The 121,896-nt window shown below is 41.8% G+C and overlaps 1 protein-coding gene and 1 long non-coding RNA gene across 4 annotated transcripts in view; both read right to left on the bottom strand.

The window, feature by feature from the left end:
• Positions 1-582: 582 nt before the first annotated feature.
• Positions 583-95,386, bottom strand: TOGARAM2 (TOG array regulator of axonemal microtubules 2). Of its 3 annotated transcripts, none has more exons than XM_072634083.1 (21): positions 95,041-95,386; positions 79,628-79,776; positions 77,053-77,201; positions 76,144-76,290; positions 74,660-74,938; positions 72,709-72,920; positions 68,342-68,526; positions 62,959-63,005; positions 59,445-59,626; positions 58,039-58,195; positions 57,614-57,778; positions 53,868-54,012; positions 52,862-52,967; positions 51,727-51,962; positions 50,024-50,182; positions 47,280-47,397; positions 45,162-45,253; positions 43,235-43,424; positions 41,465-41,681; positions 21,839-21,925; positions 583-5,052 (listed from the first exon to the last, which is right to left on the bottom strand). In XM_072634083.1, the coding sequence occupies exons 3-21, from the start codon at positions 77,078-77,080 to the stop codon at positions 4,796-4,798; spliced, it is 3,009 nt and encodes a 1,002-aa protein (XP_072490184.1). In that variant the 5' UTR covers positions 77,081-77,201; positions 79,628-79,776; positions 95,041-95,386; the 3' UTR covers positions 583-4,795. The 3 variants fall into 3 exon arrangements, with proteins under 3 accessions (XP_072490184.1, XP_072490186.1, XP_072490185.1); XM_072634085.1 differs by having other exon boundaries at positions 74,660-74,836; positions 95,041-95,383; XM_072634084.1 differs by lacking the exon at positions 79,628-79,776.
• A 25,536-nt stretch (positions 95,387-120,922) lies between these two features.
• LOC140520243 (uncharacterized) overlaps positions 120,923-121,896 on the bottom strand; it is a 2,491-nt gene continuing 1,517 nt past the window's right edge. Inside the window, exon 2 of the long non-coding RNA XR_011972436.1 lies at positions 120,923-121,896. This exon is cut by the window's right edge and continues 957 nt beyond it. This is a non-coding gene — a long non-coding RNA (uncharacterized lncRNA).

Genomic DNA, 121,896 nt, shown 5'->3' with positions numbered 1-121,896 from the left:
CTTTCTTTTCCAAATGGAAGAACGCAGATGGAAATGCCATAAGCAAGGAGTTATTCTACTTTTTTTCTCTCACTCTACCTCTTTGAAAGGGTAGTCCTGAGGAGGCTTCCAGACTTAAAGAACCCAAGAACTCTCTGCTTAGAGCCATGCTTGTTAGTTCCCAAACATTATCCATTTGTACTATAAATCAAGAGTTGCAAAATACTTTCTTTGCAACAGCTTTATGAGTTCAATAGCACAAGTGTCATTATCCTCTTTTTATGGGTGAGGAAACAGAGGCTGAGATTACGTGGAAGGAAGGAGAAGAATTATACAACGCAAATGTTGTTCTGTATTCTTCCTCAAAGGGCAGATAAATGTGCAAAGAAACCTACTGCCCAAGAGTGTTATCCCAGAGCCACAGGGAGAGAAGTGTTGTAGTAGTGGGAGTGGTGTAGAGGGGCTTAAAAGACAAAGGAAGGGGAGGAGAGCCATTCCATCCCAGATTCTGGGGTAAAAGGTCCCGAAGACACACTGGAAAATGACTGCTCAAGTAAAACTACTTTGTGGGAACAGACACCAAAACACCAGATAGAATCCATGTAATATTGGTAGATACTTTATTCTCCAAAGGTCTGTACAGAAGAAAACAGCACCCATGGGTACCAGGTACCTCAGAATCTACGGGGGAACAAACATTTGCAAATCTGTCACATTCTAAGGACAGTGGAACCCACAAAAACTCTTTTATCCCAGCTCTTTGCTCCTGAAGACATGGCCCAAGAGGTCAGCACCAGTGGAGGCTCATCAGTCCTGTGTGGGCAAGGCAGGCTTGAAAAGCCAATTGTTTTTATCAACCCTTGAGCAGACAAACCTTCAGTCTATCCCTAGGACTCCTGACAAAACTCAATCCTGACCCCGCTAAATTTCCCATGTTTGCTGGACCCTACCTGGCTATTTGGTTGATGTGCCTGATTTAATCTTTCCTTAGCATTTCACATCCAGGTGTCTCTTTACAATACATGGAGGCAGCTAGGTGACTCAGTGCATAGAGTGCAGGGCCTAGAGTCAGGAAGATCTGAGTTCAAATTTGACCTCAGACACTTACTAGCTGTGTAACCCTTGGCAAGTCACTTAACCTCTTTTGCCTTAATCCACCAGAGAAGGAAATGGCAAACTACTTCAGTATTCTTGCCAAGAAAACTCCATGCACAGTACAGTCCATGGAGAGCTGGATAGGACTGAATGATTGGACAACAATTGGAGAACACGGACTGACGGTGAAAGACCAGGGTTTGGTAACCATTCCTCTTTCTGCTCCTTAACACTTCTGTCCTATGTTCCTCTCTTTACTCCTTTAGTCAGACTAGCTGGCCAGGCCTTGGACTTCTAATACCCCCAATATGCTCCCATCAGCAGCAGCAGGCCAAACCATGACAATAAACAGACCTGCAGAAGCTAAGAACTTAGGATAATGGTTATAGATGTAGAGCTGGAAGGCCTCCTTGAAAGACCACCTAGTCCAACCCTTCTTATTTTACAGATGAAGAAACAGCCCTGTTTAGGTTAAGTGACTTAACCAAGGTCATGCAGCTAGTAATATCTGAAGTAGGATTTGAACCAAGGTCTGCCTTCAGAGATAATGTCATTACCACTGTACTGCACTGCCTCTTTGACTCCATGTTCATTGTTTAAACAAAAACTGTGATTCAGGTTGGCACCTGGCAGGACCCAAGGCGGGTATCAGCTTTTGTGGTCAGAAGCAGTGGTTTTGCCATCTTTCTATGCTGAAGAAGCTGCGAAGTAAAGGTAGTGGAGAGGAGGACACATATGTCTTTAAAAACATTCAGGGGCCTTGGAAAGGGACATGAAGCCCTATTTGGTTATGTCAGTCTGTGGTGAACAGTTGACTCCAGCAAGGCAGGTATTAATGAAACAAAGACTAACCCATGTATTGTGTTTCCTACACAAAGAAAATCTTTGTTCTGCAGTCATAGACAGTATCCTCAGTCCCCATCAATCATCTCATAGGTGTATCTATTGGTCACAAGAATGATTAGGCAAGATAGTGTGGGTGGCTGTTTAAAACCACCCCTACTACTAAAAAAAAAAAAAACTACTCGAGTTTATATCCTATTCCTAACAGCCTGCATTTCTACATATAAAGAACTCTACATGCTCTGATAACCAGTGGTACTAAGTTAAACCTCATTCTGTGCCTTCCCTGTAGCTCTCCAAGAAATTACCAGAGAAATAGCCCAAGATCATGCCATTCTACTGCCTTCACTTTCTTTAAAAGGGATTATGTGGGAATGGCTTGAGATGCAAAGCTCCCAAGGCATGATAAAAGTACTACTATGACATCTGTCTTTACCAAGAGTATGGCCCTTGCAGCCATGTCCACGGGTTAAAGTAACAGATAGGACTTAAGAGTTTGGGAATTTTTTAAAAGTATGCAAATGAGTATTCTTGGACTCTCAATTGAACTTTTTAAAAAATCCCCAATCACTGGGGTAGGACCTAAGTACTCAAGATGAAAGGCTTGAAAGTTGGAGATAAGGTAAAGTAGGAAAGAATATAGTTCTGTCACTGAGGTCAGACATATGCCCTGGAAGTTGTATATTCCTAAAAACTCTAGAAAAACCCCCAACAGACTCTGGATTCTTGATAAGCTACAAAGTTCTAAAGGAAACGATGGTTCCACCTTATTCCCAGTTTCATCTCCATTCTTGCAAGTGTTGGAGTGGGAAGAGAAGGAAAATTACAAAGTTTATATTATCTCAAGGTACCCCCTACCAAAAAGAAGCCTTCCATGATGGAAGGATTTTTCCCTCCCAAGTCAAGGGTTAAGATTCTATCAGTCACTGATGCATGTCACAAAGACCTGCCTTGAACTGAGAGGTAGTGACTTGCACAGTTAGTAAGAGTCAGAAATAAAATTTGAACCCAGGACTTCCTGGCTCCAAGTTCAGCACTCTATCCACTATGTCCCACTCGAAGGTGAAAAAAGCCCAGAAGATAGCTTGGAATATAATTAAACATAACCCAACTAATCAAACAATCAATCAGACAGATGAGCACAACTCTAAAGATGGGGACAGAGTACACTCTTGGTGCCTTTGGCGGCACTAAGGCTTCCTGCTCCACCAGCTCCGCTGGCACTCTGACCTCACTCAGGTGGAGCTAGAACCAACACCTAGAAGTACCTGTTACCCCGCCTTTAGCTGGAAAACAACCAACCTGAGGACCTACTTCTCCCTGGGGCCACACATAGGTGCCTACCCAAAATAAATAAGCTTTGAAACATCCTTATATCATCACAGTCATTCCCCTGGGGTTGGGGGGAATCCCTAATCCAGCCCTGGGTGAAACCTGAAAATTTATAGGGAGTAGGAATGTTGTAGAATTTTTAGAGGGCTCTAAGCAAGTCTGGCTAGGCTAACCCTAAACCCAAATTCTCCCTAGGCCTCTTGGAGAGGCTCAAAACCCCTTGTATTGAACCTGGAACCAACCAGAAGTTGTCCCCAGCCTAGAGCTGATTTACTCAAGCAGGGTCTTCCTGAGCCTGCCCCAAACCCAGAGACCACAGAGACTGAGAAAAGGCCCTGAGTTTGCAGTGTGGCATTGAACACCCTGATACCCAATTTCCAGAGGTGCCAACTTCCTTTGGACTGATTTATGGATTGGCACAGAGACCTTAGATTTCCAGGTACTACCTTTCCGGTATGTTAGGACAATAGCCTCAAGTTAATTCTTTCCCTGGCTCAATTCTGTCAAATTCTCACTGATCTGCTCTGTCCCTAGACATCCTATTCCTGAGATTAGGGCTCAAGTTCTCTTACTCTCTCAGTAATCAACAAGTACTAGCTCTTTATATCTGAAACCCATCTTTCCTCCTTTATTCCTTCCCAATTCCGTACTATGTTCCATAAAATAAAACCCTATACACTCATGAAAGAGAATGACTAAATGTGAGACCTCATTTAGGGCTACTCAAAACCCCCCAAAAACCCCCAAACCCCTGAGGGATGCCCTCTGAAACTGGTCTGTAGTAATGAAAATATCAAGTTAGTAATAATTCATGATTATTAATTAATTAATTAATAGTTCATGATTAAAAACCCCCAAAATGAGCCCAAAACAAGATTCTTCAGACTCTGAGGACTTTCCTTAAATGACTACAAAGGACAAAAGAACTGATCCCCATAGGCCCCATCTATTTATTTAGCTTATCTCAAACTGAAGCTAACAGTCCCTAATGGCCTTCGACATCTCTAAATAGTTCTACCCATCTGAGCGTAACTAAGCTGTGCATTCACAGATGGGTTTGGTATATCTGCAAATAGACAGGTGTTCACATATAGACTATAACAGATATAAATAATGTCCTGCCTTTTCTTTCTTTTTTAATACCATCACAGAATAATTCACAATTTATTGGGTTTATGATTTTTTTTGTTTGTATTTATGCTTTCGTTTTTGGTTTGTTTGTTGTTTTTTGTTTGTTTTTGTTTTTTACAAAAATACCTATGTAAACTTCTCTGGGGGTAAAAGAGTGCAAGAAAATAAAACCTTAGAAAAATAGGTGTTTTTTTTAATTCTACCTCAAAATAGACTATATACATCTGAAACTCTATAGGCCTATTCTACCAGTAGATTCTTCCATCCGAAAAAAATAAGAGTTAAAAAAGTTAATTGCCCATCTCAGATCCATGTTTTATCCAGCTGAAAGTTCTTGAGCTGCCAATGGTCTCAAAGTGGGGGGCAGTACCCCTTTGCTCCTCCCCCGGCCCCCAACCCCTGTCCCTACTCCGCCTCACTGAAAGTTCGAATCCAAGATTTCCTGGAGCATCTTGCTGACTTGTTTTGGCTGTCCAGCAGCACAGTCCTTCAGTCGAGTCCCCATTTGCTCATAGAGGCTCTTGGTCAGCTGACACACCACAGCACGAACGTTGCCACTATGTCCTGGCAGGACCCCATTCCCAATCATGTTGTTCAGGAAGTACCAGAGAACAGGGAGGACGTGTCGTTCCACCCCCTGAGGCTTCCGGAAGTAGACTGAAGTCACCAGCACTGTGGAGCAAAGAAGACCAAAAGCAGCCTGAGTCATGATTTGTCTCCCACTGTTGCTTCTCACGTTCTATGTCAACCACTGGTCAGCCAAAACACACCAGCTCCAGCATGCTTTGAGGTCAAACCGGCCACTGCCCTGCCCTCTAACTCCATGCACCAGCCCTGACCTAGACACATGTGTTATCATAATCAAGAAACCTGGGATATCAAGAGGAATTAGGTCACCCTTGGTCACCTGGAAAATTAAAAGGAACAGTTGAGGGTTATGAAGACACAAGCTGGCTTGCCTAGGCCCCAATTACAATATCCCTATGCAATCTGGGTCCATCCTTCATTGAATGCTCATTTCACATTATTTCCCTTCATCCACTCAATGTTCCAGCCATACTTATTGTCTTGCTATTCTATGAACTCGATATTTCATTTCCCAGCTCTCTGTTCTCATGCCTAGAAGGTGTTGCCTCCTCAAATTTGAATCTTTCTCTTTCCTCAAGGTTAAACCTCTAAAAGATTTTCCTGATTCCCTTGTACCCCCAGTTGTTAAAGCTTTGCCCCCTCTCAATTCATCTTGAATCTACTTACCTGTTTACTTGGTATGTCCCCCAATACGTTATCAAAACAAAAGCATTATTCAGTGCCTCCATGTGCCTGAACACTGTGCTAAGCACTAGGGCTTCAGAGAAAGACAAAGAGTCCCTTCTGTCAAGGAAATCTAATGCGGGAAACAACATGCAAACAATTGTGTACAAATAAAATATAGATAGGATAAACTGGAGATAATGACAGAGGAAAGAAACCAGCATCAAGGAGGACCAGAAAGGCTTCTTGGAGAAGGTAGGATATTAGCTAAGAGGCAGAGACATGGAAGGAAAGAATTCCAGGCCTGGGTGACAGTCAGTGAAAATGACCTAAGTTGGGGGAGAGGGTGTCTTGAATGAGGAATAGCAAGGAGGACAGTATCACTGCATCACAGGGTATGTGGAAGAGTGTAAGGTGTGAGAAGACTGGAAAGGTAGGAAAGGAGATAATAGGGAGCTACCAGAGTTTACTGAATAAGAGGATGACATGGACAGAACAGACCTGTGCTTTTGCAACATCCCTTTGGCAGCTGAGTGGAGGATGGACTGAAATGGAGAGAGACTTGTGGCAGGTGGATCCACCAACAGACTATTGCAATAGGTTTAGCATGAGGTGATGAGGGACTGCAGCAGGATGGTGGCAGCACCAGAGAAAAGAAGGGGGAATACACAAGAGATGCTATAAAGATAAAAATCAATAAATTTAGGCAACAAATTGGATATGGAGGGGGGGCGGGGTAAGAGACTGAGCAGTTGAGGATGACACCTAAGTCATGAGCCTGGGAGACTAGAAGGCTAGTGGAAATAGAGGAAAGTTTAGAAGGGGTGAGAGCATGGAGGGAAAGAAAATTATTTCAGTTTTAGACATAATGAGTTTAAGATGTCAATGGAAAAACCAGTTCAAGATGTCCAATAGGCAATTAGTAATATGAGACTGAAAGTTAGGAGAGAGGTTAGGACAGGATAAATAATTTCAAGAGTCATCTGTAGAGAAATGAGGAATGGATCTATGGGAGCTAAGGAGATCACCAAACAAAACAATGTAAAGGGAGAAAAGAAGGGAGTCTGGCTCAAAGTCTTAGGGGACACACATGTGAGTAGGCATGACTTGAATGAAGATGCAGCAAAGGAGATAGAGTAGTCAGACAGGTAGGAAGTGAACCAGGAGAAAGTGGTTTCCCAAAAAACTAGAGAGAAGAGAGTACCAAGAAGAGACTGACATCTTAAAGGCTGCATGTTATAAACTCACTAAGGATAGGAACTTTTCTATTTTTATCCTTTTATTTCTATTCTTGGCACATAGCAGGTAATTAATCTATAACTGGTAAATTGAATGAAATTGAATCCAACTAATTCTGTGACCTTGGGCAAGTTGTATTCATCTCTCTGTGCCTATCATGACCAGGATTGTGAAGGGTTTCTGAAGTTGATCAGGTCCCACTGGTTAAAAGAAAAGGTCCAGAGATGATGAAGATATCACAGCAGGCAGATTTATTTTCAGTATGTACTAGCCTTACCTAAGACACTCAAAGACAGACATAGATAGATAGATAGATAGATAGATAGATAGATAGATAGATAGATAGATAGATAGATAGTTAGATAGACAGATAGATAGATGAGTGAGCGAGCGAGCATTTTATTAGAGGCCAGGACCTGTGCTAAGTGCTGGGGATACAAATGGCGTGAAAGTATGATGGATTCCTGGATGAAGACAAGACAAGGTCAAAAGTTCAGGGTGGGTCCAGGGATGGAATCCAAGGTTCTAGTGGAGAGAGAAGGTGGAGATGATGGCCTGAGTGAAGAAAGCATGGTGTGGAATTGGGCTGGAGCATGGTGGAAGCTTCCGTCTAGGCAAGATGAAGCTAAAGCTAACCTATTAGGGTTCAAGGTGGTTCTAGGATTAGAATCCAAGGTACCAAGGAAGAACTGATAGCCTGAGTGGAGATGGTATGGAAATGGTCAGGAAATGCAGTGGAGAGGAGATACATGTGAGAGATGTTGTGGAGATAAAACAACAAGGTCTGGAAAGTGATTTGACATGTGGAGTAACTAAAAGTGAAGAGTCTAGGATGACACTAAGATTGCAAACCTGGGTGACTGGATGGATAGGCTTGCCCTTGACAGTAACAGGGGAGTTCAATCAAAGCTGTCTCATGATGGGATGTACTACCTAGAGAAATAATGAATTCTCCATCACTGGAGGTGTCCAAGCAAAAGCTGGATGAACACTTGCTGGGGAATTCCTATATAGGATTGAATGAGAACCCTCTCTGAGATACCTTTCCAGCTCTGAGCATTGAGAATTCTAAAATGCTAAGATTCCTTTCTATTACTTCAAAATGTTTGTGAGAAAAGATAATGAGTTCTGTTTCAGAAGTATTGACTTTGAAATGCCTACAGGAATCAAACTTGAAAAGTCCAACAGAAAGTTGATAATGTGACACTAGTGGTCAGGAGAGAGACTAGGAGTAGAAAGGTAGATTTTGGGGATCACATGCCTGGTTTTTGAATCCATGGAAGCTAATGAGGTTACCAAGTGAGCAAACACATACAGAAAAGAGAAATGGAACCAGGGCCATTAGATGGGACCTACATTAGATAAAATGATGTGGTTGATGAACCAGCAAAAGAGGCTAAGAAGGAATGCTCAGACAGGAAGGAGGAGATCCAAGGGAGAGGAGTATCATAAAACCCAGAGCAAAGAGTTCCTGAGAGAGTGGTCAACAGAGCTAAAGGCTACAGAAAAGTCTGAGGACTCAGAAGAGGGTCTTAGATTTGTTCATGAATATGTCCATTGTTCATTGGTAGCTTCAGTTGAATGAAAATGTCAAAAGCCAGATAGCAGGTTTAGAAGACAGAGAATGGAAGAGACAATGCTGAGTGCAGAAAGTTTTTTTTTAAGTTTGGTGAAGAAAAGAAGGAGAGATACAGGATTAATGGATATGGGAAATTCTAGTTAGGGCTTCTTGAGGATAAAGGAAACATGAGCATATTTGTACATGGCAGGGAAGGAAGGAACCATTAGACAGGGAGAGAATGAAGATTTAGGTGAGAAGAGGGACAAGCAATCTACTAGAAAAGATAAGATGATATGCGGTGTCAAGACTTAGTGAGGAGAAGGACCATATTTTCATCAGAGATTGGAGTAAAGGAGGAAACAGTGGGGGAAGGTGTCAAAAGTTATAAGAAACTGTTGGGGGCTTGTGAGATGAGAGCAAAACAAAGGGGAGTTTATGTTGAATGGCCTTGAAGTCAATAAAATATAAGGGGATGATCTCAATTGAGATGGTCATGGAGAAGGGATGCCCTGGAAGGATGGCGATTCCTCCTCAATTAGGGAGGAATAAAAAGATTACCTTGATACAGTGAAGGGCCCAGTTAATATTAAAAGAGGAAAGAATGGCAGATTTCCATCCATTAGATGGGACCTACATTAGATAAAATGATGTGGATGATGAACCAGCAAAAGAGGCTAAGAAGGAATGCTCAGATAGGAAGGAGGAGATCCAAGGGAGAGGAGTATCACAAAACCCAGAGCACAGAGTTCCCGAGAGAGTATCAATGGGGTGTCAAGATATAACAAATATGATAACAAATATGCTGTCCTTTCCTCTTTTAATATTCCATAATTCTGGCTAATAAACAAATAATTACTTTTGGGGAGATTAGACACACTTCTAAACAGCTACCAATAAAGTCAGTGGGGGGCAGCTAGGTGGTACAGTGGATAGGGTTCCAGGCAGCATGGTTGTGACTTACTCCACTTCTACTCAGTATCATCTGAGTTAAAGAGTAAAAGATGCAGGTGGTGGGAGTAATCCAGGGCTAGGTTTTGGCAAGATATGAGCAGCTATAGGAGGATAGGGGGAAAAGACTCCAAGGCAAAGGACAGTAGAGAGGTCAACTGGTTCATCAAAGAGTGAGGTGGGGTAGCTGGAGTAGGAATGAAGGCCTGGGAAAGTCCTGAGGAGTGGAAAGATTGGAGGTCACAGTGAGGATGAAGGAGAAGCTGAGGAGGGATAAGGAATGGGGAGGAATGCTATGACAGAAGAGTGAGAGCAGCTCCAGCTGTCACCTCTAGGTGGATGAGTCTCTTTCTCACCAGCCCTGAGCTATAGTCCTTAGTTTCCAACTTAGTGATAGATGCTTCCATTTGGATGTCCTGCCATCACTTGAAACTGGACATGTCTTAAACTGAAGCCATCCCATACCTCTTGAAATAGTTTGTCCTCCTGATTTCCCTATTCCCTGTTCCCTGTTTTTCTGTCACTTGAGAACAGGCCCTCTGAGTTATCCTTAACTCTCCTCTCTCCCTTGTCTCTGCACAGTCATTCAGTCACCCTTTCTTCCCCATCCTTCTTCTGTAACTGGTGTCCCTGAAAGACACTTCCTTCTGAGCTCCCTTCTCAATACTTCTTCCCTATAAAAAAAAAAATCTCCTCTCCATTCAGACTGGTCTGCTCACCATCTCCCAAACTCTTCACACATTTCTACCTCTATACCTTTGTATACAATATTTTCTTCACCTAGAATGTCCTCCCCATTCATTCTACAAGCATTTGTAAAGTATGCACTATGTGCCAGGCAATGTGCTTTTTTTGTCTGTCTGAAAAAATAGACCCTTTGGCCAAGGCTAAGTAAGGTCAAATTCCACCTTCCCCCAATACCTTCCTCACTACCCCTATCCTCCATTAAACTCTCTCTCCTGTAAAACCCTAGGGCACACCTAAAACAGAGAATGAGAAAACAAAGAATGAGAACCAGAGACAAATAATAATTAACCACCACAGCAATATATTCAATAAATCATTCACTAAATCAAATTCAAAATATACTAAGGATACAGGATGGTAGTTCCACATTCGGAAAGTAATTGACATAATTCAATTATTGAATATTAATTTAATTTAGTAAATTAATTATTAATTTAATTATTAAAATATTAATATTATTAATTAAAAACAAAAATATTCCAAACCACATTTATATCAATAGTTGGATTTAAAAGTCTTGACAAAGTACAACATTCACTTATGCTGAAACCTGATAGACCATTTTCTGTAACATTCATTTCATACTTAGCATACCTTGCCTTGTCTATTGGTTGTTGTTCAGTTGCTTCAGTCATGTCCAACTCTTTGGGACCCCATTTAGCGTTTTCTTGGCAGAGATACTGGAGTGGTTTGCCATTTCCTTCTCCAGCTCATTTTACAGATGAGGAAACTGTGGCAAACTGGGTTAAATGATTTGCCCAGGGTCACACAGCTAATCATTATTTGAAGCCAGATTGGAACTCAAGAAGATGAGTCTTCCTGACTCCAGGCCTGGCACCCTATCTACTCGCTGTACCTCCTAACTGCCCCAGTTGCCTATACTGGTAGTTATTTATTTAGAAGCGTGTCTAATCTCCCCCAAAGTAATTATTTGTTTATTGACCAGAATTATGGAATGTTAAAATCAGAAAGGATATTAGAAATTATTTAATACAACCTCCTCATTTTTCAGATGAGGAAAATTAAAATTCAAAACGGAGAAGTGACTTGCTCAAGGTCACAAAGCAAGTTCGTAGGAAAGATAAGACCAGCCCCCAGGTTTCCCAACTCTCATTCCATGGGTCTTCCTACTTTACATCCCGCCTCCAGGACAGACTGCCTCTGACTGGATCTGATAATTTTCTGCACTACCCCTCTCCCCAAGGGCTTACAACATAATAGGTATGCATTAAATACCTATTGATATATTTATTATTGTTGGGGAAGATGGAAAGAAAGAGCAGTAAAAGGATAGATCTGGGTCTTAACTAAGAAGGGAGAAGGGGAATAGGATTTCTATAGCACCTACTATGAACCAGCAAATAGGGGAGGTTAGGTGGTGTACTGGAGAGATCACCGTGTGACCCCTGGGTAAGTCAGTTACCCCTGTTTGCCTCAGGTCTTCATCCATCAAAAATGAACTGGAGAAAGAAATGCCAACCCCTCCAGTATCTCTGCCAAGAAAACCCTAAATGGGTTCCCAAAGAGTTGGGCACAACTGAAATAACTGAATAAAAACAGTACGAGGCACTGTTCTAAGTAAGCACTTTACAAATTTTATCTCATTTGATCCACACAATTCTATGAGATAGATGCTGTTATTATCCCCATTTTACAATTGAGGAAACTGAGGTAGACAGAGATTAAGTGACTTGTCAGGGTTCACACAGCTAGGAAGGATCTGAGGCTGTATTTGGACTGAGGTCTTTATGACTCCAAGCCCAGGACTCTATCCACTGAGCCATCTAGATACAGAGAACACTGATGGTTGAAGGTACCAAATAATGAGAAAAAAAAAATCTACCTTCGATGCTAAAGAATTGAGTTGAAGGCAGTGGGAATTCTATTCTAGGAAGGATCCAACAGGACAGGACAAGACTAGCCACTTAAAGCTGTCAAAACAAAACAGCCACATGCATGCGCACACACACACACACACACACACACACACACACACACAGAAAACAGGATGACTGAGGCTTTTGTTCTCCCCAGACTTCAGATAACTCCCTAGGACAGACAAGGGACAGAAGGTCCCTTTCACACCTGTGCCTCCAAATTGTCCAATTCCATCTATCAGATGCCTGCCTCAGGTCATGATTGTCAAAGACCAACCAGTTAGTGGCTGGCAAAAACCTGACCTGTTATTGGCCAGCATGATGCTCTCCATAGCACCAGGAAGGGTACAGCTTCCACGTAGTTATATCCAGATGGCCCCAGTAGGGCAAACATTTGCTCACAGCCAAATAATTTCGTACTGCTGCTGGCTTAATCACCAATGGCAGGATGAAGAAAGGACTAATGACTCTATAATCCTTCTGTCACTCTCTTCTGCAAGCTGATCTTTCCATAAGCCACAGAGAGAGGCACAGTACCAGGGTGGGATGGTATCCACAAAGCAGGTCAGGGATGCTTTCAGCAGGCCAGGCTGTTAGGCAGGGATGGCAGACCCTGGTCATCTGCTCCCTCTGCTATCAGCTCAGTGTAGGTTATGCCCTTATAGAGCCACAAGATAATGCACAAGTGCTTTCCTCAATGGCCTAGTCCTTTCCACAACGAATGACCAGAGTAGTTGGGAAATGAGGAACTAAAGAAGACAAGAGCACCCAATCCAGTGATATCTGAACTGTCATTATCATCTGCTCTCTCAGTGGGCTGCATAGGATTGTAGTTCTAGAACTGGCAGTGGCCTCAGAGACCATGTATCTAGTCCCACTCCTTCCTTCTATAGGTAAGGAAATTGAGGCTCAGAAAGCTTCAATAACTTGCCCAAGGTCACACAGTGGAGGAATAAATGGAATTAGAACCATGTTCTCTGACTCCAGACTCAGAAGTTCAATCCACAGGCAGCAGTGCAATAGGACTGTCCAGGAGGTTCTCAGGATTGGGAGTCCAGTTAAGCAAAGGATACCAAAGATCTAGAAAGGGAAGCAGTCAATCCCAAATCAGTCAGCTAAGATTGGGAGAGGCAAGTGTAAGTAAGTGGGGATAGAACAAAGGACACTAAAAGAATTTGGGACAGGCAGCACTAGAAAGCAAGAAATACCACAAGGAAATGGTGGTCCTGGGGCTGAAGGTCTAGGATTTCCTTTGCCTTATCCCACCCTTCTAGGAGCAATCCTCTACCCACAAACATTGTCATGAGGAGGCGGTCAGAGACATGCTGATGAATCCTGTCCCTGATTAAGGCAGTGATGGATACTTACTCCAGTCCCTACAGATTAACGCTAAGCACAAGCGCCAACTCCACTGACCCCAAAGTCACTCATGCCCACTGGCCCACCTCTCTCCACTTGGAAGAACAAGATCCTCTCAAACTCAGGTATGTGAATGCATTTCAGACTGGAAGAAGAGTCATAGACTTCCCTTACATCCCAATGACAGAAAAAATCGCTTCTACTCTCACTCTTTGTTCCAGAGCCCTGGCCTCCATTTCTGCGCATATTTTCTTTGCTGAAAGAGAAGAGGCAAGCCAACTCAGAGCCGAGCACTGTGATTGTAGGAACTGGCCATCCACTGTCTTTCTAACTGACTGAGACTACAGATGCCCTCCTGGGGGCCATCATAGTGGAGAAAGGTCCATCAAGCTTAGGCTTAAATGTAGCTGGGGGTAATTAGCAAGAGATTTACTCCTATTAAGCTAAGCTTTTATTGGTCATCTCTCTGTGTCAGTTGAAATTACCATCTCCTCTGTCCATGGCTAGCACTGGGCTTAATGAAGAGTGACTTCAGGGGGAAAAACAGCTGCCATTTTTAGTCTCTTGGAACAGGATGGAAAAATTACAATAAAGTTCAAGGACTGGAGGAAATGATGATCACCTGTTTCTAGGCTGAAGCAGATTGTCTGCATAAGATCAGAAAAGAATGTCCCCAAATCAGGCATGAGTGCATCTAAGCTGAAGGCAAGTAGCCTTGTGGAGAATCTAGTTCTCTCCTCCTCCATTGTCACATATTTCTGCCATCTCCCCAGCATGCCCCCAAGTCACTGCTGTTGTCGTTTTGGCATTATGGTGGCAACAGGACCAGCTGAGGGGCCCAGAACAAGAACAGGGGCTGCAGATGCTATAAATTGGCTGGGTCAGTAGTTAAATCTAGAGGAGATATCACTGATAAGGAAGAAGAGACAGAAGTAATCCATCAGACTTAGGTAGACAAAAATTCTAGAGTTCATAGATGGGATAAATGAGGTCCATAGCACAGACTAGCAAACTAGGGAATAATGAGTCAGGGGTCTAAACAGAAGGTCTGAGCAATATGGAGTAAGGGGTCAAGGACAGAGACTGGTCAACAAGGAATTAGGATTTAGGGAAACAAAGTGATAAGCATGGGGCAAAAGCAGTAAGAAAGGTGTCTAATGCTGAGACAAAGGTTCTGTGAGCCAAGGACAGAATAGTTACCAGATTGTGGATAAGCACCAACCCACAGGTGGAAATAAGTTGACTTCCCTGACTGAAATGGAAGAGTTGGATCTCTAGATAAAAGATTTAGAGCTGGACAGTCATTTAGGTCATCTAATATGAGCAAATCCCCGATTTTATAGATGAAGAAACTGAGGCACAGAGAAATTGTTTGTCCAAAACCACACAAAGAATAAGTGGCAGAATTGGGATTTGAACTCAAAGTTCTGTGACTGCAAATTCAGTGTTCTTTCCATTGTACCACACTGCTTCCCCAAGGCAATTCTAGCCAGCAACTCCCTCACATAGATGAATACAAATATCCTCACATTTCCATTGCCTAGAATCTTTATCATAGCTAGAGAGTTAAGATCTATGCCTATATATAATGTGCTTATTTCTACCCCAGAAGGATATTTTTTTACTAGGTTTGGTGGGGGTACAAGAGTTTCAAAGCTTTATCTGTATCATTCTTCTGGGATTTATCTCTGATTAAAAGGCAGGAGACTTACAGGACTTCAAGCCAGGTCTGACAACAAAGCTGTTGTCAGATGCAAATCGTAAAACATCATAATCTCTGAAGAATGAAGATTAAACAGAACCCAAAAGGCAATAAACAGAGAATATCAATAGACTGCCACATGTTAACCACAAGGATGAGTACACTAAGAGGCATAACAGACATGATCAAGGAAAAAAGTATCATCAGAAAACAATTTAGGTGGATTGGCTAATGTGACAGAGAAGGAAAATGATCAATGTTGGAGGGTATGTGGGAAAACTAGGACGTGAATGCATTGTTGGTGGAGTTGTGAACTGATCCAACCATTCTGGAGAGCAATTTGGAACTATGCCCAGAGGGCTACAAAACTAATCTTCGACCCAGCAATACTACTACTAGATCTGTATCCCAAAGAGATTAGTGGGCTGTCTCCAGGCATTCTGATGAATATCTGGTCACTGGATCCAGATGGCTCAGGAAGAGAAAGTGAGGCTGGTGACTTAGCACAGCCTTCCCTCCTCAAAACAAAGTCAAGTGCAAGTCATGTTATCATTTCTCTGATGTCATGGTCTTCTTAGAAAACAAAGGATGAACACAACAACCACAGAGATTACCAAAAAAAAAAAAAAAAAGAATCTACTTGTACAAATATAATTATGGCAGTTCTTTTTGTGGTGGCAAAGAATTGGAAATTGAGGGGATATCCATCAATGGGGAATGGCGTAGGTTGTGGTATATGATTGTAATCGAATACTATTGTACTATAAGAAATGACAAGCAGGTTGATCTTAGAAAAACATAGAAAGACTTACCTGAACTGATGAAGAGTGAAATAAGCAGAACCAGAAGAGTGTTGGACCCAATAAAAGCAATATTATAGGATAACCAACTGTGAATGCCGTAGTTCTTCTCAATAATACAATGGTCCTAGACAATTCCAAAGGACTCATAATGAAAAATGCTATCTACCTCCATAGAAAGAACTAATGGAGTCCCAAATAAGATTGAAGCATACTATTTTTCACTTTAATTTTTGTGAGGGGTTTTTGTCTGTGTTTTCTTTCACAGCATAACTAATATGGAAATATGTTGTTGCTGACTGCACACAGAGTATAACCTCTACCAAATTACTTACCATCTCAGAGAAGGGGTAAGGAAGGAAGGGAGAGGATTTGAAACTCAAAATTTTTAAAAATGAATGTTAAAAATTGTTTTTACATGCAAGTGGGAAAAATTAAAATATTATTTAAAAAAAGAAAAGGAATTAAGCAGATGATTTGGTGAGAGTGAGGGATTACAGGCAACCTCAGAATGTTAAAAGCCCAATTGGGATGACTCTAGCACGTGGATAAGAATTGCAAAGGAAAAACCAATATAAATGAGTTGCAATCTAAACCAGTGGAGAGAGTACAATGAGATCACTGATCCAAATAAGTAAGTATGGATTCCAAAGATTGGACTAGGAGGTTTTCTCGCTCTAGGAGTTACTAGGATATTTGCTAATAAAGAAGTCTACAACTGGCTTCTGCTTCCCCAACAGCATGTCTCCTCAATCAGAGAGATGGTGAAGTCCAGTATCTTCCCAAAATATGGTTGTATCATCACAAAAGGCATACCCTTTCACGATGTCATAAGCAGACCTAGGTCTGCCCCACATCAGACCTACTGATAACAAAGCTTACAGCATATCTCATCTGCTTAGGTAGACCAAGTCTCACTAGATCTGCTTTGTCAAGACTTCTGACACTGACAGTAAACATTGCTTTTTATCTCTTTAATAGCAAAGTGTTTCTTGTTTATGTTTTTTTCTTATCTTTAAAAACAATGTTATGGTATCTTTCCTTTTTGTGCCACCTTCCTTTTCAAATCATCCTCTTCCCCAGAGAGTCATTCCTTATAAAAAGAGATTAAAAAGAATGAAGAGGGTGGGGAAGTAGCCCAGCAAAACTAACCAGCCTCAGTCCTCATCCCTATTGGCCTCTCTCATTTGATGCTGCCAACTACCCTCTCCTCCTGGACACTGTCTATAGGGTTTTGTGATACTCCCCCTTCCTGGTTCTCCTCCTACCTCTCAGAACAGTCCTTCTTAGTCTCCTTTGCTGAATCATCAGCCACATCATTCCCTCTAACTGTGGGTCTCCTCCAAGGCTCCATCTGGGTCCCATTCTCTTTTCACATTGTCATTTGATGACCACATCAGTTCCCTTGGGGTAACTACCATACCTTCACAGATGATTCACAAATTATTTATCCAGTATTCTATTCTCTTTCCTGGCATTTTGAATTAGAGGCATCTCACAGAGGTATCTCATACTTGGCATATTCAAAATAAGACTCCTCTTACAAACACATACATGCACACGCATACACATACAAACACATACATATACCTCTTCCAAATTTCTCTATTATTTACAAGTACAATGCTATCCTTCTAGTCACACATCTTTGAGACATCTGTGTCATCCTGGACTGTCACTCTCGATCACTCCATTTATTCATTCAGTTACCACATTTATTTCTCTCTCTTCATCGTCTCTCATATACATCATCCCTCTCTCTGCTTACATAACCACCACACAAAGTCAGGCCTTTGTCCCCTGGACTATTAAAATAGCCTCCTAGTTCATCTTCCTGCCTCAAATCTATTCCCACAGATATCAAAGTGATTTCACTCAAGTTGTAAGTCCAAGCACATCATCTGCCTATTCAATAAACTTGGTTGCACCTTATTGCCTCTAGAATCAAATATAAACTTTGGGGTTTGCAATTCCTCCTGATCTAGCCTCTTCCTACCTTTCCAGTCTTCTGACACATTCCTCCTTCCATGTACTCTGCAATTCAGCCATATTTGCATACTCAATATTTTTTATACATAATACCCCATCTCCTCCTCTCTCTGTGTGTGGAATGCACTCCTTCCTCACCTTCAGCTCTTAGAATCCCTGATTTCCTTCACATTTCAGCTCAAGCTCCATCTCCTATATTATGCCTTTCCTGATCTCTCCCCAGCCCCAACTGCTAGTGTGTTCCCTCTCAAAACTACCTCATATTCATTTCGCATATAATCTGTATATATATATATATATATATGTGTGTGTGTGTGTGTGTGTGTGTGTGTGTGTGTGTGTGTGTGTGTATTCTGCACTTACATGCAAATATTCTGCATGTACTTGCATCTGTACAAGTTGTCTCCTCCACTAGAATATTAACTCCATGGCAACAGTCAATGTTAGAGGAGATGTGGAAAGATAGGCATACAAATTCATAGTTGGTGGAGCTGTAAAATGGTGCAACCATTTTGGAAAACAGTTTGGACTTATGCTAATAAAGTGACTAAAAATCACATTTTGAACCAGAAACTCCATTACTGAGCTTATACCTCAAGGAAGTTATTGGTAAGAAAAAAGTCACCATACGCTTCAAAGTACTTATAGCAACACTTTTTGTGACAGCTAAGAATTGGAAACAAAGCAGACGCCCATCAATTGGGGAATGGCTATCAAATGTGGTACATAATTTCATGGAATATTACTGTGCCATAAGAAATGATGTTGTGTGATAAATACAGACAAAGCATGGAAAGATCTGTATGAACTGATGCAGACTGAAGTAAGCAGAGCCAAGAAAACGATATGTTCATTAACTACATCAATGTAAATGGAAAGAACACCACAGCAAATGACCAAAAGTGAGTATACTCCAATTCTAAAGATCAAGTAGGACTCTAATGAAGAGCTGAGAGAAGACACCCCCAATCTGCCCTTTTGGAGAGGTGGGAGGCCTATGGTTTTGCACAATGCACATGTTTTTGGACTTTTTCAATGTATTAATCACTTGGGATGACTTTCTTCTTCTTTAAAAAAGTGCTATATAGAACGTCTTTTAGGGAGGTAGTAGGGAAAGGACACGTGGGATACTATGGTGATGTAAGAAACAAAACTTTTTAAAAAAAAAAAAGCTTCTTTTAAAAGAAAAGAAATTAGTTCCTTGGGAACAGATCCTGTTTCCACTGGTTTCTTTGAATTCCCAGGACTCAGCACAGTGTCTAGTGCATAGTAAGCACTTAAGTAAGTGTTTGTTGATTTGACTGAGTGACTGACAGGATAAGCAGTGCTACACACCCATAGTGCTCCCACTTCTGCTGAAAGGGAGGAGCATTCTCAAGGAGACATTTTTAATTTCTTTCACCTTCAGTGGTAGAGACAGTTGCAGTTACAGGGTTGAAGTCAATCCCCTTTTAGGAGTAAAGGATTACCAACCAGGCTAGCTGTAGATACTGTGGCAAATTTAATTCTTCATGGAGGCATGTTAGGAAGAATACAAGAGTTGGAGCCAGACACTCTGGATTTAATCCCAGCTCTGCTATTTACTAAGCTGTATGACCTTGGATAAGTCATTTCCCCTCCACAGAATAAGGCTTAGATTAATTGATCCCTGAGGCCCCTCTTGGCTCTAACATCCTTCAGTGAATTAATGAATAATGTGACCAGGACTGGATGAGCAGTTAGCTTCACTCACCATGAAAGGACATAAAGCCAAATATTGTGCCATGTTTATTCCAAAAGACAGGTAAAAAAAAAAATCTTCTGGATCAATTTCATCAATAGTACCAGAACGTGGAGAGGAGACCTTGGGTCAGTGAACACACTCCAGTCCTAGAGTAAAATGCCTCTAAACTCACTTTCTATCTCTACCATAAGCAAGAAGCCAAATTTGGAGCAGTTTATCTTAGCTGAAATCTGAATGTGGTAGGATAACAAGCACTGCCAGTTTTCTAACAGTTTGTTCTCAGAAACTACGTCAGAAAGAACAGCAAAAAATGGTTCCCATTAGCCTCTCGATGAGTTTTGGTAATGCATTCTCTAACAGACAAGTGGTTACAGGATTTGAATAAATAGTTTCTGAAGGACATAGTATAAAAATGTTCCAAATGTTCCAAACCACCATAATAACGAGAAAAACACAAATTTAAACAACTCTGAGGTTTCACTTCTCATAAAGTAAATTGGTAAGAATAATAAAAGATGGAAAAAGTCGATGCTGGAGGGGCTGCAAAAAGACAGGCTCCCTGTGGTTGAAAGTATGAACTGATTTAACCATTCTGGAAACCATTTGAATTATTTAAGAAAAGTGACTTTTTAAAAAAAGTGAAAAGTTCCTACTTGTACAAAAATATTTATAGTAGCTATTTTTGTAGTGGCTAAGAATTGGAAATCAAAGGGATTGCCTATCAATTGGGGAATGGCTGAAAAAGCTGTGGTATAAAATTGAAATGGAATATTGTTGTGCTATAAGAAATGACAAGCAAGATGATTTCAGGAACTCCTAGAAAGACATACATGAACTGATACAAAATGAAGTGAACAGGAGAAAATTGTACACAGTAACGGCAATATTGTTCAAGGAAGAACTATGAATGATTTGCTGTTATCAGCAACACAATGATCAAAGACAATCCCAAAGGACTCATGATGAAAAATGCTATCCACCTCCAGAGAAAGAACTGATGTCGTCTGAATACACACTGAAGCATGCTATTTTTCACTTCTTTCCTTCTTTGTTTCTTTGTCTTTCCGCTTGCTTTTCTGTCTTCTTAAAAAAAATGACTAATATAGAATGTTTAACATGATTACACATGTATAACCTGTAGCAGATTTTTTACTGTCTCAGGGAGCAGGGAAGGGAGGGAAGGAAGGATAGAATTTAGAACTCAAAACTTTAAAAGAAACAACTAATGTTAAAAATTGTTTTTACATGTAATTGGAGGGAATAAAATATTATAAAAAAATAAAAATGACTAAACTATATATATCCCCTGAGATCCCACTCTAATTATATATTACGGTGAAGTTGAAGTCAGAAAAATAAAGGTCTCATATATACCACAACATTCATAGCAGCACCTTTTGTAGAAGTAAAGAACTGGAACAAAATAAACGCCTATTAATTGGGGAATGACTGAACAAACTGTGAAATATGGGTGTGATGAAACATTACTGAATGTGATAAAAGTGAGAAATATGGGAAGACTTGTACAAACTGATGCAGGGTGAAGTCTGCAGGACCAGTAAAATGGTATATATAATGACTGACCAAAATGTAAATGAAAAGAACAGTAAGACAAAGTTAAATGCCATGTAATTATGATGTCCAATCTTGGTCCCAGAGATGAAAAAAATGCATTTCCTTCTTTTCACCAGAGACGTCTTTTCACTTACATATCTTTATATGTAGAATGTGACACACTCTGCTCACCAGACACTGTCACTGTGTTGGCTGGTTTTTCTTAACTGTTTTCCTTTGTTACAAGGAAAAAGTCAACTGGGAGGAAGAGGTAGGAGGGAGACCAAGGACCGGGGGAAGAGGTAAATCCAGAAATGACTGTATTATAAAAGCAAAAGGCATCAATAACATGTATTTATGTGTATGTCTGTATATATTACATAACATTTTAATACTTATGTGTGTATACACACATGTGATTATGTGATTATATATACATATAAATAATTTTTAATTTGGTTAAGCCCAAGTCAGCAATACTACCTTATTACCACCAGGAGGCACCCATACATCAATAAGATGAAATACTTGGAGAAATGCGTGTTTCAACTATTTTACAAATATGGTAAACTAAGGAATGGACAGCTTAAATGTTAGAAATGAAAGGGCAGGAGTTTTTAGGCACCATGGGAGGGATATATCAGCAAAAAGTAGAATGCTGTGATATGGGGATCACAAAATCTGTCCCGAAGCCAGGGTCTTTCTTACCTGACAGACGCTGTGTGATGTCACACATGGCTCGGCCACTCAGGAAGCAAAGCCGACCCGCAAAAGCTTGTAGCAGGGAAAAGTTGTCTGAAAGAGACAGAGTGAAATAGTGACAATATAGACATTTCTTTTGTTTCTGGAGCACTTTGTCTCCAGGGTGTTAAGTACCCACTAATAGAAAACAACACTCTGAAAAAGCAAAGAGTTTCTTTCAGGTCAGTAAGCTACCCCTAATATAATGAAGTGGAAATTTACCACATAAGATCCTGGTGACCAGAGGAAGTTGGTGGCACAGTGGAGAGAACACTGTGCCTGGAGTTGGGAAAACCTGAGTTCAAATCCAGCCTTAGATATTTATAAGCAATGTGACCCTGGGAAAGTCAATTAACCTGCGTTTGCCTCAGTTTCCTCAACTACAGAAAATGGATGTAATAATAGTATTTACTTCCCAGGGTTGTTATGAGCATCAAAGGAGATCATATTTTGCTTTTAAGTGCTTGGCACGGTGCCCAGCCCAAATAAGTACTATAGTACTTGCCCTGCCTTCTCTTCCCTTTCCTCCAGGGAGGGGTTGAAGAAGAGGGTAGAGTCAGGGAGGCCTGAGTACTAGGCCCACCTCTGACAGACACCCTCTCTGTGGCCCTGGGCAAATCTCTCAAGCTCTAAGTGCCCCACCGAGGCAGGCATCTCTGAGACTACAAGTAGCAGAGAAGTTCTACAGATCTGCATGGGCAGGAGGGGGTTTCTCCCCATTATATTCCTACTGTGGTGATAGCACAAGGCTGGTCAAAAATAGAACCTGCCTCTAAGGGTAATTAGAAACAAACAGTACCATGGATGTGACGGCTCTACACAAATAAGAATTGTCCATATCCTTGAGCCAGGCTTCGTGGAGTAGGAGCTGTTGGACTTACACGCTAACTCAAAAAGCCCTCTGCATGTCTACTTCAGAGGACAGAGGAACAGAAATATGTATAAAAGATCTAAGTGGTGCAGTGGATAGAGCACCGGGCCTGGAGTTAGGAAGACTCATCTTCCTGAGTTCAGATCTGGCCTCAGATACTTATTATTCTTGTGACCCTGGGCAAGTCACTTAATCCAATCTGCCTCAGTTTCCTCATCTGTAAAATGAGCTGGAGAAAGAAATGGCAAACCATTCTAGTGATACAGTGATATCGGCTGAAAAAACCCCAATGATGTCCCAAAGAGTCAGATACAACTGAACAACAAGTAAGTCAGTAGTAATACTGTATACTTATTGCTTGGTAGGGGATTTTTTAATTTTTCAAAGTATTTTCCCAGATGATCTATCCTTTGACTTTCACAACAACCTATGATGGTCACCTGGGAGATAGCTAGGGTAGGTATTATTCAATCCATTTTATAGACTGAACCTATGCAGTTCACCTTTATATGTGATTTTGAACCTGGGGATATACACGTCATCCAGTATAACCCCCTTCAAGGCAGCTTAGAAACACTGTGGATAGAACTCCAGACCCAGACTCCAGAAGACCTGAGTTCCAATTCTGTATCAAACACTTTCTAGCTGTGTGACCTCTCTGAACCTCAATTTCCTCCTATGTGAAATGAGGGGAATGGACTTGATAGATCCCTTCCAACTCAAGTCTATGATCCTACAAATAATTTCTAAAACTCTATGATCACCTTAAAGATAAAAAAAATTGAGGCCAAGAAACCGACGGGAAGAAAGGAAAAGAAATAAGCAGTTATTAAGCACCAGTCACTGTGCTGAGTACTTTACAAGTATCATCTCATTCAATCCTCACAACCACCCTGGGAAGGGAGCACTATCATGTTTCCCATTTTACAGCTAAGGAGACTGAGGAAGGCAAAGGTTAAGTGACTTGCCCAGGGTCCCATAGTTAGTTAAGTATCTGAGGCTGAATTTGAACTCAGGTCTTTCTAATTCCTGGCCCAATGAGCCACCTAGCTTCCTCTAAGTCACCAGAGACACTTAGTGTCAAAGACGTCACTCAGCAAGTTAGCCGCAGACTGAGAATTTTCTAATTCAGTTCTCTGGATTTCTAATTCTTTCCCCATGATATTATGTTGTTTCCCTTTAGCTGCCTCAGATTAAATTTTGTCTTGCATATAATAAGTTCCCTGAAGTCAGGGACCATGACCAATTATAGGAAAAACTGCTAAGTCTTGGAAATCTCTCTCTCTCTCTCTCCTCTCTCTCCTCTCTCTCTCTCTCTCTCTCTCTCTCTCTCTCTCTCTCTCTCTCTCTCTCTCTCTCTCTCTCTCTCTCTCTCTCTCTCTCTGTGTCTCTCTCTCTCTCACACACACACACATGCACACACACACACACACACTTTCTCACTCTCTCTTTCTTTCTCTCCCTCCTTTCTTTCTCCCTCCTCCTTTCCCCTCTCCCTCTCATCCTGGCCTGGATGCCCAGGGCACTTTCAGTCCTACTATCTCCTACAGTACAGAAAGGAGAGCAGGCTGAACTCATTCACACTAAGCTATTATTAGTGTTACTGAAAGCACTTTGCAAAAGAACATCAGCGGAGGAGAAATGATTACCCCAAAGGAATGATGGCATTTTAGGCGCTGCCGTGGGAAATCTATTATTCCACCTAAATAAAGTCAGCCCCAGCACGAATCACATCCACTTTTTAAAATTTCAATTCGATTTCATTCCACATTTCCTAAACACCTCCTATGTACTAGCTACTGTTTTAGGTCCTGGGGATGCAAAGAGGGAAAAGACAGTATGTTCCCTATAGTCAAGGAGAAATCCAGATAGATGGCTATAAGAACATGAAAAAAAAATAAAAGGTTGCTTTTAGATGCAAGGGGGAAACGAAGGGGAGGGGGAGGGTTGTCACATCATCGCGTCTAGGTGTGCCTTGAACCCACCAGCATTGGTTAAATAAATATTAACTGCTGTGCTGCATTTAGCAGGAACTTCATCATCTGTACCCTGCAATTAACTCTCGCTTGGGTCTCAGTTGAACCAGAATAGTAAAGCCTGATTCCTGTTTTCTTCTTGTTAAGGAAGCTACTTAGAAACAGATCTCAGATAAAAACACACTTAGCCCTGCAGAGGGTGAGGAAAGTTCATAATCGGTGGCTTGTTAGCTTGAAGCTGGCAGTGGTGCATACAAAAGCCTGGGTTCAGATCCTGACTGGGCTATTTTTTGTCGATGTGACAATGAGACAAGTCACTTTACCTGGCTCAATCCCAGTTTCTCCATCTGTAAAATGAGGGGGCTAGGCTTGGTGACTCTTAAGTCCTAAGATCTCCTTTAAGTACACAGGGCTGGAATGTTCCTGATCCACCTTCTAAATGTTGATATGAATATTAGATGGACACACCCTGACACTGGGATTTTGCAGAAACACTTTGAACGTTTCAATGAATAGAAGGTAGGACAAGGAAGACGCCCAGTGCTTTCAGTAAAGGTGGAGCTGCAGAGCTTGTCTGCACCTGCAGGGGAGTTGCAAAGGAGATGAGGTGTTACAACAAGCCCAAACCAAAGAAGCTTTCTCTGTATCTGAATCATCTGGCTTTCTTCAGGACTTGAATTCCTTTTATCAAGGGTATAAAAACTTGAGACCTCATCCAGGGAATATGCAAAAAGCATTGAACTGGGAGTTAAGAGACCAAGTGTTAGTCTACTGTGTTAATCTGGAAAAAAAGCCACTTTTTCTCTGTATGCCTCAGTTTTCTTCTCTGTAAAACAAGTATAATCAGTGGTATGCTGGTAAATGTTTAACAACTGGCTGGGGGTGGGGAGAAGACTGTAACACACTACACATTTTTAAGTTTAATCTGCACTATTAAAATTTTCTTTTAGTCTAGACAATCAACAAACAGTAAACCAAACCCTGATTTGTTTCATTTGCCAATTTATGATGTGTAAATGCTGACACTGAAAATTTAACAACTGGCTCTCCAGCAGATTCAACTTGGATCCAATACACTCCTGGGTGTGGTACTTATATTTCAATACTTCCTGCAATCTGTGATCTCTTCAATGTTAGTTCCTCCCTGAAGTAATACAAATCACATCCCACCAAAGCCTCCTTATCCAACTCAGCCTGTCCAGATTTTCCCTCAAATCCTCCACAAGAGATTCCACCACTGGGTCCTTTTAAATCTCAAGTCACATGGTTACCAAAGCAACGTGTGAACTGTTGTCTTTCATGATTGGTCCATCTCCTTTTCTGGAAATACATATCTTTAATTCTATTTTCCCCATTTTTCACAAATAATTCATTACTGCTTAGGGGCTGCAGTTCATTTACATCCACCATGTGTCTCTCCATTGCCCTTTGGATCACTCACCATTAAAATTCTCAGAGACTGTGGTATTCCATTATTTGTAGTCATACAATGTGACCAGAAGAATATTTATTTGACAAGATGGGATTCTGTTTTCAGGGAGGAGTTTGGGGTCACTGAAAGCAATACCCCATTAAAAAAAAAGTACTCCAGCATGTCTTAAATTCTAGGCCCAGAATCCATCTATCCATCCACAACTTAATGCTATCCATCCAGTCAACAGGTATTCTTCATCTACTTGGTTTCTCCTGTATGGATAGTTAGGCTAAACTCTTTTGAATAATTATGGGTCTCGAGGATGAGGCATTGCCATGTTTCAGTACCTGATGCAATTTGCACAGTCAGCCACAATCAGGAGTGGTTTCAAACTCAAATGGAAAAGAATCTTTGAAGGTTGAATATTGACTTAGAAAATCACAAATTAACATTATCTATGTTGCATTGTATTTTTATTTTGGTAAACATTTCCTAATCATATTTTAGGGCAGGAATTTGACACTTCTGAACCAAAAGATTTCTCATCATGTATAGAATCTACCTCTTCCACTTGGACTCTGCATTTGACGTCCTTCATATCAGTAGTAAACATCTCTGATGGTCATGTCTTCCCATTTCAAAGAATGTTATATGATTTTTGACATATGCATATGAGACACCTTTGGAAGAAATGGCATTTCATTCCATTGAGTCAAATTCTTTTTTATAATAAACAAGTAAGCAGCATAGTGGGATCTTGTATTATCAATATTCTTTAGTCAATTTGTGACTATAAGACACTGTCTCCTATAGAATATCACTTAGAAAAGGCTGGCTGTCCCTTCTCATATTTTTATTAAATATTTCCTCAATACATAAGTAGTTTATTCTCATAAAAAATTTGCAGGGATGAAAAAGCAAGCATATACCTATTTCACTGCATAATCATTGAAGATTTTATGCCAATTTTTTTTTGGCAACAAAGTGGGGTACAACCACTATTTGAAGCTTTTAAAAAATATTGTGTCAGTATTACTTTAAAATCACATTACTGAACTGTCTTTGATGCGGGATTAAAATGTATGGAATACTTGTGAATATACACTAAAATTGAATACTAACAATGCACAAGTGGGCTGAGAATTCTAGGTACATGGCTCTCAAAGTGTAAAAGATAAATGTGTGTTCACATGCCACCAGTGAATACATTGCTGCTCTGGTTACCTTTTAAGTGATGTGACAAACAAAATTATATCACACTACTATTACACAATGAAAGGATATAAACCAATTTTTGGACTAAAAAAACAGGGTATGACAATTATGCAGTGAAATATAGTAGTTTGGTAGGTACTTCTATCCCTACCCCTTTTTTTGGTAGTAATAACATCCACAACTTTTTCTTTTTAAGAATTACTCTCTGAGTAACATCAAAAACAGCACCTGACAGTGCTTAATAATAATTAGTAGGTGCTTAATAATAAATCAATAAATCACTGATTGATTGAAACCTCCAGTACAGACCTTTTTGCACATGTTTGGGTCTAGCCCACCTATCATCTGCTTTTTTGTTTCCTTTAGTACCATTTCTATTTTTTCTCTCAGCCTACCACAGATTGTGATGTTAGAATTTTAATGTAGTTTATCCACTGTCATTGACAGAGAAAATACTTTGTAGGAGAAATCATAATGAATCTTTCCTATATTTTATCTCTTTATTATCTTCTTTCCAGTTTCATCATTAAACGTTCTTGGGAGGATTTGCTTAATTGGGTCTCATGTAAAGCCTTCTGTAAATTCATTTTTTCCTCATTACTTCTCACCGTTTAATAAGATGGTACTACTCACGCTCTTAATCTACCTCGGTAAGATTTTGTTGGTCCTGGTCACCGTATATCACCACTTAGCTTAAAGATCAGGTGTTTGCTGGCTGAAATCATTTCTAGGGTCTTTTGTCTTCATAACTGTGGCAAATGCTTTATGTCATTTACTTTATGATAAGAAATCATGACAGCCCATGTCAGTATCTGCTCCTTTATCCATTTCCCATTTGAGGAGCATCAATAGCTTTCAAAAATAGGTCAGTATGGAGTTGCCTTAATACATGCCTTATCTTCACATTTTTGTTCTTTTCTCTAAATAAGTATTTTTATTTTTATTCTAAGAGTAAAAGGTCTTTCTCTATGTAGTTGATTCAAAAATGACTCATATTGATAACCACAAGTTTCCTGTTAATTCAATTCAACAAATGTTTTAATAAACACTGTGGCATTATGCTAGATGCTAAACATGTACAAGTATGAAGATTTTCAGAAAAATGAAACACTCCTTGACCACAAGGAATTTATTAGGGAGGTGAAACATGGACACAAATAAAAGTAAATGCAAAATAATTCCAAGAAAGATGGGGAAGGAGCTAATAACTGTGGGGAATTAGGAAATGCTTCATCTAGGAAGTGGCACCTGTGCACTGAAGGAAGCTAGGAATTCCAGGAGGCAAGGTAAGGAGGGACAGCATTCCAGGCATGGGAAGACTGCTTGTGTAAAGTCACAGAAGCAGGAGATGGAACATCATGTTAAGATAAAGTCATTTCCATTGTTTGAGACGCCATTAAATGCTCATTCAAGTCCAGTGATAATAAAGTGATGATGAATTGACGTGGGACTTTTATGGACAATACTTATGCTATCTACCTCAAAGGTTGTTTTCAGGAAAGGACTATATAAATGGAATTTCATCTTTTCTGGTGATTTGCAATATTTTTTCCCAAATCATTGCTATATTGAAGTAACTGGTGAATTTCCTTTCATAATTAAACTGAAAGAAGCTAATCCAATACAAATTGGGTTTTTTCAGACTCCAGAGGAAGAACCCATGCCTTCTCCTTCCAGGGCAGACACTTGCCCCATAAGTCTCTCTTGATTGTAGGCCTCTGTGCTAAGAATACAGTCTACTCACTCCTGCCAGAGTTCCTTTCTAGCCTCAGTGCCAGGGTGCCCTGAAGGTAAATAATATCAAATACTCTTGTACTATGGATAGTCAGGAGGTAAGATCTTAGTATGAAGCAACTAGGCAAGCACCCATTCCTCAGTGAAAAAGACGGAGTGAACAATCCCTATCCCTTCTAGTCAAACCGCAGACAGGTAGCTATCGGGGAAATTATGTCTGTTTTATCTACCTTATCCCTGAATTCTGGAATTAGAAGGTACTTTGAGAAATCGTTGAGTCAGCCTAAGGTGACCAGATCTCTGAGTCAGTCAACAAGCGTGTATTAAGTACCTACTATGTGCCAAGAACTGAGTTAAGTGGTGGGGATACAAAGCAGGGCAAAACCAGTCCCTATCTTCAAGGAGTTCCCATTCTAATGAATAAGATGATGTGTAAATAATTAGGTACATACAAGATAGTTACACAGTAGATGAAAGTAGTCTGAAAGGGGAAGGTATTATCTATTAAAATTGAATTCAGGTCTTTGTGACTTGAAGACCATGCTGCCTCTGTACAAGATAGATACAAAATAAATCCACTGTGATTGGGGATTGGGGATCACGAAGAACTTGGGGAGTCAGGAAGGGCCTCTTAAAGGAGGTGGCAGTGGAGCTAAGCCTTAAGTGGGGGCTTCAAGAGGCAGTGATGAAGAGGAGGGCCTGTGAAAGCCTGAACTGATCTCACCTGGACTAATTAGACTAGGAGAGGACATCACAGCTCCTAACTTTCTCCTCCTTTTGTCGGGCATCCAAAAATGATACAGTATTTGCTTACTGGACCCTCATTCTTGTTTAGCTTTGTGACTTGCTGGGATGCTGAACTCAAGCCAACTTAAGAATCCCAGAATCCTATATTGGACAGGCCATTAGACATCACATCTAGTCCTACTTTTTTCTCATGTGGAGGCCTTGACTTGCCTATCCTGCCTTCTCCCAAGGCATCACATACTCTGCTTTTTGCTAGTGACACCTGGGCTGTCTTCTCTGACTTCCCAAGGTGGAAAGCTTGTTGGACTTGTAATGAGGCCTGACTCTGAGGCCTGGCTCTGATGCTCACTATCTGTGTCCCTTGGAGCAAGTCCCTTCATTTCTCCCAATTCTAAAACAAGAATGATACTTGCCCTACCACCTTCATAGGCTTGTAGTGAGGAAAGCACTTTGCAAAATGGTTAAAACACTGTGTTACAGTGACATTACTATTATTCTGCATTCAGAGGCAGCTCTGATAGACTGGTGTTGGGAATATTTGAATTTGAATCCTGTCTGAGATACTTGGAACAATCCTAAGATACTATATGGCATAATAGATAGGCCATACCTGGGATCAGGAAGACTCATCTTCCTGAGTTCAAATCTGACCTCAGACACTTAGCTGTGTGACCCAGGTCAAGTCATTTAACTCTGTTTTCCTCAGTTTTCTCATCTGTGAGATGAGCTGGAGAAGGAAATGATAAACCATTCCAGTATCTTTCCCAGGAAAACCTGAAATGGGGCCATAAAGAGTAGGACATGACTGAAAAATGACCAGACATAACTGAGATACTTGTTAACTGTGCAACCCTGAGCAATTTACTTAACTTCTCTGTGCCTCAGTTTCCTCATCTGTAAAATGGGGGTGATCTAGTACCTACCTAAAAGGGTTAGTGTAAGGATCAAGTGAGACATGCCCTAAAACATTTTGCAAACTTAAGTGATATATAAATGCTGCTGCTGGTGCTGCTGCTGCTGCTGCTATTAAAAACCAACGTTCTCAGGCACTAGCTACCCCTTCTTATGGATACCCAGCCTCCTCCTCAAGGTTGTACCAACAAACCATGCCTGAGAACATTCCATTCCACTACCTAAGTCACTGAGGGAAAAGTTACCACACTGAGTATCTACTAAGGTAGTAACACTACTTTTATCAGCCCCCTTGCTCAGTTCTTATCATTTGGTAACCATTCTATTCCATGGACCCTTTCAGCCTTCAGACCACGTAACTAAGGACCAGATTCATGCAAAGACAGAGACCAGCAACCCCCTCAGAGCAGCCCTCACCTTTAACCAATGTTTGCAAACCCCAAAGAGGTTTCCTCTGTTTATTTCTGAGTGCTTATTCCATGGGGCAGATTCAAAAGTCAAAAAAGCTACCAGGCATGAGATAGATTGCATCTCTCTGTTTTCCTCCATCTTCTAGGCCTATCTCTCCATCACTGTAGGACATTAAAGGACAAGCTGCCAGGACTTGTTTCCCCCAAAACAAAGCTGGCTGTGACCTCCTCAGTCCTCTCAAGGTGTTTCTAGTTTTATTTGGGTATTATTTTTCCTAATATTTTCCCCCCTGGCCTTTGAGCTTTAGCTTTTAAAGAATACAAGGCTGCATTTCAGTAGAAGCTAAATCTATAAACCTGTTAATCCTAGGGTCATTCTTCTCCCCTTAAAAAAAATTCTGGTAACATTTTTATTTATTAAGTTGTGCTCGACATGCAGTGGAAAGAATTCTACTGGACTCGGCACCAGAAGACCTATTCCAGCTTGACACGAACATTGCCAAATGAGGTAATGGAGGTAAAGGCCTTGGCTGACCTTATAGAGTCATATAGTGTGAGCAGAATTAGGGATCTGAATAGGCAGATATGAAGAGGAAGGGCATTCCAGGAGTGGAGGGAGCCTCTACACCAGCATGCAAGTGGAAAGGTGGAAGGCTTTGTGTTTACAGCAAAAAGGCCAGTGTGGTTGGACCGGACGTATTATATGATAGGTGGAGGGTAGTAAGATGTCAGGCTGAAAAGTTAGGCTAGAATCAGCAAGTAAACCTGTCTGAGACTATTTCCTCATCGACCAAATAAGAATGAAAATACACTACCCACTTTATAGTCTACTATAAGAGTCAAATAACAATGTACGTAAAATGCCTGGTAAATTTAAAGAATTATGTAGATATCAGCTGTCATTAGTATTATCTTTAATGATGTAATCTATGTTAAGAAATGGGGGCATTGGCAAGGATAATAAAAACCGGCAGATAATCCAAAGGTTGTTTACATTTTACTTTGGAGAGCTTTGTGTTTGCAATAGATTTCCCTCCCTAATTCGGTTGGACTTAAGCTAGTGGTTCCCAGTCTGTGTCATGAATACCTAAGGGCATATGTAGTCATTTCAAGGGATGTACAAATCCCTGTGAAAATCCATTTTTAAACAAAGTAAATAGATCTTGAGACTGAATAATTTGTCACATATATATGTATTATTATTTTCCAAGCAGATGTTTTTTCATTCATGTCTGACTCTTCATGACCCCTTTTAGGGTTTTCTTGGCAAAGATACTGGAGTGGTTTGCCATTTCCTTCTCCAGCTCATTTGACAGATGAGGAAACTGAAGCAAACAGGGTTAAGTGACTTGCCCAGGGTCACACAGCTAGGAAGTGTCTGAGGCCAGTTTTGAATATAGGAAGATGAGTCTTCCTGACTCCAGATCCAGAGCTCTATCCACTTCACACCAAGATGTAGATCCTATTAAGATATGTTACTGACCTCACAGTAGCTATATGTCATCAGTCCTCATGTCAGACCTTCATCACTCCCCAGCTACACTACTTGCTATAGTTTCTGATGAGTATTCCTGCCTCAGGGCTCTCTCCTCCCCAGTCCATCTTTCACAGCTGTTAAAGTGATGCTCTAAAGCACACATGTGGCCCATGAACCTCCAGGGACTCCCTATTACCTCTAGGATCAAACACAAACTTATCTGTTTGGCCTATGAAGGGTCTTTGCAACCTGACTCAAAGCTATCTTTCCAATGTTATTTTATATTATTACCCTTAATATACACAATGGCCCAGCCAAGCTGTCCTTCTTGCTCTTCTCCCTACATAATATTCCATTTCCCACCTCCATGCCTTTGAACAGTCTGGCCTCCATGCCTGGAATACCCCCTCCCCTTAGAATATCTAGTTTCCTTCAACACTTATAAGACTTACATATCACCTCCTGGGAACATGAAACCTCTCTTTATCCCTAGTTACTATGCCTCTCCTCCTCCTAACAAAAAAAAACCAAACTTGTATTTATTGTTGTTTTTTAGTCAAGTCTGATTCTTTGTGACCCCATTTGGGATTTTCTCAGCAAAGATACTAGAGTAGTTTGCCATTTCCTTCTCCAGCTCATTTGACAGATGAAGAAACAGGGTTAAGAGACTTGCCCAGAGTCACACAGCTAGGAAATGCCTGAGGCCAATTTTGAACTCATTCTTCCTGAGTCCAAGTCTGGTGCTCTATCCACTGTACCACCTAACTGTCCTGGCTTGTCTGTATTTTGTTTCCATTTTGCATATACTTAAATGTATACATGCTTTCTCCTTGAGAACCTATAAGTTCCCCAAGTGTGGCAAGGATTGTTTCATTTCTACCTTTGTATCTCTAACATCTAGCACAGAGCTGACACACAGTAGTGCTTAAAAAGTGTTTGATTGATTCATTATGCATTTTCAAAAGCAACAGTTACTGAAAGTATAACTATTATTGTTTGGAGGTACCTATGACCTTCTTTTTTCTTTCTGCTTTTCTTTCTCTTTTCTTAACTATTGTAACAGAGAGGTAAATAATAGATATGATGTTATGGTGGACAGAGGAGCAGTCTTAGAGTCAGGACCACTAGCATTCGGGTGTAGTCACAACCTCTCATTGCTCAGAGACAATTCTCAGTGTCCAGGGCTATAGAGATAGAGCAGATCTCTCCAGAGGGAGGATGTTTCTCCACCAGGAGCCCCTCTTACTGCTGAGATCACCGTGAAGATGCATAGCAATAACACTGCACATTTAGGTAGCACTTTCTGTGAGTATGGGTCTCTGGGACCTGGGCAGCTCTAAAGAGTCCAAGTGCTGAGTTGCTGATTTTCATTGCTGCAGGGAATTGCCCCGTGCCAAAAAGTTCTCCATACTGATGAAATCACAGGTCTAGACTTATCCGTATGATCATCATCATCATTATTGTTGAAATACTAATACCTGTCCTATTTACTTAGTGGGCCAATTCAAAAGATGAGATAATAGGTGTGTAAAAGGGTCTAGTAGTATCCTGAGAGCAGAAGATACTAAACTCTCAGGTATGGGAAGAGTTAAAAATTCTCCCAACATGTGGGGGTCTTATAATCTTCAAGAAGTTAAAGTCTATTTTGCTGGGTGCTAGTTTTCCCAATAAATCCATGTGAGTCGATGATTTAGCAAGGACCTTGGCCGTGTGGTTATTGGCAATAGCAATCTCACTTACACAGAACAACATTTGGAACAAGCCATAATTTAGAGAGGGATTTATATTGTTTGTTCTGCCGCCACACACTGGGCAAGTCGTAAATTCCCTTGAAGAGGAAGAGGGGAAATTGACAATATTTATGAACTAGAGACATGGAGGAGAACCCAATTGAGTTCCTTGATTTGTTGCTGCCCCAAAACTGCATCTCCTGGCTCCAGCCAATGACAGGTCTGCTCCCTCTGGTGCTCAAAACACCCCACAGGCCATTTTCTCCTGAGAACTGGACCAACATCACTTCTCAAGTATCACATGATTAATGGTGGTAATGGTTAATGGGAAGGATGCGCCATTTCATCAGCATGAAGAACTCCATCCACCAACAGAGACAGAAAATCATCTACAGAGGTTGCTAGCATCATCTAGGTGGGATTTCATCCCAGACCTTCCAGACTCCAAGTCCAGAACATCATGCTGTCTCTATGGTCTTTGTTTAATGAACTTAATTTCTTCTGGAAAGAGAATAGAAATATGGGATGTAGCAAAGGAAAAATTTTCATAACGCTCAGGTCTCAGGGATGAGGAATGCCTATTGTTGGAGGGCTAATGGTCCCATTTTATCTTTCTATTTGTCTTAATGTTGGTTTGAAAGAGAAATGACAACATAGAAAGAACATTGTTTGAATCTCACTTCTGCCACTTACTACCTGTATGACCTTGAGGAAGTCACCTCACCTCTTTAGGCTTCAGTTTCCTCATCTGTCACATGGACGGTGGGGAGGAGGGTTGGATTAGGGGATGACCTCCAGGGTCCTTTCCAGCTCTAAATATACAATCCTAAATGGAACACAGGTACTTCACAGATTTGTTGCTGTTTAATTCCTCTCCTGGGAAATGTCCAACTCCTTAATTTAAATACTGACGATGTGAGACGTGACAGAGCAGAGAAATTTAGTTCAATATTTGGAAGAACTTTTGAAAATGTCAAAATTAATATTACCTTGAGTTTCTATTGCATGAATTTAACTAATTTTATGCTGTTAATTTTATAATTGAGTCAGTTTTTCCTCCCAGTTAGCTTAAAGTTACAAGTTATATATTATTCATCCTTGCCAGTTCTCATACATTTAAGGAGGGTCTTATCTCCCTAAAACACCCTACTAGGCACCAGGGAATCTACTAATTCCAGTCCACTAACAAGGGCTACAAGATGCTAATGAGTCCCATAAAACAATTAACATTCCTTAATTGTCAGAGAGGGGTGCTCACTAGCCCCACATGGGTACACTAGGCTGCTTTCTTTAAAATAACCAATCATGTTTTCCCCACCCCCACAATGCTATCTACCCTGTAACCAATTGTATTGTCTTCCCTACCTATCCAACTCTGTCCTCCCCAAAACTATATTAAGGTTGGTGAGTCCTACCTCGGGGTCTTTGGCCATTGTCAGAGGCCATTGACCCAATTTATTGGTTTCTGCTAGCCTGATTAATAAACTGATCATGCTTAGACCACTGTCTTTCAGTTAGTTTTCTAATATAACCCTTTACAATTAGAACTGTCTGCAAAGAGAATGGACCAGCCTAGAATAGGCTGAGTTCCCAGTTACTGGAGATTAAAGATTTAAGTAGAGTCTGTACAATTCCTGAAAAGCCATGGCAGGGGACTCCTTCAAAATGGTGGAAGGTTGGGCTATATGACCTTGATAGTACTTTCCTTAATCAAGGTTGTATCAGTGAAGTCTTCCTCCCTACATCCCAACTCACTCAGATATTTTTCTTCTTGGTACTCTTGCGAACTGTTTTCGCAATATAATTTAGCACTAGATACCATTTTATAATAATTTATAATCATGTCATGTCAGTCAGTCAGCAAGCATTAGTTAAACACCTGCTATGGGCCAGGCACCATGCTAAGTGCCAGGGAAACAAAGAAAGGCAAATCGATAGCAATAATAACCAGCCCAGTCCCTGCTCTCAAGGAATTCACCTTCTAATGGGGAAGAAAGAAGGAAATAAGCATTTATTAAGCACCTACTATGTGCCAGGCACTGTGCCAAGGGCTTTACAAATATTATCTAATTTATCACATCAGCCCTAGAAGGCTGGTGCTGTTATTATCAAACCTAATTTATAGATGAGAAAACTGAGGTAAACAGAGGTTACATGACTAGCCCAAGGTCACACAGTTAGGAAGTATCTGAGGATGCATTTGAACTCAGGATTTCCTGACTCTGGGCCCAGCACTCTATCCATTGAGTCACCAACCTGCCAATTAGATACAAAAAACTAACTGAACTATAGACAAGATACACTGGAAATAATCTTCAGAAGGAAGGTACTAGCAATTAAGGGAGGTTAGGAGAGGTTTTTCTTGTAGAAAGTAAGATTGTAGATGAAGTATCCACCTTTTCCTACCTAGCAAAACTGTATGTACCCTAAGGGGCACAGACTCTATCTCACATGTCATCCATTCCCTCTGTGTAGTGTCATATACTAGGCATGCACGGATTACTTCTAAAGGGGGTGTTTGACCATGTCATCTCCCCAGTGAAGATGCGTTCCACCATTGCCCTTTAGGATCAGCTACAGACTCGTCTGTTTGATTTTTAAAGCCTTTTACATGGACAGGGCAGGTTTCTTGCAGGCAGAGATAGTATATTGCATCTTTCCTCTCCTCTCCTAATAATAACAGGAAGCACTGATAAATGTTGAGCAACTGCTATGGGTTAGCTGTCAGTTTGGTGGCTTGGGTTCAGAATGTGCACCCACAGGCAAGGTAGAGAGAAGATGGTGCAGCAGCAGAAATGAGAGGGGGAAGGAAGCTCCGGGGTCCCGGAGACCTGATTTAACTCTGCCAAAAATATTTCTCTGACACAGTTTCTTTATCTGTTAAAGGAGGGAGACGAACTGCTAGGTACAAACTCAAGGAGGTCAGTGACAAAAAGAAAGTTCCCACATCCACCAAAATTACTAAAGCATTTTCTGTAGTAGCAAAGAAGTGGGAATGAAGTAGAAGCCCATTCATTGGGGAATGGCTAATCAAACTGTGGTGCATGGATGTGATGGAATATTACAGCACCGTAAGAAATGATGATGACGACAACGATGACAATGATGATGATAATGACGATTAATACTGAGAAATGGGGGAGACTGTAAAGTGAGGTAAGCAAAGCCAGGAAAACAATATCCTTAAAGACTAGCACAGTGTAACTGGAAGAACAGTAATGACAAAATAATTGAAACTGACCACTGTTAAATTGTAGTGACCAAGTTTGGCCCCAAAGATTATTGATAAGATGAGCCTGCCCTTACAGATGGGCAGGACAGCTTTGCAGCTAACGTATAGATTATTTTTTGCTGTTGTTCAGTCATTTTCAATTGTGTCTGACTCTTTGTGACCCCATTTGGGTTTTCTTGGCAAAGATACTGGAGTAGTTTGCCATTTCCTTCCCCAATGCATTTTAGAGCTGAGGAAACTGAGGCAAACAGGGTTAAGTGACTTGTCCAGGGTCACATAGCTAGGAAGTGTCTAAGGCCAGATTTGAACTCAGGAAGATGAGTGTTCTTCACCCGAGGCCCAGCACTCCATCCCACTTTGCCACCTAGCTGCCCAGGAGAATACATTTTCTTTTTTAAAAAATGCAAAATATACATAACAGAGATTGATTCATGGTATCATGAACAATCCAATTTTTATGTTCTTTTGTGTATATGGAAAATATATGTAATAAAAAAAATTTTAAGATAAAAAGTGCACCTCCCCTACCCACTTTGTAGAGGTGGGGGGAAATGGGTGTGGAATCTTACTTTTGTTTATTGGTTACTTTTTCTGAACTTTTTTTCTTCTATTTTTAAAAACTCTTTATTATGATATATTGGGAAAAGTAGATAATGTAAAAACAAAAGATAGCACTATATAAGCACGTGTTTATATACATTTATACACAGACAAACATGCATACAAATACATGTTGGACTACTACATGGTCTCAAAGGTCTCTTCTGATTACACGTCTGATTCCATCAGACTTCTAAGGAAGTTTTGATGTAGCCTTTCCCTGGAGATCAGGACAGCTAACACTGGTCTCTGGCTCTGCCACAAGCTAGTTGCATGACCTTGGGTAAGTCCCTTAATGTCTCTGGGCCTTAGCTTAGCTTAGTAAAATGAGGTGCCCTTTAAGGTCTCTCTCCTTGCCAGCTCTAAATCTTGTGAGCATCCCATCATGCTTGACTAATTGGCTCCCCAGTGAAATGAAGTTTCCTCCAGGGCAGGACCAGGCTTTTGTTCAACAACACACACCAACACCTCCCAGTGTTGCTGAATAGATGTAGAAGTGAAGGTAACGTGTTTATATCTAACCCAAATTGTGACGGCAGATTTTTTTGTGTGGGTGAGGAAGAGGCAGAGGGCAGAAAACCGAATTTCAGGACAAGAGACAGTTGCAGGGTCATCAAATTAGACCTGTGGATGGGGTGGGAGGTATTATATATAATCTAGTCCACCACCACCCCATTTTTTAGAAGAAGAAACTGAAGACCAGAGAAGTTAAGAGATTTGTCCAAAGGTCACCCAGTGAGGTGGAGGTGGAACCTGTACCTCTAAGCCAGGGCTCCTTTCTCTAGACCACACGCCTTCCTATGAGAAGGTTGAAAGGCCACACCACCACCCCCAAGCTGCCTCAGAAGTTTCATGAAATCAGAGAATGATGGAGCCAGAGTAACCTTGAAGGTCATCTACTCCAAGTGATCTTAACCCAGGGTTCATGGACTCCCAAGGAATCTGTGGATAGATTTCAAGGGTTCCATGAATTTGGATGGGGGGGGGCGGGAAATGACATCTTTATGTTTTATTAGCCTTTGGTTTCCCTTGTAATCTGTTTATGCATTTGAAAACAGTATTGAGGAAGGGTTCAGAGGCTTCGTTAGACTGCCAGGACACAAAAAAGGTGAGGAAGCCCTGCTCTAGACCAATATTCTCATTTAAAAAAATTATTACTAAAAAAAATTTGTTACTACATCACCTAGATTTCCTAATGTATCCTTCCTTCCTCACCCCCAACCCCCAGAGAGGCATCCCTTATAACAACGAATTAAAAAAGAGAAAGAAAACAGGTTAGCAAAACTAACCAATACACCATCCGACTCTAACATTACATGCAGTGTTATTGTGAGCAAAAGTACGTGTAATAACTGAGATTTATATTAAGCTTTATAGTGTATATGACATTTCACATCCATGATCTCATCTGATGCTTACAGCTATCCTGGGAAGTAGATGAGGCAGGGATTATGGTCCCCACTTTACTGATAAGGAAACCGAGAGATGAACATGGTCACCAAAGTCTGAGGTATAGATATGCACACAAACATGTATGAACAAACATACATACTAAGTAACACTAGCAGGCCTGAGTTCCAGGCAATAAATGAAGAAAAAACAGAAAGGAAATAAAGTAGAAAAAGGAGGAGAATAGAAGACAAAAGAAACGGCAGGGGGAGGGAAAGGGAGATAAGAGTCATTTTTGTTTCCTTTAAAACTATTTGAGTACTGACTTCCACATGAAGCTTCTCCTGACTTCTCCGTGCTAGGACCCTCTCTCCCCTTGTGACATCATCTCTCCCCTCATATTTACCTTGGATTTATTTCAAATGCGTCAGGAAGCAACTCAGTGGTATTACAGATACAGCTCTCTGACCTGGAGTCCGGAAGACCTGAGTTCAAATCTGACCTCAGATATTTCCTAGCTGTGTGACCCTGGGTAAGTCATTGAACCTTTGCTTGCCTCAGTCTCCTCATCTATAAAATGGGGATAACAATAGCACCTGCCTCTCCCAGGGTTGTTGTGAGGATCAAATGAAATATTTGTAAAGTCCTTTGCAAACCTGAACGGCATTACTAAATGCTAGTTATTATTAATAATAATTTTGATTAGTAATAATAAGTATTAAAAGAGAGAATGTAAGATTCATGAGGACAAGAACTTTTTCAGTTTGGTCTTTGAACCCCCAGTGCCTGGCATATTGCAGAACTTTCATAAATACTTGCTGATCGATGGGCATCCATGTTGCCCAACAAATGCCCCCACTCCCAAACATCTCATCATCTGTACAATGAAGGAATAAGATGGCTTCAGAGGTCCCTTCAAAGCTTTAAAAATCTCTCTTGATCCATGACAGTTCCATCAACAATACCAGGCTATAGGCTGTCCTACACTTTATATTGTATGTGGTCTGTATTCTATACCTGTTCCATAAGGAATCACTTGGGATCACGAGTCAGACTGAATCCAACAGTGCTCCCTGGATCCAAGTTACCAGGCCTTACTGGAATGTCGAGGTTATTAGAACTAGAAGGAGCCCTAAGACTCACCTCATTCATTCTTCTCATTTTCCAGGTGAGGAAAGGTAGGTTCACAGAGAAGCGTCTTGACTGGGGTCTCCCAGCTTCCAGAAAGCAGAGGAAGGACTAATTCCCAGGTCTCCAGAGGCCTCCCTCATTCTCTTCCTTCTACAAGAAGGGTTCCTAACCTGTTTTGTGTCATGGACCCTTTTCATAGCACTGGGAAGCCTATGGATCCCTCCACTGAATAATGGTTTTAAATATGTAATATGAAACACAAAGGACTATAAAGGAGGCCAGCTATATTGCAAGAGTTATAAAAACATACTTAGAAAAAAAAACAAGTTCACAGATTCTCATTAGGTATACCCCTTACACCATGCTAAAAATCAAGGTCTTCTTAGAAACAATTGATCTGAGAATCAACCAGTAGTTTCTAATCAGTAAGCAGGGAAAGGAGCTGTTTGAGATTTTCAGCTATTTTAAGGAACAGGATGGTTAATGGATAAAGAGTCAGCTTCACTGTCAGGAATTGGGTTTAAATCCTGCTTTGACCACAGACTGGCTAAGTGATCCTGGGTAAGTCACTTAATTCCTAGGGGCCCCAGACAAACTTCTAAGACCGTAAATTGCAGAGCAAGGGCTGATTGCAATGATAGGAGGAATACTTTCCTACACTCATGACATCACAGGTAGGGACCAAAACAAGCCACACTTCCGTGGAACTTTGGGAGAAAGAGGGGCTGTCTCAGAGCTAGAGGGAGGCATCTCACCTATGTTCTCAATCATGACATCCAGAGCCTTTACGGCAGCTCCGTAAATGGCAGGACTCTTGGAGTTGAGGTTATCTGAGACCGCAGTGACCACGGAAACCAGCACCGGGTGTAAGTTATCTTTGAGGTAAGGGATCATTTCTGTAAAGATCTCTAGGGCACATTGGTTCACTTTCTTGTTGGGATCCTGGAGCCTTGGGATGAATGCATCGAAGATCTGAGAAGAGAGAAAGGAAAAACAAAGACTCTCTTGGGGTCCCTACTGGTCAATCAGGGAAGACACAAAACAAAAAAGAGAGCCAGTGGTCAACCAAATGACCTGTGCAGGCCACATGAGGCTTAGCAAGCTCTAAACTCCAAGCTCATCGTCAAGAAATACTGAAGACTTTTATTTCTGAGCCAGTGTGAGATGGCAGAAGGAGGGCTAGACTTAGAAGGCTTGTGTTCAAATCTTGGATCTGTACCTAGTTTGTCTTAGCTTCAGTTTCCTAATATCTCAGATTAGGGAGTTGGACTCTCAAATAGAAATCCCTATAGGTTACATATTGACTTAGAAAACCACAACTTAACATTATCTAAGTTTTATTGTATTTTTATTTTGATAAACATTTCCCAATTATATTTTAATCTGGTTCTGACCACACTCAGTCATTTTTATGGGCCAGAAGTTAGACAGCACTGAAGTACATGGCCTCTAAGGTCCCTTTCCAGAGCTATTATTTTATTCACCATATTCACCATACATAGATACACACACACACACACACACCCCCATCAGTGTTTATTGCCTGCCACACAGAGGATAGCACAAGGCCAGGCCCTAAAAAGAGCAAGATAACCAACTTCTTTCATATCCAAAAACAGAGACACCCACAACGCTGAAGCAGAAGACTTAGGAGTGAGGGTGTCTGGACTTTAGACAGTGGAGCAATGAGAATATACTGAACTGAGAGACAAAGGGCTAGTGTGAGTCCCAGCTTTATCAACAACTGTGTGACTCTGGGCAAGTCATTTAACTCTCCTAAGTCTCAGTTTCTTTGTCTGTAAAATGTAAATAAGCCTGCCCTTCCTACCTCCCAGGTTTGTTATATGATGCAAATTTTAAAAAAAAACAGACCGGAAAGAGTTTTGGAGGCACAAAGCACTATACAAATGGGAGCCATTAGTGCCATTCCTACTGCTTCGGCCTAAATGGTCATGCCTTGGTTGATAAATCCTCTAAAACTTAAGTTCTTTTATGTTCAAGGCGGCCATATTTAAAAGGAGACAAAATGTCTATAAATCACTCGAAGCAGCATGATAAAGGACCTGAGGGATCATCTAATTGTTTTCTGTCCAAAACTTCCTAACAACAAGAAATGTCCAAAGTGAAATGCTAAGCCTTGTGCAGTAGTGAGCTCTCCATCCCCAGAGGTCTTTCAAGTGAAAACTGCCTGAACCCTTGCCAGGGATGCTGTAAGAGAGTACTCCTTCTCAGACCAGGGTAGGATCTCTGAGATTTCTTCCAACCCGGATTATAGTGCCATTGTGGCTCCTGGGACATCTTCCAAGTCAGGATGTACTAGCATACAGATGCAGTAGTCAGGAGATTATGTCTGAAGTCACTTCAAAGCAACAGAGGCAGTCACAGAGCCGAGAAGGCCAAAGTGGGGCAGCCTCTTTAAAGGCATCCATCATTTAGCAAGTTTAATGACAGAACAAGCATGGCAAAAATGAAAAAAAAAACAGTTGACCCCCTCTGCACGACCTCCATGTCTCCCGTAGGCTCACCTGTGTTAGGTTGGTGGTGATGAAATTTTGGCTCTTCTTGCAGTGGACGAGGAGGAGTGTGATGCCTTCTATTCTGGACCGGCACTCCTTGGACTGCAGCAGACAGTTCAGCTCCTTTAGCTGCTCGGCCACATCTGTGTTACAAGTGGTGGTGCGATGGACCCTTGCCGACTCACTCTCTGAGCTGCATCTACAAGGTGGGTAGGGGGCTGCCTAAGAATCAGCTTTCAAGAAGTACCCCCAGATATCCAGCCTTCTCATGTGCTTATCTCCTCTCCTTCCCCATTATCCATTCCTACCCCCAGCAACACTTGGGACAACTCAGGCAATATGAATGAGCTCTGGGGATGAGACCTCCAGTCATTACCAACCAACACTAGTCATTGTCTATGGAGAGATTCTCACTCAACCCACAGCTTGAAAAAGTCTTAGCTCATGGAAATTCCGTGAAATCTCCCTTCTCTGAGAATGAGGGACCTGGTTCTCAGGGGCACCAGGCCTTGGCAAGATGGCACTGAAACATGGATGTAGACCTGGAAGTTTCCTCAGAAGCCATCTTGGGTGACCCCTTCATTTTACAGATGAGAGAAATAAGGACCAAAGAGATTCAAGAACATGTCCAAGGTGATAATGGTAGTTACATATCAAAGGTATGACCTGAACCCAGGTCCTTTGCCTTCATAATAAATGAAATTTCTGTACAAAGGAAGTCCCTTCTCTTACTTTTTTCCCTACCTTTAGAGAAGATGTAAAGCACTCTTTTCTCTCCTAAAATCTTTCTGGAACTTTGTGTTTGGATCACATCTTTGCCCATCACATTCAACCTTGTGTCATATTTATTTCTGTCCTTGTCATATCCTTCCTGTTAGATCATAAGCTCCATAAAGGCAGGAAGTATTACTTTTAGCTTTTATATGCAAAATATGAAGTACAGAGTCTTGTGTGTAGTCTATACTTTAGAAAGGCTTGTTGATTTAAATTACTGAACACTTGGGAACAGGTTAAAAATAAAGGTTGGAAACAGTGAAAGAATCAACAATGAAAAGTTTAATTCTATAGGTTGAGACATACATTTTTAGGCATGGTCAGTATGGGAATTTGTCTTGCTTGACTGCATATTTGTCAACAAGAGTTTTGTTTTCCATTTATTTTCATTTTTTTATGGTGAGAGAGAAAAAAATGCTTGTTAATGTAACAAAAAGGAAAGAAAGAAGAGAGGAAAGAAGAAAATGGAAGAGAAAGGAGGAAGAAAAAGAAAGGAAGGAAGAAAGAAAGGAAGGAAGAAGGAAGGAAGGAAGGAAGGAAGGAAGGAAGGAAGAAGGAAGGAAGGAAGGAAGGAAGGAAGGAAGGAAGGAAGGAAGGAAGGAAGGAAGAGAAAGAAAAAGAAAGGAAGGAAGGAGGGAAGGAAGGAGGGAAGGAGGGAAATTTGGAGGAAGAGGGTTTGAATTTCCAGTTTTTCCACTTTCTACTTTGTGACCTTGGGGCAAAGTCATTCAGCCTTTCCTGGTCTCCTTTTCCTCATCTGTAAAATGAGGTCCCTAGATGACCTCCAGGGAACCCTTCCAGCTTAAACTCTACAATTTTAAGAACAGCCACTCTAAAGATAAAATTGCTGTGCTGAAACACATTAAAATAATACAGACTTTGCCCCAATTTACTCAAATTCAATGAAAAATAGGATTCAGAGCATTGTATATAGGAGGACTCCCAGCTCCTCCTTATACTAGCACCAGTATGTTCATGCAAGTATTGGCCAGTAAATTCTCCCTTTAGCCCCATTGCTCCCCAAGATCTATTTTCCTTCCCACAATGTTATTTCCCAGAATCCACCAGGACATAAGGGCTCCCCTCACAGACTGGTCCTAGTCAGTCCCCTCTGTGATAGAACTTATAATTGGAATTCTATCATTCAAAAGTGGTGCCATACCCTTGTTCACTAGACCGGACTTCTTCAGGGACTATTATGCTTTTCATCTTGCGGCCCTTGATTGGTGGAGGCACTACGTTTTCTTCCACTCCCTAAAAAAATACATATATACAGAAACCAATGAAGGGAGAGGCCATCCTAAAAGCACCCCAAAGACCAGGAAACAGAAAGGGGATGACCACCATTGTTGGGTTTTCACATCAGAAACAGCAGTCCACCCAGTAACGTGTCTTGGCTCTTCACAAATCAGATCTTTAGACTTGCTTTCTGTACCATGGGCCTCAAGTTCTGAGATGGTGAAGCAAAACCCACCCCAAGGAAAAGGAGCTAGGGGAGCATGTCATGCACACCTTTCATAGATATCTCCGGAGTCGTAACGCCAATGCGATATCCATAGCAGCTGCTATGAATATGCACACATATTTCCAGGGTAAATTCACATAATATAATAAACTCTCTTCCTCAAAGGCAAAGCCAAAATATTTATTTGAGACATCATTAGAATACCAAGAGGTAAGAGTTATCACTGATCTAGAGACCACTGACATGTTAAACCTTTTTTTTCTGTCAGGCCTCCTCACAAAAACAAGTTCTCCTAGACAAATTCCTCCCTAAACCCACTCACAGCTTGCTTCTCCATCTCTCTTCCTCCCTCTCTCTCTCTCTCTCTGTTTCTCTCTCTCTCTCTCTCTCTCTCTCCCCTCCCTCCCTCCCTCTCTCTCTCTCTCTCTCTCTCTCTCTCTCTCTCTCTCTCTCTCTCTCTCTCTCTCTCTCTCTCTCTCTCTCTCCTTCTTGGGCAACCTCTTTCCAGTCTGAGCTCCATGTGACCCAGGCTTCATATGACCACAGGCTCCATGTGTTAGACCTATTAACGAGCAGGGAAGATCTTTCTATTCTATGAACATTACAGTAGTCTAGGAGAAGAAGATCAGTCAGCTAAAAAAAAGTCTTGCCCTACCTTTTCCTCCATAGCTATGGAGCGTTAGTTCTTGGAAACAAGGATTGTTACCTTTTTGTTCCTATATGCCCAGTAGCTAACACAGTGCCTGGCACACAGTAGGAGCTTGATAAATACTGTTTGCTTTATGGAAGACTATGGTTAAGTTGTATAACTTCTGTAATTGACTAGTTTGTAACTTGGAGTTTAAGAATTCTAGGTTCAAACATCGGCTGTCATTGGCTAACTGTGGGACTAAGTCACCACATCAGGCTGAGCTTCAGTTCTTTTACCCACAGGATGGAAGTAACAATATTTGCCCCATCTACCTCATAGTTATTGTGGAGAAAGTGCTATCTAAACTTAGGCCACCCATGGAAATGTGTATTAGTATTTTAAATCCCTGCATTTCCCTAAAGGGATTGGCAAATTAAATCCTCAATAAAAGCCAAAACAAAACAAAATTTTTAAAAAGTAAAGAAAGACTATAAGATAATAGCTGTAGAAGTGAAATGGAAACTGAAAGTCATTTGTTTGAACCCTCTCATTTTACTGATTTACAGAGAGAATAAGTAAGAGGATCGTGTGGTCAACAGAAAGTTAACTCTGGGTGTCACATTTTAGGAAGAATATGGATTAACTGGAGGGCAGCTAAGATGATCAATAGACTGGAGAGCATACCACTAAAAGAGCTCTAACTAATTTTACATAAGAGGACACTGGACCCAGGTGAAATAACCTGCACAAATTCACACAAACATCGATTTAAAGCTGGGAGGAAACTCAGAGGTCTAGTGTGACCCCCTCATTTGAGGACTGAGGCCCAGGGTAAGTCAGGTGACCTCCTCTAGGACACAACAAAGAGAGAGTCTTTGACTGTTAGTCTAGCATTCTTTGTTCTCCACCATGGCTACCTCTTTTAAAAAGAGAAGGAGGGAAGAAAACTAGGAGGGAGTAAATTATGAGGAATGCCAAAACATTTACTCCACCTTAGAAAGTAGTGAGTGAAAACCCTGCCCCACTTCTAGTCATGTCCTTGCCCTGAAATTCCTCTCCAGTATCTGACTCTTGATGATCAATCTCCATTCCTCCATCATCTCCCAGAGGCTGCATTCAGTCATCATCAGAAAGGCCCCCTCCAGGCCAGGAGCTCAGACCCCCTCTTTGTACTTGATGCTCACCTTTTGTTTGATGGTTGCCATTACACTACACAGGTCATGAGATGGGAGGGACTGTTTCAGGAATGTGTCAAATCTTGGGCTTGACATCAAGGTGTTTATCATCCTCCGGCCACAAAGCCTGCCATGAGAAGAGGAGAAAGATAAAGACAGCCTTAATGGAAGCTGCCATCATCCCCTTCACACACATGGTTTGTGTGGTCAGTATGGGGATTCAACAGCAGCTCTTGGAGATCTGGAATGGCCTTGTCCCATTTCCCCCTTAAATACATCCCAGAAAGATTTCTCATGCATGGAATCTTTCTCAGCTGGCAACTGAAAGACACTTGGATTCAGGAGACTGCCCAAAAGATATGTATGTTCATGGGAGAAACTCTGTGGGTTGAGACTTCCAGGTGCTTACCCAGCTGTGTCAAATTCATAGATCATAGTCATAAACTATGAAGTCACCACAGACACCATCTAGACTGATAGATATCATCCCTACTGATGAGAAACTGAGGTCAAGTTGACTTGTTCAGAGTCACATAGCTCATAAGTGCCTCATGTGGGATCTCAACTCATGTCTTCCTCACTCCAGGTGTGGCACTCCATCTATTCAGTGACATGTTGCCTAGGCTCCTGAGAGATTTCTACATTGAACATACCATCTCATTGTGCTCTCCATCTGATATGATCCCATGGCATTTGGCCTCTGACACCAAAAATACCAAAAGAATCTAAGAAAGTATATACCTCCATGTGTGCATGCCACCCACACACATGCAGAAAATTACTTCCATGTTTTAAAAATGAATGTAACCCCACTCGCTCTTCTCAGAGCATTGCCATAGAAACTTAGGACAGACATGAAAAGTGACTATCAGTAAGCAGACATTTTTACCCAGAGCTCCCAAGCATCCATAACATTGAACTTGATGGTGCCAATACAACCACAGGCACCTAGAAACTCTGGGTAAAAATGTTTGCTTGTCTGCAGACACTTCCCACTTTCTGAGTTTCCATGGTAACACAGAGAAGAGCACAAGTTGAGGTTACATACCAAAAAGACCCACATTGCTCTCTGCAAACAAACGTTTGCAGTGACATCCCTCCTAACCCTAACAGCATCTAGGATCTGCTGTAATATGAAACATACATTCCCACCCCCCACTCCTGTGGCCTATGAAAAGATGTTTAGAATATCCCTGCCTATCAACTAAACCTGCTGTTCTTTTCTTTCCTCTTTGTTGTGATAAAAATCATGGTTTTTAAAGGCAATAATGGATAGACCCCATAGTGACCAGACAGAGGTAAATACTGGAGCATAAAACTAATTTATATTAGCTCTTCTGATTAGTGGACAGTGCTAACAAGTCTTCACTTAAATTCTGTGAAAATTTCCCTTATTCTACAATCTACAGATTTGTCAACAACTTGCCACTGGTCAATGGGGAAATCAGGTGAGCCAGAGTAGGTGCAGCAAAACAATCTCCTCTCCACCGCTGGAAAGACTACTCAAAGCTCATGCTCCCTGGGACTGAATCCCTTGTTCCCTCTTAGACAAAGACAAAGAGTAGCCATAGAGAAGACTTGAGAAAATGAACTTCCCTCCCTTCTTAACAGAGATGGGGAGCCCGGCGTGGAACGTTATATACTGTCAGACATGGTTGATAGGTTGGTGGATTCTGCTGAACATTGTTTTTTTTTTCTTTAAGACTTACTGGGTAGAAGAAGAGGGAAATTATTTGGAAATACTTGTGATGAAAAAAGTTATCATTTTAAAAAAAATACCAAGGACTGGCCTCTTTCTTGCTCAGAGCTGGAACTGGGGAGCAGCAGTCATATTGGTCAGCTGACTAGGGGGTAACAGGAGACATTTTTTAATATAACCAGCAGTGTAGAATAAATATCATTCTAGAAGACCTAAGTTCAGTCATGTCTCAACTCTTCCATTTACTCCCTGTGTGACCTTGGGCAAGTCATTGCCCTCTCTGGGCCTCAGCTTTGTCATCTGTAAAATGAGGAGAGGAGGATGACTAGGTAACTTCTAAGGTCCCTTCTAGTTCTTGAATCTTTGAGACTAAATACAGAAATGATATCTCCCTTCTCTAAGCTCAACCAATGATAAGCATCTATACTTTTACTACCATACACACAGAACTGCTAAAGAGGAAAACATTTGTAAACCTTACAATGCCCTCTCAATGCCATCTACTATTATTAAATGTATATATATTGGTGCCACAAAGTCCCGCAACATGTTCACATTGATCTTGTAGTAAGTCACAGGTGTTACAGGGAATGAGGACGGGAAGACGCGAAAGCTTGCCTCAGGCACTCGGAACAACAACTGTTTCCTGTCCTTCCCTGTCCTCTCATGATAAGGTACATCTGGAGTATGTTTAGCAATTTTATAGGATAAATTAGCTACCCTCTTGGCTTCCCTACCCAGCCTTTGCCTATGGGGTCATAGATTAGAAACACTATCCCTATCACCCAAAAGCCCCCGTTTTACAGATGGGGAGGTCCAATGAAAGAAGCGATATGCTTAAAAACATAGAAATTGAAAGTAGCAGTCAGGATTGGAACCTAGGACCTCTTGACTTCAAATTCAGGGATCTTTTTCCTACATCATCACGCAGTCTCTTATTCCTTCAGCATAGAGTCTGGGCAGAGTTAAACTCCATTGATTCAGGGGCTTTGCCTGTTCTGGGACTTTTTAAGGCCCGCTGGGCAGTTTTCACTCTCAAAAAGTACCCAGTTACCTTGTATCTTTATTGGAGTCCTGGGCAAGCTTTACCAGTATTCGAATCAGCATGTCAATACTGTCTCTCGTCCCTGACAGTAGCTTCTCAGCCCCAATCTGCTCCAAGACATTGCACAGGTGCTCAGCAGTGCATTTTCGGACCAGTGGGTTTCTGTGACTGGAAGAAAGCACAACATGGCCAGGGGTGTCAGACCAGGAACGGACACCCAGACCTAAGGAGAAAGGACCAGTAAAGCCAAATCATATCAGTGACCTAAACCCTGGGAAAGTGCGGGGTAAGCTGCTCATGGGGCCCTGGGGAGTCTAGAACAAGTTTAGAAAGAAAACTATTCACTCCTGACCAAGAGGCTAAGGGTACTAATGCTAGCAGAACAGGAAAGAGAGAGGCAGTAGGAAGGAAGACAGAAGACAGTGTAGTCTGGTGGCTAGAACCACCAAAAAACTTAGACCTTTCTTCATTTCCTCCAGAGCTCTTAAGCCCAATATACCACTCTTGCTTCTGGGTCCAATGCTCACTTGTCACCTAGCACCAAATCTCCAAAGCCTCTCCAAAGCTCCTTTCTCTCCAAAGCCTCTTCTGGAAACCTGACCTTGATTCCTCTTGGCAAAGGGAAGGAGTACAAAACCAGTGAGATCAATTTCTCCCAAGGTAGAAGAACAGCGATAACTAATCTACAGATTGACACAAGGTCACCAATCTGCAGCAGTCTGAAACAGGACCCCAGATGTGCATGCTGTTGCAAGATGGCCAATCTACAGCTTGATACAGAGTCAACCAGTTGGTAGATGAATACGAGAAAAGAGGTGTGCAAACTGATACAAGACCACCCCCTGCAGGTCTTAGACAAGATCACTGAACTGCAGAACGATACAAGATCTCAGATCTGTAGGACTGGAGCAAATCTCCTACGAGGTGACTCTCACAAATCTAAGGGATTAGACTCACAAGTGAAAGTGGATTAGAAGTTTTTAAAATATTTAAAAGAGGGAAACAAATCTGGATGGAGAAAAAGCTAAGCGAGAAGTGGGTCCAGCTGGTAAAACGATGTATCAGAATTTGCTTGGTTTCACTCCTCACTGGCCCAGGTTTCATCAGAAAGAAACATCTACTCCTCCGGGAGAGGAAGTCTCTCCACAAAGACAAACTTTCTTCAGATTTGTCTCCCTTCGGTGCCTATTATTGTAATCCACAGGAGCCCCCAGCCAGCCTGCTTCAGTAAAATAACAAGGGGCCTCCTTTCTCCTTCCTGCCCAAGGGCTTGGTGCTGCACATTTGCATTTCATGCAGAAGATCTAAATCCTCATTAGCTTTTTAATCTCTCAGCAGATCTGTCACACAGGCTAACTGTGGGAGAGAACAGGCAGGAAGGGGAATGATATGGCTGCCCTCACGGAACTTCAGCATGTCAATCCCAGCCCTACATGGAGGGTCCCTCCCTTATCATCCTCCATATCTCCTCTCCTTTTCTACTTTCCATCCTCTTTTCTCACATCTTCCTCTTCCAAAATGATCCTCTCTTTCTACCCCATCCCATCTAATCCTCTCCACTTTCCACATTCTTCTCACTCATTTTCCCCCTTTCCTTCTACCTCTCTCCTCATTCCTTCCACCCCTGGGCTCCATTCTTCCTGTGTCCTCAGCTCTCTAGATCTCACTACAGTTTCCCTCCTCCCACTCCCAAATGACAGCCAAATACATACTGAACACCCCCCGTTGTGAGAGCCGCCAGAGATCTGCAAGGAGTCACATTTTCTACCATGGCTCCCAGGGAGTGGTCAGCAGCTCTTTGGATGAATTCACTGGTATCGGCCATCTTCTGGAGCAAGCATCGGGCGATTTCCTCAGCTTCTGGGTCCATGTTCTTCTTCATGTAACGAAAGAGGTCTCCCAGTGTGCTGATGGCCAGACGAGACACCTTGGAACGGAGGTTGGTAACCTTTGGGGGAGAAAGAAAGAGGAGCCCCTCAGAAGGGATGATGGAGTGGCAAGAACTATAAAATTCCCAATGAAACATGAGAAAACATCCCAGACCCTTCTGGGTCTTACCCAGCAATCTATCACTTTTCACATGATGTGGAGGCCAGAAAAGTTGGGTGGAGGGAGGGTGTAAAGAACTAAACTCAGGATAATGGGATAAGTAAGAAGGTCAAACACAGGAATGGAGGACATTCTACACATAAGAAACAAGATGAAAGAGGCAGAATTCAAATCCATGTCTTTTGACTCCAAGTCCAGTGTTCTGCCCAACACTCCACACTGCCCCTAAACCCAGGTCTTTGCTTAACATATTAAGTAACTTTTGAATGTAATCTCCTTGAGGATAGAGGTTGTTTCACTTTTGCCTTTTTATCCCCAGGACCTATTGTGCATGGCAAATAGTTGGTGCTTAATAAATGCTGGTTGCTAAACTGATTGATTGAATTACTTCTGCCATAGTGGACATTGCATATCAAAGTTTTCTGAGGAAAATGTGTTGAGAGTGGTGAAGGGACCTTGGCCAGGGTCATACGGTGTATTAAGGGAAAGGAAAATGCCTGGGAAGCTTCTGTTATAATTCAAGTGGGAGATTATTCAACAACAGACCATCCAATAGTCTCTATCAAGCACTTACTATGTGCAGAGTACATAAGCTTTATCTGATGGCTGTGTGAATGGGGGAGAAAGGGGAATCAACGAAAGAAAGTCCGGTTGGTCTAACAATCATCCTAGACCATAGGAGACATTTAATAAATATTGGATACTTACAGCCAGTGTGGGTAAAGGGTTGGGGAGGGAGAAGAATAGATGATGAAAAATGCTGCTCATGGGTTTCCCAGTGAGCTCAAGCTTTCTCACCTCCCTCATCACAGCCAAGGAAACATCATGCAGCCTCTCTGCCAGGACCTCAGAGTGACAGGTCGCCAGGCGTCTGATGCACACCAGCCCTTTCTGTTTCATCTGCCTAAGAAGCAAGCCCCACGGATTCAGGTCACCAAGGCAGATGGGAAAATTATTAATTCCACCATAGACCCCAGAGGACCCCAGAAGGCCTGAACAGTGTCCCCTACGTGGTGCTCCCTCCAGGGCTGCCTCACCTCCAAGGCTGCCCAGATCACACCTCACAAAACTGGTGCACACAGGTAACATGCATTTCCCCCAAATTACCACAGACATGGCCTCAAAGTTGAGGTTTCTTCTTCATATCAAATACTTGCCATGATATAAACATCAGGTGGATATTTGCTGGAGAAAAAATTCATTATGAAACAACTGACTTTACTGCAGTTCTGCTTCTATCACATTCTCTGCAATCCAGTGAGGGATATTGCAACCTCCCCGATGGACCCGACCACAAAACCTATTGTGCAAATATTATTCTTGTCCCCTCACAGGATTAGGCATCAAAAGAGGGTTCAGCTGCACCGTGCAGAACTGCATGGAGGCTATGGAGATCCCACCAGGCCCCTGGTTGATTAGCCCCAGACTGGAATAATCTATAGCTTTGAAAGGGGGGACAGAGGGAGGAATAGAATTTGGAAGTCAAAATTTAAAGAAATGTAATTGGGGGAAACAAGTTTTTAACATGTAATTGGGGGAAAAATAAAATATTTTTTAAAATTAAAAAAAAATGCTCCTATTAAAATAAGGTCAAGTTTCTGAGTAAGCCCAGATTCTTCCCCCGACCCTTCACCCATGCGCAGAGCACAGCAATGCCCTACATTGCAACCAATCCCCAGGAGATGGCATGGGGTCACTCCTGAAAGTTGGAGATATTCATCAGGTGTTGTACAGGCCACACAGGGGCAGGGGAACATAAGCCAGTAAAGGCACAAAAGAGGAGGAAGGCAGAGCTGGTCCTCACCAGTCATTGCTCTCAAGCCACTGGAAGGCATCCATCAGTACCAGTTCTGGGTTTGAAAGGGGTCTCAGCTCTTTGCAGTTGTCGAGCGGTTCTTCTTCCTCCCATTCTGGAGAACCCACTCTAAACACTGCAGGCAAGGAATTGGCTGGAAAAAAATGGAGGGAAGATAGATAGATGGATGGAAGGAAGGAAGGAAGGAGGGTGGGAGGGAGGGAGGGATGGAGGAAGGGAAGAAGGGAAGGAGGGAAGGAGGAAGGAAGGAGGGAAGGAAGGAAAGAAGGAAGGAAGGAAGGAAGGAAGGAAGGAAGGAAGGAAAAAAGGAGGGAAGGAAGGGAGGAAGGAAGAAGGGAGGGAGGGAAGGAAGGAAAGGGCAAAGGAAAAAAGAAGATGTGAGGAAGGAAGGAAGGAAAGGAAGAGAAGAAATGAAAAGAACAGCAATAGATAGGAGTTACACAGAGACCAATTTGGTGGGCAAGACCAGAGATGGCAAACTTGAGGCTAGAAGGTTGCTTGCTACCAAATGTGGCCTGAATCAGATAAAAATGTAATTGGGAAACGTTTAACAAAATAAATAAAATATGGGGAAAAACATAAGCAATGTTATTTTGTGGTTTAAGAAGTCAAACTGCAGCTGTCCGGGATCTGTTTCTATTTAAGTTTGACATCACTGATGGAGACAATCTTAGCTTCTTCATTGCCACAAGTTTCTTCTCATGGAGCATACCGTTCCCCAGACCTCACCCACAGCATTTCCCCAAAGACGCACAAGAAGTTGGCATACCTAACATGGAGCAGGGAGGGGTTTCGGTGACAGCTATGGGCAAAGCTGTCACTACCTGCAGGACTCCCGTTGGACCGGGGGAGGAAAATCAGTCAGCTGTCTAACTTTGGGTGCCCTCCATCCTCAGGAGCCCTAACTTAAGAAGAATGTCCATTATTACATATAGAAGTGCTGGCTTGTGATAGGCTACCTGTGGTCATATGACAGACAAGTCATTCTATGCATTTACAGTCAATTCTTCATTATCTACGGTAGGGTGCTGGGTAAGGACTGGCTTGTGGATGAATCGCCATCAGAGCTGATATTCCTATTCTTACTGATAAAATCAAAATCCCCTTAGTGGCTGAATTTTTGAATTAGTCTATTCTGTTACTGACACAAGTTGTGTGCTGCAGTTTCTCTTCTAGAAAAGACAGGGATCGCCCCAGTCTGTACTTCACTGGATAGCATGAAGATTAATTAGATGGTGTCTGGGAACCCCTTTAAATCAAAGCCTTAGCAGTAGGACAAGTGTACTAAATCCCTGGCAACCCTGCCACCTGGGGTTATAACTCACAAAATCACAGTCCATCAAAGCATCTTAGAGGTCATTTAGTCCAACTCTTCTCACTTTATAGCTTAGAAACATGAAGCCCAGAAAGGAGAGGGAATCTGCTCAAGGACACTTGAGCAAAGTGCTACTTGGTCCACATTGCATCCTAGGCCTAGTGAACCCACGTCAAACCATGACACTTCCCAGCACCCTCTCCATTATCAAGATCCAGTAATATTAGTGCCCATGTGGAGACAACCTGATTTGAAAAATAAAAGCAGAAGAAGACACAAGTTCTGAGAGCTCCGCCGTGATTTGAGTATTGCTTAAGAAGCAAACAATATATAAACTTTTATTCACTTGAGTGTTATAGGTGAGATAAGAATGTCTGGTCAGATTTTATTAAAGTTTCTATTAATTAGCCTCCCTTTGGTATTCATTCATTCATATAACAGACAGTCACTACAAGTAGCAATAACCACCACTGCCACCAACTACCACTAGCTAACCACCCACATTTATACAGAACAAGAACCTCAGGATGGGCTATCAAGGCCCACACTCTAGCTCCTCTAAAGCATCTTCCAAAAGGCATAGGACTCACAGCATTGACTCATTTTATCCCCTGGTCTCCTAGCAGAAAGAACAGGGTTACTCAATACAAGTAGTCCTCATACAACAAATCAATCAGCATTTATTAAGGATCTACTATGTAGAAAGCTGGAATTAAGGTTGCCGGAAGAAACAGTCACAATCTCATTATGTGAAGATGATACCACTCTGATAGCAGAAAATGAAGAAGAATTTTAAAAGAAGCCTCCTGATGAGGGTGAAAGAGAAGAGGATAAAAGCTGGCTTGAAGCTTAACATCAAAAAAATTAAGATGCAGGCAACTGGTCTCTTCACTTCCTGGCAAGTAGAGAGAGGAGAAATGGAAGGAGTGTCAGATTTTATATTCTTGTGCTCAAAGATCACTGCAGATGGCGACGGTAGCCATGAAATTAAAAGACACTTGCTCCTTGGAAGGAAAACTATAGCAAATTTGGACAGCATATTAAAAAGCAGAGATATTACCTCACCGACAAAGGTTTGACCAGGGTTCACAAAGCTATGGTTTTTCCAGTAGTAATGTATGGCTGCTAGAGTCAGGCTATAAGGAAAACTGAGTGCCATAGAACTGACAAAAGAAGATTTTTGAGAAACCATTGGACAACAAGGAGATCAAATCAGTCAATACTTAAATTAATTCAAGCTCTTCACTGAATTACTGAAACTGAAGCTTAAATACTTCGGTCACATTGTGCCCTCTGGAATGCCTATTCCACAGGCAACAAATGTCCCTTTATCCTAAATCTTTTCTTCTCCTCCTCCTTCCATCTATTAGCTATTATTAAAATCTTGCCTCACTGATCAAGGTAGAGAAATTGAAATATTCTTTGCTCCCCATCGCCACTTCCAGGCTCTCATCCTTCCTCTATCACTCAGTAACATTTCTTCCTTTGAGATCCATGCTATTCATATTTACCACCCAATCAAGATCCTGGTAACTGTTGTCTACTGACTCTCAGATCATTCCTTTTCCTTCCCCAATGAATTCAACACGTGGCTCACAATTTTTCCTCCCCAACTCCTACCTTTAGGCTAGAGGACTTCAACATGCTCAAAGATTCTCCCTCAAACACCTTAACCACTGAGTTCTTTACCATACTCACTTCCCATGACAACGCCTCCACCTCTTCCATCTCAGTCATACACAAAGATGGTCATACCCTCAATCTTGCAATCACTCAAAAATGTACCACTTTCATGTTCGAGAATTCAGAAATCCCTTTATCTGACCATAAACCATTTGCTTTTCACCTCTCCCTCTGCCTTCTCTTACCAAACCCTGATCTTCATCTGCATTGTGGCATCCAATCCTTTGACCTCTCATTTCTCTTCCAGTCCATCTCTCCTGCACTGGCCACTCTCTCCTCTTTTTCCCAACTTGTTTCTTCGTGAACAAATTCAGTTCTAAAGTCTCCTCTCTTGAGTCTCTAGCTTCTTTATCATTTGCAACCTACTGAGCCTTAGTCTTGGATCACTCCTACCATCCACAGTTTTGTTTCCACATGCACAACTGAACAAAGGAGGAAATCATGCAACTGTTCTAATTGGATCCACTACAAATTTATGTCACACAACTTCAGCTGAGCCCCAACAACTATAGGTACACATAGCCAACTCCTTTCCCAGTTCACCATGGTTGCTAACCCCTTCGTTGTCCTTTACCCCCTTAGTCAATCTTTGGTGAAGGGGAAGAAAGAAGCCAAGAATATCTTTGCCATGGACCAAAGGGTTCCAGTATAATGATGGGAAAACCAAGGATGGTATCCCAATGGAGGGCCTGCAGTGCCCATGTTCCTGGAAAAAACCAGAGGAGCCTTAACTTACCTGAGGCATGGCGGGTAAAGCGAGGTCCTTGGGTGACTACAGGGATACTGGGCAGTGAGGAACGGTTAGCCCGTTTCTTCAAAACAATGCTGAGGCTGGTTCTGCATGGACTTCCCAACTTGGCAGAAACAGAGAGGGATCCACCACTGTGGAGGGGAATGAGCCCTGTGAAGAGCAGGAAAAAAATGGGAGCTCAAATATCACTGACTAGGGCAGCCTATGCTGCATGACCATGACAGGTCTCTTAGCACATTGCCCAGTGCCTTAGCATCCTCTCAGGAATGACTCAATAGCCCCGATCTTCCAAGAGATGTCCTGGCACTTGGAAGAGGACCATCTCACCTCTGTGTGTCTTCATTCTCAAGGTCCTCAGCTTTCTCTGTTCCAGGCTTCCAGGGGACCCACCCATCCAAATAGTCTTTTACCTTCTTTGATCATGTTCCTGGAGCTCAGACTCTGGGACAGAAAGTCTCTCTCTCGCTGCCTCTCCTCTCTCTCCCTGCCTCGCCGGAATAACTCTATTTCTTTCATTTGCTTCAGATGCATCTTTTCCTGGGCTGACTTGGCAATGGTCACCTGGATCTGGACATAAACAGTGCAAATTTGAACTGTACCCCAACGATCTTGTCCAGAGCCCTACTGGTATCCCTTTTGCATCTAGGACTATACTGGTTTACAAAGAAAAAAGTACCCAATCATAGCAGGCCCTCCCAGGACAGTTTTTTTCTGGTCCTTCTCTCTTGCCAACCAACAAAAAACCACAATGTGGGTTTTGTTTCTTTGTTTTCCACTAATATCTGAGCTAAGCTTCTCTGGGACCCCATTAGATATAAACCCTCAGCTTGTCTCAGGGACATCCAGGAAGCCAGACAGGGCAAGCTAAAAGAGCCTTAGGTTGTACCCAGCTCAAAAGTATACTTCTTACTCATTCATTTTGATTTATTAGCATTAAAGGAAGAAAAAAGAAAAATTGCTTCCTATCCTTTACTATTTCATCCAGAACAGAGAAATGAAGGGAAAAAGAAGCCCAGAAGAGAGCAATATGTCCAAGGTTCAACTGCAAATTGGGGCAGAATCATGGATTTGTCTTTCAGCTGGCCCCTGAGCCAGCTGCCCCTCAGTACTGTGGGGGTGGCAGCGGGACTAGAGGTCAGAAAGATCAGGGCCCAAATCTCCCCTCTGGCCCTTACTGGCTGTATGATCTACACAAGTCACCTAACCTCTCTCAGGCTCAATTTGCTCATCTCTAAAATGGGGTTAATAATTGCACCTATCACACAAAGGTCACTCTGGGCATCCAATAAGATCGTCTATAAGTCACTTTACAAACTTTATAGCACTATGTAACTACTGTTATGGCAGCAAGAGGTGGTATTCTTTGATAACCGGGCAGTTGCTCCAATGACCTGCTTGTAGTTTATTTAAACCCATCTGCCCTGATCTGCCATCCTTTCTCCTCTTTGGGCTATGTAATTCCTTCTATCTGATTTCCCCCACATCTCATTTATATATTTCTTCCACATTCTTTCTCTTTCCCTTCGCTTTTCTTTTTGGCCCTTTTTCCATCCCTTACTTCCCACTCCTGGAAGTGATTTAGTTCTTGGGTGACAGCCAAGGTTCAAACCACTGAGGTACAGTGGGGCAACTTCAGGTCTGCACTAGTCCACTCTCCTCCTATTTCTACTGCCTAGACTCATAGTTACCTTAAAACACACACATACACACACACACCAGCATCACCACCACCACCACTACTAGAACTGAAAGTCAATAGCTGAGCCAGTTTGTCATCCTCTGTGATGGCCACCATCTCCATGGTCCTTGTACATACCCTGGGGCTGCTTTCTGGCTGGTCTACTTCTTTCAGCAATTGTTGGGTCCTTGTCCTTTCATCTTTATTGGCATGGTTGACAGAGGGTATCGTCAATGGAGATGCAGTCTTCAAGGAATAGACAGCAGACTTTGTACCACCAACTGGCCTGGCTCTGACAGGAGGGACTGTAGGCCTTACCTCTGAAGAGTTAAAACACATTCTTGATAGTATTAAGACACCTCACATACTTGCCCTGAAGCCAACTCTCCAGGCTATGGACTAGCATGGCTATTATTCCTAAGGCTCTCAAAGCTTGTTCCTTCTGTCAAACACTTCTGATTGATTCACCAAGGTACAAATTAAGTTTGGCCTTCAAGGACACTTAAGCCAGGCACAAGATAAGCCATCTGAGGAGCAACATAATCAAGGTATTTTTAATCTACATTTCAAGTCAGGAAAAGTATAAAAATTTAGTTGCTTTGTCATGTATAATAGAAGGAAAGATAAGGAAAGGAAGAAGAGAGAAAAGGAGAGGGAGGAAAGGAAGGAAGGAAAGAAGCAAGGAAGGAAGGAAGGAAAGAAGGGAAGGAGGAAAGAAGGAAGGAAGGAAGGAAGGAAGGAAGGAAGGAAGGAAGGAAGGAAGGAAGGAAGGAAGGAAGGAAGGAAAGAAGGAAGTAGAAACATAACAGACATTTAGCAAGCATCTTCAAGCTTCAGGCACTGCACAAAACACGCCCTGCCCTCAAGGAGCTTCCAACCAAAGGAGGGGAAGACAAGTATATGGAAAATCTGTCACAGGTACTTCAGAGTCACACAACATAATATGTTAGAGCTGGAAAGAATCATAAAGATCATCCAGCTTCTCCCCTTCATTTTCCAGATAAAGAACATGAAGCCTCAAAAGAAGCATTTCACCAAGCCGGTAAAGCTGGCTCACATCAGAGCAGGGATCAGCGCTCATCCACCACCCTGCCAGCACTGCTACTTTAATTCTGCTAGCCATCAGTGAGCTTTGTCATCTGTTTTCCACCTACATGAAGGAATGAGTTCTGGGAAATGTGAAAAGCTAATTTATAAGGAATGGCATTGTCTTAATTTTCAGGGAATTTTAGACATAAAACCAGCTTCCCAAACTTTCTCAGGCTTCTTCTCTTGTCTCCAAGGCTTTGCAAGAGGCAGCAGAGAAAAAGAGTGAGAATGGCAGCTCCTGCATGTATTAGCTGAGTTGTGTGACTCTGGGCAAGTGACTTAATATCTCTCAGCCTCTGTTTCCTCATGGGGCAATAAGCATTTATTAAGTACCTACTGTGTGCCAGGCAGGGTTTTAAGCTTTTTCTAAACATTGATCCTCACAACAACCTTTGCAAGGTAGGGGCTGTTATTATCCCCTGGTTACAGTTGAGGAAAGTGAGGCAGCATTAAGTGGTTTGTCCAGGGTCACGCTGCTAATTCAATGTCTAAGATCAAATTTGAACTCAGGTTTTCTGCTGAACCATCTAGCTGTCTCCTCTATAAAATAGAAATAAGAGTAATAATAGCACCTATCTAATGGGGTTGTTCTGCGGCTCAAAGGAGACAAACATATATAAAGCACTTTGCAAACTCTGAAGTGCTTACAGCATATAAATGCCAATTATTATTGTTTTTGTTGAACATCTCTGTGCCTCAGTTTACTCATATGTAAAATGCTGATAATAATACTTGGGCTAAAATGGTAACAATGTAAACAGGAAGGACCACAGCCAAACCTGAAAAACTGAATTCTAAAGCAGTTAGAGTGGCCAAGCTGGTCTGGGAGGAGCTGAGAAAACACACCTCTTGTGTTTTCCTTTGCTGAGGTGTAGGACTACAGGTTGGGATGTATATTCATATACAGTCAGCCAGAGCTGGGGTGGTGGTAGTTTTTGTGGGGCTGGTTTTTTCCTCTTTCTTTTTAACCTTTGTTAGAAGAAATGGTTTCCTAAGTAGGAAAGGGAAGGGGAGGCCCTTAGAGGGAGGAGTACTTTGGAAAGGAGGTGGTATAAAAAAAAATACATCCATCGCAATATTTAAAATATTAATAATACTTAAGTTATCTTCTCCATAGGGTTGTGAGGACAGTTTACAAACCGTGATACTTTTCTCTCTCAGTGTAGCCCACTGAGGATGGTGCGTGGTACCATGCCAGAATGCTAGGCTTTCACACGGGGGAAGCTAGGACCTAAGTAGAGATGTGCGGGGAGCCAGGTTGCTACAAAAGCCAAGCACATCAGACAAGTTTTCTCCAGGCCTAGAACTTTGTGTCCTGAAATTGGGCACTCCCTGGCCAACAGCCACACCTGCTGAGCGTATTTCAGGGGCTAACAAGAGCAGGCAGTTTTCAAAGGAAGAAATCCAAGCTATGGACAACCATTTAAAAATGCTCCAAATGAGTAACAATTAGAGAAATGAAAATTAAAGTAAATCAGAAGTTCTACACATCAAATTGACAAAGATGCTCCCCCCCAAAAAATGATAAATATTGGACCGGATGAGGGAAACCAGTATCTTAATACACTGTTGGTAGAGCTGGGAACTGGTCCAGCCATTCTGGAAAACAATTTGGAACTATGCCCCAAAAGTTACCAAGCTGTGCATACCCTCTGACCCAGCAGCACCCCTACTATGCCTGTTTACTGAAGAGATGATCAAAGAAAGAGGGACAGGACCCATATATATAAAAATATTTATGTGATTAAGGTGGTGGAAGGCGGAGGGCCCCCCACCCCCACCCCGCTAAGTTCCAAAAGAAGCTGTCCTTCAGCTTGGATAATTCCAATAAGCAAAGTAACTGCTTCTCCAAGTCCCTCCCCTCCCCAGGAACACTCTAAGCATTATTTTGACCCTGCCAAAACTCACTCCTTGGACCTGTACTGACTTGGGCAGCTCTGGCTATGTGCATTCCAACCCCTCTTAAAATCCAGTCCTCCTAGGCTTCTGGCTCACTCACTTCCCCACCCCTCCCAACCAATTAGATCAGATCTCACATCCATCCATCTTCTCCTGCCCTTTCCAAGCAACCCAAATCAGCATTTCAAATCTGAATTCTTCCTCACATTAAAAAAGTTGCTCAACCCTCCTGTTCCTCCCCCTCTCCCTACACAATTCTTCTCACCTGACTTCCTTCCCAGGATTGGTTTCATTTGCCTGACCTTTAATCGTCCAGGGAGCTCATTACACTTTGGGGTCTTAGGTTTTTCTCTCTCCATAGTGTCAAAGTTGTAAGGGACCTGAGACAACGTCTAGTTCACATCCCTCATCTGACAGTTGAGAAAAATTGAAGCCTAGAGAGGTTGTGATTTGCCCAAGGAGAGACAGTAGCAGAACTGTTTCTCCCATATAGGCTTCCTCACTCCAAAACCATTGTTCCTGCCACTGTATAAATGATGCTAGCTGCCTGGTAAGGACTTAACTGGAAAGTGCAATTTTCCCCACCGCCCATTCCCAACAACTTGTTCAAAACTCTGTAGCCAAGAGTGCAGGACAGCAAATAAACAGAGGCAACCATACATACCCATAGACTTGGGGGTCCTCTCCTGGGGACTGTCCTCCTGTGCCGATCTTGAAAGAAATTAGAAAGGAAAAAAAAACTTTTTAAGGCCATGTAAAATGACAACAAGGCAGAAATATCCCTCTTCCAGGTTGAGGGTTGGTGAAGATATCCTCTATAAAGATGCAGGGGAGGACTGAGAAGAGGGAAAAATAAAATCCAGCTAGGGGAAGCAGCTGTGTTAAAGGTAGAGTTAAAATCTTGAAAGACTTCAGAACTCTGATCAATACAATGACTAACCATTGTTCCAGAGGACCCAGAATGACCTCCTGACAGAGGGGGCATGGGTTCAAAATGCAGAATGAGATGTAAATTTTTGGACAAAGCCAATGAGGAAATCTGCTTTGCTTGACTGTGCATATTTCTTATAAGAGTTTTCTATCATGTGTTTTTTTAAATTGCTGTTCAATGGGGGGAGGAGGGAGGGAGTGGAAGGGAGAGTAAATAAATGCTTGGTAATTGGAACAAATACTTAAAAAAAACAGTTTAGCAGAAGGTACAAATCAGTAGGAAAATAGTTTAGCAAGCACAGGAGCAGTCACATGATGGAATTCAGCACCTAGCATGATGCCTGGCAGAAAGCAGGTACTTAATAAATGCTTGTCTATTACCACATGAAACTTTGAAAAGAAAGGCAACTTGTTTGTTATAGTAGAAAGAGCCCTGAACTTGGAATCAGCTCTAAGTTTCATCTCTAACACCTATATGACAGTATGCAACTCACTTGACCTCAGTAAGTCTCACTCCTCACCTACCACTACTGCCTACTCACCAGCCATGTGATCATTGACAAGTAAGTCACTTAATATTTCCAAGTCTCAGTTTTCTCATCCATAAAATGGGGATCACTTTTCACTACCCATCTTCCAGAGATGTCATGAAGATCAGGTGTATAGAAAGTGTACCAAGAACTTTGTAGCCAAAAAGCACACTACATAAACGCTGTTATTATGTGTAAGTAAGCATTCTTTCTCTACCCTCACCCACCACCCCTTCACTTTATTGTACAAGAAACTCAGAATCACAGAGTCTCATGTTGGAAGGGACTGACTAGTGGCTAACAAGTCTAACCCATGACCAAAAGCGAATCACTGGTACAACATGGAGGACAAATGGTCAGCCAGCCTCTTCTTGAATAACTCCAATGAGGAGGAGCCCACCACCTCCCAAGGCAGCATGTTCCACTCTGAGGTAGATCACGTTGTTCCTGACATCTAGTCCAAGTTTGCTTCTGTGCAGACTTTCACCCCATTGCTTCTGGTTCAGCCCTCTGACGCCAAACAGAAAAAATCCAGTTTTGTTTCCACATTGGTCATTCCAAAGGTTTCCCAAGGACCCAGGGCTCCTCATTGCCACAGCTTGGTCTTGGTAAAATACAAACTTGTCTTCTAGGAAACAGAAGCTAAAGCAGTGCCAGGAGAACTCCCAGGAACCAAGTTGGAGTTGATGGTGAATCCTCTACCCCTGTTGTGTTCTTCCTTCTGAGCTCACCTATTTCCTGAATCAACCTTCTCCTGGTCAAAATACTCATAGAAGCTCACCCTGGAGGGAATTCCCTTCGCTGCCATGAAGAAATCAGACCTTGGTGCCCTAGTGCAGTGGAGATCTGAGTGGGAGTCTAAGAAAATTCATGATGTACCAGGTAAAGCATTCAAATAGGAGTCAGAAAAAGCTAAGTTTGAATCCTTCCTCAGATATCTGCTAGCCATGAGGCCCTAAGCAAGTTACTCCACTTCTCTGGGCCTCAGTTTCCTCATCTGCAAATGGGGGACTGGGGGAACTTGATGATCTCTAAAACCCCTCCCATCTCTATGTCTGTGATCCAGTTCATTCCCTATAAAAGTGTTGTGTGTTTTATGAATGAACTTCCTCTTCTTGAGGAGGGAAAGGTATAGACAGCAAAGATCCTCTTGATGCCTGACAGTAGACCCCAGGACAAATGGACTGATTCTTGGGGTCCTGCATTCCAGCCCCAAAGGTCAGTCAGATTAAGGAGGTCCAGAGGCATCATTCATCTCAATCCACACAGACCCTGGAGCGTCTACTCCAGACCAACTTTTCACACTCATGTGTCTTAAAGATGAATGTGTCAGTCTCATTTCTGCATCTGGCACAATAGATTATTCAGAGTCTAATGGATTATTGAAACAAATAATCTATTTAATAAAAAAAATTCAAATATCCCCAGGTAAAAACAGTTCAGGAAAATAAAAACATAGACATTGATGGCAGTGAGATGTGGTTCCCTGGGGTCTCAAGACCTCCCTGCCAAGGTCCTAAAAACCACTTGTATATTCTTCTGCCCACAGGTTCAAGATCAATCCAGCTGGGGGAAAAATTAACCTAAACCACTCCTGGTCTTCACCATAGATTCCTTGTTCTCACTAGTCCCAACTAGTATTGTGGGAATATGTAGAGGGTGAAGAGGAGGAGTAGTAACTCATGCCTGCCACCTACAACAACCACGGTGACTCTGGGGCCAATGTGGGGGTCCATGTCTGCTATGTGGTAGCTATAAGATAACCCTATCCTCCAGAGTCTTCTTCAGAGTGAACATGACCTTAAAGATCTCTCTGGACCAACTTCTGGGAGTTCTATAAATTAAAGAGTGCCAGATCTTCTGGGGCATCTCCAGTCTGGCAACAGCCCCACCAGCCTTCTCTTCTCTGAACCTATTCCTGCACCAGGGTTGAGCCACAACACCACTGCCTTTTGTGGGGTAAAGAGATGGCACTGGGGAATTCATTGGCTTCACATTTGCCTTCCCATGGACCTTCCAAACTAGAAGCAGTGTCGTCCACAGGACCAGCAATCACACTGCCAACTGACTCGACCTGCACATGAACATGGCACTGAAGACCAGGTGGGACCCAAAATGTGGACAGCCTCTTTCTCTTGCCACCAGCTACTGTGATTCCCTGATTCCCAGCCCTAGACTCCAGGTGCAAGGTGCATCCCATCCTTAATCTCCCTGACATCCCAGTGTAGCTAGGCAACTACCTTACTCCCACACCTGCTGCTTTCAGCAATTAGTAGGAAGAGGACAAGGCTATAAGCTATGAAATCATAGTTCCAGAAAGAGAAAGATTTCAGAAGCCTTCTCATGAGAAATCAGAGGCCCATGGAGATTATGATCTGTTCAACGTCACAAAGGCAGCAAGTGTCAAAAGTGGGATTTGAACCCAAAGCCAGGGATCATGATCTTATCATACTGCTTCTGCAAATGATTGCAAACTTGGCTATTCTTTTTTACTTTTCTAATAGGTCCCTCTCTGTCTGTCTCCTTTCCTGGATCCCCTTCCTTCTCTTGCTTCCCAAAAAGTAAGACTGTCTTCATCCTTTATTCTGCCTTCCACAACTCTATCCCTCAGAGCATTCATTCACTCAGCCCCAACACTTGCTTTTGGGTCCAAAGGCAGGCTGTCATTGGGTGGTCAGAACTATATGCAGCAGGCAGAGAGGAGAAAAGAGAATTTCAGATAGATGAAGGAACATAAGGAAGGACACAAGCTGGAAAGGCAAAACTGTTTGGTAGTCCTTTTTGATCAGATAGATTATCGTCAGGTAGAAAATGCACAGTGGGAAATAAGCCTGGATGTTCCAGAGCTTGGAGGGTCTTGAGTGCCAGATTAAGGAGCTTAAATTTCATTTATAATGAAATTTATCATATTGCTTGTATGGCCATTAAATATTTTTGAACAAAAGAGTGACATGATCAGAGCTTTGCTTTAGGAATATTAATCAGGCAATCATGTGTAATAAAAATTAGAGCAGTGAGTAACTATACACAGTAATGCCCATTAAAAAAAAAAAATGAGGGCCTAAACAAGATAATGGAGAGGAAAAGAAAAAGATAAGAGATATTCTGTAAAACAGAGTCAACAGCACTTGACTACTGATGAACCATGAGAAGAGAAAAGAGACCTCATTGACTCTGAGGGTTTTTAGCCTGAATTGCTGGGGAAGTGATAGTACCATCACCAGAAAGCCAGGAGGTGAAGCTGGTCTGGAGGCAGGAAGTGAATAAAGACAGATTTGGTTCTGGACAACTGAAGAAGGCCTAGGTAGCGATGTTCATCAAGCATCGAGAAATGTGAGACTAAACTGGCTTGGGGAGAGGTTGAGTTTGGAAGTCATCTGAAAGTCAGGCACAGAAAAGTCATGATTGACAGCAAAAGAGTAGATGAGATCACTGAGTGCATAGAGAAAGTTAAAAGAAGCCAGGAGAGAACCCTGGGGAATGCCCACATGAAGAAAAAGGAGGAAAAGGGAAAATACCTGTAAAGGAGAGAGAAAGGTAGCAGCCAAAAAGGAAAGAGGAGGTCCTAGAGGCAGAAAGATTAAGGAGGAGAGAGGTTCAAGGAAAGGATGATCAACCAATGGTGTCAGGTGCTGCAGAAAGGCCAAGGAGAATGAGGTCTAGGAAAGACCATCTGACTTTGCAAGTAAGAAGCCCTTGATGATCTTTAAAAGAGTGGTTCCAGCAGAATGGGGAAGATGGAAGGCAGATTGCAAAGGGCCAAGAAGGTGAAGGCAGAACGTATAGATTGCTCCTGAAAGATGTCTGGAAAGAGAGGCAAGATGGTAGTTCAAGGGGGAGAAGTAGGGTTGAGGACCAGGTTTCTTAGTCTAAGGAAAAATCTGAGCATGTTCCTAAGTAGAGGGGGCACCCTTGAAGGTTTAAAAGAAAGGGGAAAACAAGGTGGGGACAGGATGGAAGGCAGACCCAAAGCATAGTTCAGGGCATACCTGGGAGTCTTGTCTGTGTTCATATCCACATTTTGACACTCTCTGGATTGACTCCCTCTCATGGGGACATTGCTACTTTCCTGGGAGAGTGTAACGTGTCCTTGCCTATAGGATGTTTCAAAGGAGCTCAAAGGAGCTAGGTTTGCCAAGGACAAAAACCACCAATGATCTCAAACAGGATTATAATAAACTCTTCGAGTTTAGGATCCCAGTCTTCTATGCTTGTGATAAAGCAAAGACCCTCCAGACCAGGGATTCTTAAGTATTTTGTGTATCCCCAGACCCCTTGGCAACCTGGTAAAGTCTATGGACCCCTTCTCAGAATGTGTTCTCAACGCATCAAACAAAAAAAATATGATTACTAAGGAAATTTATTAAAATACACTTTAAAATATTTTTTAAAAACCAATTTAGGGATCTTAGGTTAAGAACCCCTGCTGTAGTCCATCAACAATAATCCAATGCACCCAACTATGGAGCACTGGCTCCATACAAACCCAACAGAATCTATACAAACCCAACAGAAACTGGTGATCCCTGAGAACTCTAACAATCTCTGAATCTTTAAAACTCCAATGAAATGCCCAGTATGGCTTACCTTAATCCACAGACCTCCTGGACATTGAGGACACCTTGGCTTGAAGTCAGGGGACTGGGATTGCTAACAACAGCCGGCAAAGTTACTGCTGGCTGCCCGGCCTTTGGGATGGGAGGGTTCAGATCTCCCAGAGATCCCTTCATCTTCTCATCCTTGCAATGGAGGTACTGAAGGGATATCTGCACCTGGGAACAGCATCAGGAGAGGGCATTAAAGTCTAGCTATTCTCACTTTGATCCTTTAAAAGATCTGCAGTTTTGATGGCATGGGACTCTCTATGGATCCAGCCTTGGTATTTAGTCATCATGAGTTGATATGTCCAAAAAAAGACCCAAACTCCAAAACTCCATACCTCACCCTTCCAGTGATGAGTCTCTTCAAGCTAGTTTGAAGCTAATCCTCAAATGATGGCCAGGCCTTCGCTTACATTCAAGTCTTCCAGCCTAAGAAGACCTGCCAGAGCTTGGCCTCTGCTCTGTCTTTGAGAACCCAGGGTTGCTCCCACACCATGATGAGATATGACAGGGTTTAGATGAGGAAATCCCATAGAGACACATGAAGCTTAGGACACTAATATCTCAAAGAACATTCCACCCCACCTTCCCCTTCAGAAAGTTCCCAAATCAAACTCCATTTCCTTCTTTCTTCGTATTTCAAAGAATCATGGAATTTTAGACCTGAGAAAGCCAATGATACAGTGATCGTAATCATGCTCCTGTACCCTGGAAAATTATTTGTTCAGGAATCTGAATAAACTTGAGCAAGACATATCATTAGTTTACTAATAATAATAATAGCTGCTAATATTTGTCTATATAAATAGTATATATTTATCTGTATAAATGGTATATATTTATCTATATAAATGGTATATATTTATATATGTTTATATAGGTATATATAGAACTTTAAAGGTTACAAAATGCTTGACATCATCTTCGTCCTCCTAATCGTTCTCTTCCTCCTCAGCGTCATCATCACAGGCAGCATTTAAATAGTACTTTAAGTGCTTTACATGTTATCTCCTCTGATTATCTACCTCATCCCATTTGTTCTCACAACACCCCTGTGAGGTAGCTGCTCCTGTTACTGCCATTTTACAGGTGAGAAGACTGAGGTATAAGGCAATAAAGTGATTTGCCCAGAGTCAGACAGTGTCTGAGACAGGATGAAAACCTGGCCTTCCTGATCTCAGGTCCAGCACTGTAAGCTCCTACTTCATGCTGCCCCCTTTTATTTCCTCCTCTGCAAAATGAAGGGATCAGAGCTGATGGCCTCTGAAGTCTCTGGCAGTCGCTAAATCTAAGCTCCTATGGATTACCTCATCTCCAAGGCAACTCTCAGTTTCCCATTGCTGAACTGTGTCCTGCATGGTCCCACAAAAGTTTAACCTAAGATGGTATAAGTTAGTCAATCAATAAGCATTTTTTAAGTGCCTCTGTGGAAATCTTAGGAAGAATGGCTACTTCACGCCTTTCTCTAGAATAAAGATGACTATTATATGTCTTACTGTGCCAGAAAACACATCTGTATTAGAGATGATTTAGCTCAGAGTTATTTTTATTCCTGGCAAACATTTATCAGTTCCAACCTTTCATCCTAACAGAAAAAAAAAAAAAAAGCAAAGCCCAGATGCAAAGTGACTTGACCAAGGTCACATGACCAGTGGATCCTAGATAGGGTTGGGAACAGAAGCCAGGTGTCCTCACTGCCAGTCCAGGGCTCTTAACTCCAAGTGAGCACCATCTTGTCTTTAAATTTGGATCTTCTATGTTATTGCCATTATTGTTTCTATGTTACTGTGATAAATGATGAATATGAAGAACACAAATAAATACAGAAAGGCACATATGAAGTGATAGGGAGCACACTAATTACACACATCATAATAATAAAATCTGATAAGTACATGGAAGAAAAATATTAGGGGCCCCAGAAGGATACAGGATACTACTGTCATTGTCATTAGAGTTTGCATATGATTATTTTTTCCCTTTTATCAAACTACAAATCATCTGGAATTCATAGTTTTATGTATGATTTTATTTTTGTATTGTTTGATCTCACTATGGTTATTAATTTTAAAATAAATATTTTTAAATAAAAAAAACTTGGACCTTGTAGAAAACAGGAACTACAGTCTCTTTGGATTTACTTTTACAGAACATCAGGTTCGATCCTCGCACACACACATTATCCCACTTTGTATTATTTCAGGGATATGATCTATTCCCATCTGCGAGAATGGGATACAGTAAAAAGAGGGCTGAATTTGAGTCAGGAGACCTGGATTCTAATCCTAGTTCAGTCACTTATCATCTGAGAGATGTTGGGCAAGTTACTGAATCTACCTGAGTTTTCTCAGTAATAAAATGAAAGGTTTGGAATAGATGACCTCTAAGCTTCCTTCCAGATTCCAATTTCATGATCCTATCATTTGGCCACCCAAAAAAAAAAATGACTAGTAATACACATTGTTTATGCCCAAGATGGACCAGGTTAGGCTGTGCTAAATCTGTATCCTGGAAATTCTCCTGGGTGAGGTAAGGATTAGGCAAGATCCAGTCAGCAGTTGTTAAGAAAGAATTTGCAAAAAATGGGGCTGATGCTCAGGTACAATGTATATGTGCTGAGGCCAGCCATTTGAGGAAGATCTGTTCAACCAAGTGGTCAGGTAAACCGGAGGTCAATACTAAGTATTCCAAGGTAAGGACATGTCAAGAACAGGTCCTGGACTTGAGACAGGACACAGATAGGAAGGAAGACAAAGGTTTGATTGTGACAACCAAGCTAGGTGAGACTAGGGGAGGTTGTGATAGGAATTTTCCAAGGCCAGCCTGGGACCAAGTAACTGAAGAAGCTAGCAAGGCAGGATCCAGGCCAAGATTGGATGCCACAGGTAGAATCTCTCCCCAAAGAGGCAAGCTGTGCCAACCAAGGCTTAGCCAACAAGTACTGCCTTTTAATAGGGGTAGCCCATCTGGGCTAAAGCACCCCTGGCTATGTCCTCATAGAAGTCAATCAATCAGTCAGTGGGTATTTATCAACCATCCACTTGTGCTAAGTGCTAGGAATAAAAGACTAAAATGAAACAGTCCCTGCCCTTCCAGGAACCATACATACAGTATGTAAGTATCCCTAAGTGCCTCTAATGAGGCCTGAATGGACTTGACTTCTTCAAGTCCTTGGGCTAATTGAGATCCAATTCATCTCCTGGAGTCAAGACAGGTGGGATAATGTAATGGGGTTTTCACCTAGGGCCCTCACACCTTTCTCTTCTATTTATTCAACCTAGATCTTGGTCAGCTTCAAGTCCAGCACTCCCATCACCTACATGCTACCTTCTCTGGGCCTCAGTTTCCTTATCAGCAAAATGAGAGGATTGAACTGGATGGCCTCTAAAGTCTCAGGCAGTCCCTAAATCTAAGCTCCTATGAATTACCTCATCCCCAAGGGCATTCTCATTTTCTCATTCTGAACTATGTCCAGTATGGTCCCACAAAAGTTTGACCCAAGATGGGTGTCCATTAGTCAATCAACATTTATTAAGTGCCTACATGGAAACTTTAGGAAGAATGACGCTGCTTCATACCTTTCTCTACAGTAAGAATGACAACTACGTGTCTTCCTCCGCCAGAAAGCACATTAGCATTAGAGAAGGTGTGACCCAAGCAAAGATATTTTTATTCCTGACAAAACATTTTTCAGGTTCAGTGAAGTATAAATGGTAGAAGGCCCTAGAATCCAAAAGGGCAAAATCCTTCTCTGTAGAGTTCTGAGTCTAAATTCCCAGGACCTTTAAACTAATTTTAAGCACCCCCATGGTCATGCTTTGAGTTTAAGGATGGCAGAAGGCAGGTAGAAGAGGGAAGTGAACAATTCTCCCTCCCACCAGGAATTGATAGTGGATCAAATTCATACCCTTTGTCAAAGCTTTCAGCGTGTGTTATTTGTCGAGGCTCAAGCGCCCCTTCCTTGGAAAAGACTTTCTTGATGGAACCAGTTGTGGTTCTCTCCACCTCTGGAGGCAATTTGTATGTATAGCCTGTGTGTATCTGAGAGCATGTTGTATCTCCCCAGTGAAACGCAAGCTTCTTGAAAGGATGGACCATCTAACTCACTTTCATATTTATATCCCTAGCATAGAGCACATGCCTGGCATATTGTAGGTACTAATAAATGCATGTTGTTTGATTGATTGATTGATGATAAGTCACATGAAAAATGAAAAGAAAATCAAATAAACAAATAAATTCATCGATAGACACCGACAGAGAGAGCAGCTTCTATATTAGTGAGTAGAAGACATTTACTCTATGAAGAAAGGAACAGGTGTTGCAAACTTAGAATGGCAGGTCAGGCATTACCTCTTGTGCAGCTGGAGTTGCCCTTGGCTGGCCCGCACTACTCCCTTGTGGGCCTGGGCCATTCTCTAAGGATCCTTTGGCCTCTGGGGTGGTGGGGATGCTCAGGATGGGAGGCATTGGCCTGGAAGCCCTTAGTAGTCTCTGAGAGGTGGGGCGGGGCATGGCACTCTTCAGGGAAGTACCCTTAGTCACTCCTCCAGGATCCAAGGAAGCTACAGAGGGGAAAAAAGGAAATGAATGGGCGCTCCAAGGCAAGGGGATGTCCTCACCTTGAAGGTGCTTTCCTTTTGAGAAAAGCAGCATGGCCCTAGCTAAAGCCAATATAGGCTCTACATATGCATTCATATTAAATATATTATCACATTAATCATGTTGTCAAGAAGAATTATAACCAGTGGAATGAACAATGAGAAAGAAGAAACTAAACAAAACCAAACCAAAAGGAGAGAACAAATAGTATGCTTCGATCTGCATTCAGACGTCATCATTCTTTCTCTGGATGTGAAGGCAGAGGCAGAGGCAGAGATGAGAAAGGAGGGAATTGTAGGCAAAGGGGACACTGACAAAGTTATAGATGTCGGCCATGGAATGTCAGGTGTCCCAAACAGCGAGCCAGCAAGAACACCCCTGGGGAATAAGAGGGGTGTCTGTGTGTGTGTGTGTGTGTGTGTGTGTGTGTGTGTGTGTGTGTGTGTGTGTGTGAATGAGAATGCAAATTCAATCCCACAACTGACTGAGTAGAATGGAAGTTTCTAAAGGCAGGGACTGGCTCATTCTTGTCTTTGCACTGCCAGTATATAGCACATGAGAGCTTGTTACATCTGCTTGTTGAGCGAGTGGACTGAGCCTGGTCAGTTGCATGGCAAGTTTCCTCCAGGGAAAACTCGAGGAATGTAATTTGATTTTCCTTGGCCTACTATCCAATCCAGCGTTGGCACTTGGATTCACACAGACAACAGAAGAAAGGTCTGTTCTGTTAGACCCTGAGGGACCCACAGTCAGTCAGTCTGTCTGTCAATAAGCATTTATTAAATGCTCACTATATGCCAGGCACTGGGCTAAGCTCTGAACATACAAAGAAAGGCAAAACCATGGTCCCTGTCCTCAGGGACCACACAATCTAATGGGGAAACAGCTGACCAACAGCTGCATATGTGTGCCAGGTATACAGACAGCACAAAAGGAACATCCTCACCGCAGGAAGGAAGGGAGAACAGACACTCACTCCTTGGATGCTCAACGCCAACGGGAATACCCCGGATTAGGAGAGGCCCTTTCTTTCAGAGAACTCAAAGTCCTTTTACCTACATCAGCAGCACAGCTTAAATAAAAGAGCGCTGGATTTGGAGACAGAAGATTTGGGTTTGAAGATACCCTAAATGACTTTGGACAAGCAATCGAACTTCTCTGGACCTCAGTTTCCTCATTTGTATAATAAAGACATTGGATTAAGTGATATCTAAAATCTTATGACTCTGAGATCCCTGGGCTCTACCCACTCTGCTTCCCTAGAAGTCTAGCCAGGCCTAAGTCAGGACTGGATGCTTGAGCCCTGACTACTATCATCAGCGTGACATTTATGGGGAAAACAAAAGCAGAGTCCATACACAGCCACCCCCTCTGTCTACTGTTGCTCTTTTCAGATCCCAGGATTCCTGTGGCTTATGGGGTCTCTAGCCATCAAAGTGTCCTCTGTTTTCCTCCTCACGGGGTATGTCTTCCCCAGGAGTCCTGGAAGGACTTTGTTGTCAAGTTATCAGAGCTAAAAGAGACTGTAGAGACCACCTAACCTTCCTCCCCCCATACACATACCCATTTTACCAACAAGGTAGTCAAGACCTAGAGAAGGGAAATGGCTTGTCCAAGCTCACCTAGCAGCCGAGCTAGGCCTAAAACCTGCCTCTCTGATTCCTGGTCTTCACCTTTTCACAAGCAGAACCACTGGGCTCACCTCGAGGAGAAGCAGACAACCCTTCAGAGAGTCTCCTCTTCTTTAGCTTGTCCTTGATTTGGGTGGTCTCCAAAGCTGCACTGTTGACCTCCATCTCTCGGACACTGATGGGCACAGAGTGGGGCCCTGAAGAGATCGCCTCCACATTCTTTGCATGGCCATTCCTGAACTGCCAACCTTTTGAGGAAAGACTGGTCTTGAGGCTGATCAGGTCTCCATTCTTACCCCACATAGGCGCTCGCTTCTCCATCTGAACTTTGAGCAGGGACTGGGGGGAGGCTGTGGGCAGACAAAGGACGACTGTGCTGCTTGGGCCAAGCCCAGCAAAGTATCAAGAGGCAAACGAATGTTCCACCAGCTACTGCTGCAAAACTGGAGATAATCTAAAAATGAACTCTAAATATAGTTTTAGAATGCAGTCGGAATGCAGAATGAAGCAGAATTTTTAAATGTGTACATGTGTGCATATGTATATAGACAAGTATACACATGTGTATGCACATGTGTGTACGTACGTACATACATACAATAACTACAAGAATGTAAATTGTCATTACACAGTAATAAAAATAAAAAAGAAACTCAAATTCTGAACAATTATAATTAGCAAGCTTGGCCTCAGAGAAGAGAGCAGAAGATGTGCCTCCCCCTTCTTTACCAGGGTGGTGGATTATATGGAACACTGCATATACTGTTACACCTGATTAATGTGTTGATTAGGTTTGCTAAAGAGCTCTTCCCCACTGCAATCCCTTTCTTTTTAAATCTTTATTACAAAGGATAGCTTGCTAGGTAGGGAAAGGGAGAGGGTAATCGTAAGGGTGATGGCTAGCACTTATATGGCGCTCTAAGGCTTGCAGAGGGTTTAACAAGTATTATCTCATTTTAGCCTCACAACAATTTTGGGAGGTAGGGGCTATCACTTTCCTCCTTTTAAACATGAGGAAAATGAGTCACACAGAGACTTGCCCAGGGTCACATAACTAGTTAGAGTCAGAGGTCAGATTTGAACTCAGGTCTTCCTGATTCCAGCTGTCTCATATATTCCTAAATAAAAATGATTGAGAAACAAAAGACATCAATAAAATTTTTAAATGCTTAAAGAAGGCAGTCACACACTCAAATGTGCACTCACTTCCTCCTCCATGCCTGGTCTAAACAAGCCTCAGAGCCATAGCAGGTGATGCTGAGTAGGCAGTGACCAGAAGGAAAATCTGGGTTGTTGGACCTAGGTAATAGTGGATAATCGATAGCTGAGTGTGTGTGTATAAACACAGATACATGTATATGTGTATTATGAATGTACACATGTGCATTCTTGATCATTATACACATGTACACATGTGCATGTATATAACTACCCACAAATATGTGTAAATGTACATGTGTACATATATGTGTGTATACACACACATACTCTCTCTTCATTTACCCTGGAAAACCTTTTATTTCACTCTAATTCACCCTCTTAAAGACCATCCTACCGTCACCCTCTCCTGTCCATCGGCCTCCATGGCTCTGTAGGCTCGAGCTGATGTTTCTATCATGACCATGGAAGGTGCGGAACCCAGAGCTGGCACTGGATCTGGGGACGCTGCCACAGTATATTGCTACCGGAATCCGAAACTTGGCTGGAAACAAAGACATGGGTTTTAACACCTATAGGGATAGTAACTAAAGAAAGAAAAAATGGAGCAGGCTTGGCACCATCCCCATTGGGCAGTGAGCCAAATCCAACTTGTGGGAAGACTCCAAAAATGACCCTGTGTCTGTAAACTATTAGAACCGTGGAAAGGAGCCCCAATCTCATAGAAGGCAGATTGATTAGATAAAATTTGCCTTGATTTATTTTTTTTGTATCTTGTATGTTCTTAATTCATATACTTGTTGTCTCTTCCTCACCCACAGAATTGAGTTTCTTTGGGAGAGGGACTATTTAATTTTTTTGTTCGTATGCACCGCAGTGCCTGGTCCATTAACAAACACTTGTTGATTAACACATGTCTTTGATTGAGTCACCTGTATCAAAAGGTCCTGTCATCTGTGTCATAGCCCCTTCCCGTATTCTAGGTCTCCATACTCATCCCCCAAAGCCACATGGGTACTAGAACTGGACCTAGCTTAGAGATCATCCCAGTCTTATCTCTTAAGGCCCAGAGAGGTGAAAAAACTTGTTCAAGGTCACCCAGTTCCCCACCAACAGCTCCCCTAACTTAAAGGTCAATTTCCTTTCCAGGATATAATTCAGACTCTGCCACTCTGTGGTTGTAACGAAAGGAAGAGATACTTGGCCCAAGCTAAGGACTTATCGTCATACCCAGCCCACCCTGACTCAAGGGGAAAAGGAAAAGCACTTTGCCCCTGGGAGACCCTTCCCCTTGGAAGCTTGTTACCTGTGGTGAAGTCATCATGTGTGGCCATGTCTCAAAGAGCACAGGATTCTACAAAGCTTTTGGCCAATAAGAGCTACTTGTTGGGCATCTGGCCACCAGGGCCTGGGTGGTCACTGAGGTTTCTAACTTGCATCATCTGGTGTCCTAGACTGGAGAGAAGAAAAAAAAAAACTCTGCTTACATAAAAAGAACCAAATGGCTCCTTGGAATGGAGCTCTGAGCTGGCCAGCCCCACTATGCTCCATGGTGCACAGGGGCTTGAGAACTAACCTACTGCCAATGGCCATGGGCCAGACAAAGGAAGCTTGTGTGTGAAACAAGTCCAGTTCCAAAGTGCCCTTTGGAGAGCTTCTCAAAGCCATGTGACTCAGAACCTGGTTTAAACCTGGAAGAACAGCTCAAGTCTCGTAGATGAATCAGCCCAGACAGTTTTCAGTCCCCTGGCATGGGTAAAGCCAGGCAGGAGCCCTTGCCATGATAGTAGGGCTTGCCATTTATTATACTGAGCAATGGGCTCTTTCTTGGGTACTCAAACACATCAGTTACACACAGCGCACTCCTCGAGAAGCAGCCACTGTCAGCTGTACTCAAAAAGAAGAAAGGCGGGGAGGGGGAGGATCTACAATAGACAAATTAAATTTAAAAATTCTGATGAAAAAGTATTTATTAAGCACATATCATGTGCCTCTTCCTGTGCAAAATTTTGGAGTGTTGAGTATACAAAAGACCAAAATGGAACAAACTCTGACCTCAAGCTCACCTTCTAGTGGGGGAAAACAAAATGAATACAGATGAGAAAATGAAAAATATGGAAAATAAATACAAAATCATTTCAGGGGAAGGAGGGGGTGATGGGACATACTAAAAGACAAATGGAGGACTTGATATAAGCCATGAAGGAAGCTCAGGAATTCCAAGGAGTGGAGGTGAGAAGAGAGAGTGCTCAAGGCATGCAGTGGAGTGAGGGAGACCTGGCTTTGAAAAGACACAGGTGGGAGGTGAAATCTCATGTACTGGGAGCACCAAGGAAGATAGCTGGGCTAAAATATGGAGAGGGAGGAAGGGAGAAAAAAGGAACTGGTATTTTTTAAGCATCTACTATGTGCCAGGTGGGCAGCTAAGTGGCAAAGTGGATAGAGTGCTGGGCCTGGCACTTACTAACTGTGTGACCCTGGGCAAGTCACTTAACCCTGTTTGCCTCAGTTTCCTCCTCTGTTTAATGAGTTAGAGATGGAAATGGCAAACCCCTCCAATATCTCTGCCAAGAAAACCCCAAATGGGGCCATGAAGAGTCAGACACGAATGTAAATAACTGAACAACATGGGCCTGCACCATGCAAAGTGCTTTACAAGTATCACCTCATTTCAGGGGGCAGTAACATAGAATCAGTTTGGAAAGACAGGTTGGAATCAGTCTGTGAGGAACACTGACACTATTGGCATTTGCTAGGAAGTTTAACCTACATAAATCACCCATCATGATGGAAAGAACAAGAGTTTAGAAACATTTAGAAACAAATGAACATTTGATTTTGCTCAGTGAGAGACAGGAGAACCAAGCAAGGGCAATACTGCCTCATATCCTGAACTTGGAAGGAAAATGGTTAAATATTACAAAGAGTATTGCCTCAAAAAGCAATGAGAGAGTTTAGAGTAAGAAATAAATTTAAAGAAAGTTTGGAAAGAGACTCAATTGAGCCAGCCTATTCTATGTGTATTTATTTATAGATAAAACTAGAAGCGCAATGAACAGACAAAAATTGGAAAAGATCTGTATAGATTTCAGTGAACAAATTCATTTCTCCATTAAGAAGGGTGTCCAGTCAACCACAAATCCAAAAGACTCAGGATGAAACATGTTATCTACCTCCATATAGAGAGACTGATAGACTCAGGGTGCAGATTGAAGTATATTTTCTTCGCTTTCTTGGGTTGTTTTTTTGGGGGGTGGAGGTAGAAGGCATGGCCAATGTGAAGAAGTTTTTTGCTCAATTAGACCTCTTTGTAACAGGTTTCATTTTTCTTCCCTTCTCAATAAGGATGGAAAGAGAGGAGGGAGGAAGAAAACTTAGAACTGAAAATAAAATTGATTTTTAAAAAGATGTCCAAGAATAATAATAACTAGTGACTCTTTATGCTATCTTCCCCATCTCTATAAAATTTTTATGAGTGTAATTTTCACAAAAATATTGGGGACATATACAAGAAGGGAAGAGACAGGCTTTCACAGTTAATAGTCAAGAACAAGCCACATCTACATTTTATATCCTATAGCAGTCACACAGTAGGTTGAGAGGTTTACAGAATACAAGATTCCACTATGCTTATTGGTTGTTGATGATAAAAAAAAAAAAAAACAACAACCTCATTTGATTCAGTAGAACAAAATGTGGTCTTAAATGCTCTCCTTCAACAAGATGTCTCCCATGCACATGTCAAACCCCATGCACACATCAGCAGTGTCTCCGATGTGTACGTCTATCACACAAGATGGCATGAAAGATGTAAATAAGATAACTCAATCTTCTGAATACTAATTTCAAAAAAGCGATAAAATGGCAAGATGCATGCTCACCCAAAGATGTTTTTTGCTGTCATGGAGGATATCCAGTACAAAGTCTAAATGGAAGAGGAATTATCTTTAAATGATGAGGTCCTCCGGGTGCCCCCATTGGTAGATGACATTGTACTGACGCATCAAGCTCCAGAACACTGCAGAATCTCCTAAATGAGATACATAATCACTTGAGGGTTTGCTCTAGCTACAGAGGAAAACTCAGTGAATGAAGAAGGCTTATGGTCCCTGTTATGATATGCAACTGGATAGACAACCTATAGTACTGATCCATCAGTAATGTATTCTATACAGGCCTCCTGCAGGGACAACGAACCAGAGCCTGAATTTAATAAGAGGAGAAAAGCAAGCAATCCACCCTTTGGAAAGTGTAGTCTTTTTTACGACCCTAGCTTCTCCTTTAAAAAATTATTTTAACATCTGTAATCTTTCAGTGAGGATACATGGTTGTAAATCATGGATTGTCCTAATCTCCAAGGCTGTGTAAGGATTGCAATTCCTACTTTTTTGTGAAGTACCCACATTGATGAGACAAGAGGTCTATCCGATACAGGACACTTATCTACCTCCCAAGATTGTTGTAAGGATAAAATGAGGTTATATTTGTAAAAGACTTTGCAAACCTTAAAGCACCATGTAAACGATAGCTCCTGTTAGTACAAGCACCCAAGACAAGGCTTGGAAATCATATTCCTTGTATGTAGTTCTCCAGAAGAAACTTGGAGACTTTTCTGTAAGACAGGCAACTTAGGAGCAGGGGAAGGGAGTTCCCCCCCTATCACGGAGAGAAAACTGTGCAGAGAAGATGAGATTCATGACTGCTGACTTACAGAGCAGGAAGGTGTCATCTTAGCTAACCTTAGCTAGCTTACAGATGAGAAAACTGAGGTCCAGAGAACTGAAATGAAATAAAGGGAGGCTTTATTATAGAAAGGATTCTGCATTCAAATCCCAGCTGTGCTGAGATAATATTTGTGTGGCCTTGGACATATCACTTCTCTCTGAATCTCAGTTTACCCATCTGTAAAATTGAGGTAATGATACTTGCACTACCTACCTCATAGGTTTGCCCTTATGAAAGCACTTTGCCACCTTGAGCATTATATAAATGTGTATGGTCAGAAGTAGTAGTAGTAGTAATTAAGTACAGTGGTCACAGCAACCCCTCTGTAGCTAATTTCTGCCTCCACCACTCTCCCTCCAGCCCCAAGCCCAAGATTTGGAGTCAGTGGAGCTGGATTGAAGTCCCTTCTGTTTATTGTTGCTGAGTTGTTTCAGCCATGTCTGAGTTTCTTGTGACCCCATTTGGGGTTTTCTTGGTGGAGATACTAGAGTGGTTGCCATGTCCTCTTTCAGCTCATTTGACAGATGAAGAAACGGAGGTCAGTAGGTTACTAACATCATCATCTTGGGATGATCTTTTAGCTTAACCTCTCCAGGTCTCAGTTTCCTTGTCTATGAAATGAGGAACTTGGATGAGATGACATCTAAGGTTCCTTCTAACTCTAAAACCTCATGATCCAATGAACCATAGCCAGAAAGCCCACCTTCCTCTCAAAAGAACTTCCAGATTGGCATCTGAACTGAATGCAGTATGGCAGAGGATCATAGGATAAGGCATCTTCAAAATCATTCAGACTGACCCCTTCATTTTACACATGAGGAAACTGAGGCCCAGAGAAGGGAAATGATTTATCTATGGCCACATAGGGAGTAAGGAATAGAATCACTCCAGTTAATCCCCAAACCAAGATATCACCCAAGTCTTCTGACTCCAACCCTCTGCTCTTTCAGTTACTTGGAATATGGGCTAGCCTTGTGCAGGAAACTCCAGATGAGGCCACTCCCTCTACCAGTGAAGATCAGGCGCAACTTGTGGTCTTAAAAAGCTGCGTCAGACACTCAAAGGCAAAGTGCCTTCTTGACTCCAAGGCTAGATCTCTACACACTATCCCATGTCACCTCTTCTTTCAGCTGCACAACACGATCATCCCCTGGCACCTCCCTCCTACTCAGGTTTGGGCCCAAGAGAAAACATCATGTTTGTACCCCCCAAAGACCAGCATGGTGCCCTTCAGGGCTTAGTGAGTGGCATTACCAGGCACTTAATGAATGTTTGTTGAGTGGATGGGAAGGAAAGCAACAATCCTTGATTAAGCACCTACATTCTGCCAGGCTAAGGGCTCTACATATAGTATCTCACAAGATCCTAACAACCACCCTGTGAGGTAGGTGCTATTATGATCAGCATTTTACAGTTGAGAAAACTGAGACAAACAGACAAACTAGAAAACTAGACAAAAACTAGCCCAAAGTCATACAGCTGGTATGTGTCTGGGGAAGAATTTTAACTCAGGTTTTCCTGATTCTGAGGCAGCTAGTGGCTCAGTGGATAGAGCTCTAGGCCTAGAGTCAGAAAGTCCTGCTTTCCAATCCAGCCTCAGACACTTACTAGCTGTGTGACCCTGGGCAAGTCTCTCAACCCTATTTCCTTCAGTTTCCTCATTGGTAGAATGAGCTGGAGAAGAAACTGGCAAACCACTCTAGTATCTTTTGCTAAGAAAACCCCAAATGAGGTCATGAAGAGTCAGACAAGACTGAAATGACTAAACTTACTGACTCCAGAGCCAGTGCTCTACCCATAGGAGACACATAGCTATCTATGCCAGTGGCCTTTCTAGGACTAGTCAGTCAATAATTGTTTATTACGTACCTACTCTTTGCCAGGTACTTTGTTGGGGATCCAAAGGAAGGTATAAGACAGCCCTTGCCCTTAGGAAGCTCACTGTCTAATGGGGAAGACAACATACAAACCACTACATACAAACAAGCTGCATACAGAATAAATTGGAGGTCATCAGCAGAGAGGAGAGACTAGAATGACGGGGAAGGAGAAAGGCTGCCTGAAGCAGTGGGATTTCAGCTGCGACTTGAAAGAAGCCAGAGAAACCAGAAGGCAGATAGAAGAAGGGAGAGCCTTGCCAGGAGCGGGGACAGATAGATGGACTGTCTTGTTCTAGGAGGAGCAAGGAGGTCAGTGTCACCAACTGCAGACCATGGGAGGCAGCATGAGGTAGGAGAATGGAAAGGCAGGGGGGCCGGGTTATAAAGAGCTTCAGACCTCACAGAGGTTTTGTACTTGATCCTGAAGGTCATAGGGAGCAACGGTCATGGTCAGACCTGAGCTTGAGGAAGATCGTTTTTGGCAGCTGAGGATGGGCAGGAGAGGGAAGACTCGAGGCCTGAAGTGATAAAGGTGTAAACTGAGAGCAGAAGGGGACTCCAGGGGCTATCTAGTCCAACTGCCTCATTATACAGATGAAGAAACTGAGTCCCCAGAGAAGTGAAGTGTCACAGAGGTAGGAAAGGGTTGGAGTCAGAATTCGAACCCATGTCCTCTCACTCCCAATTCAGAGCCCTTTTCACTGAGCCAGGTCCTTTCCACCTAGGATTTCAAAGTTTGCTACCTCCAGCCTGGGCTCCAGGCCTGGGCTACTTGGTGCCAGTAGAGTCAGCTCTCCTTAACAGCAGCAGCAGCAGCTACCATGTGTTCTGACCTAGAGGGAAGGGCTCTTCCTCATTAAACAGCACACTAGGAGCTGGCACCCCTCCCTCTTATGGAAAAGAAAGGAATTAGGAGGAGGAAGAGACTTATTACTGATTCATTTTTGCTAGGTTATAAAACTTCTCTACCAGGAAGGCTGACCCTTTAGAAGCAATGAAAAGCATGCCTGCTAACGTCTACCCCTGACTGCTCTGCACCAGGCACTCTCCTTGCCCCCTCTTTCCCTCCCCCTCCCCCCATCACACCTCATTCCCACTCCCCACACCCACCCAGAGTGCAGACAGGCCTCCTAGCAACAACTTTGGTCAAACACTCAGCCAGCCAGTCCTCTGGGCTTGGCTGCCCCAAACCCCAGCAGGGTTTCTCCTTCCCATCCCATCTTCCCCTCAGCCATCCCCCTCTTCCACGTCCTTTGCCTGACCTCACTCCACAGAATGCCAACAATCCTGGCTTTATCAGGGGAAGGAATAAACTCTGACTTTTCCTGGCATCAGTAAGACAAGCATCTTGCCACCCACAGGCTGATGAAGGTGCCTGAATTCAGGCAGGCACCCGCGTGGGTACACACACACACACACACACACACACACACACACACACACACACACACACACACACACACACACACACACACACTGTCAGAGGAAGAGATGCAGCATTCCATCTCACAAACACCTCTCCTCCCTCTGGGCTTTCTGAACCCCCGAAAGGGAAGTAACAAGGTACCTAGGGAAAGCCCAAGCAGTAGTTTTCCAGAGAGGCCCAGCCTAACCTGATACAGCTGGACTGAAGCTGCCACAATACCCTAAAAACAAACAAACCAACAAAAACAGCTGGTTGAGAGAACTTTGGAGGGAAAAAAACAAGGGGCTGAGGACTTTGATGAGGACAAAGAAAGATCTGGGGCTTCATGATGGTGAGAGTAGCTCGTATTTCTACAGTACTTTTAAGTTAGAAAGGCATTTAAAGCCCTTTACAACCTGGTTCCAACTTACCTGTCCAGGGTCATTTTCTATCACTCTCCCTTCCCAATCAACTCATTGGGACAAGCAGGCCTTCTTTCAGCTCTGCACCCAGGACATCTCTATTCCACTGGCAAGCTGTCCCCCAGGCCTGCCAAGGATGTCCTCCCCAACCTACCCTTTTAGAATCTCGTAGTTCTAATCTGTCTTCCTACAAGAGACTTTTCATGGTCCCTCCAACACCTCTCCCATATTATCTTATATTAAGTATCTAAAAAGTTCTAATGCAATTTTAAGCTATTAAAATTGTATCTAAGGGAAGCTAAGTTATACAGTGGATAGAAGATGGGCCCTGGAGTCAGGAGAACTTAGGTTCAAATCTGGCCTCAGATACTTACTAGCTGTGTGACCCTGGACAAGTCACTTAACCCTGATTACCTCCCTCAAAAAAAAAATATAACTGCTGATTTTGCATAAACTTACATGTGGACATGTTGTCTTCCCTGAGAGAAATGTAAACTGTTTGAAGGCAAGGACTGATTTCTTTTGGTATTCCAGTATCACAGTGCCTGGTGCATAGTAGGTGCTTAAAAGTGATTATTGATTGATTGCATTGTCTTATCTGACCTTCACAATAACCTTATGAAGTGGAATAGGGCTAGCAGGCACATTTTACAGGTGAGGAAACTGAGGCCCAGAGAGACGGAATCTGTCCAAGATTACAGAGATTACTAGTAGGTAATAAAATTCTGTGCTCTACAGCTTCTGACTTTTAAAAACATGGCAATTATAAACAAAATAATAGGCAGATTTGCTTTATAAAGTTTTAATCCACAACTCAGATTCCTTGTAACACGACTGAACCATTGAGAAATTCCTTTTGCTTTTTCATATCACGTTTATAAAATGTCTATGAGGTTTTAAAAGTGAAAGAGCTAACATCTTAGAGCTGTGGTCAATGAGCATCCATCTGCATTCGGTGCTGTGGATTTAACCCCAAAATGGTAGACTCTGTTGTTAAAGAGATTACGGTCAAATGGTGTCCAGGCCATCAGAGCTCTGCCCCAGGCCTTAACCTAGTTCTCTGGGGTCCCAACATCACCTATCCTAACTCTTTAAAAGTTGTTTTTAGGCCAGGGAAGGAGAGGCCTGTGAAAATCGGGATTCCATAACAATCAATGAAATTGAGGGGTTTCATATTTCAAGGAGAGTGAAGACAAAAGCCAAGGAACCAAGCCTGTTTGTCACGAGCCATGCACATTCCAGAGGAAGCAGGGGGCCCACGTCTGCCCATGCCAACTCTGGTCCCCAAGATCTGGGAAAATGGAATCCAAACAAGGGGCAGTACAGGGAGGAGGCCAAAGGAGCGATCAAGTATGGAGCAAAAAGGGAGACATAAAAAAGGATGGGGAAACGGGACAGGAAGAAGTAAGGATGGGCATGGCCCTCCTATCTGACTGACTGCCTATCTATTCCTCCTATTATCTGATGGCTCTTTCTGCCTCCTTTGCTGTCTCAAACAGAACTCATTATTCGCCACCCCCTACCCCCACTTCTAGCTTGCCTATTACTTTAGAGGCCAACACCATCCTCCCAGTGCCCCAGGGTTTACAACCTGGGAGTACCTTGGGCTCTTCATTCTCTCTCCACCTTCATACCAAAGTTGTTATTGCAATAGCCTGCTGGTGGGTTAGCCTGCCTCAAGCATCTGCCCAATTCAGTGCATCCTCCATTTAGCCACCAAGCTGTCTTTCCAAAAGCACAGCTATCGTTCCCTCCCCTCCTACCACTCAATAAACTCCAGTGGCTCCCTATCACATTCTGGATGAAATACAAAGCCCTCTGTTTGGTTTTCAAAGTCCTTCATATTCTAGCCCCCTCCTAACTTTCCAGTCTTCTTGCCCTTTACTCTCCTTGAAGAGAGGGACTGTCTTTTGCCCCTTTTTGTATCACTGGTATTTAGCACAGTACCTAGCACATAGTAGGCACTTAACAAATGTTTATTGACTGACCCCAGCTACCCACATATCCTTCATTCCTGAAATCCATCCAAGATCCCATCTGCCTGCCCAGGAATTCAGACACCATTCAAAGGATACTTCTACTTGTGGCCCTCAAGAGATTCCAATCAGTTCATTTCAAAAGACACGTTGAATAGCAGCAGTGAGTTAGAACATCACCTCTGCCCTCAGGGAGTCTAGAAGGGTGAGAAGACATCAACATAGATAATTATTATGCATAATATTATATGATGAGGGCATCTGAGACAAATTTGGACTCACTCAGGTTCACAGTCTCAGAGTCATCCTCCAAGTATTGCCTTCTTCCTCAGTCCCCATATGAACCAAGTCTTTTTGATTCTACCCTCCACAGTTCTCAGATTCATTCATCTATCCATCTACCTGGCTCCAGTTCAGACCTTCCTCACCTCCTGTGGAGAGCTGTAATGCTCATGAGCGTTGAAGATCTTCCCCACCCATTCATGGGCACGCATTAAGGGAAGCTTGAGTAGGAGAGATTTTGTTGTTGTTGTTGGAAGGCCCACATCTTTTGTTAATTTCTAACGAGGCACTGGTTCTCTAGGGTTGAGATGCCCCCTGGCTCTGAAAAGTGTAGATATACTCTGAGGTGAGATTTTATTTTAAGGTTTAGTTTTTGGAAGAAGGTTTGTGGGCCAGATGAGATTCTGGGTGCCTGCTAAGGAGCCCCCCAGATTTGAAAGCTCAGGTGTTGGTGCTTCTCTCTCTGGTGACAATGTACATATTTCTTACGATCAGACAGTTGGAAGCCCTGTCTATTGATTTTTATTTCTCTGTTTGTATTTTCCCTAAAGTTCAGGGTGCTGACTTTTTCCCCTGAACTAAGTGAATGATATATGTGCTTGATTAAACTACATTGTTGACCCCTCAAAAGTTGCTTTCCTTTGAAAAAAAGCAGATCTAAGAAACTGTACAGCAGGTCCTCCTGTGTATGTTGGGATCCTTGCTGATACAAGAGCCACAAAGGATGGGACAGGGGACTTATGTCCCGAAGACCTGGGTTCAAATCCTGCCTCAGATACATGCTAGGTGCATGACTCTGGGCAAGTCAGTTAACCTCTCTGTGCTTCAGTTTACTCATCTATAGGTTTTCCAGTGCATCCTGGGCCATCTCCAGGCATCCTGATGAATATCTGGCCACTGGACCCATATGACTCTGAAGAAGAAAGTAAGGCTGGAGACTTTGCACAGCCCTCCCCCCCTTAAATCAAAGTCAACTGCAAGTCCTGTCATCATTTCCTGATGTTGGGATCCTCTTTGAGAACGAAGGACAAACCATAATCACAACTCATCTATAAAACAAGGAGGAGGACTCAATAGTCTGAGAAGTCCCTTACAGCTCTAAATCTGAGTCTGTGACTTTGCCTAAACTATTGCTACTGACCCCTAATTTATCTCTCTGAATATTCTTTCTGTCTTCTCTAAAACATCCTCTGTACAATTGCAGAAATGATATTGTTAAAGTTCACATCTGACTATTTCCCTCTCCAGCTCAAGAATTTTCAATGGCTCCCAACTGTCTTGGGATAAAATATAAATTCCTCAGATTAGTATTTAAAGCCCTTCGTAATCTATCTTCATCCCACCTTTCCTGGTTTATTTCGCAGTACTCTTCTTGACAGACTTTATAGAGTCCTTTGGGAAAAGACTTCTAAATCTTTTCTTGATGATCCAGGATCATGATTAAGAGTATCAATTTAATTCTGGGCTATAGTACAGTGAAGCCCTCAACTTCTGATCCCAACATTAAAAGACCCCAGACTGCTATGCTTTCTGAATTCTTGTGTTTGCTTCCTATAACTTTCTGTCTCCATCCTCGCTATTAATCTATCAATTCTTGCTGCTGTCGATCATGTTTTGCCTCTAAAAATCCTTCCATCTCATGCCCATTCCCATCCAGCCCCCTCCATCCTTCTTATTTACTATTTCTAGTCTGCAATGACCTGAAAAACCAAGTGATTAAACTTGTTAGAAATATTTCCAAAATAGAGTAAGTGAATTCTGAGGGAGTGTATCCAGAACATGACTCATATTCAACCATCCCCTTCTTTCCATTCGCACAGACATAGCTACCCATCATTTCAAGCCTTTATTGCTTCTCCTCTGGACGGTCATTATAGCTTCTAATCATCTCCCTGCATGTATACAGCCTCTCTCCCCTTCTCTCCCCTCCGCTCCATCTTCCAAAATCACCTTCCCTTCTGAACTCTGCCTTTCCAATCTCTAACTCCCTTCAAGGAGCAGCTTAAGGGAAGCATCCTACAAAAGGCCTTCCCTAATCACTTTGTATTTTACTACATGTGTATTTAGTAAGAGCTATTTCCCTAGTAGATTTTGTAACTTGCTTCAAAGTAGGGATGATTTTCATTTTTCTTTTCATCTGTATCACTGGCATCTAGCACATAGTAGGTGTTTAATAAATCCTTGTTGAAGTAGGATTCCTAAAGTATAGGCCTGATCATCTAACTCCCCTGTTCAAGAATCTTTAGGGATTCCCTGTTGCTTCTAAGATAAAATTCAAATTCCTCAATTTAGCATTTTAAAACCCTTAAAATTCTGGCTCCAGACTACCTTGCCCAGATCATTTTACTTTGCTCACTTTTGTGAGCTCTCTGTTTCAGCAGAACCAGTCTACTTCTGTTCCCTGAATTTACAATTCCATCTCCTACCTCCATGTTTTTGCACAGGCTATCTTCCCCCCAGCCTGGAATGCATTCCCTACTCACTTTTCTGCCTTGTGTAAAACTTAGCTTCCTTCAAGAATCATCAGATCATAGTTTTAGTGCTGGAAGGGACACCATCAAATTCACACACACATACACTTTGTAGATGTGAGAACTGAGGCACAGCTTCTGTTAAGTGACTTACTCAGGGTCATATGGCTAATAAAAACCTGAGAAGAGTCTGAACCCCGTCCTTCCTGACTCCAAGTCCACTGCCCTCTCCACTGTGCATTAATCAAACCAATGGGGGTTACTGTGCTTCCTCCTCCCTGATGGAGAGGGCATAGTTGAATACTTCCTAGGACTTTGCCATCCCCTGCCTAAAAGAATTTAAGGTATTTAATTTAGGGTATGATCTTTCCTGTAGTAACCACCCTCTCCTCCCTAACACTTTTTTCTCTGGAGATTTAATCAGTTACAGTCTGTTAAAACATTGAGCTCCCTTTTTAGCCTAGGCACAACATAATGGCCTTTCAGGTCCTTTTGTCTATTTTATTGAGTAACTTTCAGATGAAAAGTTGTTAGGATACTATAGGTTGGAGACCCTATGTAGTAAAATTTGTAACACAAAAGGTGACAAACAGGAAATTTTCTGTGATGGGGGGTGGGGGAAGAGGAGAGAGGTAAAGGGCCATTGCCAGCATTTGGATTCAGGTAAGGAAAAAAGGCAAGGGAGGAACTTGGTAGGGGGTGGGAGTACAGATGGCAGGTAATAAGATGATGAGAAAAGGACTGGGGGCAGGGTCCTATTGGGAAAATAGCTAGATAGACCTTGGATAAGGGGAAGGTTGAGGCTCCAGATGACCACACTGAGCTCTGGTCAAGCCATGGCCCAGTGAGCCAGCCCCCTCAGAGTCTCTGCAGGGCCTCCCTCACAAGCCTAGCTGTCTTTGGGTGTGGGCAACACAGTTAACAGGCAACTAGGAGAGCAGCAAAGGACTGAGCAATACCCCATTTTCTCACTTTTTCCCTCTCCTTGCCTCTTCTCTCTGTCTCTTTCTGTCTCTCTCTCTCTCTCTTTCTCTGTTTCTTTTTCTCTCTCTTTCTCTCTCTCTTTCTCTCTTTCTTTCTCTTTTTCTCTCTCTCTCTTTCTCTGTTTCTTTTTCTCTCTCTTTCTCTCTCTCTGTCTCTCTGTCTCTCTGTCTCTCTCTCTCTGTCTCTCTCTGTCTCTGTCTCTCTCTCTCTCTCTCTCTCTCTCTCTCTTTCTCTCTCCTCTCTCTCTCTCTCTCCCAACAATCCTCTCTCCTTCTGTTTTTCCCCTCCTCCTACATCTTCTCTCTCACTCTCTCTTTCTGCCCCTTAAGGAAGGTGAGCCTACTGGAGGAAGGATAATAAAATCCAGAGAATGAAGGATGGCTAGTTGCTCCAGGCCTTTCCTCAAAATAGAAGTTCCAGGATGAACTTATCAATGGGAAGAGGGGTCAGAGGGACAGAGGGAGAGGATAGCTGAGGCACAGGAGTGCTGAAATCCAAAGATGTATTAAAGAGTTACATTTTTGGAAAAATTAAATGCACTAATGAGTGAATTGAGGTCTCTCTACCTGCTTCTTCAGTTAACTACACTGGAGGAAAGCCTATCCACTCTGCCTATGTGCTCATAAGCAGATGCCAAAAGGAAGAGGGGAAAGAAAAAGAAAAACTTCTCTAAGATAAGTCCCAATAAAATCATCCTGGGTAGGAACCCAAGGCCATCACCTTCTAGAAAAAGAAAACTCAGTTTCTCATATTTTTCTATAGTCTGTCTCTAAGAATAGATAAGATACATCACTCTTGTCTTGTCATCAGTTCTGTCAGCAACACAGGCAGAGCCTTAGTCCCAGTTCTCAGTAGTACAAAGGGAAGCTCATCAGGTGTTTTGTTCTAGGTTACAAAGTTGTTTTGTTGCATCATTGTTTTCAGTTATGCCTGACTCTTGGCAAAGATATTGAAGTGATTTTGCTATTTCCTTCTCTGGCTCATTTTACAAGTAGGGAAACTGAGGCAAACAATGTTTAAGTGATGCTAGTGTCTGAGGCTGGATTTGAACTCAGGTCTTCTTGACTCCAGGTCCAGGACTCTATCATCCACTGTACCACCTAGCTGCCTTCAACAGAATTTAGGTCAATCAATTAACAAGCATTTATTAAGCACTTACTGTGTGCTGGTGATACAAAGACAAAAGTAAAACACTATCTGACATCAAGGAACATATATTCTATCAGGGGAAACAATGTAGACAAATACTTATATAAATGTATATTCAAATGCACACACACACACAAGGTAATTATGGGAGGACAAAAGCAGTGAAGGGAGGAAGTTATCAGGAGAGACTACACACAAAAAAGAAAAAGCGGTGCTTAAGTTGTCCTATAGAAGGCTGGGGATTCTGAGAGGTGGGGGGGGGAGGGGGCGGCTGAGAAGGAGCAATCCAGAAATGGCCAATCAGTCCCTGGAGGTCCAGAAGTGGGTGATGGAGAGTCATATGTATGCAGCAGTGAGAAGGTCAATTTGACCATGGCGTAGAGGGTGTAAAGGGGAGGAAAAGGAAATAAAACTGAAAAGGCAAGGACCGGGCTGTGCAGAGTGTTAAATGCCACACAAAGGAGTTTACATTTGATCCTACAGATAATAGAGAACCACTAGAGAGTTTTGGTTTGAGTTTTTTGAGGTGGGGAGTGGTGAGGTCAGACCTGGGCTGAGGCTCTAGAAAGCTCACTTTGGCTGGAGGGTGTGGGAGATGACTTTTGAGGCCTTAGGAGGCTATGGCTACAGCACAGGACATAGGGGATGAGGGCCTTCCCCAGATGACAGCTGGCCGAGTGAGTGGAGAGAAAGGGAAGGATTCAAGAATTGTTGTGGAATTAGATCTAGCAACTGATTGGATACATGGGGTGTGGAGGATGACACCAAGCAAGAGGTACTAGATCACTGGAACAGACACTGAGGACTTTGGAAGAGGGGTGGATTATTTTGTGTCATTTTTGGCTGGAGGAGGGAAGAGAGGATGAGTTCTGTCCTGGACATGTGGAGTTTGAGAAGTCTATGGAATATCCAGTTTGAAATGTCTTATAATAGTAGGTAGCACATCATGTAGGACTGCAGTTCAGGAAAAAGATGTGGAAATTCTCTGCATGAGATATTGGTTAAACTGATGATGTCAACAAGTGAGAGAGTATAGAAAGAAAGAAGGAAAAGGTCCTGAACAGAGCCCTGGGAAACACTTCAGCTAAGGGTTGAGAAATATTACAAATGATGAGCCAGCAAAAAACCATCAATAATAAATAACCCAAAACCTGAGAAGAGTGAGAGAGTAATGTCCCCAAAACCCAGAGGGGAGGGAATATTCAGGAGGACAGGGCGGTCATCGGTGCTGAGTGCTGCAGAAAAGGCCTTGTATGTGACGGTCTGTCTTCTCTCTCTCCAGGTCATGATCCATCCTCTACAGGACTTTCTCTATTATGTCATAGAAATCTCTTCCCCTGAAACTCTCTCCCCTTCTGGACTGTTTCTCCCACTGGAAGCATTCTCCAGCCCTGAGACCTCACCTTCTGACCAGCTGGTTCCTCCAGAACCTCCTGTCTATGGAGGAAGCCCAGGCCCATTGTGTCCAGGCTGCATTGCTGACTCATTTTCACAGGACTCTCTCTATTGTCACCCCCTAACCTTCTACCCCTCCCCCCTTCCTAGCTGCTTTTTAAGTGTTTTCTTCCCCCATTCTTGAGGACAAGGACTGTGACTCTATTTCTGTTTGTATTCCCCAATACAGGCTTGGCACCTAGTAAGCCCATGAGTAAATGTTTGTGAACTACTTGACTGATTGAAAAATCATTAGTAATTTGGAGACAATAGTTTTTAATGGAGTGATGAGGTCAGAAGCCAAACTGCAAAAGACTGAGAAGGGAGGGGAGGGGAGGGAAAGGGGGAGGGGAGGGGAGGGGAGGGAAAGGGGGAGAGGGAGGAGAGGGGAGGGAAGAGGGAGGGGAGGGGAGGGGAGAGGAGAGGGGATAGAATCAGGTTCCAACACTCTTGAGTAAGGGTCTCTTCCCTCCACCCCCATATTACCACCCTTTAATTCCCTCCCAGAGGTTGTCTCTGCGAGACAGAGCCCCCATAGAATTTGATAGGATGAAGGCTATGCAGAACTGGCCCTGGGTCCTGGGGGCTTTCTTTCCATTGAGCTTCGAAGACGGTCCAAAAAGACTGAGGAAGGCCACTCAACCTGTTTTGTGTCACTGGGCCCCTTTGGCACAGTCTGCTAAAGCCTATGACCCTTTCTCAGAAGAATGTTTTTAAAAGCATTTATTAAATGCATTTATTAAAAGAAAATGTCTAGGAATACAATCAAACTGATGACATTCAAATGCAGCTATCAAAATATTTAAAAGGCAGATTCACTAACACTAGGTCAAGAACCCTAGCACTGAGGGCACTAGAGGGGGAGGTCTTTTCCCCATGATGACATACAGAGGACTGATGAGCCAGGATTAATGACCAATGATCAAAGAACACCACCATCACACTCTTTCAAAATCACAGAAGTGAATTATGGGGTTTAGAAATGGGAGAAGACATAGAGATCTAAGCCAAACCCCAATTTTACAGATGAGCAAACCCAGATCAAGAAAGCATTTCTTTTAGAAATGAGGAAATAGTAGCTCAAAGTAGGAAAGTGCCTTACTCAAAATTGCACAGCCAATATAAGGCAGAGTCAGGATTTGAACCCAAACCTTATGGTTCTAAATCCAGGGCTTTTTCACCACACCACGATGTCTTCTCCAACCCCATGTTCTATCCTTCCACTCATCTGTCAAGGTTAGAACATGAAGAAATATTTAGGATTATATGATCAAAAATTTAATGCTGGATGGGACTTTACAGGTAATACAATCCAATTCTCTTGTTTTACAGATAAGAAAACTGAGACTTAAAGAAATTAAATAGTCCATGGCAAAACCAGGATTTAAACTGGGTCTTTGAACTCCAAATTGACCTTTCACCCTTTTCACCATGCTTCTTGGCCCTGCAGTTTAAGAATGAAAGAACAAATGGTCTAAGAGACAAGTGCTTCTCCCAGACATAAAAAAACAAGTGCTCTGAACAATCTACAAACCAGTTGCTCAGTACTGGAGAGTTGCCTGCCCATAGTGCTCAGCACCCTCACCCATATTCTCCCAGCATGTCCTTCCTTGAGATGAGACATTCGATCAATGTGCTTTCAGATCGTTCAGCACAAATTGTGATAAACGAATGTTATAGACTATTACTGGGTCATAAGGAACAATGAATGTGAGGGCTTCAGAGAAGCATGGGAAGATTGATTCAGACGGAAGTTAGAATAGTCAGGAACGACAGATACAACTACAATAACGTGAATGGAAGGCACAACAAAAAAGGTAGAACTTAATACCGTGTAATTATAATAACCAAGACTAGCCCTGAAGAACACATGACAAAAGGGGTTTGTTTCCCTTCCCTGTTGGCAGATGAAGTGGGCTCTGCATGTGGAACCCTAAACATTGCTGTCAGACTCAGTAAATGTGTTGGATTAGTCTTGTCAAGCTGCTTTTTCCCTTTTGGAAAAAAAAAATTTCTTACAAGAGTTGACTTGCCTAGGAGAAGAGAGGAGAGGGACACATTTTGAAATGAAAATTACATATGAAAATAAAATATGGCAATTAAAAAAAAAAGATCCTCAAAGCATGGAGGGAGGGGGGTGTCACTCACTCCTGATGACTCACTCAATCCAGATAGACTGCATGCTATCTGCAGCGATGCGGAGAAGACGGAGCATGGATTCTCACTCCAGTCTCCCTGCGCCCTCCCCTCCTTCATCCACAGCATCATCTCCCAAATATCTGCAGATATCACCTGCTCCCTTCTGGCTACTGAACTAGGCTGTGTTCCCCAGGCTTCTGTGTGACAGACAACACCTCTCCCCTCACAGACGTCTGGCATGAGAGAAAGGGGGGATAATCCGGGACAGTTTCCCTTTTCTCCCTCTCCCCTCAAACTTTTCTTCTCGCCCTTCCTTCGGTTCTCTCGGGGGCCCTGGGTTCCTCTGCAGTAATGTGTCCCCCGTTCTTGAACTCCAGCAATGCCTTCCTTCCCCGCCTCCCTGACCACCGGTGGACAGCTCACTCACCTCACTTCCCAGAACTGGGCATTTCCCTCTTACTTCTGTAATCTGATTTCCATCACAACTGGCCAGGATCTTCGCTACCTCCCACACGAGGGCGACTACCGAAGGGTTACCACCTTTGACCCTCTTTGCTCCCCCTCCACGTCTCTGATGCCACCGCCAAGCCTCAAGTCCAAGGTGACAGTTTTGCACTCGGGGCTAAGGGGCCCCTTTCTGTCTGGGCGGGCACAGGTAACCACAGCCTGGAGGAACAAAGCGGAGCGCACACTCTACCTGCACACACAGCGTTGCTCACCCTGAATAAACAAGGCTGCATAGCAACCACTTCTCTGCAGAAGTCTGAGAACTCCCTTCATTAGGAGAAAGGGAGAGAGAGAAGGACTAGTTTTCCCTTTGGCCTCTTTTCCTCTGTTGCTCAGTCAGTGTCAGAGCACCCCCAGGGGGCAACACTGCACGGAGACGGGGGAGTAGAAAGGATCTGAGGTGCTGGGGCTTCCTGTCCTGCCTCCAGCCTCCCTCTCCTTCCTCCTGCCCCACGGATGGGAGCAAGTCCAGAGCAGCATTCCTTTCCCACTCCCAGACAACAGCTCTAGAAGGTAAGGGAGAACGGGAGTAGGACACCATGTACTGGTCTAAATGTGACCCACCAGAGCATCCCTCATACCTGAGTCTCAGATCAGACCTTGGGGAACCCTGTTCCAATTCAGTCAGGTCTTATTCTCAAATTCCCTACTATGTGAAATAGGGTTCAAGATGATCTCCCTTCAGTACTTTGAAATGAAATCTGGTCTCGTTAAAACCTTGCCTGGCACAGTTGTAACTGGCTAGGGCCAGGCAATTATTCCCTGAGAAGGGACTATGTCACCTTGGGTGGCCTAGAACATGGCAGAAATCCTGCAAAGGTTTTTTGGGTTTGTTTTTTTTTTTGCCTAGTATCTCACCTATTTTCAAAATATTTAAAGTAAGAAAAGGACTAATTTTAGGAGAAATGCAAATCTTTAAAACCCTGAAATTTTACCTAACACCAACAAATTAGCAAAGATGACAACGGATGGAGATAGTCAGTGATGGAGGAGCTGCAGAGAGACAAACTAATTACACCGTTGATGGAACTGTACATTGATCTAACCATTTGAGAAAACAATTTGGAATTATAATAAGAAACTGACTAAAATGTATCCTGCCTTTTGATTTCAAGATCCCATTATAAGACATATACACCAAAGAGGCCAAGGACAAAAGGAAAAGCCCTATATGAACCAAAAATGCTCATAGCAGCACTTTTTGTCATAGCAAAGAACTAGAAAGAAAGCAGATGCTTATTGATTGGGAAATCACTAAATAAATTGTGGGACATGGATATAATATAAGGTTATCATGTATTAAAAAGTAAATATAATGACAGAAAAGGAAAATAATAATTGCTGGAGAGGATGTGGGAAAATTGGGACACTAATGCATTGTAGGTAGAGTTATGAACTGATCCAACCATTCTGGAGAGTAATTTGGAACTATGCCCAAAGGACAATCAAACTGTGCATACCCTTTGATCCAGCAATATCACTACTAGGTCTGTATCCCAGAGAGATCATGAAAAAGGGAAAAGGACCCACATACACAAAAATATTTATAACAGCTCTTTTTGTGGTGGCAAAGAATTGGAAATTGAGGGGATGCCCATTAATTGGAGAATGACTGAATAAGTTGTAATATATGAATGTAATGGAATACTTTTGTACTATATAAAATGACAAGCAGGCTTTTTTTTTTCCTGAAATCTGGAAAACTTACCAGAACTGATACAAAGTGAAGTGAGCTGAACAAGGAGAGCATTGAACACGGTAACAGCAATGTCAGATGATGATCAGCTATGACTGACTTAGCCCTTCTCAGCGATGCAATGATCTTAGACAGTTCCAAAGGACTCATGATGGAAAATGCTACCCACCTCCAGAGAAAGAACTATGGAGTCTGAATGTAGATCAAAACAAATTGTTTTCACTTTATTTTTTGTGTTTTTCTTTTGTTCTGTTTCTTTTTATACAACATGACTGATATGGAAACATGTTTTACAGAATTGCACATATGTAACCTATATCTGTTTATCATCTTAGGGAGGAGGGAGGGAAGGGAAGGGAAGGAGAGAGAAAATTTGGAACTCAAAATTGTATTTTTAAAATGACATCATATATACATCACTAAGTATGTACAAGGAAAATACGAAGTGATTTTTTGTAGAGAGGCACCAGCAGCTTAGGCAATCAGGAAAGGCCTCAGGAAGGAGGTGGCTCTTGAGCTTGGATCAGACTCAAAGAAAACATCAGGAAAGAGAGAAATCTTCATGGTATAATATCATTAGACCTCAAATTATCCTTTTCCCCAGGTCCTGCCAGTCTCTTCTTAAGGATGTATTAATTCAAGTGAGCAGCGGAGGTCCTACAGAACCCTCTGGGGCATTGGTCACAGACAGGATTCATGAATCAACCACGGTAGGAGGTCATGGAGGACCACAACAAGAAATTCCAGTGGGAAGGGGTTTGGCACTGAGCTAGGGTGTGATACCAGGCCTCTGCCAGGAGAGATAGGCATAACTTCCCTCTCCCTGAGGAAGCAATTTGGACAAGTTAGACTGAACTTTTGAACTCTTCCCAGCATAAATTCAGGAGGGAGGCCTTTCCCTGGCTCAGAGGTGCTGGTTCTTACTGGCAAAACTCCACATTTTGGAAGAAAGGCAGGAGGGAAGCCAGGGTCCTTCCCAGAGTGGGGAAAGTCTTCCCTTTTCCCTCTGGTTTATATCTTGAGTTTGCAGATAAAATAATATTAATACCTTTTATTTACATAGCAATTTTTCATTGTATATATTTTCATTGGTGTTTCCCAACCAAAAACAAACAAACATGGAGGATGATCTTTCAAACTGAATGGAATTAGAGATGCTCCTGAAGCCTCCTTGCTTAGAGTAGGCCTTCAACCAAAAAATTCTATCTTCCCAATTGATAAACGGTCAAAGGATATGAACAGACAGTTTTCAGATGAAGAGATTAAGGCTACATGAAAAAAAGGAAATTGAAGGGATGCCCATCAATCAGGGAATGGCTAAACAAGTTGTGGTGTATGAATGTAATAGATACAATTGTGCTATAAGAAATGATGAGCAGGCGGATTTCAGAAAAACCTGGACAGACATATGAACTGATGCCACATGAAGCGAGCAGAACCAGGAGAACATTGTACACAGTAATGGCAACACTGTGCAAACATCAACTTTGATCAAGTTGGCTCTTCTCAGCAATATAATGACAAATTGTATACAAAGACAATTCCAAAAGACTCATGATGGAAAATGCTGTTTACATCCAGATAAAGAACTATGGATTCTGAATACAGTCACAGAGTACTACTTTCACCTTTTAAAAAAACTTTTCTTTCTCATGGTTTTTCCCTTTTGTTCTGATTCTTCTTTCATAACATGACTAATGTGGAAATATGTTTAATAAAAAAAAAGCTCCATCATCCCACCAACATGCCAAACCCAGACTTCTTGGAGCCCCTCAGGACCTTGAGCACCCTCACTGAGCATGAGGCCTGTGCCCCAGACATGTAGGCTTTCGTTTGGTCCTCTGAAAACAGAGCCCAAGGCCCCCTTCCCCTTATGGAAAGGGCCATGACTCTCTCCAGCACTGAAGTGTATTTATCTCCAGCCTTTATACACATTTCTTGACCTCATTGCTCTCTTCCTAGTCCTGTCCTTCCAGATGCTTCCAAGCCCAGTTACAATAGGTGTCCAGAAAAGCATTCCCTGAAGCCTTCGAGACCAAAATCTATCTGGCTCAAAGTGACTTTCAAAGAACTTGCGTCCTTTTTATTACTACAGGAAAATAAAATGAAACGATCTCGAATTATCGGAAGGGTTATCATATGAAGAAGGAATTCTATTTATTCTGTGTAGCTCCAGAAGGCAGGTTTCTTCTCAATCTTTGGAAGAAGGCATTCTGGTAAGATGTAAGCTCCTTCATTGTTTTTGTATACCTTTCCTACCATAATGGTTTGCATATGCTTATTCATTAGAACTGAATTAAGGAAGAACTTCCTAACAGAGCAGTTAAAAATCGAATGGGCTATTTTGTCATAAATAAAATATAAAATGATATTTGTAACACATTTTGCAAACCTTAAAGTTTTATGTTTATAACATTCTTTACATGTATGGTTATTATTATTTTTATCTATTATTGTTGAGTAATAAGGTAATTTGCTTTGCTTTTTTTTTAATTACTGGAGGTATTCAAGACGTCTGAATAACCCCTTGTTGAGGGTGTTGTAAATGAGATTCATGCTTCAGGTAAGACTGAAGTAGAATACTTTTGAGATCTTTTCCAATTCTAGGATTCCATCATTCCATAATTATAAATATAAGGCATAAAAAGTTTGTAAAAAACGATGTTCATGAGTTAGATAACAAGTCACAGAAATGATAGGTAACTTTATTAAGATTAAAGACAATAATGAAGCAACATACCAAATTTTTTGGGATGCAGCCAAAGTAGTCCTTAGAGGAAATGTTATATCTCTAAACACTATCATCAGCAAAAGAGAGAAAGACGAGATCAATGAATTGGGCATGCAACTCAAAACTAGAAAACCAACAAATTTTTTTAAAACACAATTAAACACTAAAATGGAAATGCTGAAAATCAAGAAAAGGTTAACAAAATTGAAAGCAAAAAAAAAAAAAGATCACTGAATTCAAAAACAAGGTATGCTCTTCAACTCAGAAAATTAATAATTCTTTTTTAAAACCCCTCTGGAGTACTCCTCCAAACTGAATTCAGGCTCTTGTATTGGGTCCCCAGAGGGCATCTGCTTCTCTTGGGTTCATAGGTATACTTCTCTGGGACCATTCTTATATAACTATAATTCATGAGCCCCCCCTGGTGTATTCCTTTCTAACAGTAATGACAACGGACAAAATTAGTTCTCAGGAAAGGCATTTATTCAAATGGCATAATAAGAACATTCCCCCATAAACCTTGGGTCCACTCTAAAATACACAAAGAATCAATGGGAAGTAGGGGTTCAAAATTAAGAGTACAATAGCAGTGAGACACACACATAGGAAACACATGTGACCAAGGCAATTCACAACTTTTATTTTTTTTTCTTTTTCTTTTTTTTTCTCTCTCTTTTTTTTTTATTTATTTGACATTCATTTTAACAAAATTTTGGGTTCCAAATTTTCTTCCCTTTTATTCCCTCCCCCCCCAAACACCAAGCATTCTAATTGCCCCTATGACCAATCTGCTCTCTCTTCTATCATCCCTCTCTGCCCTTGTCTCCATCTTCTCTTTTGTCCTGTAGGGCCAAATAACTTTCTATACCCCTTTACCTGTATTTCTTATTTCCTAGTGGCAAGAACAGTACTCGACAGTTGTTCCTAACACTTTGAGTTCCAACTTCTCTTCCTCCCTCCCTCCCCACCCCTTCCCTTTGGAAGGCATGCAATTCAATATAGGCCAAATCTGTGTAGTTTTGCAAATGACTTCCATAATAGTTGTGTTGTATAAGACTAACTATATTTCCCTCCATCCTATCCTGTCCCCCATTACTTCTATTCTCTTTTGATCCTGTCCCTCCCCATGAGTGTTGACCTCAAATTGCTCCCTCCTCCCCATGCCCTCCCTTCCATCATCCCCCCCACCCTGCTTATCCCCTTATCCCCCACTTTCCTGTATTGTAAGATAGGTTTTCATACCAAAATGAGTGTGCATTTTATTCCTTTCTTTAGTGGAATGTGATGAGAGTAAACTTCATGTTTTTCTCTCACCTCCCCTCTTTATCCCTCCACTAATAAGTCTTTTGCTTGCCTCTTTTATGAGAGATAATTTGCCCCATTCCATTTCTCCCTTTCTCCTCCCAATATATTTCTCTCTCACTGCTTGATTTCATTTTTTTAAGATATGATCCCATCCTCTTCAATTCACTCTGTGCACTCTGTCTCTATGTGCGTGTGTGTGTGTGTGTGCATGTGTGCGTGTGTAATCCCACCCAGTACCCAGATACTGAAAAGTTTCAAGAGTTACAAATATTGTCTTTCCATGTAGGAATGTAAACAGTTCAACTTTAGTAAGTCCCTTATGACTTCTCTTTGCTGTTCACCTTTTCATGCTTCTCTTCATTCTTGTGTTTGAAAGTCAAATTTTCTTTCAAGCTCTGGTCATTTCATCAAGAATGCTTGAAAGTCCTCTATTTCATTGAAAGACCATTTTTTCCCCTGAAGTATTATACTCAGTTTTGCTGGGTAGGTGATTCTTGGTTTTAGTCCTACTGCCTTTGACTTCTGGAATATCCTATTCCATGCCCTTCGATCCCTTAATGTAGAAGCTGCTAGATCTTGTGTTATCCTGATTGTATTTCCACAATACTTGAATTGTTTCTTTCTAGCTGCTTGCAATATTTTCTCCTTGACCTGGGAACTCTGGAATTTGGCCACAATGTTCCTAGGAGTTTCTCTTTTTGGAACTCTGTCAGGCGGTGTTCTGTGGATTCCTTGAATATTTATTTTGCCTCTGGTTCTAGAATCTCAGGGCAGTTTTCCTTGATAATTTCATGAAAGATGATGTCTAGGCTCTTTTTTTGATCATGGCTTTCAGGTAGGCCCATAATTTTTAAATTGTCTCTCCTGGATCTATTTTCCAGGTCAGTTGTTTTTCCAATGAGATATTTCACATTATCTTCCATTTTTTCATTCTTTTGGTTTTGTTTTGTGATTTCTTGGTTTCTCATAAAGTCATTAGCCTCCATCTGTTCCATTCTAATTTTTAAAGAACTATTTTCTTCAGTGAGCTTTTGAATCTCCTTTTCCATTTGGTTAATTCTGCTTTTGAAAGCATTCTTCTCCTCATTGGCTTTTTGAACTTCTTTTGCCAATTGAGTTAGCCTATTTTTCAAGGTGTTATTTTCTTCAGCATTTTTTTGGGTCTCCTTTAGCAGGGTGCTGACCTGCTGTTCATGCTTTGACTGCATGTCTCTCATTTCTCTTCCCAGCTTTTCCTCCACCTCTCTAACTTGATTTTCAAAATTCTTTTTGAGCTCTTCCATGGCCTGAGCCCATTGAGTGGGCTGGGATACAGAAGCCTTGACTTCTGTGTCTTTGCCTGATGGTAAGCATTGTTCTTCCTCATCAGAAAGGAAGGGAGGAAATGCTTGTTCACCAAGAAAGTAACCTTCTATAGTCTTATTTCTTTTCCCTTTTCTGGGCATTTTCCCAGCCAGTGACTTGACCTCTGAATATTCTCCTCACACCCACCTCGCCTCCTGATCCTCCCAGCCAGAGCTTGGGGTCTGAGATTCAAATGCTGCTTCCCAGCCTCAGGGCTTTGGGCGGGGGCAGGGCTGCTATTCAGTGTGAGATTAAGTTCAGGTGCTCAGGTGGGGGCAGGGCCGCCTCTCAGGCTCAGTTCCCTCTGGGGGGTTTATGCAGAGACCTTCAACAATGGATCCAGGCTCCTGCCTGCTTGGGGAGCCCTGTTCTGCTGCTGCCTCAGCTGCTGCCTCCCGAGGGGGTCTGAGTTATGGGGGCACCCCACTCCCCTCTCGACCTGCCAAGGAGACCCTCTCACCAACCCCCGTCACCTGTGGGTGGAGGGACCCGCATGGCCACTGGAGATCCTGTCCCTGAAGCTCGCTCAGATCTGCTCCTCTCGGTGCCGTGGGCGTGGCAGGGCTGTACTCGGCTCCCAGTCCCGGCGCCCAGTCCTCGGAGCGAAGGACCTTTTGTGAGAAGTTTGCAGGTCCCTCTGGAACAGAAATCTCCTTTGCTCCACTGTTCTGTGGCCTCTACTGCTCCAGAATTCGCCGTGAGTTCCTTTTTACAGATGTTCTATGGGTTGTGGGTTCGTAGCTATGTGTATGTGCGTCTTTCTACTCCGCCATCTTGGGTCCGCCCCAAATTCACAACTTTTAAACTACAAAGCCTTGATGTCCTTTCTCTTTTAGTAGAATCTTCACAAAGCTCCTGACTGAGTACAGTGTTTCTAGAGTGCAAGTGCTCAGCTAGGGTCCAAGATACTGTTTCTGCAACTGGACTCCGCCAGGTGCTAACACTGTGGAATCCTTAGCTGGCTCTTTTCTTTTCTGCCAAATCCCCAGTTCCCTGAAGTTGCTGATAGCCTCAACTAACTCCCTCATTGTAGGGCTGACAGGGAAAGAAGAATCAGAGAGACAGAGACAGGGACAAAGAGATAGATAGAGAGACATACAGAGAGAGGGTGAGAGAGAGAGAGAGAGAGAGAGAGAGAGGGAGAGAGAGAGAGAGACCAACACTTCCCCAGAGCAATTTTCTCACAGAGGCTAGGTTCTTCCTTTAGTTCTTGTTCCTGACTTGGGCTGACTAAAAAGTAGGCAATTCAGCTATTTTCATGGCCCTCAGAGGTATGGCCAAGTCTCTGCTTGTCAATGACTAGGATTTCTTTAATTTCATTAAAAAAAAATGACTCTTTACAGAGGAATCAGTAATTGTTAATACTTTGTCACCATATCAATCAATACCTTCTCATCCCAATTGTATGAAAAGGGGAGAATAAGCATTTATTAAGAGCCTACCATATGCCAGGCACTGAGTTAAGTACTTTACAAATACTATATGCCTCATTTCATCCTCATGACAACTCTGTGAGATAGGTGTTATTTTGGTCCCCATTTTGTAGTTGAGGAAGACAGACCTTAATTGGCTTGCCCAGGATCACAGAGCTAGTGAGTGTCTGAGGTCAGATATGAACTCAAGTGTTCCCGTCTCTAGGTGCAATGCTCTATCCACTGAGCCATCTAGCTACCACCTAGTTCCCTTAATAATCCATCTGGTAACAAGGACAGCCTGGTGCCCTGGGAGTACACAACAATGCATCAATGTTTTGATCTCCAAACTCTCTCTGTAGGGTGACCCTTCCTCAGTCAGTCAATAATCTATAAACATTTATTAAATGCTTACCATGTGCTAAGAGAATTCATAGAGATAAGGATGCAAAGAAAGGCTAAAATAGTCTCTGCTTGAAACTCAGAGAAATTTAGGTGATGCTGGCTCAATCAACTAGCATTTACTAAGCACTTACTATGTGCCAAGCATTGTGCGAAGTGCTAGAAATATACAGACACACAAAAAAATAGTGGTGGGGATACAAAACAAGGCAAAAGACAGCCCCTGCCCTTGAGGAGCTCACGGTCTAACGGGAGATACAACATGCAAGGAAATATGTAAAAACAGACTATATACAGAATAAATAGAAAATAACCAACATAGGGAAGGCACTAGCATTAAAAAGGATAGGGAACCAAAAAATAGACCAGTATGTTTTAAGCACAAAGTCCGTGAAGGGGAGTCATACATAATAAGCTTGGAAAGACAAGTTGGGGCCAGGTCATAAAGCATTTTAAAAGCTAAACAGAGTAGTATATAGTTTATTCTCAAGCCCATATAAACCCACTGGAGTTTACTGAGTAAGAGAATCACCTTGGTAGAAGCATGGAGAATAGACTGGAGTGGGGAAAGCTTGAGAGAGTATGAGCAATGAGGAAACTTAAAATAATACAGGCTGTGGGAGCTGTGAGAGAAAAGAGGTCAGCTGCAAGAGGCCTTATGGGGGCAGAAGCAGCAAGATTTGGCGATCAGATGTGAAGAGTGGGGGAGAGAAAGGAATCGGGGATCATGCTGAGGTTATATATTGAGGAGGCTGGAAACAGGGAAGTTAAGGACAGCTAGGAAGTACAGTGGAAAGAGAATAGGCACTGGACTCAGGAGGACCTGAATTCAAATGTGCCCTCAGACACTTACTAGCTGTGTGACCTTTGGTACATCACTTAACCTTGATTGACTCTCTCCCCTCTCCAAAAAAAAAAAAAAGAAAGAAAGAAAGAAATAGGGAAGTTTGAAAGAAAAGTGGGCTTTGAGATTGACATCTCTGGGACATCCAGTTTGCAATGTCCAATAGGCAATGGCAGAAGAGTGTTGTGAGCATGGGGAGTGATCCAGAAGTAAGGAATAGAATGTCATGGAGAAGTAGGAGGGTGCTGGCTCTTGTTTGGGAGTTCATTGGTAAATTTTCAATGTGAGTATTTGCACCTCAGAAATCGGCAAATGCTACAAATCAGGGCTTATTTATCGTTCTTTTAATTATCTAGACTTAAGAAAATGATGGAGAAAAAATGTGAATAAGGCAAAATAAACTTTAAAGCATATCATGCATCTTCTAAATAATGATTCCTTTATTTCTATGAATGGTAGGAAAGTGATTAAACCTTCACATTTAGCAAGTTATCAAAATAAAAAAAATGGGAAAGCTTATTCAATTGCAGAATTTTGTCATGTGCCAAAGCAATTGGCAAGTGTATGTTTGGCAACAATTCCATTGAGAAGCTAACAATGATAACCCTTTCTAATAATACAGTGTCTCATCAGATACATGATATGTCTGATGAAGCTGAATCACTTATTGTAGATGGAGTTGAAGAAAGTGACATTTATGCCTTGCAATTAAATGAGACAATTTATATGTGTAACCCATTATTTTTAATTGTATTCATAAGAAAGAGATGTACACGACGGTAAAGTGGAAGAGAATATGTTATTTTGTCATCAGTTGATAAGGACTACAGCTGTGGAAGACATTTTAAATCTAATTAACTCATACTTTGAAGGAAAACAAATCAATTGGTCCTCTTGGAATTTGCATAGAAGGAGCAAAATTGAAGATTGGGAAATTGGAGGCATTGTTTCACATAGTATGGGCATATTGTTGCATGCACAAAGTTTTGTCATGAAAGACAATGTCGTAACAACTTAAAAACCAATTACTATTATTATTATTAGTGACACTGTCAGAATAATTAATTTTATAAAATCAAGACCCATTCTCAGTTGTTTGCCATTTTATGCAAAGAGATGAGCTACAAGCATATTACACTGGTAACACACACAGATAATAGGTGGAATTTGAATCAAGAGAAGAGATATTTGAATTGAGAAAAGAGTACTGCAGGCTAGCTACGTAGCACAGCGGATAGAGCACCAGGCCTGGAGTCAGGAAACTATGGTTGTCCAGTTATTTTTCAGTTCTATCTGACTGTTAAGTGACCCCATTTGGGAGTTTCTTGGCAAAGATACAAGAGTGGTTTGCCATTTCCTTCTCCAGCTCATTTTACAGATGAGGAACTGAGGCAAACAGGGTTTCGAAGATAAGTCTTCTTGACTCCAGAGCTGGTGGAGTCTAAAAGGCCTGAGTGCAAATCTGGCCTCTGACTCTTACTGGCTGTGTGACCTTGGGCAAGTCACTTAACCCTGTTAGGGTTGGAAAAGAAAATAGCTCGAGAAAAAAATGGCAAACTACTCCAGTATCTTTGCCAAGAAAATCCCAAATGGGGTCACAAAGAATGGAATACAACTGAAACAAGTAAACAACAACAACAGTTAAGTTGACTTTTTCACTGACCATTGTTTTCACCTGAATGAGTGATACAACATAATTACAAAAATGACCCTAATTAATAGACATCTTTTCAAAAATTAATGAACATAACACATCATTAAAGGGTACAAATACAAAAAATTCAATGCTGAAGATCAAGTAAAAAATACGCTTAAGAAACTAAAGTTTGGAACCACATTATTGAGCATTGTACTGAGTACTTTGTGACATTACATAATTTCTCATTTGAAAATAAACTGTCTACGGAACGAGCTATGAAGAAAGACATCAGTAACCATCAGAGATTTTTAAAAATTATTTTCCAATTAATTTTCCCTCAAATGTCCAATAAAATAATTTAGATTCATAACCCCTTTGATATGTATTTCATGTCTCTAGCTGATGAAACTGGATTAAAAAGAAAATTAACGTATCAATGGATTTTGAAATATGAACATTATTAAAAAATGATAACCTTATACATTTTGGCTAAAAATAAATAGTTAATTTCCATTTCTCAGCAAAAGCTTTTGCAAAATTCTACCTCTTTCTATGACATATTTGTCTGAATAATAGTTTTTACTTTGTTCTTGCTTTAAATAAAAATAAATAAATAAATTCAGTGTAGAACTAGATATAATACTGTGCTTAGTATTAAACCAAAAATTGTAAATCCTTATTCTAATAGAAAAGTTCAACATCAAAATTAGCTGATATGTGGTTATTATGTTGTGTTAAAAAACCGTAACTTATTTCATTTAAAATGTTATGTTCAACCAAATTTGTAAAATAAAAAAAATTAATATAAAGTCTCTTTGCAGATAACAGTAAGCATATGAGAGCTTGCTGGATTACTTACTTTAATTATTATGAAATGTTCCACATAAAGTATTATACAATTATAATTAGAGCATTACATTTAAAGTTTTCATAACTATAAGTAGGATGAAATTATATTTTACATTTACATAAATTTTAATATGGAAGGGTTTATTTTGCCAAAATTACCATTGTAGTTGTTGCAAGCACTTAATGAATAAATTTAAAGAATATTATGAGTAGTATATTAAATTACCCTGAGAGTTCATTACACATTCTGTTGTTGTTGTTGAAAGAGATTCAAGGACCAAAAACACCTGGGAGCCATTGTTCTACAACAAGCCTTTCCCAATCCCCATAAATGCCAGTACCTTCCCTGGATAGATTTTGTTTGTACATAGCTATTTGCTTGTATCCCCCATTAGACTATGAGCTCCTTGAGAGTAAGGACTGTCATTTACCTTTCTTTGTATCCACAGTGCTTAGCAGAATGCCTGACTTATATTAGGCACTAAATAAATGTTAACTAGCTTACTGACATCTATAGCAATACACTATCGCTATAGTCTAGATGTGAATTTGTTACATAGAGAGAAGGAAATAGATACAAGGGATGCTATGGAGGTAGAATCAATAGGACTTGACAAAAGATTGGATATGAGGAAGGATAACTCTGAGTTTGTGAAACTATCTTCTTGATAATTATCTATTATCACAACTGAAATTTAACAAAATGGTAAACTGAGGCAGATCTTCAAGCAAGATAACATTTATCAGCAGGGGCATATTGTCTGTCAGTAAATGGGTCAGTGGCTTGTCTCCATTTATCCCAAAGATCTTGAGATCCCCTTTTGCAAGTTTTGGGGAATGCAGAACAAAGAAGGGTACATCTACAGGGTAGGTGGCATTACAAGGTTGAAGGCAACATGATTGATTACAGAGCTGAGGTGCAGGGGATGACATGATTAGTTGGAAGTTTGGTAATGGAACTAGCAACAACCCTCCCCCCCACCCCCCACCCCTGGCCCTTCATGAGACTAACAAGTGCTCATAGTTTGAATGCAGGTGTTTGACATCAGGCCTGACTCCTTTGCATTCACACATATCTCCAAGGTTAGTTAAATTCCTCAAGGCAAGAATAGATCCATGATTAACAAGAGAGTTGGATTTCTAAAATTAACCCACTATAGGCCTGCTGAATTCTGAACTGTTCCGACACAGAGAGCTATGACTGAAGTGATTACAGGACAGATCAAATCCTTCTAACTAGGACCAGCAAGGCAGAAGCCATCTTCATCTTCTCACTATGCATGTGACATATGCCTCTTTCTACCAGAAGCTTCATGAGGCCAATGATCAAGTCTTAGTTAATCTGTATAGAGAACTCACCACATACACTAGGCACGTACAAATGCTTTTTTTAGGCTTGGCTTGCAAGGCTCAGGAAGGGAGTTTTGCTGGAGCTGGCAGCTTGGCCCTAGTAAAATATCTTCCCTTGGAAAGAACCTGGGTTCAAATTCTGCTTTTGTCATTTGCTATAAATGTCACCTTATGTAAGTCATTTAACCATGCAGGGCCTCAGTATCCTGATATGTAGAATGAAGGGGTTAGACAAAATGGACTCTAAGATCCCTGCCAGTTTTAGAAGTCTAGTTCTATAGTCTTATCTGTGATCCTCACCTTTAGGAGTAAGGAAAGGGTACTGAAGTACCCCTTTAACCATACTGCTCTGACTGAGATAGAAGGGGGCCTTTCTCAGAGCCTCACTTGCTGTCAACAAAGTGCTAAGTACCATAAATTACTTGTGAACTGCCATATCCTTCATTCAGCTGGGATATGGGAATTCACAAAGTAACTAGCCTCACTTCACAGTTTAGCTGTACTAGAGGTATGCTTTTTTTTTTGGACAATCAATCCATCCATCCACAAATACTAAACACCTACTACATTTTGGGGCAGCTAGGTTCCTGATGTCAGGAAGACCTGAGTTCACATCTGACCTCACACGGGCTGCATGAACCCGGCAAGTCTCTTACCCTTGTTTGCTTCAGTTTCCTCCTATGTAAAATGAGCTGGAGAAGGAAACGGCAAACCACTCCAGTATCTTTGTCAAGGAAAACCTGAAAGGGGTTACAAAGAATCAAAAAATGACCAAACAGCAACAAAAGTATTAAGTACTGTGCTGGGGATGAAAAGACCAAAGGTAAATACTTCCTGCCCCCAGAGGGTTACAATCTACCAAAGTGAGGTATTATAATGATAGAATGTTGGAGCTGAAGTGAGGAAGATTTGAGTTTGAACCCTAACTTGGATACTTATTAATTTACGTGGTGCTGAGTAAATCATATAACATGTGACATTGTATCATCTTTGGTTTCTTTATCTGCAAATGGGAATAAACCTATGTTACAGTTATTATGAAGATCAAAGGAGATAATACTTGTAAAGCTCTTTGCAAACTTCAAAACATTGACATCAGTGTTGACTTTTATTTATTAATGCAGGAAAAATCATGTTCACATATAGGTATACACAATACAAATACAAAAATGCAAGGCAACATAGGAGTGTGGGAAGAGGTGCTAGCAGTTATGGGGACCAAAAAGATCTCATGCAGAAGAGGATGCTTAAGTCTTGAAGAGACAAATTAGGATTCCAAGAGTGATGAGGATATGCATTCCAGGCAGTGGGGACAGCCAGAGTAAAGATGCAGAGGTGGGAGATGGGAGGACAGTATGTGGGGAACAGTGGCCTTAGGACCATAGAGTAATGAGTACAGGGAGGTGAGTGAGGTGTGATAAAGTTGGGAAAGTATCTTAGCCCAGGTGAAACCTAGGCTGGAAGCCAAAAGGTCTGTTCTGACTCCTAAACCAAACTCTTTAAAGATAGTTTTCTGCACTGGCCTATGTCTCCCCCAATGTTCCTGCCTCAGAGCACCTGCTCACCTCCCGTGGATGAAGGTATGATGAACTAAGAGTCCCCTAGTGCAGGGCGGAAATTCCTAAACCCTCCTTTACCATCCCCCACATCTGCCAAGCACACTCACAATACAAAATGGAAACTCCCCTCCCACTACCAGAGAAAGAGAACAATGGAAGCCAACAGACTCTGTCTTCTTGACTGGCATTGCTGACTCATTCTCCCGAGGTATCATGCACACCCCCAGCTAACTACCCTTCCCAGCTCAGCTCCCCAGAGGGGGCAGCCTCCTCCATAAATTAGGGCATGCTTCGGTCTAAAGTACCCAGTACCCTCCAGTTCTTCAGGCAGGTGGCTGTTGGTGCACAGGGCAGACCCAAGTGAATGGGAACCGAGTTAGTGAAGACTTCTCAGTGGTAGGGAAACTCCTCCCTAGAGTAGAAGAGACCTTAGGCCCAGGTTTCTGTTCCTCCAGTCAGGTGATTTCCATATAAGGCTATACAGTGCATTAGGATCAATAATTAGTTATGATTCACTAACTCCTCAGTATCTAATTTGCATATGCACTGGCAGTCTGCAGCCCTCACTCTGGTTCACCTGATTTGCATAAGTTCTCGATGCTCAATTTGCATGAGTCGTCAGTTTCATTTGCATATGTTTTCAATGCCTAATTTGTATATGATGACATGTATTTTCTCGGGCTTTGTAACAGTCGGGGAGTGGGAAATTTGAACAGGTTCCAAAAGAGATTGGTTAGATTTCACATCTAGAATGTGAGACCATGCTTCTCAGCCAATGAGAGTGATGGTCAGCAGTGGGAGGGGGATTTCTATGTCAGGGTCTATATAAGTTGCCCTTCTGCTTCTGGAAGGCACCTCCCGACTCCACCTTTACTGGTGAAGGGACCACCTGCTTCTCGAAAGAATCGAAAAAAGGAGATTTTCTGTTTTTCTTTGAGATGCAGTCCATTTGAGTAAGGGGGGGGGGTGTCATGCTATCCCATATACATGCCACCCTGAACTTCCCCCAAGAAAAGGGTATTTATTAAGCCCCTACTATGTGCCAGGCATTGTGTAAATCACTTCACACGTTATTTCATTTGAGCCTCACAATACTATTACTATTATCCCCATTTTATACTGTTATTATTACTCTATTATGTTATCTTTATATTTAGTATTATTATCATCACCCCATTTTACAGCTGAGAAAAGTGAGGCAGACGGAGGTTTAGTGACTTGCCCAGGGCCACACAGATATTAAGTGTCTGGGGTCACTCAGGTCTTCTTGAATCCTGACCCAATCCACTCCACCACCTAAATGCCCCAGGCTGAGTCCTGTTCACACTCCCTCTGCAGTTTCTGCTACCAGAAATGTACCGTAAGTTCGACAGGAGCCAATATGAGTGACGATGGAAGCCAGAAAAGCTCCCTCAGCTTCCAAGAGAAGGTGGTAGTGCCTCCACCGTCTGCCCTGGCCAGATGCCAGAATCGAGTAAGTGTTCAGTTCTGGGCCCCTCGATCTGAGGACACTGAGAGACTATAGAGAGAAAAGAGGATGGCGATCAGAGCACGAGAGGGCCTCAAATCTATGCCATAGGAAGATCAGTGGAAGAGATGAAAGAAAGAAGAGAACAGAAAAGCTGACTTTAAGTATGTTACAGAATCACAGAATCTGAGATATGGATTTCCTCGTTGATCTTGTCCAGCTCATACAACAAAGGAGTCCCCTTTATAGGGATTCCCAATACACAATCTTCCAACCTGTGCCTGAAGACTTCCAAGGTGAGTGAACCCAGCCCATCTTGAGACAGGGCATCCTACTTCTGAACAGTTCTGTTAAGTTTTTTTTTTTTCTAACATTAAGCGTCAATTTTGCCTCTTTGTACTAGGTGGTGCAGAGGATAGAGTGCCAGATCTGGATGCAGGAAGACCTGAGTTCAAATCCAGATTTGAGTACTTACTACTTGTGTGACCCTAGGCAAGTCTCTTAACCTTTCTCAGTTTCCTCATTTGTAAAATGGGGATAATAACGGCACTTACCTGCTCAGAGTTTTTGTGAGGATAAAGTGAGGTGATATTTGCAAACTAATTATTATTTTATAAATGCTATCTATTATTTGAAGGGCTATGATGTGGAAGAGTGATTTAACTTGGAGTATTTAGTTTCTAAAGGAAAAACCAGAGGCAATGAATAGAAGTAGCAGGCCAAAACAAAAATAACAGCATTCACAAAGTGCTTTAAGGTTTGCAAAGTGCATAACAAATACATTCATTTTATCTTTGCAACAACCCATTTACTAAATGCCTACTCCATGTCAGAATCCAAACTTCACAGAACAAATCCCCTTAACAAAAGGACTTGTTCTGTAAAACTTGGACTCAGCCTAAAGGTTGCACCCGAGGACCTAGAGTGCCACATGTGGCCTCAATGCCACAGGATCCCCACCCCTTCCCTAGACATACAAAGAAAGGCAAAAAATAGTTCTTGCTCTCATGAAGCTCACAATATAATGAGGGTGACAACATGCAAACAATTATGCACATAAAATTGATAATAATAATAGCACACATTGATATAGCACTTGCTTATGTCAGTACTTACTAACTCATTTGATAATCACAACCACTGTGGAAGGTAGGATCTATTATTGTCTCCATTTTACAGATGATGAAACTGAGGCAAACAGAAGAGACTTGCCCAGGGTGACACAATTAATAAATGTCTGAATCTGGGTTTGAACTCAGATCTTCCCAATTCCAGACCCAGCACTCTATTAACTAGATAGGTAAAATAGAGACAAGATCTCAGAAGAAAGGTATTAGCTTTAAGGGGGATCGGGAAAGATTTCTTGTAAAAGGTAAGATTTTATCTGAAACTTGAAGGAAGTCAGGAAACAAAGCTGAGGAGGGCAAGATGTCCAGGCAAGAGAGACAGCCAGTGGAAATGCACAGACTTGGGGGACTGAGTGTTGTATGGGAAGAACCAATCAGGAAATATTTCCTAACAATTAGGCCTATTGCAAAATAAAATGAGCTACCTTGGCAGCGAGTGGATTTTCCCTCATTGAGGGTCTTGGAACAGAAACCGGTTGACCACTTTATCACATTTATTGGAGCAGGAATATTTTGGAGAACATAAGTTGGACTGTAATGGCTACTGAGGTCCCTATCAACTAAAAAATTCTGTGATTCAGGTCTGAAAATCTGATTTTTCCATATTGAACCTCTCCCCAAAACACAGAAAAGAATTCACTCTCCCCTAATTGCTGACCATAGAATACCAAGCACAAACTATTTCTATGAACCTGCCTAATTAACCCTCCGAAAACAAGCAAATAGTTTCAGAAGGACATGGAAGCTGGAGGGGTTGCTACAGTGAAGGACAGGTTTCTTCCAAGTAAACCAGGAAAAAAAATAAACAGGTGACAAGGATTTATATTAAGAAAAAAAAAGTTTATTATCTACCAGACAATATAAAAACAGGAGTACTGAATACTGGAAAAAGATCATTTTTACCAATGAAATTAATTTTTTTTTTCACTAAAACCAGAAGCATTGCCTAAAGAAGTACAGGTAAGCCTGTGAGATCTTGGCATCTAAGAGTGTAAAATATCCATCAGTAAAGATGATTTGGAGGGTTTTTTTTAACTTTCAATGAACCTGGAAGTCTTGTCCCCATTGAAAGATTCTGATGACTATATTAACCTGCTAAAAAGCAGCCTTTCTCCAAAATTACAGAAATTCACCTATGCTGATAGAATATTGCAACACAAACATTCAAAACTGTCACATGTCACAAAAGGCTAAAAAATCTATGAAAGTCGTACAGATAAACATTCTTTAACAGCCCAGGAACTTGTCTGATTTAAACCCCATTGAAGATTAAGGTTAGACTTGGAAAAGCTAAATGTTTATCAAAGGTCCACTGAATGTCCAATTAATAGAATATTGTTTCATGATGAAGAATTAAAGAACGTGTCAAAATCTTACGAACTCAACATCAAATCATGTAAAACAAAATGAATGCAGCAATGAGATGTGTTGCATATTAAAATTTTTAAGCTTTAGAAAGTTGCAAGGTTTATTATGCAAACCAACAAACTTTATTATTTCATTTTATTCCAAGTAGTTCACACACCAATGAATGTAGAGCGTTCTTTGCAAACTTCAAAGCAATGTAGTTAGTTACCATTATTAGGATAATATACTGCCTGAAATTCAGTTCTTCTCCAGGAGATGGTGCTCAGGATCCTCCTTCAGAGGATCAATTTTGAGCAGCTGGTGCCTTAACAGACTGTGTTAGTCTTCCACATTTCCAGAGCACAATGCCTCCGATCTTTGTAAATCTGTTTTCCTTCCACCCGAGTCCCACACTTCCAAACTCGTACACAAAGGGTCTTTTCTAGAGGCTATGGGAATGCCTTCTTGGTCCACTGAATCTTGAGGTTCAGAGGGATTCTTCCACTCTCTCAGTTTGTCCCATTTTCAACAGAGCAGCTGGGCTGGGCTATGTAAATTACCACAAACTGCTCCTTAAGAGATGTCCAAATGCTGTATATTCTGTCAGGCTGAGTTAAAGTGTAAGTTAATTTTGCTAAGTTGCTTTCCTTTTGTTTTCTTCTTTGTTTTTCTTTTCAACCATGAGGGATGGCTTGATGAGTAGAGGACAAGGGATATATTTGGAAATGAAGGTGATAAAACAGCAATTAATTTTTTTTAATTAAAAATCTCCAAAAGGGAAGGTGAGCACTAGGTAAAACACAGACACCTTTGATACAGTGAAGGAGACAATTTTGTCCAAAGGGGAAAGATCTTTGACCTTGAGACACATATCAACTCACATAAAAAAAGGAGGGGAGGTAGGGAATCAGATCCCATTCTTTACAAGTCATCTTTAGACCTTGAAAAAAAAGAGAGACTACATCTGTACACTGGGGTAATGGATAGAGAACTGGACTTGTAATCTAGAAAGTCTAGGTTCAGATTCTTCCTCAGACATGGACCTGAGAAAGTCATTTAATTTCTCTGGACCTCAGTTCCTTCTTCATTTGTAAAATATAGGAAATGGGGCTTGGACTCCAGGGCCTCTAAAATCCTTTCCATCCAATCCTCTGTGTGTCTCCTATCTCCAATGTGTCCCAGAGGCTAGGGAGTCCAGCACAACAGTGCAGTCAGAAGCCAAGGGAATTTTTCAGTTCCCTGGCTGTAACTTATAAGTTGAACTTAAAATCTGAAAGCTTGGATTCTATTATTTATTAGTTGTAAGACCTTGAACCAGTAACTTCACTGGGATTCATTTTCATTTCACATCAGTGAGGTTGGACTCTTGACTTGACTATGGTCCCTTTCAGTTCTAATCCATGAGTCTAGAACATCTGCTAAAGACCTACTCTTCTGCCTCATTGTAGCATGGAGTTGGTCCTTGGGTCCTCTGGAAGGCTGTGCCTGAGCAGCATCATCACTGACTGGTCTTCCCAAACTGGAATGGCTTAGAATGTGACCCCAGTGACAAGTCGTGTATCTGCCTTCCAAGGACCTAAAAGTTAAGTTCAGAGAACCTCTTGGTTATGCTTTTTAAAGTCACACAATCTCATAATCTGTTGGGCATGAAGGAGTTTCAATTAGCATTGGTGGAGGGAGAGCCCATGCCCACAAAAGCAGAGATGCCAAGCCTACAAAACCTACTAAGTCTTATTCCCAGTTATGGTAGTATAATAAGAGAGCAGAAGGAACACCTCTTCCATGATGGATGAATGAACCAAGGGAGCTACAAGCATAGAATCTGAGCAGGAAGACTCTCTAGTTCAATGCCCTTATTTAACAAATGAGGAAACTGAGGCCCAGGGTTTGCCAAAGGTCACACAGGTAGCAAGTATCAGAGACAGAATCTGAAACTGGGATTGCCATCTGTGAATCCCCAGACTTAAAGCCAGGAGGACAAGGGCTCCTTGGGCACATGCTCTGTCCTGGTCTCTTACATTATGAGATTTAAATTTGGCAGGAGAGGGATGGGAGGGTATTTCTCTTCCTGTTTATCTCCTCTTTCCTGTCCTTTCTTCTGGAACCATAGCATCAACTGCTACTCTAGTTTCTCTGGTCAGGCTGGTCAAGTCTCTACAAAACCATGCAAGATGTCAACCAAACACAAACATCCTGAGTCCTCTTCTCTTGGAGGGAAGACTGATGGAGTATATTCCAAAGGCTATCTCATGTTCAGACTCTGGCTTTGATACTTCCAAGCCACCATAGGACAAGTCACTTAACTTTTATTGGGCCTCAATGACCTGTGTGTAACATGATGACAGTGGACTACCCTCCTCGAAACTGGCCTTGTGGGGCTCCCACAATGTTCCGTATCCCTCCTCCTGCTATGCCTTTGCACAGCCAACATTCCCCACACCTGGATGGTCTTCCTCATCGCCATGTCACAGAAGAGCTCAGACACCATATCCCTGAAATTATTTGCTTATTGTATATATTGTATATGTGTACACGTATGTTCCTTGAGGACATAATTGTGTTTGTATCCTCAATGCCTGGTACCTGGTAGGTGCTTAATAAATGCCTGCTATTTGAGTAACTCTAGGCCTTTTATCTGTGATCACTGAGCTGTGATTGTTTTCCTAACTGCAGTCCTCTCTGCCTTCCTCAGTCTGTCAGAATTGCCACTCCATCGATTACCTGACCTATCCCAGTGGACAGGTAAACAAACCTTTTACCAGTTGACTCAGATGGAAAAGGGTAAATGCTACAGCAATGACAACATTTATTTGAAGTTGGAAACAGCTGGTTGGAGTCGTTGATGTGGGATGGTATCAGGAGTTGTTGGCACATTATGGAGTAGCATGGTGGGGGGTGGGAGGCAGAGCAGAGTGGGAGTCAGGACACCCGAGTTCTAATCTTTCTCCCTGCTCAGTCTTCAGCTCTATCCTCTATACAACAGGTGAGAGGGGATCATTGCTGTGGCCCCTTGCAGTCTACCATCTCCTAATTATATGTGAGTGATCAGACCCTACTCCACTTGGGCATATTGGTTTATAAACCTGAAAGTGTCATAGAAATGGAAACCTTTGCCAGGGGTCTGGCACATGATAAACAAAGAAGTTCGTGTTGTATTGGACTGTGATTTCATTGGTGTAGGGAACTCCTGGTGAAGAAATTCCCTCTACCAAACCCCAGTTGTACAACTGATAGTCCTAGAGGGTCCTGGGCAGGGAGTGGGGTAGGGCACACTGAGAAGTCAAGTGACTTGCCCAAAGTCACACAGCCAGAAAGAGGTCTTCCTGATTTGAGAGCATTCTATGCACTGCTCCATGTTGTCTCTCAGGTAATCAATAAATGTTAACTGATTATTCTGTTTGAACCAGAAGGTATGGCATTCCAGACCTGGAAGTCCTTAAAATTTTTCCACTTTGGTAAGAGGATGATTGAAAAGATGTGATCCTGATCCCATTCAAAAATGATGATAAAAACAAGAAGCAATTATTAAAGATTCTGAGAAAATTAAAATTCATCAAAAATACAGTAAGTAAACTGGAGAGCAGCAACACAACTGTAAAAATGGTGTCAAGGTGAAGTCAAACCAATTAAAAACACTGATTTGGCATAGACTGTCTCCTGAGCTCTCTGCACTGGACACAAAAACAACAGGCACCTGAAGAAACAAATGCACACCAGATATGCCTAGCAGTAACATCAGAAACAACAGATGAAATATCAAGTGATGCCCTCATAAGGGTAAATATGCCTTCAAGTAATTAAGGAATTAAAATGAGTCATATACTGACTAATGAACATAATTAACTGTATGGAAGAAATCTCCATGATGAGACTCACTAAAATAAAAACACTGTATAGAATTTTAAAATATAATGTTCACTAAAATAATATGATCAGACAAAAAACAACTAGTAGAAACAAATCAACATTGAAAGAGACATTACAGATAAACAAAAGGGAAAGAAAATGAAGGGAAAAAAGAGCAGAGGAAGGCAAAGGTGATTACTCCAAAGTAAAAAATTTGACAATGATGTATGTGGGGGAGAGTGGGATAAGATTCAGAGACACTCAGTCATTCAAGTGAATCTATCATCCATCAGAATATTCCTTCCAGCAAAGCAGATAGCAATCCATGTTTTGCAACTAAGGTTTACATCCTCCCATTAGTTTGAGTTGGGGTCTTCACTTTTTCCTATCAGAGGGTGACCTGGACTCCAAAAATGCAGCCCAACTCATCCCCTCCTACACACTCAATAATCCTCTCAACTGTCCTTTCATAGCCCCCCTCCCCAGTCTAACCCTACATTCTCTGTTACCTCTGGACCACCCCAGGCTACTTCCCACTCCTTAATCCTATCCAGATCTTCACAGTCTTTCTGTATGAAAGTGCCCACCTTGCCCCCATTAAATTGCTCAGATTCTTAAAATCTGACCTATTTATATTGGTGTCACAAATAGCTCAGATTCTCTAGGAATCTCACCCACCCCAACCACTCTTTTAATAAGCTACTTGGATTGAAAGAAGGCTTGAGTGGTTGAATTCTTTCATGGCAGACCCACATCTTATGCCCTTGCATTTCCCAAAACCCCTATATTGCAACAAGGGGACACCACTGTAGTACTGAGGCTGCCATCTGCTTGTCCCTTGACAAGACCATCATTTCGTATCCCCTGATTCCCTGATGACAAGCTCTACACCCATTTTCTGAAATTTTAATTTGTTAATAGCATGTCTTGCTCATCTTCATCCCCACCTCCCCACTGTCCTTTGGGGAATATTCATTTTTAATTCGTCTTAGATTATTGTGTTCTATGTGTCATAAGCGTAGCAACATTGATAGAATATGGGTAGTAAAAAGATGGGTTTTTTGTTTCTGAGAAAAATTTAGTGTCATTAAAGGTGGTTTATTGACCTGCTTAATTCTAGGCCTGACTTGTTGCACATTTATACTCTCTGTTCCAGACAGAGACATGCTCTATGAGTGAGGTTTATCATCCATCCAATTGCATGTCACACATAATCTAGACAAGACATTTTTCATTCACTTACTTTTCCTGTGTGGATTGTTGGATCAAACTCTATTGAGTAATTACCAATTTCTTCTAGCAGGAACTTTAATGCAGCAAGCACAATATCATTTGAAAAGAAAGCATATGAAGCACCTTGCCACCCCACAGGGTCCTATTTACGATGCCTCACTTTATCAGGGATATGACTCTAGGTGACTGAAAACTACAGCCGCAAAACATAAGCACTGATAGGTTTTACTATTCTGCAAAGGCTTCAGAATGAGTCTGTTTCCTGAGGGCCAACCTAGCTAAGTAAAGAGCCAAGGGGTGGGTCACTTTATGATGAATTATTTGGTCACTGGAATCCATGAAACTCACAGAGTTAAGACCACAAAATACAGAAAACATTGCTAGTGCCATTAAGTTTCATTTACTAAAGAAATAGTAAAATTAAGTCAATGTTACTTTCTGACAAAACAATTTAACAGTCAATTAATCAAGTTTAGTAACTGTACCTTTAAATATAAACGAATTGAAATGTCCCAAACTGGGGGGTGGGGGGGAGGGTACAAAACAGACTACAAACAAAATGATTTTTCTGTAGAAAATGTTTTTCATATTTCAATGGAACTGTGATGCCATCAGTGTAAATATGCCTTCCAATGATGCAGCATCCAACTTCTCTTTGCTTGCCTCTCCTTTATACCTCCTGTCCATGTCCTCCCATAATGCCTTGGGGATTGGGGGAGGGGAGAAGACACTCAATATGTCTAATAATAAACATTTATTGACTATCTATGATATGTAGTTGAATAAACAGTCCATTAGGCTGGTCCCCTGAGTGTATATGCTTTGGATAGATACTGCCAACAGAAAATGAGCTGGATTCAAAAAGAGCAGGAGGTGAATAGGTTGAATTGATTTTGGCAAACTGTAGTTATTTTAGAATCCCAAGTTGCTCCCCCAACACAAAAGCTTGCCTTTCAAAAGCTGAGGCTCTTCTAGAGTCATAGCATGGCTACCTGTCATGGAATACCAGAGTCACTGAAGGTGATATTGGCACAATGGGGAGGTGCATGGTGGGAATAAGGAGAAAAGCAAGCTGACAGAAAACAGACGTATGTGTATATATGTATGTATACATACATCACAGATTGTAGATTGAAAGGTCAACTTAAATCCATCCTCAAACAGCTAAGTTTGAGAAAATATGTAATTACGTTGATGATAACTAACCAAGTCAAATTTAAACCAGAACACATTAATGGACAAAGACCAGGAAATTTTATCACATCTAAACATATCAGTGAAAATAGCATAATGACTTTATGCACCAAATAATAAGTAATTAAATTTGTAGGGAAAAGCAGTTTTTAAAAGGAAATTAATAAAAGATTTCAACACACCACTATTAGAATGTAATGAAACAAAGATAACAAAGAAAGACACCACAAACGTGAACACTAAGAAACTGAATTTAATAAATCTATAGAAAAAAAATTAATGAAAAAAGCAGGGATCATACTTTTTTTGCCTCCTTAGTGGATAGGGAACATTCATAAAAATTGATCATATCAGTGATTATAGAGAAGTCCCACATACATTTAGAAAAGTGAAACTTAGTAATTCAATAAAACTAGAAACCAGAAGCAATAATATGGGGGGGAAAGTAAATAGGTCTTTTTGGAAATTAAAAGAAATAATTTATTAAACACTGTCTGGATTAAAAAAGAAGCTATAAAAATAAGACTACTTAAGAAATAATAACAATATAAATACTGTGTATTACAATATGATCTATACGCAGAGGGTATTTTGTAGCAGTATTTAATAATAAGGGAAAAGAAACAATGAATTAAATCTACATTTAAAGAAAACAAAAAAGGAACAAAACAACACAGAGGAAAGTAGAAAAGAAGAAATTTTGGGGTCAGAAGAGAAAGTCACAGAGGACAAAATCAAGTGAAATGACAAACAACCTAGAATTGATGGGTTTTTTAAAAAAAATAAAGACCAAAACAATTGATAATAATTAGGAAATGCAATAAAAAACTCAACTTTATCAAACTAAAATTGAGAAAAAAAATCACAGTAAACACAAAATAAAATACCAGGGTTTGCTATACATAAAACTATGTTACCATATTTGAGAATGAAGATAAATATCTGCAAATATATTAAAAAAACCCAACTCAGGGGAAAAAGAGAACACAGGTATGCTAAACAAACCAATTTCAGAAAGAGAAATGAGACAGATTGTTCATGATCTTCCCTTTAAAAAGGCACTGGATTCCAAAAACTTAAGTAAATTATCTGAAACTGTTAAAGAACAAGTTATCTATAATGTAGACAAAGTTTCTATGGTAATCCTTCTCATGGGGCAAATATAGTTTTAATACACAATTTCCCAAAGGTAAAGATAAAAACCAAATTACAAACCAATGTCATGAATCCTTGTTTGAAAACACTAAATGGCTGTGACATAAATACATCAATATTCCCTCCCACCCCCAAAAGACATTACAATCAAGTAGGAGTGTTATCAGAAATACAGAAGAGGGATGGTTCAATATTGGGAAATCTAAATCATACCACACCAACAACCAAAGTCCTTTAAAATCAATAATCTTACCAATAGTTAAAGATTCCATAAA

Source organism: Notamacropus eugenii, chromosome 1 (assembly GCF_028372415.1).
Source record: "Notamacropus eugenii isolate mMacEug1 chromosome 1, mMacEug1.pri_v2, whole genome shotgun sequence".
NCBI lineage: Eukaryota > Metazoa > Chordata > Mammalia > Diprotodontia > Macropodidae > Notamacropus > Notamacropus eugenii.
The sequence above is the reverse complement of the archived record's forward strand: the minus strand, read 5'-3'. Positions and strand labels throughout refer to the sequence as shown.

Bases quoted from the DNA above. Each gene is read 5' to 3' on its own strand.
- TOGARAM2 (XM_072634083.1), bottom strand. From the start codon at position 77,080: ATGGCCACACATGATGACTTCACCACAG. The intron at 50,183-51,726 runs GTATGTATTTGG...GCTTTCTTCCAG, and splicing joins CTCACAACGGGGGGTGTTCA to TCACAGAAACCCACTGGTCC. The intron at 41,682-43,234 runs GTGAGCCTACGG...CTCTCTTCTCAG, and splicing joins TCACCACCAACCTAACACAG to ATCTTCGATGCATTCATCCC.